The 128,926-nt window shown below is 36.0% G+C and overlaps 14 protein-coding genes and 2 pseudogenes across 18 annotated transcripts; 11 read left to right on the top strand and 5 right to left on the bottom strand.

Annotated features, from left to right (window-relative positions):
• The first annotated feature begins 3,563 nt into the window (after positions 1–3,563).
• Positions 3,564–12,584, top strand: LOC149405521 (uncharacterized). The gene is made up of 6 exons (XM_089607257.1): positions 3,564–4,000; positions 8,885–9,009; positions 9,282–9,829; positions 9,922–10,104; positions 10,169–10,376; positions 11,642–12,584. The coding sequence occupies exons 1-6, from the start codon at positions 3,609–3,611 to the stop codon at positions 12,349–12,351; spliced, it is 2,166 nt and encodes a 721-aa protein (XP_089463383.1). The 5' UTR covers positions 3,564–3,608; the 3' UTR covers positions 12,352–12,584.
• A 2,777-nt stretch (positions 12,585–15,361) lies between these two features.
• On the bottom strand, positions 15,362–16,408 carry LOC149405520 (uncharacterized; annotated as a pseudogene).
• A 2,955-nt stretch (positions 16,409–19,363) lies between these two features.
• On the top strand, positions 19,364–22,737 carry LOC149405519 (uncharacterized). The gene is made up of 5 exons (XM_089630559.1): positions 19,364–19,856; positions 20,618–21,174; positions 21,438–21,620; positions 21,695–21,899; positions 22,039–22,737. The coding sequence occupies exons 1-5, from the start codon at positions 19,364–19,366 to the stop codon at positions 22,722–22,724; spliced, it is 2,124 nt and encodes a 707-aa protein (XP_089486685.1). The 3' UTR covers positions 22,725–22,737.
• A 37-nt stretch (positions 22,738–22,774) lies between these two features.
• Positions 22,775–26,031, top strand: LOC149405518 (uncharacterized). The gene is made up of 4 exons (XM_089607840.1): positions 22,775–22,782; positions 23,227–23,560; positions 24,581–24,915; positions 25,674–26,031. The coding sequence occupies exons 1-4, from the start codon at positions 22,775–22,777 to the stop codon at positions 26,029–26,031; spliced, it is 1,035 nt and encodes a 344-aa protein (XP_089463966.1).
• A 7,951-nt stretch (positions 26,032–33,982) lies between these two features.
• LOC149405517 (uncharacterized) lies at positions 33,983–42,642 on the top strand. Its single transcript, XM_089607839.1, has 6 exons — positions 33,983–34,352; positions 35,149–35,693; positions 35,951–36,133; positions 36,206–36,410; positions 36,551–36,870; positions 42,264–42,642. The coding sequence occupies exons 1-6, from the start codon at positions 33,983–33,985 to the stop codon at positions 42,627–42,629; spliced, it is 1,989 nt and encodes a 662-aa protein (XP_089463965.1). The 3' UTR covers positions 42,630–42,642.
• A 37-nt stretch (positions 42,643–42,679) lies between these two features.
• On the top strand, positions 42,680–46,807 carry LOC149405516 (uncharacterized). The gene is made up of 4 exons (XM_089607838.1): positions 42,680–42,687; positions 43,994–44,327; positions 45,340–45,674; positions 46,432–46,807. The coding sequence occupies exons 1-4, from the start codon at positions 42,680–42,682 to the stop codon at positions 46,805–46,807; spliced, it is 1,053 nt and encodes a 350-aa protein (XP_089463964.1).
• Positions 46,808–51,655: 4,848 nt separating this feature from the next.
• LOC149405515 (uncharacterized) lies at positions 51,656–52,229 on the bottom strand. The gene has a single exon (XM_089602278.1). It carries the CDS (start codon positions 52,189–52,191, stop codon positions 51,799–51,801), a length of 393 nt encoding a protein of 130 aa, XP_089458404.1. The 5' UTR covers positions 52,192–52,229; the 3' UTR covers positions 51,656–51,798.
• Positions 52,230–55,312: 3,083 nt separating this feature from the next.
• Positions 55,313–57,213, top strand: LOC149405514 (uncharacterized). 2 transcript variants are annotated; one of them, XR_016295589.1, is made up of 3 exons: positions 55,313–55,869; positions 55,973–56,816; positions 56,971–57,213. XR_016295589.1 is itself a non-coding variant. In XM_089608053.1 (2 exons), the coding sequence occupies exons 1-2, from the start codon at positions 55,516–55,518 to the stop codon at positions 56,273–56,275; spliced, it is 657 nt and encodes a 218-aa protein (XP_089464179.1). In that variant the 5' UTR covers positions 55,313–55,515; the 3' UTR covers positions 56,276–57,213. The 2 variants fall into 2 exon arrangements, 1 of the variants encoding a protein (XP_089464179.1); XM_089608053.1 differs by having other exon boundaries at positions 55,973–57,213.
• Positions 57,214–60,519: 3,306 nt separating this feature from the next.
• On the top strand, positions 60,520–61,908 carry LOC149405513 (uncharacterized). The gene is made up of 3 exons (XM_089607251.1): positions 60,520–60,874; positions 61,273–61,436; positions 61,644–61,908. Exons 1-3 carry the CDS (start codon positions 60,799–60,801, stop codon positions 61,659–61,661), a joined length of 258 nt encoding a protein of 85 aa, XP_089463377.1. The 5' UTR covers positions 60,520–60,798; the 3' UTR covers positions 61,662–61,908.
• NDHS (NAD(P)H-quinone oxidoreductase subunit S) lies at positions 61,782–62,686 on the bottom strand. Its single transcript, XM_089607250.1, has one exon. The coding sequence runs from the start codon at positions 62,659–62,661 to the stop codon at positions 61,966–61,968; it is 696 nt and encodes a 231-aa protein (XP_089463376.1). The 5' UTR covers positions 62,662–62,686; the 3' UTR covers positions 61,782–61,965.
• Positions 62,687–66,715: 4,029 nt separating this feature from the next.
• LOC149405511 (uncharacterized) lies at positions 66,716–70,068 on the top strand. 4 transcript variants are annotated; one of them, XM_089607244.1, is made up of 8 exons: positions 66,716–66,823; positions 67,162–67,317; positions 67,413–67,512; positions 67,633–67,715; positions 68,341–68,404; positions 68,502–68,619; positions 69,432–69,586; positions 69,768–70,068. In XM_089607244.1, the coding sequence occupies exons 2-8, from the start codon at positions 67,184–67,186 to the stop codon at positions 69,855–69,857; spliced, it is 744 nt and encodes a 247-aa protein (XP_089463370.1). In that variant the 5' UTR covers positions 66,716–66,823; positions 67,162–67,183; the 3' UTR covers positions 69,858–70,068. The 4 variants fall into 4 exon arrangements, with proteins under 4 accessions (XP_089463370.1, XP_089463371.1, XP_089463372.1 ...); XM_089607245.1 differs by lacking the exon at positions 66,716–66,823 and having other exon boundaries at positions 67,171–67,317; positions 67,408–67,512; XM_089607246.1 differs by lacking the exon at positions 66,716–66,823 and having other exon boundaries at positions 67,186–67,324; positions 67,408–67,512.
• Positions 70,069–70,847: 779 nt separating this feature from the next.
• On the bottom strand, positions 70,848–72,235 carry LOC149405510 (uncharacterized). The gene is made up of 2 exons (XM_089607243.1): positions 71,167–72,235; positions 70,848–70,885 (listed from the first exon to the last, which is right to left on the bottom strand). Exons 1-2 carry the CDS (start codon positions 72,233–72,235, stop codon positions 70,848–70,850), a joined length of 1,107 nt encoding a protein of 368 aa, XP_089463369.1.
• Positions 72,236–76,483: 4,248 nt separating this feature from the next.
• Positions 76,484–79,053, bottom strand: LOC149405509 (uncharacterized; annotated as a pseudogene).
• Positions 79,054–80,910: 1,857 nt separating this feature from the next.
• LOC149405508 (nucleoside diphosphate kinase 3-like) lies at positions 80,911–84,594 on the top strand. The gene is made up of 7 exons (XM_089607249.1): positions 80,911–81,131; positions 82,680–82,817; positions 83,422–83,459; positions 83,558–83,608; positions 83,693–83,860; positions 83,976–84,088; positions 84,192–84,594. Exons 1-7 carry the CDS (start codon positions 81,050–81,052, stop codon positions 84,313–84,315), a joined length of 714 nt encoding a protein of 237 aa, XP_089463375.1. The 5' UTR covers positions 80,911–81,049; the 3' UTR covers positions 84,316–84,594.
• Positions 84,595–90,104: 5,510 nt separating this feature from the next.
• On the top strand, positions 90,105–91,615 carry EMB1513 (copper ion transmembrane transporter). The gene has a single exon (XM_089629853.1). The coding sequence runs from the start codon at positions 90,169–90,171 to the stop codon at positions 91,396–91,398; it is 1,230 nt and encodes a 409-aa protein (XP_089485979.1). The 5' UTR covers positions 90,105–90,168; the 3' UTR covers positions 91,399–91,615.
• Positions 91,616–117,811: 26,196 nt separating this feature from the next.
• On the top strand, positions 117,812–124,768 carry LOC149405506 (Major facilitator superfamily protein). Its single transcript, XM_089607242.1, has 5 exons — positions 117,812–118,111; positions 120,267–120,484; positions 121,433–121,992; positions 122,833–123,382; positions 124,303–124,768. The coding sequence occupies exons 1-5, from the start codon at positions 117,970–117,972 to the stop codon at positions 124,609–124,611; spliced, it is 1,779 nt and encodes a 592-aa protein (XP_089463368.1). The 5' UTR covers positions 117,812–117,969; the 3' UTR covers positions 124,612–124,768.
• The last annotated feature ends 4,158 nt before the right edge of the window (positions 124,769–128,926 follow it).

Here is a 128,926-nt window from a genome sequence, read left to right as displayed (position 1 = left end):
CGACTAATTTAGCATTATTATTATTCCTCTTGGTGAGAGGTATTAAATCAACTATTTATTCGCCAAAATAAGAGCGAAGACTCATGAGAAATAGATTCTCAAAGTGTATTTTAAAATAACACCAAAGTGTTGTGAAAGGAAATCGAAATGCAAAAATCTGACTTGGAAGAGATAGGTGGATTTTATTGTGCATATATAGACTTATCTTCAATAGGGTTTTGGGTCTGTAAGGGTGATCAGTTTTGTAGATAAACTAAGATGCACACAAGCCCCTCTGCACCGCACCTAGTTTTGGGTTTACTTGACTAGACGAGCGGGCAAGTTGGGTTATACTTTCTTATGTTGCTCTCATGTTTTTGTAACGTTTAAATGGTTTGAAATAACTGCCCAACATCTGTGCAATAACGGTTAGGGTTTGTAATCGACTAGTAAAAGTGGGGTTAATTATATACTTTTTTAATTTTATTTAAACAGTTTGGTCTAGAGTATTAAACGGTGTTCAATCGCTTAGAGCTTAGTTGATCTCCTAGGAGTTCTTGTCCTCTCATTCAAAATACACCGAAGCAAGTCTTCAACACTTTATTCTCTTTTTTCTATTGAGAAGATATTATAAACTGGATGAAATATGTGCCTTTAATATATTTATATCGTGATAACCAATCTGCATATAGAATGACATAAAATGTGATGTACAATGGTTAGTCTAGATATATGCGTCAACAAAATAATACCATTGGATTTCTCTCATATGGAGTCATTAGTATTGACTATGTTAGGTTCAAAGAGAACATTGTGGATCCGTTTACTAAAGGATGAAATAAAGACCAAATATAGAACATATCCAACGGAATGAAGCTAAAGCCAATGAACAAATAAAGTCAAGGCAAAGGAAACTAAACCATATTGACTGGAGATCCCAAAATCTTGGTTAAAAAAGAAACCTGGATGTCGAAAGATAGTAAGGGAAATCCTTGGTCATATTCATATGGTAAAAATGTGACACTCGTAGGAGGATAAGGGATGAGCTTTTAATGATACTATGATATCGAATTGCGAATCCGACAGAGTAATGTAGGATTACTTGGTATATAATCACCTATATAAGAATGAAGTGGAGCCCTTTTGAATGAGAATACATATCAAAGCTTAATTATCTAGAAAACTCTTGCTAAACCAGACAAAAATTTCACGACCAAAATGAACATAACTTTCACAGCCAAACCTTTGTTAGATAGATAATTGCTGGAGATATGTTTATTATTTATGCAAAACAACTAGTAGTTCAAGAACATTGTAGCTAGTGAGTTGTAAGAGGACATCGTATCTAGGGAGGATTGAAAATACATTATAGATGGGGCTTTGAGGTCAATACAATTATATTAATAGCGAGATTATAGGGTATAGGAAGTTAATGACCATGTAAGTGTCTGTTATCGTCGTTTCAGTGCCTACTTTTATCCTTGAATTTGTTCTTCGAGATGCGTCTATTGCGGAGGACCTGCCACCATTGAATTAGTCATCTCAGTGTGACTACATGAAAAGTAGTCAATATAATACAACAATGGATTTATATGAACGATCCACGCTTCAACGCATTTTTCCTATTATTACCCGTGAATTCCAACTCAAATTCCCCCTGAATGTGAGCTCCCATCACTTCCTCTCTCAAATACTCTCCAATGTGTTTGGTATATCTCTATATCAATGCACGTGAACAAGCAATCAAAAAATTACATAACCCAAATAATTCTCTAACATCCAATGAAGCAGTAATCGTGTCTAGAGAATTACACCACATGCATCACACAATAAGTTTTCCAGCCCATCAATCGTGCACGTCTAGAAACTCTAAAAGTGTGAATGAATGGGCCAGACTACTGAGGGTAGAGCATTTGGCTTATATAGTAGTCGATCAACACCTCTGGAAGTCGAATTATGATTTTCTTTCTCATTCTCGTGGAGAAGATATAAGTAGAAAGTCTTCCAGTAATCATTTTGACAAAATAGGAAACTTGTCAAAAATACATTTCTGCGAACAACGGCCAAATGTCTCAAGGCATTGTGAACAATGATGCCAGACAACTTGTCAAACAAACTTGCAGTAAAAAATAAGTCAACAATGAACATAACAACAATTATTTTTTTAAAATTTTATACCTTAGTGAGTTTATTCAATAAATTTTCTCATTTTATTACCGTGTTTGATGATATTTTGTTAATTTTTTAATTTAACCAACTAAGTCGCCTTTAATATTTGTTTATCGAAATAAAAATTCAGCTAAATTATAAACTTAGTCTCTTAGCACCAAATTCTTATTATTTTTTTTTTTTAAGGATATTTGTTGTTGGTCGAGATTAAACTAACTACCTCCATTGTTTTAGGTTGTTTTGAATTATTACTAGACCAAATACCACACGCACTAACTTATTTAGTCTTTGGAGTGAGTTTTATTGTTATGCAGATTTACTGTATCAATATAATCATAAATGAAACGACGTTATTTTGTTGAAAAAAAAATGAAACTACGTTTATCGTAGATAATTCAGAAGTACATATCATATCACTATCAAAACGCTTTGGGACCCACTGCTACTTTCGAATTAGTATAAAATAGAACAATTTTTCTTTGCTAGGAATAAAAAAAAAACATTCAAGTTATACTAAATAATTTCAAAAGTTAATGATAAGATACAAAGCTGAGAAAATGCAATAGCTGAGAAGCCATTTTCGATTTTTTCATGAAAAAAAGTGATGTATTTTTGCTATAAAGAAAATATATAGCCCCTTCATCTAGTGGAGTGAGTACTGTGGTCGGAATATAATGAAAACTATAAAGCCCCTTCATCGTATTTCAGCTAAAAGTTATAACTACTCAGCTCAAAATTAAACTATACCAATGTAATAAATTAGGAATATGCATCTTTGTAATCACGAAATATTTATCAATTTCAATTTCACTAATCAATCACACTTACAATCACAATAAAAAAAATTTGTCAAATCTAACATTCAATCTAAAATTTGAAAACAATATCTAAATCACCCAAAATAATTCAATCTAAACTTGAATCTCTGTTTAAAGTTTAAACACTTACTCGAGTCAAAGCATGGTGGTTGCCCTTGACTTTAAAGGTTTTGCCGTGGCAACCTTCTTTCTCAGAGCGGCAAGATATTTTTGTTTAATTTTAATTTGTTACGCGTTTTAAGTTTAAACAATGAGAGAAAGTTTGTCCAACAGTGCCAATTTCGTCGTGCAAACTCGGAAAACAAGACTCCGACGATAGGTATATAAGATAGAACTTTCATGTGACTAACGACGTAAACCACTTTCCGACAAGATGGGCCAGTTTGAAGATTCCACCACTCTTTAATCCATCATACTGTTCGGTCTTAAATCGAACACGTGTTGATTAAAAAACGGCATTAAAAAGTAAAAAGTTATTTTAAAAGTGGTGTCATAATAATTTTAACTTCCGTGTCTAATTTATTTCACACTACTGACTATACACAGTGATCAGTTCATATCTATATAAGACATTCCTATCGTAACGTCTCTGGAAACATCTTGATCCAAATCAAACACAGAATTATAGTGAAAAAAAAAAGAATGGCCGAGAAGAGAGGAAGCATCGCGTTCTTCGCGACTTACCGGCCACCAGTGCCGCTGGACTTGTTCTCTTCTCCGGTCCCGCCGGAGTCAAAGCAAGATGAGGTACACCTGACCGACGGCGAGTCCTACAACTACAACGGCCACGTCATCCCTCCGGCGGCTCTCGAGACCATCCTGAAGCGCCTAAAACTCGCCGGTCAAGCCAGTGACGACGACATGGACTACGGCCGAGTCTCAGGGATGGTCTTCGTGTCGGAACGAACCACCGGCCTCGAGACGCTGCACATATCTCTCTGCTTTGCCGACGGGAAAGTCAAAGTCTTCGGCTTCTCCGATGTGTTCGGGACGTACGATGGAATACGGATGGAGGACAGTGGGTGTATCTGTTGGTTTTAGCCCCTGAATCAAAAACACCAAAACAGAAATAGAGAAAGAGAACTTTGCTGAGAAATAAAAAAAAACAAGTCTGGGAAAGTTTTTATTTCTTCCTGAGTTCAGCAATTACACAAACACTTGGTGTGCCTTTTTATAACAACGTAGTAAGCTCAGATCCTATAATTACTCATCTGCCTATCACCAAGTCTACGATCCTACAAATACTCCAACGTTATTTGACTACCCAACATAATAATAAACAGTCAAAACGCAATAATTAAGTAAAGCAATATACCAAGTCTTGATTAAATATAACAAATTCCCCCCTAATCTAGACTTGATTACTGTTGAGTTCTTTGACACCTAACAGTGCACGCATTTCACTGAACTTGACTCTTGCTAATGCCTTGGTTAGAATGTCAGCTCTCTGCTCTTCAGTGCGGACGTGTTTAACGACGATCTGATCCTTCTCCACACACTCACGGATGAAGTGGAAGCGAGTGTCGATATGCTTGCTTCTCCCGTGGAACACCGGATTTTTCACGAGTGCTATGGCTGATTTGTTGTCGACGTAGAGAACGACTTGCTTCGGCTCGCTGCTTGTTATATCGCTCAACAGACCTCTGAGCCATATTGCTTGGCAAGCTGCAGCAGTTGCTGCCATAAACTCAGCTTCGCAAGAGGAGAGCGCCACACTTTTTTGCTTCTGCGACGACCAAGTGATCAGGTTTCCACCCAAGTAGAAAGCTAACCCACTTGTACTTCTTCTGTCGTCCACATCTTCAGCTAGGTTGCTGTCGCTGTACCCGGTTATGACTTCTTCTCTCCCTCCAGTGTAGCGAAGGCCAAACTCCACAGATCCTTTCACATACCTCAGGATATGTTTGACAGCTTGGAAGTGCGAACTCATTGGTTTCTCCATGTACCTGCTCACCATGCCCACTGAAAACGCCAAATCAGGTCGAGTGTGAGTTAAATACCTCAGGCTGCCAATTATTTTCCTGTACTCTGTCGCATCTACCGGCTCGCCTTCGCCATCTTTTCCAAGTTTGATCTTCGAGTCCATTGGATACTTGGTGGGATTGCAATCTTCCATTCCGGACTGTAGCAGAATTCTTTTGGCGTACGATGCTTGCTTCAAGGTGATTGCGCCTTCCTTTTGCTCCACCTCAACTCCGAGATAGTAGGAGAGAAGTCCGAGGTCGCTCATTTCGAACTCTCTCATCATCTTCTGCTTGAAGTCGTTCACCTCCTTTTCACTTGTGCCAGTCACAATCAGATCGTCGACGTAGACACCAACCAATAATTTTCCGACTCCGCTGGACCTCTTGTACACCGCATGTTCATACGGGCACTTCTCGAACCCGAGGCTCACCAGACTTTTATCCAACCGGATATTCCAAGCTCTTGGTGCTTGGCGCAGCCCGTACAACGCCTTAGATAACTTGTACACTTTTCTCTCTTGATTCTTTATGGCGAAGCCCTCCGGCTGTGCGACGTACACCTCTTCTTCGAGATCGCCATTCAAAAAGGCAGATTTGACGTCGAGATGGTGCACAGGCCAACCGCGTTGAGCTGCGAGGGATAAAAGCAACCTGACCGTCTCGAGCCTCGTTACGGGTGCAAAAACTTCTTCGTAATCGATGCCTTGCTGCTGCACATAGCCCTTTGCGACGAGTCTGGCTTTGTGCTTGATCACTCTTCCTTCGGGATCCTTTTTCAGTTTGTAGACCCACTTCAACCCGATGGACTTGTGGCCACGTGGGAGATCGGTGAGTTCCCAAGTCTTGTTCTTCTCAATCGCGTCGAGCTCATGTTCCATTGCTGCCTGCCACTCTTTCTCCTTGACCGCCTCATGGAATGACGCTGGCTCCTCTGCTGCAAGTAGGTACAGCTCGTCCGAACACTGCACTTCTTCCGTCTCGGCATATATGTCATCGAGGGGACGATATTTTCTTGAACTCTCATCGGTCGACGAACTCGAGATACTCCTTGATGTGGCCGATTTGGTTGGTGACGAGGATGCAACGGCTGCCTGCCATGATGCTGGTGTTGATGGAGTTGCTGCTTGTTGTGGCACATTCGTCGCAGCACTCGCCATACCATCCGAGTATGTCGCGTCACCTCTTGTGCCTTGCTCTCCGGAGGCCTCTTCAACTATAAATGACCCTGTGGTTTGTTCATCTACAGAGATACTTTTATTCCAGTCCCATTTCTTTTCCTCTTCGAATACAACATCTCTACTAACATATATTTTACCTTCATGGGAGTTGTAGAGTCGGTGAGCTTTGCATCCTTCCTCCGCCCCGAGATACACCACATCTTTACTGCGATCGTCAAGCTTCTTGGTTTGCACGCTTGGCACCTTCATATGCCCTACACAACCGAACACTCTCAAGTGCTCCAAGTGTGGCTTCTTTCCGCTCCATGCCTCGAACGGGGTGGTGTTGGCGAGTGATTTGGTTGACACACGGTTAAGTATGTACACCGAGTGCCGTACAGCCTCTCCCCACATTTCTCTGGGCATATTCATACTTTTCAGCAAGCTTCTCGCCATCGTGACCACAGTGCGATTTCTTCGTTCCACGACACCGTTTTGCTGAGGCGTGTATGGTGCCGTGAGATGACGCTTGATACCTTCAGCCTCACAAAACTCGGTGAATTCTCGTGATAAAAATTCGCCTCCACGATCAGTCCTCAAGGTCTTCACCTTATGCCCACTTTGGTTCTCAACCGAGGCCTTGAACTTCTTGAAGGCACCGAAGGCATCGTCTTTTTGCTTTAACATGTACACCCACATCATTCTACTGTGATCATCAACAATGAGGAGAAAGTACCTATTTCCGGCACATGTTTGTGGGGTTATGGGGCCGCACAAGTCAGCGTGAACCAGCTGTAGCGGTTGATCTGCCCGGAATGTGGTGTGACTTGGAAATGGAGCCCGAGCTTGTTTGGAGACTAGACAGCCTTCACATAGTTGGGTTGGATGGACTATTTTTGGCAATCCTTCCACCATGCACTTCTCACTCATCTCCTTGAGTGCCTGGAAATTTACGTGGCCGAGTCGTGCATGCCAAAGCCAAGCCGGGTCAGCGATGCTTGCAGCGAGGCACACCGGCTGGCATGTCTTGAGCAGCACTTTGTATAGGCGATTCGGTGACCTCTTCACCTTCATGAGTAGCTTTCCCAACCTGTCGTGTATCCACAGAAAATTGCCCTCCAAAACGATTCGGTTGCCGTCTTCCGACAGCTGACCGAGGCTGATAATATTACTACACAAACTTGGGATAAAGTATACCTCAGATAACACTCGCTGCTCGTCATTCTTGCACTTTAGAAGGATTGATCCTTTTCCCTTGATCTGTACGGTAGACCCATCGCCAAATTTTACGCTCCCTTGAATGCTCTCGTCCAGATCCTTGAACTTGGATCGCACACCGGTCATGTGATTGCTGGCACCATTGTCAAGATACCAAACATTTGACTCGACGTGGCTCGATTCGTCACTGCGCAGCTGCGGAACAACCTTCTCTTCGTTCAGCAAGATCATGTTCCGTGTCTCCGTCGCACACGCTGATAAAAGAAGCGCCGGCTCGTCATCTTGAGCGCAAGTGAGGTTGGCCTCCTCCTCTCGATCCCGACGGGGTTTACGGCACTCTGCTGCGTAGTGTCCGTAAATGTTGCAGTTGTAGCACTTTACTTTGCTCTTGTCGCGGTTGCCGCCGGAGCCTCGACCTGCTTCCCATGCTTGGCGTGCCGAGTTGCTGTTGTCTTTCCCTCCTTTGCCACGTCCGCGGCCTCGTCCACGTGAGTTGTCACCACCACGACCGTCGCTGCTGTTCCGGACTTTGTTCTTGGGGCTCGAAGAGGACTCTCCGCCGCTGCTCTTCTTCTGTCGCGCCACCCACTCCGAGTGCGTGAGCAGCAAGTGCTCCTCCTCCTTATTGCCGTAGCCCCGAAGTCTCTCCTCATGGGCTTTGAGGCGGCCAACTACTTCTTCCACGGTCATGGTCTTGAAATCGCCGAATTGCTCGATCGATGTTACGATCTGCAAATGTCTTGGCGGGACAGCTCGAAGGAACTTCTTGACGACGCTGGCCTCCTCGACCTTGTCGCCCAACGCTCGGATGCCATTGACTATCGTCGTCAGCTTCATGGCGAAGTCGTCCACCGACTCACCATCTTTCATACGGAGCAACTCGAACTCTGTCTTCAAGGATTGCGCCTTCGCTTCCTTGACACGCTCTGCTCCCATATGCATCGTCTTGAGCATTTCCCACGTCTCCTTAGCCGAGTCCTTTTCAGCCAGCGTTAAGAGAACGTCCTCCGAGACTCCTTGATAGATGGCTGCGAGAGCCATTCTATCCTTGCGGGCGTCAACGTCGTCGGACTCGATGGCTTCCCACACCCCTTGAGCCTGCAAATTGACCCGCATCTTCATCGACCACGCGGCGTAGTTGCTCCGTGTGAGCAACGGATAGTGCAGCGTCACACTGCCCTCCTTCCCGCTCTTCTCCGCCGTCACCTCTCCTCCGACGAACCGGCTCGGTGATGGCATCTGTTTCGGCATCTTTGGCTCTGATACCACGTGTTGGTTTTAGCCCCTGAATCAAAAACACCAAAACAGAAATAGAGAAAGAGAACTTTGCTGAGAAATAAAAAAAAACAAGTCTGGGAAAGTTTTTATTTCTTCCTGAGTTCAGCAATTACACAAACACTTGGTGTGCCTTTTTATAACAACGTAGTAAGCTCAGATCCTATAATTACTCATCTGCCTATCACCAAGTCTACGATCCTACAAATACTCCAACGTTATTTGACTACCCAACATAATAATAAACAGTCAAAACGCAATAATTAAGTAAAGCAATATACCAAGTCTTGATTAAATATAACAGTATCGCCGGCGACCATCTCGTGTACATCACCACCAAGGACGACCCTGGAAAACGCCGTCAACCCTGGACCGCCGTTTACAAGACTAATCTCTCGACCGGAGAAACAAAACGCCTCACTCCCGAAGGTTCACCTCTTTTCTTTTACCTTTCAGTTTTTTAAAAAAAATAGCAAATATTATGACATCCTTTTTTATCATATCTATTTTCCACATGTTGTTCGCCTCGAGAAAAATTAGAGAGAAAATTGTTGTGAAATGTATAATTAAAATTTAAAAATCGAGATTATTTTATTCTCCCACATGGGGCTATACGTGTCTCTCTCTTCTAACTTGTTTCTTATTGTTTCGAACACAATAGAGAATCCAGGTTTCGAGCATAACCTATGTGTTGTGAACAGGAATTGCGGATTTGAGCCCGTCGGTGTCGCCGTCGGGAAAGAGAGTTGCGGTGGCATCGTTCCAGAGCAAAGGCGGTTGGTGTGGAGAGATCGAAGACCTTATGACCGACATTTACGTGATGAACGTCGATGGAACCGACCGGATCCACGTCATACAGAACGGAGGGTGGCCCACGTGGGGGAGTGATGACGTCATCTTCTTCCACCGCAAGGTCGGCGACAACTGGGGCGTCTTCCGCGCCGACATCTCCGGCAAGGTATTCCCTGTCACTGACACCCGGAGGGTCACTCCGGAAGGGATCGACGCCATCACCCCCGCCGCCATCGACGCCTACACCGTGGCCGTGGCCACCATCCGGAAGAAATCAGGCTTCAGCGACGTCCGTACAGAAGAGCAGTACCGACACATCGAGATTTTCAGCTTCGGTAATTATTATCCGGTGAAGATCACTCTGAAGACGAGACCCAAAGCCGATCATTTCAACCCTTTCATAATTGACGGTGGGAAGCGCATCGGATACCACCGCACGAGGAGCGACAACATGAAGGTTTTCAGTCATTCATTGTGTTAATTAATATACTAAAATTTATAAGCTCTTTATTTACTTCTCTTATTGTCAATTGGTTTTTATGTGACTAGACTGACGATGATATCGAAAGGAATTTTCACAAGCTGGACTCTCCGATGAAGGACGCCGGACTGTTTCGAGTCTCCGGCGTGTTCCCGACGTTCTCAAAAGACGGCTCTCAGCTCGCTTTCGTGGACAACGAGTTCAACGCGGTGTGGCTGGCCAATGAACAGGGATTGAGAATCGTTTACAAGGTAATTAAGACACTATTTACTTACTATTGTATTGTTTAGGAGCTAATTAAAATAAAAATTGTAGGCTACGGAAGACAGCCTATTCTCGCCGGTGTTTAACCAAAACCCTAAAAAGGACATCTTGTATGTGTGCAATGGACCGTCTTTCAACGCAGCCGCAAAGCTGCAAATTTGTGCGATTCCTGAGGCGTCCAAAGCCAAGCAGCTGATGAATCAGCTCACTAATTCTGATTATGACTACAACAACGCCTTCCCCTCCACCAATCCAGAAGGTGTTACATCGTGTAACTTGCTAGTATTACCTATAATAAGGTTTTCTTAAACTAATTTATAGGTTAAATTAGTCAAATATATTAATTTTGTAATATCACGATTCTCTTCATAAAATAATTGGGTGTTTAGTTAAATAGCCCATTTAAAGTAATAGATTTACAAAATAGTAAAAATTAGCCAAAATGTGCAAAATAGTTAAAATTTGGGTGTTTAGATTGTATTTCCGCCAGACTTAACTGACTTTATTTAACGAGATTTGTAAGTAACTAGGCCACTTTAAACATGTGATTTTGGATCTAGCCTATGTTTGACAATTTTTAGGGATATAGCCAAATGATTTATGTGGCAATAATTAAAGTCTGATTTGCCCTTATTTATTAACAAATTCGTCTCTTTCTATTTCCTATTTTTTTTTCAAATAATTTTTTTTCCATCAAAACTTCAAAAATTCGTATCTTTCTCATACGAACTCGAAATTGAGTGATTTCAGATCCTACAAATTCGTGGCGTCGAGATCTTCAAAAATAGATCCATTGTGTTTGATGAAAAATTATGTTTAATGCATCATAGTTACGCTTCCATTTATTTTTTTGATAATTTCAAAAATTTCCAGTTATTTCCATATTTAATGTAGTAACGTGATTTTTCTACATCTATTGTATTAAAAATGATTTTTCATCAAACACAATGGATCTATTTTTGAAGATCTCGGCGTCACGAATCCGTAGGATTTGGAATCACTCAATTTCGAGTTCATATGAGATAGATATGGTTTTTTGAAGTTTTTATGTAAAAAAAAAATGTAGGAAAAAAGTAGGAGAGAGAAAGTGACGAATTTGTTAATAAATAATGGTAAATCAGACCTTAATTATTGCCACATAAGTCTGTTGGCTATTTCCCTAAAAATTGTGAAACATAACCTAAAAACAAATTTTATAGTTTCATTTTGGTTATTTCGCTACACTGCCCTTATTTAACGGTGCATTGAAATCTAACATTAGATATTTTTCCGCGGAAAAAAGAAATTGATATATAAGTGTATGCTTTTTGAAAATGTTAAGTATTTATGCAGTCATTTCCTCATAATTTTTTTGGCCTTGTGAATTTTTTTTTTAAATTAATAAATTGCTTGTACAAATCATCAAAAAATTTAATTATAGTGTAAAATACAAAAATTGACAACTTAACTTTAGTTAATTTGCTAATTAATTAGTTTCAAATGATTATTTTGTATAATTTTTCCAAAATAATATGTACCATATAGGAACGAAAATTGTATTCCGATCGACGAGGGGTGGGGGTGAAAAGAAGCACAAGAATCTCTTCATAATGCAGGATGCACTGGTAGGAGAAAAAGGGACGGGGACGGTGACGAGGCTGACGAACGGTGAGTGGACCGACACCCACTGCCAGTGGTCTCCGAGCGGCGACTGGATCGTGTTCTCGTCCACTCGCGACAAGGGAAAGGGAGCCCCCGATCTCGACAACGGCCTCGACCCTGGCTACTTCGCCATCTACCTCGTCAAGTGGAATGACCCGGACACGGTGGTGCGGGTCATGGGGAGCGGATCCGACCCGTTTCTCGCGGGCCATGTGAACCATCCCTGCTTCAGCCCCGACGGGAAGAGCATCGTTGTGACCGCCGACCTCGCGGCGCTCTCCGTGGACCCCATGTCTCTTCCCCTCTTTGTGCACTCCGTCCGGGCCTACGGGGACATCTTTACAGTGGACATTGATCCGGATAAGATCGAGAAGAACAAGGATATTGAAAAGTTTACGCGGATCACACACAGCCGGTACGAGAACTCGACGGCATCATGGACCATGTTCTCTACCACCGACCCCGCTGCTAAGTGGAATCTCAACATCGACCCCGAGCACCGTTACACTCCGGTGTGTCCTTACGTGCACAAAGACGGAGGCGAGAGCTGGCACATGACCGGCCACCTCGTCATCTCCAGGAGATGCTGCTGAAAGTATATATATATATATATATATATATATACGCTCTTTTTCCCATTTCAATAAAAAAAAAGCCGTACTTATTATACTCTATGGATGGCTTTGTGTGTGTCGATTCGCAGTCGTGGAATACGGACTGCTTTTTTATAATGCAAATTTAAATGTTATTATTGAAGTTGGATTGTATAACGCACGTTAATTATTTATTTATCTAAACAAATAAAAATTTAGATGCTTCTGGTTTCCGCCTCGAAAATCATGATTTCTTTTGCTGCTACATTCTGATAATGCTGCGTATTGTGATTCCCCCTGTTGTAACGGTTTAAAAGCGCATTTCAAGCCTAATATAAACAGCATAAAATGACAACTCAAATGAGTGCAAATCCATAAAATGTATAGGTAACTGAAACCTTCTTATCAACTTGTACAAACATATAATATTGCACACTGCTTTAAGTCACCGGACTTGAAATTGAGTTTCAACTATCTTGTAGATTAAAACCTTGATCTGTGCTACATTGACACGGTTGACATTTTAGGTTAGAAAAAACTGATCTTACCATCTGTGTTTGTTCTCTATTACAGGGTGGGGGTGTGCTGATTTGCAGTCTTTTGGAATACGGTGTCTTAAGCCCCAAATTCGACCTAATAAGAAAATAATTAAATCGCAAAAAATAAATAACACATAGATTTATAGTGGTTTCTCAATAAAAGAGTTGCATCCACCACATTGCTACAGTAGATGTGACTATCATAACCCAAATTAAGAGTCGTGTTTACAATCTCTCTTGCGCTTCACAAACAGAATATTGGGTAGCCTCAAGCTCGCACCTAGAATTCAACAAAGTTGCACCAATCCCTATGCAGGCGCTCATCATGTTACTGTTGGGATTTGAACAACAAATCATTCCAACCCATAAACAAGAAGAAACAAAATGCAAAGATCGAGACAAAAAGAAATCACTCGCGATAAATCTCCTTGATTCTGAACTTTCCCGGGAAAAGTGACGACAGACCTCAATTGAAGACCCTAAAAATGGAGACGAAGCGAGTGTCGGGAGCGATGAGATCTATGTTCACTTTGCCACCGTAGATATCACTATAAACCTGTGTATGGGAAAGTGTTGACACGTTCTCTCTCAAGAAACTTTTTCTACACAAGTTTTTTCTCTCTCTATGTTCTCACACGCATCATGTATAACATATATATATATATATATATATATATATATATATGTATATAACAATTACGGAAACAAGCTTGAAAAAGATTAAGATACTCTTGACCTAATAACCCTGACCTAAAACGAGACCCATCACTGTCGTCTGGTCTCTAGCTCGACCTCGTCAACTCAGGTTTGCCAACTCGAGCTTGCCAGCTTGACAACTTCTTCAGATCGTGAGAGGTTTTTAAAATTAACGAACAAAACTTAAAGACGAAGCAAGTTGATAAATATAGAAAAATAACATGCCTCATTCATATATATATATATATATATATATATATATATATATATATATATATATATATATATATATATATATATATCCCGTTTTCAGTCAGACACACACACGCACATACAACAGACTCACTTCACATTCACTCAACACCAAACACACACACGCGCTCACACACACTGTATCAGCCCCACACACACATACTCAGAAATCCCAACCAAAAATAAATCTCAGCCATAATTCAAATAGATCTCAACCAAGAAAATAAAATAAAAATAAAAATAAATGTTCAAATTGCATCAAATTAATTAAATAAAAAAACGAGTAGGATACCTGGGCAGAGGGACGGAAAGACCAGACTAGTCTTCACGGAGATGGGTTCTGATTGCGGTGGCCAGAGGGTGACGGTTCTGGTAAGTTCCTCTCTGGCACCGTCAATCTCACCTCTTACCCGCCCTTTCCAAGATCGAGCCGTGACCGTGATCGGCCCAGTTTTATACTTTCTAGTTCTGCACTATATTATTAAAGCATAATTGATGGAAAAAAAAAAAAAAAAATAAAGCGCACACACAAGCAAATTGAAATTCTGTTTGGTCAGAGAGACAAGATGTCATACACAATGTATATAGATAATGTGTCAGATAACTTGTTTACCACAGATAATGGATAATCAACAAGAAGTGCGATAAAGAAAAGACACACAATGTAGTTACCTAGTTCGGTGCAATGTCACATACGTCTGTGGCTCACAGCCAGTGGAAATGAATTCACTATCATGTAGTCAATAGTACAAGCAAGGTCTTATATGATTACAACAACAAATTAAAGCCCTAGAAACTATTACAACGAGTGAATACCTAGTGCAGGGTCTCCCCTTGAATTTGAGATCTCTCTCAATTCCACTCTTCAAACATACGCCAATGTGTGGACGACTTCAGTCTTCAACCACGTAAGCACAAAACCCAAATCACTCAAACACTCAATCTTCTCGAATAGTATTTGATGAATGACACCGCTCAAAACAATCTAACTAGTTTCCCAATCCGCCAATCTTGCACGTCTAGGAACCCTAATTATATTTTCAAAAGCGTCAAGGCTGCTAAGGGTGGAGCACTCGGCTTTTATAGCAGTCATAAAACTCTGGAAGAGAATCTAGAGTTTTCTTACCCATACTCGCATGAATATCACTGAATAAAATCACCGGCGAGGCAATCTTGCAAAACCAGAAACTTGCCAAAATAAAGTCTTCGCACAAGAGGAAGGATGTCTAGACAGAAGCTATAACATGAAGACCGACATCTTTCCTCACAATTTGCGCTAAAAAATAAAGCCAACTTATGACGTAACAACAATCTCCCCATTTAGCTATTTTTTAGGCAAGCACTTCCAGAGTAGTTCTCAACTAAGCATCATGACCAGAAAAAAGTGTCAAAATAAATTATTTAATGCCAAAATAAATGACCCTCATGATGCCTCTCCCCCTGATTGCCTAAAAAACATACCAAATGCAAGGATCGACCAAGACAGAGGGAGGAAGAAAACAGTCTGAGCAAGGAGATGAGAACTAAAACAGCAGATAGAAAACCAGCAATAACATATGGTTGCTCGCACCACTATCAAGGTACCATTGTGTATCTCTTCCCCTTTCGTTGTCTTTGTGAGCCAACAAAACCGTCGCGTCTTCTTGGGTTCTTTCTTCAACATAGTTGGCCTTCTCTTCAACTCTGTTGTTGCGCGGAGCTCTACATTCGGAAGCATAATGCCCAAACTTCTCACAGTTGTAGCATTTGATCTGTGACTTGTCGTACCTTGATTTTGTGGCTCCTCTCCCACGACCTCTTGACGAGCTTTCTCCTCTTTGGTTGTTGGTGTCGTCATTGGGCCTCCAACCTCGTCCACATCCTTGTCCTCGGCTGCTACCTCTCCTTTGTTGGCTTCCACCTCGATCTTCATTTGTCAAATCGACACGTGTCTTGAGTGCTTGCTCCACGATATCTTCCTTATTCTTTTTCTTTTCTTCATAAGCTTGAAGCGACCCGATGAGTTGCTCCATTGTCATGGTCTCCAAGTCCTTCGTCTCTTCGATGACAGTGACGATATGCTCGAACTTCGAATCCATGGATCTAAGAACCTTCTCCATGATTCTCACGTCATCTAACTTCTGGCCGTTTCTTTTGAGGTTATTCGTAACCGTCAAGACTCTCGAGAAATAATCGGAGACGAGTTCACCTTCTCTCATGTGCAAGGCTTCAAACTCTCCTCTTAAAGTTTGAAGACGTACCTTCTTGACTTGATCTGCTCCCCTTGTAAGAGGTTTGAAGCTTCTCCCAAGCTTCTTTGGCCGACTTTGCTCTCGAGACCTTCTCAAACGTGTCTTCATCTAACCCTTGGTAGATTAGACAGAGAGCCTTCTTGTCTCTCTTCCTTGAGTCTCTCAAACTATTCTTTTGAGTTAGAGATAGACTACCTTCGTTCTCCGGGTCGGCGTGGCCTTTCTCAACTATCTCCCACACGTCGTGTGCACCAAGGAGAGCCACCATTCTAAGACTCCAGTTGTCGTAGTTGCTCTTTGTGAGCTAGGGACTTGGAAGAGAACACCGTTATTCGCCATCTTTAGGAGGATCTTGTAGCTCTGATACCACTTTGTTGGAAGGAAGTATTGGGTAGGTGGAGAAAATGTTTAAGTATTTTGGGTGTTTAGGGAAATTGTTTGGAAATTTTGGAGGCATGGGTATAAAGTAGAGAGGTAGGAAATTTCTTTGTAGAATGGAGAACTTTTTTTTTGGCTTGATAAAAAAAAGTATAGGATTACATCCCTATTTATACTAGTCTATGGAATTCTCTAGATACAACATTTTCTAGAGAATTCTCCTAATTAATGACACTTTAGGAAAATACAAGATTATTCTAAAATTTCTTACACATCAAGAGTATTCTAGAAAGATGACAACTAAAATGGGCCCAAAATACTAAAAGCCCAAACTACAACTAGAAATAACTAGGCCCAAATACTATAACCCAAAATCAAGTTTAATTATTCAACAGCATTTTGGATGTAATTATTTGCTTTTGGATGTTTTGAAGATATGAAAATTTGCTTTTGAATTTGAAGTTAATTTTCAGGTACCAGTTTCTACAACAGATTTTAGCACCGTTGTTGAACCACAGATCTCGCCGCAGGAAAAAAATACAGTCGCCGCAGCGAGTTCTTAGAAAAATTCTGAGTTTTAATATTTCGCCGCATCGAGAAAAATACATCGCTGCAGCGAGATAAAATTTTTGGTTTCTCAAACTTTTTGCTTAATCTCGTTGTAGGATGAGCTTGTCTCGCCGCAGTGAGATTTTTTTTAAGATAAAATTTTTGGTTTCCCAATTTTTCTGGTTGATCTCACCGCAACCACGTACAAGTCTCAACGTGGCGAGATTTTTTTAAAAAAAAAATCTGAAACTTTACACAACATTAACATAATCGCTGTAGAAACTAACAAGGTTTATAAAGGTCATGGGTTACTCATCTCATTGCCAATTGGTTTTGAGAAAGAACCCATAATACTTTCACATTGGAGAATAGAGCCACTAATAACGTCACCTCTAGCATTGACATTATGAATTCGAAATCACTAAATGTGTTATAAGATGATTATTTAACTAGTGAGTGAAACAATGATCGAAGGTCGGCGTGGATCGTCATCATCATCGCCATCAGTGTCTTATTCTTCTTCTTCTTGATTCATCGAACTGTAGATTAAAATTTTTGAAAGCAAGATTAAAATTTTTGACACTTCGTTGCATATGACTAGACTTTAATCATTTTGTTGCCAGTTTAGATGTAGATTAAATATTTCGAAGACATTATTAAAATATTTGAACCTATTTTGTATATACAGAAAGTTCCAGTTTAGATGAGGATTAAATATTTTGAAGGCACGATTAAAAATTTTGAACTTATTTGTTATATACAAAAAGTGCAGGGATTAAAATTTTGGACACTTAGATTGATTATTTCGAAAATAATCAAGGGCATATTAATATTTTTACATTATAAGTAGTTAGAATGCATTAACTTATGAAACTTTGACTATTTTTTTAAACAATTAGTTTGAATGGGCTGCTTTGTAAAAAAAAAAAAAAAAAAAACCATTTTAACTACATGTAATACAGTTTTATATAATAATAAATAAAACTAAACGTGACATAGCAATTTGTGTATATGTAGATGTTAGCATCATGAAGGGTTAGATTTTAGCATCACGCACGATAAATAGAACTTTTTATAAAGCATTAACTTGGAAACTCTATATAACTTCTAAAAGTTAAAATGATCGACTGGTAAATTAAATTAATCTTTTCTATCATTATTACCTCTGTAAATGATAATAAGTAGGATTCATTTATATTGTGCGGTGATTATAGCAAGTGTTGACGAAAACTAACTGAAGCCAAGAATACGACAAAACGAGGTAGATCTACAAGGTTGACTTAGACCAATTATAGCGGATAAAGCTGAGAAGGACGAGGTAGATCTAGGTAATTAACTTATCATTAATATATTTTTTTTTATATAGATAAAGCTGAGAAAGCTGACTTAGACCAATTATTGATTATATTTTGTTTTTAATGCAAATTTTCAAAACTTGTTAAATCATATGTAGGATTCCATTGTTATTAGTTCATCAGTGGCTATTAAACATATGAAGTTGACGAAGACTCGTTAAAGCCAAACCGACAAAACGAGGTAGATCGATCTGCAAAGTTCAGAGTAATAGGAGGCGAGAAACCAGCAACACGAGGTAGAAGTACGGAGATACTAGGATTCCTTATCATTATATCAATATCTTTTATACAAGTTGTTCATTATTAGTCGTCTCTTGTAAATGAAAGCTAGGATTCCTTTTTTTGAAAGTCGGTGATTATTAAACATATCAAGTTGAAAAAGACTAATTGGTTATTCAAAGTGGCTAGAGCTTCTTTGAGTCCGTCGTTTCGTTCCTGTGGAGCTTTCAGTCCCCTTTTTTAATCAATCAATTAACTAATTAAACCACTAATTTTTTTTAGAGATTTGATAAATAGCTAAGTTTTATAAATTAAAAAAATAATAATTATAGTGATGTGATATGGTTTAGACATTTTTAGGATTTTATTTATATTGTTGGAGTCTTATAACTATTAATTATTATTTATAACTATTAACTATTAGTGACTTTATTAAGAAATTTTCGTGATTATACACTTAAACTTTAAATAAAATGATTTAAATAGTTAAATTTGAGTTTTAATATAAATATCTGTATATGTAGAGAGCCTTTCTTTTTTTCTTTTTTTTTTTAAAAAAAAAACTAAGGTTGTGCATGTCATGGCCATGATAAAATTGAATTAATTAACTATAAGCAATAGACCTGGCATAAATGTCTATCATACATATTTTTTTTCTTTCATAATAATTTTATAGCATATTGATAAAGCAGGCACCATCTCTATCCCATTTCGTATATATACAGCCTATGTTGTTCCGTTTGTTCAGTGCCTCTCAAGCGCTTTCTATTTCTTTCTAACACGAAAAAAAAAAATGGGAAACAAACGAGGAAGCATCGCGTTTTTCTCGACGTTCCGGCCTCCAGTGCCGCTCGACATATTCTACATGGAGGTGAGGGCCCAGTGGAAAAATGGTGAACGTCAGTTAACAGACGGGGTGTCGTACAACTACAACGGCAACTACATTCCCCGGCCGGCTCTCCGCGCCATCATCGCCAAACTGAAGCTTCCGGAGAGAGATTACTTCGAAGGAATGGCGTTCGTGTCGGAGCGTGAGGACGGGCTCGAAAAGATCTACGTCGCTATTTACGACTATGCGAGCAGACTTCAGCGGATTCTTAGCCTCGCCCAGCTCTGCGGCTTGCCGGATGACCGCCTGGTTTGCATGGAGGACAGCCCGTGCTTCACTGCCGACCATATCGTCTACGTCTCAACCAAGGAGCCCGCCCTTGAACGTCGTCAGCCTTGGACCGCCGTCTATAAGACCCATCTCAAAACCGGCACAACCATGCGACTCACCCCCCCAGGTCTCTCTCTCTCTCTCTCTCTCGGAAGCCGCATTGCTTTAGGCCCACCCTTAATCATACACATACACGCACACACACACACATATATACATATATATATATATATATGTATATATATGAAGAAAAAAGTTCGAAATGAATATATATTTTAGGCCTAAATACACTCACAGATATTCTAAATAAAAAATACCTAGAAAAAGTAAATAGTTTAAAGCTGCATTGTTATTAGGCCCACCCTTAATCATATGTGTGTATATATATATATATATATATATATATATATATATATATATATATATATGAAGAAAAAAGTTCGAAATAAATATATTTTAGACCCAAATACACTCACATATAGTCTAAATAAAAGATACCTAGAAAAATTAAATTGTTTAAGGCAAAAAAAAAAAAAATCTTAAGCCGGACCTGATATGAGAAGTATTTTAAGATTTGGACACAGTTGCCCTATTTTTTTGGTGGCATATATTTGTGGTCCATTCCAAATTTGGTTTTAAATTAATACTATTTCTTACCGTAAAATCATATCTATACGTCAAGGATTATTAGGTTTAATTAGGATAAAAAAAATGAGGCATAAAAGTTTATAGAGACAATAAATGTCATTTTTGCAAGTAAATTTCTAATAGTTACATGTAAATTTTTGTCTCTCTTTCCACACCCATATTTTTGTAATATTTGTGTGTATCTCTTCCACCATATTGCCCATGATGAGATGTTGTGACGGTGAAATTGTTAAATAATAGGCGTGGCTGATCTGAACCCTTCGGTATCTCCATCCGGGAAAAAGATAGCGGTGGCTTCGTTTGAGAGAAAGGGCGGTTGGGACGGCGAGATCAAAGATCTGAAGACAGACATCTTTGTGATGGACGTCGATGACCCCTCCAACCGAACGCTGGTCGTCGAAAAAGGTGGTTGGCCTTCCTGGGGGAGTGATGACGTCATCTTCTTCCACCGGAGCGACGACAATGGGAAGTGCGGCGTCTACAGAGCCGTCATCAATCCTGGGGTTGAGGTGAAACGTGTCACCCCGGAGGACACAGACGCGATGACTCCGGCGGCTATTGGACCCAATGACGTGGCGGTGGCGATCATCCGTAAGACGTCGACCATGGGTGACCCGAAGGAAGGGCGCGTGGAAAAAGAGTATCGCCACATCGAGATATTCGACGTCTCGGCTTCCCAAAGCAAGATCGTCACACAAGCCATCACGCCAAAGGCGGACCATTACAACCCTTTTGTGCTTCATGATTACGGGCCAGTAATCGGTTACCATCGGTGCAGGATCAACGACAAACTCATGGTAGGTACGCTATAAGAGGGGTGTTCATGTAAAAAAAGTTTGTCAATTCATATATTTGAGCATGTTTTCCACTCTTAGGAGTTAGGAGCACCTAAGAAATTTTACATGAGAACCAATAAGAAGTTATAAGATTAATGAGATTCAATATTGTAAGATTCAATTGAAAATGAAACGTTTAATAATTATTTTCGATGTCACCATCATTATTTTAAAATTATACATTTCCGTTTCTTCTTAAGAATTGAGATGCTGTTTTCTTGCAGAACGGAGGTCCTATTGAGAGAAAGTTGGTGGACTTGAAGTCGCCGCACGAGGACATAAAGGTGTTACGGGCTCCGGGAGTGTTCCCGACGTTTACCCGCGACGGGAAAAAGTTTGCATTTGTTGACAACGAGTTCAAAGCCGTCTGGGTCGCCGACGACCAAGGCTTGCGTGTTGTTTTCAACGTATGTATATAATATAAACCTACGTCAAAGTAACTCCCCTATACATCGATTAGATTGACTCTCGTGTTTTTCAGGCGCCGGAGGAGGACAGCGTTTTCTCCACAGTTTGGTGCCAAAGTCCGGATTCAGACACGCTCTACGTTTGCATGGGACCTTCCTTCAAACCAACCAAACAAGTCCACATCCATGCAATACGTCAAGTCTCCAAACGCGAAAATTATCACATTCCCCTCACGGAAGGAGATTCCAACAACGCTTTCCCATCCACCAGCCCAGATGGTAATACAAATATACATCCCAGCCAGAAACGTAAACTAGGGAGGCTAAAATATAAGAAAATTTTCTAGGGGATTAATTTGCAAAATTTTAAGATTAAAAAAAATATACAGAGGTATGATTGTGGTTTATTTGAATCTAGGGAATATTTTAGTTTTCCGATCAACTAGAGACGGAGGCAAAGGAGAGAAGAGATTCAAGAGTCTGTACACCATGGAGTCTTCGGGACGAAACCTGAAGAGACTGACGACCCAGACGAATTGTACGGACACTCACTGCCAGTGGTCCCCCAGCGGAGACTGGATCGTCTTCTCGTCGGACCGAAAGAAGCCCAACGACGCTCCGATCAGCGACAATGGTCTCGACCCGGGATTCTTCTCGGTGTTCCTGGTGAACTACAAGAACCCGACTACGGTCGTGCTGGTGATGGAGAGCGACAGACAGCTCGGCGGCCACGTCAACCACCCGATGTTCAGCCCTGACGGGAAAAGCATCGTCGTCACCGCCGATCTCGCCGCCGTCAGCGCCGATCCAATATCGATGCCCGTCGTCACGCACTCAGCCAGACCATACGGCGACATCTTCACCTTCGACGTCGACGTCAGCAAAATCAACAAATTCTTCAAGCCCGTCCAGAAGTTCACTCGGCTGACGCACAGCCGGTACGAGAACTCCACTGCCACGTGGACACGCTTCGATCCCAAAGCCACGTCGCTGAAGCTCGATTTCACCGGGACCTACGCGCCTGCGTGTCCGTACATGCATTCCGACGGTGGTCACAGCTGGCACATGACTGGCCACCTTTGCATCCCCAAGAGTTGTGGTTGATTCATTGCTTCACTATGCCAATAGGGTTTGATTTAATAATCGGCCGCAAGATGTCACTGTAATTCTTTTCCGACAACAGCTGAGGCTATGAATTTTTCTCGTTGTATTGTTTCTATACAAATAAAGAATGTCAAGTTTTTATGCGGTAATAGGTAACTTTTGGTATAGCTTTGTTTTAAAAAAAAATGTTTTTAGATTTTTTTTTTTTCCAATAATTGACAGGTGTTTGATAAATTATTTATAAAATAGTTAGTGATAATAAAAGTTGATTTAGCATTTAGTAATATAAATATATTATAGTAAAAAGATTAAAATATACATGTTCTTAAAAATTAAATAATAATTATTAATATGTTTATTTATATGCATATATATGAATAAGATTTTTTTTTTAAAAAAAATCAAAGACAAAAAAAGATAATGTAAGAACACAAACTACTATTGGTCTCCAACGGCCAACGACATTCCAATAAAATGCACAAATTATTTTGTTTTAAATAAGTTATAAGCTCACCCCAAACGACCGACTCTCGATCGTGACTTTCGACGACAACGCCGAGCTCGTCCCTGGGCTCCGCGTGATGAACAACTCTTTCAAGACAGTGATCGAGGGGAAAATCGACGCTCTTCAACCGAAGCTGAACACGAACATCAGCGACGGCCTCAGGACCGGGCTCGGCGTCCTCAACTCCCGTAAATTCATGGATGACCGCGTCGGAGTGATCATGCTCATGTCCGACGGCGAGCAAAACCGCGGAGGCGACGCTGCCGATGTTATGGACGAGATCGACAAAGTGGCCGTTTTCACATTCGGCTTCGGAACAAGTCATGTCAAGGTATGTTCTGAATTGGAGTGGAGGTAGAAAATAAATTTAGGGATAGAAAGACTCGTACCTCATTTGTTAACTTCGGAAAGGGCATACATTGGACGAAGCCAGGAATTTACATTAGGGACTAATATGTAAAAAAAAAAAAAAAAGTTCGAGGAAACTAATTTATAAATTTTTAGGTAAAAAAAATATAAAATTTTATGGGCCGGCTTCGGCTTCGTCCTTGACATTGATAGTTCATATAGATGATTTCATTGGATTACAGCAGGAGTTCTGAATAAAATAATGTTGGGCTTGTGCCCTGTGGTTCATACCTTTCCGTATGTATTAAAGCCATAGAATAAAAAGTTTGAGGGGTGCAAATGTAAAGAAAAATATAAAAATAAAAACAAGTGGTAGATAAAAAAGTTGAACTTAGAGTTAAAAAAATCATTGTGTATATAAATTTTTGGTATGCTTGTTAATTATACAAGTACGCTTTTAGGTGGACCTTTTTTAAAATTATATATATATATATATATATATATATATATATATATATATATATATAAAGACTATTAAAATAAATAGATAAAGCTTGAGGGACTAAGGATTTATAAATTAATAAATAAAATTTGGTGGCCAGGGCGTCCGCCCCGGTTCATCATAACATCTTTAGTTTTATATCAATCAATCGTCTTCTTGCTAATTGATTTTAAGATAAAAATTCATCGTATACTTAACATATTCTCGAGGTACACAAAGCTCAACGACTATTGCTCCAAAATTAATAGGATTGATCAACTTAAGATGTAAGTGAAATTATAGAGTCACAATCTTTACGCTTCATTTAGAATCCGAAAAATATGAGGGAAAGGAAAATGGAACCTCTTATATTTTAAATTTTTAATGCAATAGTAATCCGAAAAAATAGGAGGGAATGTAAAATGAAACCTGGAAACTAAGATTTCAAATTAAAAAGATTAAAGAAATATAAAATTGGCTTAATTAATGCAATAGAAACCTATGTATATTGTGCAATTATAGGTGCTTCAGGACATCGCAAACAACAGCAGGGGCGGGACATTCTCGGCTGTTCAACTTCTTAACGAATTGAACCGCGCTTTCGCACAGATCCTGGGCGGCCTCGTCACTGTGATCGTCCAGGACCTAAAGCTGATCATTGAGACAATTAATTTTTCAAAAATAACCAACGTGTCCGCTGGAAGCTATAAAAAAGATCCCAGCATTGTAGATAACGTCACCGTGTTGTATGGATATCTCTACGACAAAGAGGTTCGCAATGCCATGGTCGAACTTCTTCTTCCGACTACCACTAAACAAGGAGACATAAGTTATCTGAAGGTTAATTACTCCTGCAGGTAATCATTGTGAACCCTAATCAATAGCTGATTCGGAGATTTAAGAGAAATTAATTATGAAGAATTTGTTACAACAACTCAATTTTTTAGTTTCTTTTAAGATTCTAGTCAAACTTTCATTTTATTAAAAAAATAGTTCACCAGACCAGAGTAAACTAAATTAACTAAAACAGTTCATTTATTTTACTTCGGTCTGGTGAACTATTTTCTTAATAAAATGAAACTGTGTCTATTTTATAAATGGAGAGTTGTTTGTGAATTAATGTTTTAGAAAAAAAAAATGAAAATTATTAAGTCTATATTATCGGAGGGAACATTTACTTATTTTATCTTGTTGGAAAATAAAATGGGAATTGATTAGCAGGGCCGGCTCAAGGGGATGGTGAATGGGGCCATTGCCCAAGGCCCCTCCACCCAATAAGGCCAATTTTTTTTTAATAAATATATTTATACATATAAAATTATTATATAACTTCACTGGTAGTTAATTTGTAGTTACAATATTATTAAATTGTTATAATCTGTAGTATTAATTTACAGTTATAATTACAAGTACAATTAAATAAACTTAACATTTTGTATTTATAAATAATTTATATGATAATTAATAAAACTATTTAAAAAAAAATTGGGGGCCCTTAAATGAATTTTTGCCTTAGGCCCCTTAAATTGTTGAGCCGGCTCTGTTGATTAGTAATCTCACAAGCTCTACTTATGGTCAGATTATTATACTAAAAGGGGTTAGTAAAAATCTGCAGAGTAGGGACGCGAGAGTTCAAGCCACTACCCATACTGGTTTTCGTGGAACGAGCTGCGAATCTGGTGCCTCGAGAGAAAGAAGAGGTGTCGATGGAGAAGGCTCGCATCGACATAACGAAACTGATGAAATCGGCGCGAGAAATGGCTCAGTGTGGGAACCTCCAAGGGGCAAAGAAGAGCCTGAACGATGCGCAAAAGGGTGTCAGGGCAGTGATGATCGACGAGGACAACCCGCTCGTGAAGACACTGAAATACGAGCTGAAACATTTGCTGAGCTCGCTGAGATCAGTGACATCAAGAAACAGACTATATTATAATTTCACAAATAATTCATTGCCTAATAATCACTTAAGGTAAAGTTGATATTGTAGGTTTTTATAAATAATGAAGGATAAATTAAATGAATAAAACTATAGATTGAGTACTGTAGCTCAGCGTATTTTTTTTTTTAAATCCACGTACGCCAGGTGACTTGAGTTAATGTTTTATTCTGTTTACTTAGAATAATCTGATTGTTGACTGCGAATACTTTGACCAAGACGAAGAAATTTGTTTTTGTTATTATTAATTAATGGTGCTACACTAAATATTGTGATGATTATTTGTTGATTTTTTAAATTATTTTTATCGACTTGTTTAAATCACTACAAAAAACAACTGTTTACATTGAAGCTATAAGGTATCATACCTTGAAGATTGGTACGCGTGAATGTCATTGATCTGCATTAAAACTACATGGAAGCTACAAGGTACCATACCTTGAAGGTTGGTGATATTTTTTTTTCCCGTTACTTTTCGCTTTAAGTCTTTTACTTAATTTTTCTATCAACGCTTATATTTTGTTGGGATATTTGGCTTTGGATGCCCACTTTTTTGTACAGTAGATTTGTATGTCCCATTCCAAGTTCGTTTTCAAATAATCAAATGAATGCCCTCTATTAGTAAATTATGAGTTAGTGTGTGACATTATTACGAGAAAAATATGAAAGAGAAAAAAAAAAAAAAAACAAAGCATGAATAAGAATGATTTCATTTTCTCCATTTTTTTTTTGTATGCTTTCATGGCACTAGAAAAGTCTTTGGACAGACCCTTTTTTTATTTTTAAACTTTATATTCATAATATTGTTTTATATAAATAAATAAATCGTTAACTACCTAATATGTGTATGGAAATCTAGAGAGTTTATTTTTCCTCTAATATGAATCAATTTTTATCATGTTCAAGAAATAGTTTTCTTCTCCCCAATTGTTTCATGTACATTTAACGAGTGTTCAAAACCAACAAATAAAGGGATATTAGAGAGTCAAATGAGAGAAATAAGTGAGGAGAAAACATGAAACAACAACAAAAAAAAATTAATACCTTAAAGAAATTAAGGGGCCGTTTGGTTTAGTTTTCTAAACTCGTTTTCTGTTTTTAAATTCTGTTTTCTGATTCTAATTTTTAAATTTAAAAAACAGATTTATAATTACGTTTCATAATATTTTAAATGTTGTTTTGTTATGTTTTCCATTCAATTATATAGAGATAAAATAGAAAACAATTTTTCATTGTTTTCTGTTTTCTAAACAAATTTCAAAGAAAACAGAAACATGATTCTAAATCTGTTTTCTGAATTTATAACCAAACAGTTTTTCTAAAACTGTTTTCTAAAATTTAGAATCAGAAAACAGGAATAGAAAACATAACCAAACGGCCCTTAACATTTTGATTATAATATTTTCAGGTTTTCTCTTTTAAACTTTTTTTTAATTATGCCCCAAAGCTTCTAAAAAGTCGAGCCACCTCTGGCTATCGAGCTAAAAAGGAAATAAATAAGACAAGTGGGATCACTCCTTTGATATATTATTTTGTGCTTATCCTTTATCAGAATTTATGACCATCTCCCTTAATAAACTCCATTTATTTCCTCCAATGTGGCCCTCATACATATTTCCATTTTGTATAGGGGAAAAAAAAAATCTTGTATGTTTTAATTGTAAAACACCTCTCTGATAAATAGTAATAACCAAAGTCGCTTCTTCCTGTTTCCATAATCTTACCAAAAATAGAGAAAATTAGTTGTGGCAGCCTAAAAAAGACAAATTTTGCTTGCTAAAGTGTTGAAAGTGGCGATTTTTTTATTTTTTTATTTTTAAAGGGGGCAGATTTTAAATAATAATCTTATAACTTTTCAACGATGAAAACAAATGGACAATAATATTAATCTTAGGTTAAGCAACATCAGCAACAATCCATATGGTTGAATAAACATTTAGACTATACCCTAATAACATGAGCAAAAATACTAATTTTAGATTTACAATTACTTCAAACACAGACAGCCATACTTACAAAACAAATCCAAGATCATTTATGAAAAATTGCAAGAACTAAACCACTACAAACGTCGAGATTGTGATTTAGCCAACGTTTCAAATACATTTCGAATATAGTCACAAAATTTATGTGACAAGTTATTTTCTGTTAATTTTTATTATATTTTGGATATTCGTATACTGTTAATTTCTATTAATGGCTATTTTTGCAAAATTAACCAAACGTTGGCTATTTGTCAAAATTTGAGTTTGTATACGACTAACTACATAATTCTTTTTTATTATTATCAAAAAATTAAATATTTTAGCTCCGTATAGAAATAAAAAATAAATAAATAAACTATGAGTTGCATGTAGAGTTAGTTCTTTTTTTATTCAGATCGTTGTTGTTCCTTGTATCAAGAGGATCTAAGTTTGTGTTCATGTGTGCTTTACCCATCTCCTAATAGAATGCTCTATGAGCTTCTTATTAAAAAAAAAATTATGCGATTTCTTATTGGTATTTAATTATTATTATTTTCTTTACTCGTATCGTATAAATATTAAATTCGGAGTTACTACAGATCAAATCCAACATCAAATAGTATATTATATATATATGTATGTATATATATATATATATATATATATGTTTCGTGATCTCGTACTAATTTCAAGCCAAAAACAAAAAGGCATGAACTAACACCATACCAAGAAGTAAAAATAAAAAACACTAAAAGTCTTCAGGAATGGTCTTAAGCCCCGTTGCACGGCTAGGATTAGGAAGAATATTAGAAACAGCGATGTGACTCGTCGGAATATTCCCGAGGGCATGTGCCACGTCAGCAAAATCAAGAACTCCTCCTTCTTTACATTTGGATAAGAGGCGGTTCGCTTCTTCCTTTGTCATCTTGACCTTCACTCTCACCACTCCTTTCCCAGCTGTGCCTTCGTTGCAGATCAACGGCTCTGATCCTCCGTCCACGTGATGATCCAGATTCTTTTTTGAATTCTGGATTGGCCTTTTCTTATTGCTCAGCTCATCTCGGTATATGATCTCTTTTCTGCCAAGTTTTTCATTTGGCGAATAGTAGTATCTGAAGAAAGTAGCCAAAGAGCTCAACATTTTGGTTTGGAGAAATATATTACTCTTGTGTCTGTATATGTATCGCATTATAAGGGCTAGATCTCTACATTTATAGAAGAAAATTAATAAAAGACAAGGGTAGAGTGGTAATTTTACTCTTTCTAGGTAAGAAGAGTGAGTACGTCGCTAGTCAATATCAAGTTTGTAATGTATGCATTAAACAAATGGGAGCCACAGAGGGTTTTGAAAAATAGCTCATATTGACCATTATTATTAGACTAGTTGAGAAAATTCAAGTCACTTACACTGTGTTGAACAGATCGTAAAATAAAAATCCATTTACATGAACCAAAAAACCAATATGAAATGTTATTTATAAAGAATAAGCTAAGAGCAAAGCGAATTAAGGTTATTATTATATAAACCCACGATAATTATTATGAATGGAAAGCACAAAAACCTGATATTCAAAAGAAACTATATATATATGAATTTTTTTTTTTGTATTATGTAAGAATCCTATATCTTATAAAAGCATGAAATTTGACTAATTTAATTTCAGTTATCAAAATATAAGTTAGCAATAAAAAAAAGGAACTTATTATCTTGAAGACATTTCAGCAATATTATTAAAAAGACATAGTACAATATTAATTTGAAATGCCAATTCTTCCTATTTCTATATTGAAGAAGCTATAAAAATACCCTCGCTGTCATGTTTTATGCTTTTTATTCTAAGATAATGTATGAAATTATTAACAGGCTATTACTTTTTGTTATTTTGTGAATTCGTATTTGTCTGACCTTCGATTATTCGATAGAACATCTCCAAAATACTTATATTACTCGTAGCTTTTAATATTTTATATGTATATCAGTATATATATATATATATATATATTAATAGATATACATATATACATGTGTATCTTTGTTAATCACTGTTTATATTTCGTAATTTTGTTTCAGAGAAAATTAAATTAAAATGACCAATAAAAAGTCCGAAAGAAAGGTATACACGGGCGTAATGCAACGACGTAGAAAGTATCTGCCCTTTGTCTTCTGGTCAACTGATGGTCACGAAAAAGAGGAAGCCCAATAAAGCAATATATATATAAGAAAATAAAGCAAGTTTTCCTAAAAAAAATCAAATAAATAATAATAAATAAAGCAAATGTGCTGAGTTTGAAATGGTCAATGCTCTTTCTTAGTCTTTAATCTTTATATTGCGAAGAGCTATTGTCTAGTGATTGAATTGATTGAAGTGATCATGAGTGTTGATTGCGTGGAAAATTCTGTTTTGAAGATTTCTTTCTCATTTCATGCATGGCTGTCAAAAATTCCTTTTTTTTAGCTAAATAGTTTATATCTTCAAACTTTTTTTCTGTTTCAAAAGAAAAAAGCTTTCTTCGATAAATAGTCGTAATAATTATTTTTACTCTATAAAATCTTAATCAACCTATAAAAATTTAATAATAAGAAAGATTTCTTTAATAATTACTATATTCTAGCGTATTATTTGAGTTGTGGCAACGTGATTTTGGGTTTTGTGACCCCAATATCTAAGTGGACTAGGTCGATAATGTTATAATGATCAAATTAAGCTAATTTCAACGCTTATGTGATTAATTCACCTCAAATAATAGCCAACCATACTAAAAAGGACACTTTTCATAGATAGTAGATAGAGCCGTATAACTAGTTGAATATCCTTAAATGCGAATCGTGAATAATTTACATATGTCATTACAACGCCTACCTATATTTCTCTAAAAAAATAAATGAAGAAAAGACTGCTCTTAATATATTATATTTTGTTGCTAGTATTTTTGCAGCTTCGATCAAGAGGTAGTTTGTAGATGCAGCCATTCAATTTGGTACTTAATTTTGTGGGTCACTATGTTCATAAATATTTGGGAAAGACTTTCTTGCTTTTTTTATTCTACAGAATAGAAGTCCATTTTATTTTTATCTAATATTGATCCGATAGATATATAGAGATTACTTTCAAACCCCCACACAAAATAAAAAAAGTATATTTCTTAACTTTTTTTTTATTATTCTTCTAGGAACAACGAGAACGTACTTACAAAAATAAAATAAAAATAAAAAATAAAAACTATTATACGAGTCAATTGAAATATATATTTTTTTTAGTTTTAGACAGAGATAGAGTTACAATAGGCCGAAGTCCCTCAATTTTTTTTTACACTTTTGTCTCATTTTTTAAAAAATATTTTTTTTACCTAAATTTACAAATTAACCCCTTAAAACTTTTTTTTTTCAAATTAGTCTCCCTAATGAGCTCTTTCTGGCTCCGTCCCTGATCTATAGATGTTCGTGGTATGTTGTGTTTTGACAAAATATGATGTTATTCAAGGGTTTGTTCTACGCTTTTTTTTTTTTTCATCGATCTTGTGAATTTCTAAGGTCTTTTCTTTATGGATTATTCCACAAGTATGAATTTAATAAGTTTATTTGAATCTAAAAGTATAACCATTTATTTTGTATATTTACGTTTTTAACCTTTTTTATTTCTTTCTTTTCTCATTCATTTCACTTTAGGGGGTTGACCATGGCAGTGGCGTTTCCTTGGTTTAAGCACAAGTCGCTGTGGTGTATGGTCTTGAGCAACATCCTTACTCTGGGAAGGTTTCCTTTTCTTGGGCCCAGTAGTAACATTGCCTTTATTTCCTCCAGGGAAGGACTTCTGAAGGAGTGCTGAAAAGGCAAGGACCTCACCTTTTGGGGGAAGAGATGAAAATGGCCCAGCAACACTAGGCCCACCAGTCTCAGCCACTTTAATTGCAGAAGGGGGTTTAGAAAATTCATTTGGGCCTGGTTTTGAGTGCTCCAGCCCAAAGCCCAAACTACAACCCTTTGAAAAAGGGTTCCCTTCTCTCTCCCCTTCCATCTGTGTACTCACGCCTCCAAAAGAAGAAAATGCAACCGCTTCTTTTCCTTTCTTCAGAGTTCCCAGCCTCACAGAACCACCCAAAACGTCATTTGTTTGACGTGACTCGCCGACCACCTTCGAGAGCGAAGTCCCAGGTTCACAGGCCCTCAGATCTGAGCAGGCGCGCTTCTCGGTAACTGACTCCAGCAGGCACGCGTCCCCAGACGTACCTTTTACAGACGCTCCTGTACCAGCCCTGTTCTCCGTCTCTTCCTTCTCCGGTTGGGCCGACCGCGGTGGAAGGGGTTTCCGACCGCCATTTGTGAAGCATGAGGCGGTCCGAGAGAGGTGATGGATCCACTCCCCGTATAAGGGCACAGGCTGGATTCCCGGCTTCTCCACGCACATTTCCTTCTTCCGCTGGCACTCACCATGACTATGTCCCAACACGCCACAAGCAAAGCAGAAAATGCCAAGATTCTCAAATTTAGCCTGGATCCATAAGGGAGGTAAGTTCGTTCTTTCCAAAAAGAAACCTGGGAAGAGCGGCTTGTCGACGGAGATGTTCACTCGTAACCGGAAAGAAGATGCAAACCGGGACCCAGTCTTCACACGGCAATCCAGAACTTCCCCAAACAGGCTGGCGAACTTCTGAGCACTCTGGGCGTGGATCATAGCCGGAGGAAGACCAATGAGATGGACCCAAAAAGGACATTGTAGAAACCTCACCTCATCCAGGTTCAGATTCTCCGGCCATACTTGGAGCAGGAGATGCGCCCCTTTCACCGTCCAAGGGCAGTTAGCCAAGATGAGATCTCGGTCCTTTTTCAAACGAAAAGTGAAACGAAAGATGCCTGCCTTAACCTCGGCGATTGACCAAGCCTCAGTTGTCTTCCAGACTTTAGTCAACACAGCCACTAGCGTGCTCTTCCCTATCGGTCGGCTGGTAAGGAGTTTTCCAAGGAGGATGTGATCGATCTCAGATTCCGGTCTGAGATCCACAGGCCCTTCCAAGGACAGGTCCGATTCCGTAAAGGTGGTGATTGACTGGCCAATCTCCGCCAATCCGTCGGTGTCGTAACTGTCTGTCATGATTCACAATCAAGAGGATCCTATCAAAGGATACAGGGGTCAACACTATACCCCAGAGACCACGAGAGTCCCACCCCGGAGAAAGGCACCCAGGAACCCCGGCAGATCAAGGAAGTCAAGCGTTGTTCGGAGTCGCACTCTCTGAGGAAGCAACTTGTACGGAGAGCATTCTGATAGGATCCTCTTGATTATTTACTTACGTGTCTTGATTATATCAAGTTGAAAAAGATTAATTGGTTATTCAAAGTGGCTAGAGCTTCTTTGAGTCCGTCTTTTCGTTCCCTGTGGAGCTTTCAGTCCCCTTTTTTTAATCAATTAATTAACTAATTAAACCACTACATTTTTTTTAGAGATTTGATAAATAGCTATTTTTTTATAAATTAAAATAAAATAATAATTATAGTGATGTGATATGGTTTAAATATTTTTAGCATTTCATTTATATTGTTGGAGTCTTGTAACTATTAACGAATATTTATAACTATTAATGTTTTTTTATTAATAAAATTTTGTGATTATATACTTAAAATTTAAATAAGACGATTAAAATAGTTAAATTTGAGTTTTCATATAACTATGTAGATATATATCTTGAGAGCTTTTTTTTTTTTTTTTATATAAAAAAAACTAAGGTTGTGCATGTCATGGCCATGATAAAATTGAATAAATAACTATAAGTAATAGACCTGGTATAAATGTCTATCATACATTTTTTTTTCTTCAAGCTAGAACCATCTCTATGCCATTTCGTATATATACAGCCTATGTTGTTCCGTTTGTTCAGTGCCTCTCAAGCGCTTTCTATTTCTCTCTAACACGAAAAAAAAAAGATGGGAAACAAACGAGGAAGCATCGCGTTTTTCTCGACGTTCCGGCCTCCAGTGCCGCTCGACATATTCTACATGGAGGTGAGGGCCCAGTGGAAAAATGGTGAATGTCAGTTAACAGACGGGGTGTCGATCGTACAACTACAACTCTCCGCGCCATCATCGCCAAACTGAAGCTTCCGGAGAGAGATTACTTCGAAGGAATGGCGTTCGTGTCGGAGCGTGAGGACGGGCTCGAAAAGATCTACGTCGCTATTTACGACTATGCGAGCAGACTTCAGCGGATTCTTAGCCTCGCCCAGCTCTGCGGCTTGCCGGATGACCGCCTGGTTTGCATGGAGGACAGCCCGTGCTTCACTGCCGACCATATCGTCTACGTCTCAACCAAGGAGCCCGCCCTTGAACGTCGTCAGCCTTGGACCGCCGTCTATAAGACCCATCTCAAAACCGGTACAACCATGCGACTCACCCCCCCAGGTCTCTCTCTCTCTCTCTCTTGGAAGCTGCATTGCTTTAGGCCCACCCTTAATCATACACACACACATATATATATATATATATATATATATATATATATATATATATGAAGAAAAAAGTTCGAAATAAATATATATTTTAGGCCTAAATACACTCACATATATTCTAAATAAAAAAATACCTAGAAAAAGTAAATAGTTTAAAGCTGCATTGTTATTAGGCCCACCGTTAATCATATGTGTGTGTATATATATATATATATATATATATATATATATATATATATATATATATATATATATATATGAAGAAAAAAGTTCGAAATAAATATATTTTAGACCCAAATACACTCACATATAGTCTAAATAAAAGATACCTAGAACAATTAAATTGTTTTAGGCGAAAAAAAAAAAAAAAAAAAAAAATCTTAAGCCGGACCTGATATGAGAAGTATTTTAAGATTTGGACACAGTTGCCCTATTTTTTTGGTGGCATATATTTGTGGTCCATTCCAAATTTGGTTTTAAATTAATACTATTTCTTACCGTAAAATCATATCTATACGTCAAGGATTATTAGGTTTAGGATTAAAAAAATGAGGTATAAAAGTTTATAGAGACAATAAATGTCATTTTTGCAAGTAAATTTCTAATAGTTACATGTAAATTTTTGTCTCTCTTTCCACGCTTATTCTTTGTATTCATGTAACACCCATATTTTTGTAATATTTGTGTGTATCTCTTCCACCATATTGCCCATGATGAGATGTTGTGACGGTGAAATTGTTAAATAATAGGCGTGGCTGATCTGAACCCTTCGGTATCTCCATCCGGGAAAAAGATAGCGGTGGCTTCGTTTGAGAGAAAGGGCGGTTGGGACGGCGAGAAGACAGACATCTTCGTGATGGACGTCGATGACCCCTCCAACCGAACACTGGTCGTCGAAAAAGGTGGTTGGCCTTCCTGGGGGAGTGATGACGTCATCTTCTTCCACCGGAGCGACGACAATGGGAAGTGCGGCGTCTACAGAGCCGTCATCAATCCTGGGGTTGAGGTGAAACGTGTCACCCCGGAGGACACAGATGCGATGACTCCGGCGGCTATTGGACCCAATGACGTGGCGGTGGCGATCATCCGTAAGACGTCGACCATGGGTGACCCGAAGGAAGGGCGCGTGGAAAAAGAGTATCGCCACATCGAGATATTCGACGTCTCGGCTTCCCAAAGCAAGATCGTCACACAAGCCATCACGCCAAAGGCGGACCATTACAACCCTTTTGTGCTTCATGATTACGGGCCAGTAATCGGTTACCATCGGTGCAGGATCAACGACAAACTCATGGTAGGTACGCTATAAGAGGGGTGTTCATGTAAAAAAAGTTTGTCAATTCATATATTTGAGCATGTTTTCCACTCTTAGGAGCACCTAAGAAATTTTACATGAGAACCAATAAAAAGTTATAAGATTAATGAGATTCAATATTGTAAGATTCAATTAAAAAATGAAACGTTTAATAATTATTTTCGATGTCACCATCATTATTTTAAAATTATACATTTCCGTTTCTTCTTAAGAATTGAGATGCTGTTTTCTTGCAGAACGGAGGTCCTATTGAGAGAAAGTTGGTGGACTTGAAGTCGCCGCACGAGGACATAAAGGTGTTACGGGCTCCGGGAGTGTTCCCGACGTTTAGCCGCGACGGGAAAAAGTTTGCATTTGTTGACAACGAGTTCAAAGCCGTCTGGGTCGCCGACGACCAAGGCTTGCGTGTTGTTTTCAACGTATGTATAATATAAACCTACGTCAAAGTAACTCCCCTATTGATTGATTAGATTGAGTCTCGTGTTTTTCAGGCGCCGGAGGAGGACAGCGTTTTCTCGACAGTTTGGTGCCAAAGTCCGGATTCAGACACGCTCTACGTTTGCATGGGACCTTCCTTCAAACCAACCAAACAAGTCCACATCCATGCAATACGTCAAGTCTCCAAACGCGAAAATTATCACATTCCCCTCACGGAAGGAGATTCCAACAACGCTTTCCCATCCACCAGCCCAGATGGTAATACAAATATACATCCCAGCCAGAAACGTAAACTAGGGAGGCTAAAATATAAGAAAATTTTCTAAGGGATTAATTTGCAAAATTTTAAGATTAAAAAAAAATATACAAAGGTATGATTGTGGTTTATTTGAATCTAGGGAATATTTTAGTTTTCCGATCAACTAGAGACGGAGGCAAAGGAGAGAAGAGATTCAAGAGTCTGTACACCATGGAGTCTTCGGGACGAAACCTGAAGAGACTGACGACCCAGACGAATTGTACGGACACTCACTGCCAGTGGTCCCCCAGCGGAGACTGGATCGTCTTCTCGTCGGACCGAAAGAAGCCCAACGACGCCCCGATCAGCGACAATGGTCTCGACCCGGGATTCTTCTCGGTGTTCCTGGTGAACTACAAGAACCCGACTACGGTCGTGCTGGTGATGGAGAGCGACAGACAGCTTGGCGGCCACGTCAACCACCCTGATGCAGGCGGAAGCTTAAACAATAGATAACAATTTTGATTGTTGATTCGACGCACGAATGCCCAACCAAAACTCCTCCAAGTTGTGTTGATTCGTCGAACGAATGCCAAAACTTAGGCAACAAATTCGAATTCAAAGGGAAATCGAAATTTGGATTTGTGTTTGATAATATTTCATTCATGAAAGCTGCCTCTAAGTCTGGAAAACGAGGACTTAAATACAAGCCAAAAGGAAAACGAAAAGACAAAAAAAAACCAAAGGACAAGAAAGCCAAAAGACACACAATTAATACAAAATATTAAACTCGGAATTAAGGCCACTAAACAGCGTTTTTAGGAGCCGAAAGGTTGGCGAAAACAGACTCTAAAACATGTAGTGTTCGTACCGTCCGTAGCTTCGAAACGAATGGTACGAATAGGAAAACTGACGTCCGAGTCAAAAGATACGCCGCATCAAAGTCGCCACTTCTCCAAGCGCTCGAGGAACGTCAAAGCCCGCTCGATGTCCGCATCATTCCCTCCGGGCTGGAAAGAATTCGTCCTCGAAGTCTGGTCGTCCTCCGAAGAATCATCGTGGAAGGGTATGAGATGCTTCACATTGAATACATCGGCGGTGCGGATGTGGCTCGGGAGTTTGAGGCGGTAGGCGTTGGGGTTGATCTTCTCGACGATCTCTACGGGCCCGATCTTCTTGGCTGCCAGTTTGTTGTAGTCACCAGTGGAGAAGCGTTCCTTGGAGAGGACGGCCCACACAAAATCACCAACTTCGAACTCGACGTGACGGCGGCGCTGATCTGCACGTGCTTTGTAACGAGCGTTGGCAGCAGAGAGGTTGTCACGTACGGTGTTGTGGATGTCCAGCAGCCCTTTGACGAAGTCAGCAGCTTTCCCGTGCGTCTTCTCCGGGTTCGATATAGGAACGAGGTCCAAAGGTCCACGCGGTTGAGCGGAATAGACAACCTGGAAAGGGCTGAAACCCGTGCTACGATTGACGGCATGGTTGTGAGCAAACTCGGCTTGGCTAAGCTTTTGGTCCCACCCCTTTGGATGATCGCCCACGAGACACCGAAGCAAGTTGCCAAGGGAGCGATTTACTACCTCGGTTTGGCCGTCGGTTTGCGGGTGATAAGCGCTGCTGAAATCAAGCTTCGTGTTCACCATCTTCCATAGACTCCGCCAAAAGTGGCTGATGAACCGTGTATCCCGATCGGAGACAATTGATGTCGGGAGGCCATGAAGTCGATACACGTCTCGGAAGAATAATTGAGCAACACTCACAGCGTCCGTGGTCTTCTTGCATGGAATAAAGTGCGCCATTTTGGAGAAACGATCGACAACAACAAAGATCGAATCATTACCTCGCTGAGTTCGCGGTAATCCCAACACAAAATCCATGCTAATGTCAGTCCACGGCTGAGACGGAACAGGTAGCGGCATGTAAAGCCCGGCGTTGGTAGCACCGCCTTTCGATAAGTGGCAAGTACGGCACCGTTGTACGTATCGCTGAACATCGCCACGCATACCAGGCCAAAAGTACGAGGATTGGACCAGTTGGAGCGTTCGATCCCGCCCCACGTGCCCCTCGCCGTGTAGCTCTTGTATAATCTGAAGCCGCAAGCTACAATCCGGAACACACAGTTGATTTCCGCGAAAGAGAAACCCGTTGTGTAGGAGGAAGTCCGAGCGTTTGCCGGCTTGGACGTCGACGAGGATAACCGAGAAGTACGGGTCGGTCGGGAGGAGATCTTGGAAGGTATCGAACCCAGGTACTTCGACTCTCATGGCGGCTAGTAGACTGGTCCGGCGACTAAGGGCGTCAGCAACGCGGTTGGTGACTCCGGCCTTGTGTTTTACCACGAAAGTGAACCCTTCAAGGAAAGAAATCCACCTCGCGTGTCGAGCGGACACCTTGTCTTGGCGGTGAAGGTGTCGGAGGGAGTCGTGGTCGGTGTAGAGCACAAACTCGCGGTGGAATAAGTAGTGCCTCCAATGTTTTACGGCTTGAACTACGGCGTAGAATTCAACGTCGTACGTGCTGTAATTAAGCCGCGCACCAGATATTTTCTCGCTAAAATACGCCACCGGTTTACCGCTCTGACTGAGGACAGCCCCTATACCTGTCTTCGAGGCGTCAGTGTGTAGCTCAAACGGTCGCGAGAAGTCAGGAAGTACTAGAATAGGCGCAGTGGTGAGTCGCTCTTTGATCCGCTCGAAGGCTGCCTCGGCATCGTTTGTCCACTCGAATCGGGTACCGCGCATACAATCTGTGAGTGGCGCTGTGATCTCGCTGAAGTGTGACACGAAGCGTCGGTAAAAAGAAGCGAGGCCATGGAAACTCCGCACTTCCGTAATCGACCGCGGTCTAGGCCAGTTTCGAACCGCTTCTATTTTTGCCTTGTCAACTTGCAAACCATCACCAGAAATCACATAGCCGAGAAACAATACCTTTGGCGTCATGAAAACGCATTTCTTCGCGGCTGCATAAAATTGTTCCCTTCGCAGCACCTTGAGCACCTCTCGCACATGCTCAATATGTTTGTCAGGATCGGCGCTATAAATTAGAATATCGTCGAAGTAGACGACGACGAAATGGCCGATGAAAGGGCGCAAGAGTTGGTTCATTACCCGCATAAAGGTGCTCGGGGCGTTGGACAGGCCGAAGGGCATAACAAGCCACTCGTACAACCCTTCGCGTGTCTTGAATGCCGATTTCCACTCGTCTCCCGGCCGCATACGGATTTGATAATACCCACTCTTCAAGTCCAGTCGCGAGAAGATCTTGGCACCACTAATCTGATCCAACAAATCATCGAGGCGAGGAATGGGAAAACGATACCTCACAGTGATTTTATTCACTGCCCGGCTGTCCACGCACATACGCCACGACCCATCCTTCTTTGGTGTCAACAGCGCTGGTACCGCTATCGGACTCATGCTCTCTCGGATGTGCCCCTTTGCGAGAAGCTCTTCAACTTGCCTTTGTAGTTCCTCGTGCTCACTCGGGCTCATTCGGTAGTGTGGTCGGTGGGGAAGGGCTGCTCCCGGCTCTAAATCAATGTGGTACTGAATGTCTCGGAGGGGCGGTAGACCGTCGGGTAGATCGTCGGGAAAAACATCCTTGAACTCGGCCAATAATGGAGCCGCCGCATCGGGAACGGGGCTGTCTTCGGCGACCTCCTTCCCGAGAAGCATGTACACCACCTCCGAGGTCTTCATCTCTTCACCAAACTGTGCAATGGTAAGCAAGTTTGAGCTCGTACCGCTGCCTGCCGCGTGTGCGCCGGTCGCAGTCTTCTCGGTGGGCTTGCTCGGCAGTAACACGATCTTAACTCCTTCAAACACGAAACTGTAGGAATTTGCTCGACCGTCGTGAGAAACCTCCCTGTCATACTGCCACGGCCTCCCAAGTAGCATGTGACAAGCATCCATATTCACCACGTCGCACCACACCTCGTCACGGTACTTTGTCCCTACTGAGAACGGAATCAAAGCGCGCTTCGACACCGTTACCTCGCCACCTCGTTTCAGCCATGCGAGCTTGTACGGCTTGGGATGTTGTTCAGTCTTCACGTTCAACTTATGAACCGCTTCTTCTGAAACAATATTCTCGCAACTTCCAGCGTCGATGACGAACCGACACACCTTGCCGAGAACGGTGCACGTCGATTGGAAAATGTTGTTGCGTCGCCAATCCTCTTCGGTTGCTTTAGGCGTCAAGCACGCCCTCCGCACGACCAATGATAAGCCTACATCCCCTTCTACGAGCTCCTCTTCATCATACACGGGCTGCTCCCCCTCCTCCTCGATGTCGTCACGTTCTTCTATAATGGGAGCCCGTTTCCCGATTTTCTTGCAATCGACTTGGCGATGGCCTTGTTCCCCACAAGCGAAACACTTCATGGTGCTCGAGCTCGCCCCTCGTGCAAAATTCGGGGTTGTTTGCTTGTCTGGGACGGATTTGGTTGTCGCACCCCGTGGCGCGGTGTTCCCGGTCGGGTCCGGTCGCGCGCTGGCAAACGGGTTGGTGAACGGGACTGAGTGGCTGCGGCGTGACTGCTTCTCCACCGAGAGGGCTCGCTGGAAAGCCGCGGAAACTGAAATCGGGTCGAACATATTCACCATCTCTTGAATCTGAAACTTGAGTCCACCGATATATCTCGCGACGAGCTGGTCTTCGGTCTCTTGCACCTCGTTCCTGGCTAGCAATTGGTAGAACTCAGCCGTGTACTCTTCGACCGTGCGGTTCCCTTGCCGAAGATTCTGTAATCGCTGGTACATCATCTGTTGATAATTGTAGGGGAGGAAGGCCGCTCGTAGGTGCTTCTTCATCTTCTCCCATGTCGAGATCTTTGCCTTGCCCATCCGATTCCGGGTGAGTTTCAGCTGCTGCCACCATGCTATCGCACGGCCCCGAAATCTGGTCGCGATTAATGCAACTCGGCGCTCATCGGGAACTCCCCGAAACTCCAGAATCTCTTCTACCGTCGAGAGCCAATCAAGGACTTCCTCCGCTTGAAGACCCCCGTGAAACTCCGGAATGTCAGTCTTAATTCCAGATTCCCACCGCCGATCGTCTCCCTCGAAGACTCGCTGGGGTCGTTGCTGGACGAACGCGGGCTCTTCGAATGACCCTCTGTCTTCCATGGAGTCCGCTACCGATCCCCATTGACGCCGGCCCTGTTGTTGTGCCAAGAGGGCAGCCACACGTTGCGTGATTGTCTCCACCATCTGGTCCGTTCGGGCGTCCAAGGCTCGCGCAATCTGCTCCTCGATTCGAACGCCATCGTCCCTCTCGTAGACCTCGTCCACATGCTGCCTCCGTTGAACGTTTCGTCGTGGCGGCATTGTCAAGGTCGGAGGCTCTGATACCAAACTGATGCAGGCGGAAGCTTAAACAATAGATAACAATTTTGATTGTTGATTCGACGCACGAATGCCCAACCAAAACTCCTCCAAGTTGTGTTGATTCGTCGAACGAATGCCAAAACTTAGGCAACAAATTCGAATTCAAAGGGAAATCGAAATTTGGATTTGTGTTTGATAATATTTCATTCATGAAAGCTGCCTCTAAGTCTGGAAAACGAGGACTTAAATACAAGCCAAAAGGAAAACGAAAAGACAAAAAAAAACCAAAGGACAAGAAAGCCAAAAGACACACAATTAATACAAAATATTAAACTCGGAATTAAGGCCACTAAACAGCGTTTTTAGGAGCCGAAAGGTTGGCGAAAACAGACTCGAAAACAAGTAGTGTTCGTACCGTCCGTAGCTTCGAAACGAATGGTACGAATAGGAAAACTGACGTCCGAGTCAAAAGATACGCCGCATCAAAGTCGCCACTTCTCCAAGCGCTCGAGGAACGTCAAAGCCCGCTCGATGTCCGCATCACACCCGATGTTCAGCCCTGACGGGAAAAGCATCGTCGTCACCGCCGATCTCGCCGCCGTCAGCGCCGATCCAATATCGATGCCCGTCGTCACGCACTCAGCCAGACCATACGGCGACATCTTCACCTTCGACGTCGACGTCAGCAAAATCAACAAATTCTTCAAGCCCGTCCAGAAGTTCACTCGGCTGACGCACAGCCGGTACGAGAACTCCACTGCCACGTGGACACGCTTCGATCCCAAAGCCACGTCGCTGAAGCTCGATTTCACCGGGACCTACGCGCCTGCGTGTCCGTACATGCATTCCGACGGTGGTCACAGCTGGCACATGACTGGCCACCTTTGCATCCCCAAGAGTTGTGGTTGATTCATTGCTTCACTATGCCAATAGGGTTTGATTTAATAATCGGCCGCAAGATGTCACTGTAATTCTTTTCCGACAACAGCTGAGGCTATGAATTTTTCTCGTTGTATTGTTTCTATACAAATAAAGAATGTCAAGTTTTTATGCGGTAATAGGTAACTTTTGGTATAGCTTTGTTTTAAAAAAAAATGTTTTTAGATTTTTTTTTTTTCCAATAATTGACAGGTGTTTGATAAATTATTTATAAAATAGTTAGTGATAATAAAAGTTGATTTAGCATTTAGTAATATAAATATATTATAGTAAAAAGATTAAAATATACATGTTCTTAAAAATTAAATAATAATTATTAATATGTTTATTTATATGCATATATATGAATAAGATTTTTTTTTTAAAAAAAATCAAAGACAAAAAAAGATAATGTAAGAACACAAACTACTATTGGTCTCCAACGGCCAACGACATTCCAATAAAATGCACAAATTATTTTTGAACAAATTTCACTCTTAGATAGAAAAAAAAAAAAAAAAAAAAAAAAAAAAAAGATGAGGCAGAGAGAAAAATTATGTGTTATGATACAAAAAATTTCACAATTTACGAAGGGAAATAGAATTTAAAATATCTTACAGATGACTTAGAAATACTTTATACGAAGACATTACGGTAATTTGTATAGCAAACTTAAAAACATTTTTCCAAAAGCTAAGGATCCTAACTTTTCCATCTCATGTACAAAATCTAAAATCGTTTTTGAAGTTTTTTGTAAAAACAGTCTTGCCAAACACCAGATAAGCAGTTTAGTTTTTTTAAAAACAAAAACAGTGCATTTTAATCTCAAACAAACGCAGCCATATGGAATAAAATATATGTTCATCCACGTTCATATGTGTTGATTTTTTTTTTTTTAATGATAATAGCTTCTTTTTTTTTTTTTTTTTTAAACTAGCCTGTAGTTATTGAACAATTAAAGAGAGCGAATTGAGAAATAAACATACCGATGATTACAAGTTCCACTCGGTCTTTGAAAGTTACTGCAAAAGTGGTGTGTAATTGTTTTATATATAAAAAAAAATAGTTTTATGTATTTTGTGAAGCGTCAATTTTATTCTTATTTAATTTTTTTTTGTATATTTTATTATGAATTTGATTTTTTGTATATATATTACTATAGACTAATCAGGAGAGACGAAGCCAGAAAATTCATTTAAAATACTAAACATAATTTATTATAGGGGGGCTATATTTAAATTCTTGCCAGGACTAAGTCAAGTAAATTCACCTTTTCTATTATACAAATGGTCTAATATAAGCAGTTTTCTTAACTTGTCATTGAGGTTATAGGATAAAATTTTGTTTTAAATAAGTTATAAGCTCACCCCAAACGACCGACTCTCGATCGTGACTTTCGACGACAACGCCGAGCTCGTCTCTGGGCTCCGCGTGATGAACGACTCTTTCAAGACAGTGATCGAGGGGAAAATCGACGCTCTTCAACCGAAGCTGAACACGAACATCAGTGACGGCCTCAGGACCGGGCTCGGCGTCCTCAACTCCCGTAAATTCATGGATGACCGTGTCGGAGTGATCATGCTCATGTCCGACGGCGAGCAAAACCGCGGAGGCGACGCTGCCGATGTTATGGACGAGATCGACAAAGTGGCCGTTTTCACATTCGGCTTCGGAACAAGTCATGTCAAGGTATGTTCTGAATTAGAGTGGAGGTAGAAAATAAATTTAGGGATAGAAAGACTCGTACCTCATTTTTTAACTTCGGAAAGGGCATACATTGGACGAAGCCAGGAATTTACATTAGGGACTAATATGTAAAAAAAAAAAAAAAAAAAAGTTCAAGGAAACTAATTTAGAAATTTTTAGGTAAAAAAAATATAAAATTTTATGGGCCGGCTTTGGCTTCGTCCTTGACATTTATAGTTCATATAGATGATTTCATTGGATTACAGCAGGAGTTCTGAATAAAATAATGTTGGGCTTGTGCCCTGTGGTTCATACCTTTCCGTATGTATTAAAGCCATAGAATAAAAAGTTTGAGGGGTGCAAATGTAAAGAAAAATATAAAAATAAAAACAAGTGGTAGATAAAAAAGTTGAACTTAGAGTTAAAAAATCATTGTGTACATAAATTTTTGGTATGCTTGTTAATTATACAAGTACGCTTTTAGGTGGACCTTTTTTAAAATTTATATATATATATATATATATATATATATATATATAAAGACTATTAAAATAAATAGATAAAGCTTGAGGGACTAAGGATTTATAAATTAATAAATAAAATTTGGTGGCCAGGGCGTCCGCCCCGGTTCATCATAACATCTTTAGTTTTATATCAATCAATCGTCTTCTTGCTAATTGATTTTAAGATAAAAATTCATCGTATACTTAACATATTCTCGAAGTACACAAAGCTCAACAACTATTGCTCCAAAATTAATAGGATTGATCAACTTAAGATGTAAGTGAAATTATAGAGTCACAATCTTTACGCTTCATTTAGAATCCGAAAAATATGAGGGAAAGGAAAATGGAACCTCTTATATTTTAAATTTTTAATGCAATAGTAATCCGAAAAAATAGGAGGGAATGTAAAATGAAACCTGGAAACTAAGATTTCAGATTAAAAAGATTAAAGAAATATAAAATTGGCTTAATTAATGCAATAGAAACCTATGTATATTGTGCAATTATAGGTGCTTCAGGACATCGCAAACAACAGCAGGGGCGGGACATTCTCGGCTGTTCAACTTCTTAACGAATTGAACCGCGCTTTCGCACAGATCCTGGGCGGCCTCGTCACTGTGATCGTCCAGGACCTAAAGCTGATCATTGAGACAATTAATTTTTCAAAAATAACCAACGTGTCCGCTGGAAGCTATAAAAAAGATCCCAGCACTGTAGAGAACGTCACCGTGTTGTATGGATATCTCTACGACAAAGAGGTTCGCAATGCCATGGTCGAACTTCTTCTTCCGACTACCACTAAACAAGGAGACATAAGTTATCTGAAGGTTAATTACTCCTACAGGTAATCATTGTGAACCCTAATCAATAGCTAATTCGGAGATTTAAGAGAAATTAATTATGAAGAATTTGTTACAACAACTCAATTTTTTAGTTTCTTTTAAGATTCTAGTCAAACTTTCATTTTATTAAAAAAAATAGTTCACCAGACCAGAGTAAACTAAATTAACTAAAACAGTTCATTTATTTTACTTCGGTCTGGTGAACTATTTTCTTAATAAAATGAAACTTTGTCTATTTTATAAATGGAGAGTTGTTTGTGAATTAATGTTTTAGAAAAAAAAATGAAAATTATTAAGTCTATATTATCGGAGGGAACATTTACTTATTTTATCTTGTTGGAAAATAAAATGGGAATTGATTAGCAGGGCCGGCTCAAGGGGATGGTAAATGGGGCCATTGCCCAAGGCCCCTCCACCCAATAAGCCCAATTTTTTTTAATAAATATATTTATACATATAAAATTATTATATAACTTCACTCGTAGTTAATTTGTAGTTACAATATTATTAAATTGTTATAATCTGTAGTATTAATTTACAGTTATAATTACAAGTACAATTAAATAAACTTAACATTTTGTATTTATAAATAATTTATATGATAATTAATAAAACTATTTAAAAAAAAATTGGGGGCCCTTAAATGAATTTTTGCCTTAGGCCCCTTAAATTGTTGAGCCGGCTCTGTTGATTAGTAATCTCACAAGCTCTACTTATGGTCAGATTATTATACTAAAAGGGGTTAGTAAAAATCTGCAGAGTAGGGACGCGAGAGTTCAAGCCACTACCCATACTGGTTTTCGTGGAACGAGCTGCGAATCTGGTGCCTCGAGAGAAAGAAGAGGTGTCGATGGAGAAGGCTCGCATCGACATAATGAAGCTGATGAAATCGGCGCGAGAAATGGCTCAGAGTGGGAACCTCCAAGGGGCAAAGAAGAGCCTGAACGATGCGCAAAAGGGTGTCAGGGCAGTGATGATCGACGAGGACAACCCGCTCGTGAAGACACTGAAATACGAGCTGAAACATTTGCTGAGCTCGCTGAGATCCAATGAAACCTTCGTAAACAAAGGCCTTCCTTTCGCTCTCTCGTCTGAGAACTCCCACGAGCGCCAGCGCGACACTAAAGAAGTGTGATTGTTTTCAACTCCGTGCATGAAAGAATACCTCGACCAATCCGTGGCATTCGAGAAAAATCCCAACGCTCCTCTTCCCACAGCCGAAGATGACGCGAAGGAAGAGCTTGCTGCCGATCCTCTCGCTCCCATCGCCGGACCCATAAACTTCCATATTCGGTCCGCCATCCAGTCTCTCCAAGCCATCGCAAACATCCTCGCTAATAACCGTTGAGCGTGCCATTAAGGAGTGTCCTTACTTTGCTTTCCGTGTTTTCTTTTTTCATTTTGAAAAAGCTACATTTTCTCCTTTTTGGGGTTTCTTTGGTTTATCAGGCTTATGCAGAGGCGGCTCGGCTAAATCGAGGCTTGGCAAGAGATAAAAAAAATAAAAAATAAAAATAAAAAAAAAACTTTTTAAATCATATTAAGGTTAATTACAAAATAAAAAATAGAGGAAATGACGGCAAAAGTCCCATAAGTTTTAGGAAACAGCTAACATAATCACTATTCTTTATTTTGAACGCTAGAAGTCCATAATCTTGACAATTACACATTCTGTTGGTCCCTAATGTCATATTACGTTAAATTGTTAACAGATTCATCATTTAAACGTTTATTTTGTAAAATAAATAAAAAATAAATCATTAAAACATTTTAAAACAATGAAAATAAAAGAGGAAATGCGAGCTCTTCGGATGGCAAACGATCGCCTCTACTCTCCGTCCCATCCTTGCCGAGTAGCTTGTCGACCTCCATAGCCTCCCCGAAGGCTGCCTGGAAAGCGTCATCGTCGGCGATCTCTCGCCATCTTCCTCCTCCGACTCCTCCGACGACGAAGAAGAGCTCTCCGAGAACAGAGCACCGAACTCTTTCACGATCTCGCCGTGTTTTCTCTCCTCCATCCTCTGATTCACCGCCCTAACCAGATCTCCCGGCGGAGGACTACCGCCATCGACGAACGCCGTTAGATCTCCGGCGGAGAGCGTCGCGATCGCCGCCGTAGCACTTTCATCGCAGCAAGACAAAGACACGGAACAAAAGAAAAGAAAATCGCGAACAAGACCAGACCTCGCAAACCTCCTTGAACCCAGACCTACCCGAACCCAACACCTTCACGCGAAACCCGACCACCGAACCCTTTCCACGTGCGACCCAGACAAGCCGCGAACCAGGAAATTACGAGCAAACCCAGGCGTGAACCAGACCACGCGTGCGGACCATGTCCAAAACCCTAACCCTAGAATCGTCTTCGAGGTTCAGAGCGCTTTTAAGATTGAATAAGTCTTCATCTTCTTCAATGGCGTCGCTTCGAGAAGATGATGTTTTTTTACTGGTCTGAGGAAGAAGTTTTTTACAGGTCTGAGGAAGAAGAAGAAGGGAAAAAAGAGGAGAGAGCCTAATTTATTCATTTATTTTTCGTTTTTTTATTTATTTAATTTCATTTAATTGTTTTATTTTCGATTTAATACATGTTTTCAAACAAAACTAACATTTTTTTGCTAATACTGTTACATATTAACAGCATAATGGGGGTTAGGGACCTACGAAATTAGGAAAACTAAACATTAAGGATTTCTACCGTTCAAAATAAAGAATAGAGATTGTGTTAGCTGTTTCCTAAAACTTAAAGGACTTTTGCCGCCAAATAACACATCTATGAAAATAAAAAGGGCTTTTCTATTTATTTTTTATTTAGTATTTTTTTCTTCTTCACTATCTAATAATTTTTCTGTGTCTTTTAACCTTTTTTTTTTCTTTTAAACTTCTAATCATTTTGTATAGATTTTTGGAATACGATAAAATCAGTTGAAACGAGTATAAATAGGAGAAAAAAAAATTATTAAACAAAGTATCTAAAAATAATTTATTATCATAGTAAGATGAAAATAGAGGTATTATCTTAAAATATTTTTAGAATAAGGCTGTTAGAAATAACTGTAAAAGGATATAATTAAACTTGGAATACCAATGAGGTATTTTCAGGATAAGAATGAAAATACAGGTACTATCAGAAATAGATTTTTAATGAAGGAAGTTAAGGTAATGTTTACGAAACAGAATTTTTTTTTTTCTGGGCCTTTTTTTTAAAAAAGTGGCAGTGAAAAGTTGATTATTCACCATTGTGTACTTCTTCTACTGTTGACTAGTAAATTTGTTTTACGCCAGAATTCTAATCCATCCAAACCAGATAGATATTGCACTAAATTGGGTTTCTAAATACGTTGTGGTATTTACTTGCATGCTCTTATTATAATGTGTATCTAATCAGTGACATCAAGAAACAGACTATATTATAATTTCACAAATAATTCATTGCCTAATAATCACTTAAGGTAAAGTTGATATTGTAGGTTTTTATAAATAATGAAGGATAAATTAAATGAATAAAACTATAGATTGAGTACTGTAGCTCAGCGTATTTTTTTTTTAAATCCACGTACGCCAGGTGACTTGAGTTAATGTTTTATTCTGTTTACTTAGAATAATCTGATTGTTGACTGCGAATACTTTGACCAAGACGAAGAAATTTGTTTTTGTTATTATTAATTAATGGTGCTACACTAAATATTGTGATGATTATTTGTTGATTTTTTAAATTATTTTTATCGACTTGTTTAAATCACTACAAAAAACAACTGTTTACATGGAAGCTATAAGGTATCATACCTTGAAGATTAGTACGCGTGAATGTCATTGATCTGCATTAAAACTACATGGAAGCTACAAGGTACCATACCTTGAAGGTTGGTGATATTTTTTTTTCCCGTTACTTTTCGCTTTAAGTCTTTTACTTAATTTTTCTATCAACGCTTATATTTTGTTGGGATATTTGGCTTTGGATGCCCACTTTTTTGTACAGTGGATTTGTATGTCCCATTCCAAGTTCGTTTTCAAATAATCAAATCAATGCCCTCTATTAGTAAATTATAAGTTAGTGTGTGACATTATTACGAGAAAAATATGAAAGAGAAAAAAAAAAAAAAAAAAAAGCATGAATAAGAATGATTTCATTTTCTCCATTTTTTTTTGTATGCTTTCATGGCACTAGAAAAGTCTTTGGACAGACCCTTTTTTTATTTTTAAACTTTATATTCAGAATATTGTTTTATATAAATAAATAAATCGTTAACTACCTAATATGTGTATGGAAATCTAGAGAGTTTATTTTTCCTCTAATATGAATCAATTTTTATCATGTTCAAGAAATAGTTTTCTTCTCCCCAATTGTTTCATGTACATTTAACGAGTGTTCAAAACCAACAAATAAATGGATATTAGAGAGTCAAATGAGAGAAATAAGTGAGGAGAAAACATGAAACAACAACAAAAAAAATTAATACCTTAAAGAAATTAAGGGGCCGTTTGGTTTAGTTTTCTAAACTCGTTTTCTGTTTTTAAATTCTGTTTTCTGATTCTAATTTTTAAATTTAAAAAACAGATTTATAATTACGTTTCATAATATTTTAAATGTTGTTTGGTTATGTTTTCCATTCAATTATATAGAGATAAAATAGAAAACAATTTTTCATTGTTTTCTGTTTTCTAAACAAATTTCAAAGAAAACAGAAACATGATTCTAAATCTGTTTTCTGAATTTATAACCAAACAGTTTTTCTAAAACTGTTTTCTAGAATTTAGAATCAGAAAACAGGAATAGAAAACATAACCAAACGCCCCTAACATTTTGATTATAATATTTTCAGGTTTTCTCTTTTAAACTTTTTTTTAATTATGCCCCAAAGCTTCTAAAAAGTCGAGCCACCTCTGGTTATCGAGCTAAAAAGGAAATAAATAAGACAAGTGGGATCACTCCTTTGATATATTATTTTGTGCTTATCCTTTATCAGAATTTATGACCATCTCCCTTAATAAACTCCATTTATTTCCTCCAATGTGGCCCTCATACATATTTCCATTTTGCATAGGGAAAAAAAAAATCTTGTATGTTTTAATTGTAAAACACCTCTCTGATAAATAGTAGTAACCAAAGTCGCTTCTTCCCGTTTCCATAATCTTACCAAAAATAGAGAAAATTAGTTGTGGCAGCCTAAAAAAGACAAATTTTGCTTGCTAAAGTGTTGAAAGTGGCGATTTTTTTTTTTTTTTTTTTTAAAGGGGGCAGATTTTAAATAATAATCTTAGAACTTTTCAACGATGAAAACAAATGGACAATAATATTAATCTTAGGTTAAGCAACATCAGCAACAATCCATATGGTTGAATAAACATTTAGACGTACGATACCCTAATAACATGAGCAAAAATACTAATTTTAGATTTACAATTACTTCAAACACAGACAGCCATACTTACAAAACAAATCCAAGATCATTTATGAAAAATTGCACGAACTAAACCACTACAAACGTCGAGATTGTGATTTAGCCAACGTTTCAAATACATTTCGAATATAGTCACAAAATTTATGTGACAAGTTATTTTCTGTTAATTTTTATTATATTTTGGATATTCGTATACTGTTAATTTCTATTAATGGCTATTTTTGCAAAATTAACCAAACGTTGGCTATTTGTCAAAATTTGAGTTTGTATACGACTAACTACATAATTCTTTTTTATTATTATCAAAAAATTAAATATTTTAGCTCCGTATAGAAATAAAAAATAAATAAATAAACTATGAGTTGCATGTAGAGTTAGTTCTTTTTTTATTCAGATCGTTGTTGTTCCTTGTATCAAGAGGATCTAAGTTTGTGTTCATGTGTGCTTTACCCATCTCCTAATAGAATGCTCTATGAGCTTCTTATTAAAAAAAAAATTATGCGATTTCTTATTGGTATTTAATTATTATTATTTTCTTTACTCGTATCGTATAAATATTAAATTCGGAGTTACTACAGATCAAATCCAACATCAAATAGTATATTATATATATATGTATGTATATATATATATATATATATATATGTTTCGTGATCTCGTACTAATTTCAAGCCAAAAACAAAAAGGCATGAACTAACACCATACCAAGAAGTAAAAATAAAAAACACTAAAAGTCTTCAGGAATGGTCTTAAGCCCCGTTGCACGGCTAGGATTAGGAAGAATATTAGAAACAGCGATGTGACTCGTCGGAATATTCCCGAGGGCATGTGCCACGTCAGCAAAATCAAGAACTCCTCCTTCTTTACATTTGGATAAGAGGCGGTTCGCTTCTTCCTTTGTCATCTTGACCTTCACTCTCACCACTCCTTTCCCAGCTGTGCCTTCGTTGCAGATCAACGGCTCTGATCCTCCGTCCACGTGATGATCCAGATTCTTTTTTGAATTCTGGATTGGCCTTTTCTTATTGCTCAGCTCATCTCGGTATATGATCTCTTTTCTGCCAAGTTTTTCATTTGGCGAATAGTAGTATCTGAAGAAAGTAGCCAAAGAGCTCAACATTTTGGTTTGGAGAAATATATTACTCTTGTGTCTGTATATGTATCGCATTATAAGGGCTAGATCTCTACATTTATAGAAGAAAATTAATAAAAGACAAGGGTAGAGTGGTAATTTTACTCTTTCTAGGTAAGAAGAGTGAGTACGTCGCTAGTCAATATCAAGTTTGTAATGTATGCATTAAACAAATGGGAGCCACAGAGGGTTTTGAAAAATAGCTCATATTGACCATTATTATTAGACTAGTTGAGAAAATTCAAGTCACTTACACTGTGTTGAACAGATCGTAAAATAAAAATCCATTTACATGAACCAAAAAACCAATATGAAATGTTATTTATAAAGAATAAGCTAAGAGCAAAGCGAATTAAGGTTATTATTATATAAACCCACGATAATTATTATGAATGAAAAGCACAAAAACCTGATATTCAAAAGAAACTATATATATATGAATTTTTTTTTTTTTGTATTATGTAAGAATAGATCCTATATCTTATAAAAGCATGAAATTTGACTAATTTAATTTCAGTTATCAAAATATAAGTTAGCAATAAAAAAAGGAACTTATTATCTTGAAGACATTTCAGCAATATTATTAAAAAGACATAGTACAATATTAATTTGAAATGCCAATTCTTCCTATTTCTATATTGAAGAAGCTATAAAAATACCCTCGCTGTCATGTTTTATGCTTTTTATTCTAAGATAATGTATGAAATTATTAACAGGCTATTACTTTTTGTTATTTTGTGAATTCGTATTTGTCTGACCTTCGATTATTCGATAGAACATCTCCAAAATACTTATATTACTCGTAGCTTTTAATATTTTATATGTATATCAGTATATATATATATATATATATATTAATAGATATACATATATACATGTGTATCTTTGTTAATCACTGTTTATATTTCGTAATTTTGTTTCAGAGAAAATTAAATTAAAATGACCAATAAAAAGTTCGAAAGAAAGGTATACACGGGCGTAATGCAACGACGTAGAAAGTCTCTGCCCTTTGTCTTCTGGTCAACTGATGGTCACGAAAAAGAGGAAGCCCAATAAAGCAATATATATTTAAGAAAATAAAGCAAGTTTTCCTATAAAAAAATCAAATAAATAATAATAAATAAAGCAAATGTGTTGAGTTTGAAATGGTCAATGCTCTTTCTTAGTCTTTAATCTTTATATTGCGAAGAGCTATTGTCTAGTGATTGAATTGATTGAAGTGATCATGAGTGTTGATTGCGTGGAAAATTCTGTTTTGAAGTTTTCTTTCTCATTTCATGCATGGCTGTCAAAAATTCCTTTTTTTTTAGCTAAATAGTTTATATCTTCAAACTTTTTTTCTGTTTCAAAAGAAAAAAGCTTTCTTGGATAAATAGTCGTAATAATTATTTTTACTCTATAAAATCTTAATCAACCTATAAAAATTTAATAATAAGAAAGATTTCTTTAATAATTACTATATTCTAGCGTATTATTTGAGTTGTGGCAACGTGATTTTGGGTTTTGTGACCCCAATATCTAAGTGGACTAGGTCGATAATGTTATAATGATCAAATTAAGCTAATTTCAACGCTTATGTGATTAATTCACCTCAAATAATAGCCAACCATACTAAAAAGGACACTTTTCATAGATAGTAGATAGAGCCGTATAACTAGTTGAATATCCTTAAATGCGAATCGTGAATAATTTACATATGTCATTACAACGCCTACCTATATTTCTCTAAAAAAATAAATGAAGAAAAGACTGCTCTTAATATATTATATTTTGTTGCTAGTATTTTTGCAGCTTCGATCAAGAGGTAGTTTGTAGATGCAGCCATTCAATTTGGTACTTAATTTTGTGGGTCACTATGTTCATAAATATTTGGGAAAGACTTTCTTGCTTTTTTTATTCTACAGAATAGAAGTCCATTTTATTTTTATCTAATATTGATCCGACAGATATATAGAGATTACTTTCAAACCCCCACACAAAATAAAAAAAGTATATTTCTTAACTTTTTTTTTATTATTCTTCTAGGAACAACGAGAACGTACTTACAAAAATAAAATAAAAATAAAAAATAAAAACTATTATACGAGTCAATTGAAATATATATATTTTTTAGTTTTAGACAGAGATAGAGTTACAATAGGCCGAAGTCCCTCAATTTTTTTTTACACTTTTGTCTCATTTTTTAAAAAATATTTTTTTACCTAAATTTACAAATTAACCCCTTAAAACTTTTTTTTTTCAAATTAGCCTCCCTAATGAGCTCTTTCTGGCTCCGTCCCTGATCTATAGATGTTCGTGGTATGTTGTGTTTTGACAAAATATGATGTTATTCAAGGGTTTGTTCTACGCTTTTTTTTTTGTTCATCGATCTTGTGAATTTCTAAGGTCTTTTCTTTATGGATTATTCCACAAGTATGAATTTAATAAGTTTATTTGAATCTAAAAGTATAACCATTTATTTTGTATATTTACGTTTTTAACCTTTTTTATTTCTTTCTTTTCTCATTCATTTCACTTTAGACCCATATTTTTTAGGAGATCTGATCAGATTTAATTTTCCAATTTTTTGCGACTTGAGCGCGATTTATTGAGATTATGTTATATATACTCTCTAGGATTTAGACTTCACAGATACTTATATTCCATTTAGAAATTATGTATTTGTGTTCTTCATCGATAATCTTGAGCGATTATAAATAGGAGTTTGAACACCACTAAGAGTGTTTAAAAAAAAAAAAAATCGGACTCCTACTTTTTTTCAAAAAAGAAAAAGTCAGATCTATGAGTGTTTAGTGACAAGTTGTCGTTATTAGTGACATATTTTTCACTAAACACTGCTAGATCTATCATTTTGAAAAGAAAAAAAAAAAAAAAAAAAAAAGGAAGAATGTGGAATATATCACCTGGCTATGGCAAATTCCCTTATAATTAAGCTTATGTGCCGAAGCTTGTGTCATGTTATTTGTGCATGTCATGGATCTTTAAGCGGTATTATATGATGGGCCTAGTATATCCTAATGGGCCAATCGGATCGGCATGTGAGCCCAATAATCCCAACATACCAACGAAGTTGCGGATAAGACTGGAATCTGGAAGGAAAATACGACTGGTCATCTTCGATCCACGTATAGTTTTTTTTTTTTCGCTAAGTGGGCAAAGAATAATAGAATATTGGGGAGAATCATATGATGATGCTGAGGAAAGTAGATCCGTGCGCGATTCGCATCTCTTTGCATTGCTTCGCTGTAATAATATGAACACGCACAGAGACAGCAAAAGCGTGTTGTTGTTCGAGTCCATCGATCACCGTCGATGGCGATGATGAGCAGCAGGGTCTTGGAGGAAGGTCTTCGCGAAGTCCGTGCCGCTCCTCCGTACACCTCTTCGTCGTCGTTCAAGCTCCACACAGCGCCGCCGTGGAGCAGGGAAGAGTGCGGCGGGTGCGGGAGAGACGGAAACGCGGCGGAGAGGATCGCGAACGTGGTGACATCGATGCCGTTCATAGTTCTGGGTCTGAACGCTCCCAGGAAGAATCTCAAGTGTCACCTCTACGCCAATTCCCTCATCGGAGTCGGGATCGCCTCCACCGTCTACCACTCCTCCTCCGGCCACGTCAGAAAGTACCTCCGCTGGGCCGACTACGCCATGATCGCCGCTTCTACGCTCGTGAGTACACACACGCAAGGAATTCAGACATACGGGGGGGGGGGGCTGATTTGAAAAAATAAATTTTAGGGGGACTTATTTGAAAACTTCTTATTTTGTGCAGTGCCTTTCGAGCGCGGTGACGGAGGAGAATCCGAGGATGTTGATGGCGGCGTCGGCGGCGTGTCTGCCGTTTCAGCCGCTGGTGGTGTCGGCGGTTCACACCGGAATAATGGAAGTAGCTTTTGCAAAGAGGGCCTTAAAAGACCCGGAGTTGAGGACATCGCACAGGCTTCACAAGGTCTCCTCCGTCGTCGGAGGCATTCTTTTCGTGGCTGACGACGTGTTTCCGGCCACGCCCTTCCTTCACTCCGCCTGGCACCTCGCTGCTGCCGTCGCCGTCGCCACCTGCAACAAGCTTCTGTAGCTATGCATTAGCCTTAATAATTCCCATTTGTGTTCAATGTTCTCTCTAGATTAGAACATCATATTCATGTACTCTATGTATTGTATTATAGACGCATTCGTTCGTAATTATATAGATTGATATGAACATTGCACGATAGCAAACTTGGATTTTTTTTATATTGTCTTCTCGTGTTTTTTTTTTTTTTTTTTATAATGTGACTCTCGAAGAGGGGTCGAGACTTCGAGCCCTCATAGCTCGTATGATGAGGGGCTAAATTTTCCTAGACCACAAGACTCCAGGCCACGAGGGGCTAAGTTCGTGTACACCGATAGGGGTCCAAACTTCAAGTCATGAGGGGCTAAGTTTGCACAATGACCGCAAGACGTCAAAAATCGAGAACGGCATAGTATTGCCACATCGTGGTATTCGACATGCTAGCCTCTCAAAGCCGAATAATAACACAAATTATCACGTAGACCATCACAACCTTTCCGTGCGTCATGCTTCTAAGCGGCTCGTAATTGGTTACCATGGAGTCGTAATTAGCGAGAATCTCATGGTACGCGTAGGCTGAGAAAAGTTTGTTATCTTATAATTTTTGCTCATTAGGTTAAATTTGATGAGATTCCATCTAAAAATCAATTGATAAGGAAACTTGTAATTGTTTTTTATGATTGAAATGTTATTTCTAATTGATTTTTTTTTTTATATAGCAAGGAGGTTGTATTGAAGGGTGTAAAAGTCCCACATGAAGACGTAAACGTGTTCCCTACGTTTACTCGCAAAGAAAAAAGTTTGTCTTGCCTCGACAACAAATTCAAGGCCGTTTGGGTTGCCGACGATCAAGGTCGCTTGCGTATTGTTTTTAACGTATGTGTATAAACGAACAAAACACCTTTTTGTATAAATTCCATTCACCTTATATTGACGACGACTAGTGGCTACTTTTCTTTTCTTTTCCTTTTTTTTATCTCCGGTCGAGAACAACATTTTCTCAATCATTTAGCGTCGAAGTCCAAATTTAGACGTGCTCTTTTTCCATGGGACTTTCCTTCAAATCAACCGCGATACTCTATGTCCACAAAATACCTCATGTCTCCCATCGCTAAAAGTATCACATTCCTCTCACACAAAAAGATTTCAACAAAGCTCTCCAATTCACCGGTCTAGATCTAGTTCCTATAGTTATACTCACAAAAGTTCTAATGGAGACACACTATGAGTATTGGAAAAACAAAAAGTCAACCTTCGCTGTTTGTCCGACAAACAGGGGTACCTGTACCATCTAGGGAGGTACAAAATTGTAAAGAAAAATCAGATAAAATAGATAACCGAACGTATCCAAAACCGCAAATGGGTGCCAGGTCATATAACCGAAATTCATATTTGGATAACCGATCCAATTTCAAAATCAGCACCGGATATCGGTTTTAAATTTTAAAAATTGGATATCGGATATTTAACTTATTATTTTTTATTAAAATAAATAAATAATCTCGTTTATATGATTCATTTTATTCTGATTTTGATAATTTGAATAATTTATAACCGGGTACGTTTTTTTAAAAACTAGTTATATGGTGATTATGGATTTTAAGAACTGGATAACCGGTTTTTTTAAATCGATTTTAAAACTGGATCCGGATTTTAAAGAACCGGATAATCGAATTTTGAAAATTAGATATTAAATATAAATATTGGATGAAAAATGACCAAAACCGAACCGAATCGATCCGGCTTCAGCCCTAGTACCATCTAGACTAAAATTTAAAGAACTCTTCAAGGGCGGCTTGCAGTTTCTTGATCGAAGGGTGACCGAGACGATTGTCCCATGTCTGATCTGAGACTACATTGCAAACGATCTTTTCTTGACCGTTGATGTGAGCACATACAAGTTGTCATTTCTCTCGCATTTGTCAATATCCTCAATATGTATAACAAATCTAAGATCTGTGAAAGTAACCACAAGCTTTGTACTTGTGGTGAGAGCACTAACGGTAATAGATTAAATTTATAATCAAGCACAACCAGTACATCATGTAAGGCTAGATCAGCATTGATACGAACATATCCAAAGTGAAATAAATGAATCGCAGAATGGTTTGTAAGAGTGGTAGTTGGTCTAGATAATGAATTCAGTAAACAAGAAGCTGTTTTTGGTTCCATATGTATGTTTTGATACTCTTGAGTCTAACACCCAATTAGTTGAATAGAAATCACTAGTTTGATCAATGGAATTAACTTAACAATTGCAACATGTGTTATAGGTTGCAAGATTGACATTAGTAGATTCTATAGAGGTTGGTGTTGATGTTGATGGGAAATAAAAGTTAGATATCGGACACGAACGTAAATAATTATTTTCATAAAGGTTAATTACGCTCCGATGTATTGAACACGAACGTTCGTTTCAATACTTCTTATTGCGTAATCAATCATTTAACCTTGCAATATATTTACAAATGCGGAATAGAAGAAAACGTGAATAGTCCCTAATTTTTAACGTAAACAATAATTATTAGGATACTCAAAATCATTCAACAATAGAAGATCTAATATATATACAAGCATAATCAACACAACCCATAAAAGGATTTCGGATTACATAATCAACACTTGTTGCGTTGACCTCTTCGGATATCGCCATCATTGATTTGGTGGGTTTTCTTGGTCTTGGGGGGGGGGGGGGGGGGGGGGGGGGGGGGGGGGGGGGGGACTCGTGTTGTTGTAGTGGAGGTGACTCGAGTTGTGGTGGTGGATGAAGTGATTGGTTTTCAAATCTACGAAGTTGTTCTGATATACCATGAAAACGTCTTCGTATGGATGGTGTTGTGAGCTAGAAGGATGTTCATGTGGAAGAGGATGTGGAGGTTGTTGTGTAAAATATTGTGGTTGAAATTGTGGTCGATTTTGAACATAAGGAGACGGGCAGGAATTGGTATAATTCTAGAGGGACACTTGGAGGTCGATCGAAAATGTTGGATCAAGAACGGGTTAAAATTCAATGTTTTCGTAATTTGAAAATTGAGAAAGGCTTAACCAATTTTGTAGATATTGTCATATGGTGGAGAGGGTTGTTGAACTTCTTCATGTTGCTCATCTTCTTGTTTTGCTTATGACGGTGCGAAAGTACGACTAGAACTTTGATATGATTCACGCGAACCTCGACGAGAACCTCGGTGAGTCGATGACTCTTGAGACATACTCAAATTATGTAATATAAATTTTATAAAAACTCAAGTATGTAATATAAATATGAAATTATTTTAAAATTATATTACGAAATTATTTAAATATATATATATATATATATATATATATATATATAAACTTGGTTTAACAGAAGTATATAAATTTTTTAGAGCTTGAGAGAATTATATGGTTTGAGAGAGATGACGGTTTTGAGTTGTGAAGAATAATGGAGTGAAATGAGATGAATTTATAGGAGAAAAATTAAAAGGGTTAAAATTTAATTTTTTGTGTGAAATATGGGCCCTTACGGATAATAACGCACACTTTTTTAAGCCGTTGATAGTATCGACGGATATAATCTCAATGACTGAGATTAATCCTTCAAATAAAAAATATAACATGCCCACGCAAACATTCACAACGGTAATGAACGGGATAGTTCACTTCTGTGATCCCACGTCTGTACTATCTGACATGTGGAAGACCAATTGCCACTTCCGAAAGAACGGCTTGTCGGTTGCCAGCAGAAGAAGGACGTGTGTTCGGTCGGTGCCCAATGTTAATCATCGTTCGCATGCCTAAGATGAGTTTGGTTGTACTCCTTGTTTTCAAAATTATGAAATTGAGATAAACCGACCAATGTTAAGGGTATTGTTTCACAGGAGACTCATGAGTTGGTTGTGGATTTTCGGACATTGGTGTGTTTGTAGAACTTGCTCGTGAGGAATTTCGACGAGAAGAGCGACTCGCGATCTAAGTTTTCTCTTGAATATCAATGGTCGGAAAAGATTGAGACGGAGATTCAGAGAAAAGCAACTATCAAACAAGTGAGGAACTTGAATCGAATGAGCTAACAGTGAAATCATTGCTCTGAATAACTAAAAAATAATTGCGATTCATAACCATACTCTTAGTTATTTATCTATATATATATATATATTTATATCGATATTAATTTTTAGAATTTAATATTGATAATTCGGTCGAAATATTGACTATGAAGTAACTTTATATATTAATAAAGCTTTTTTTTTTTTTTTTACTGATAAACAAACATACCCTTTCGACGTTAGTTAGTGGGGACATTAGTGACATACTATAGAAACAATAAGAAGTTTGTGACATTACTTCAAACTCCAAAGGATATGTATGCAATTTCGTCTTTTAAAGAATCTAAGTATAAATGAAGTAATAGATCAACGGCCGAGATTATAGCGACACGCATATATATAAATTGTTCAACTCTAAAACAATACAACTCCAAAGAGCTCGGAACAAGCAATCGCCGTCAACGAATAAGCAGTCAACGCCGAGCGATCGAGAGACAGAGAAAGACAAGAACAAGAGACATGGAAAAAGCTGCCCAAGCCATGAAAAGAATTCCTCGCATCAAATTTCCTCAGAGACATCCCAAACCCTCCTCTGGTAAACTAAACGCCCGTTCGATTTTAAGAGATTCGTTTTGACTTAGGGTTTCCGAGCTTGTTTGAACTCCAATGGATTTTTTCCCGTTTGATTTAGGGATTTACTTTGACCTAGGACTTAGTCAGTGATGTTTATATGAAGTGACTCAATAGCATAAGAGAATGTTGTATCACAATGACTTCTCAGAAGGACCCCAATTCGAGTAACTTAGACCCGATATGTAAAGAACAAAAGATTGTTGCTTTTTCCGTTTTTTCGTATATTCCAATCAAAACCAAGAAAAAGACTTCTAAGAGTGGCCCAATTTGAAGAGTCAGTGAAGAACAAAAAATAATGTTTGTTTATGCTATTTTTTGGGTCTGCCGATATACATTTACGGGGTTTTTTTTTTTAATCAGGTTCTACAGCATCGAAGATTCAGTCAGTTGCCGAGGATGACGCGGCGGTTATAGCTTTCTTCTCAAACTTGAGGGCTTCGGCGACGGCCACGACTTTGGGCGGGAAAGCTTCTCTTCAGCCCAAACGGACTCCGGTGAGCAGCGAGGAGATTGAGGCCGTTCTGGTGAGTGATTATTACGGATTTGTCCTTGCTGCTGTTCTAAGTACGAGAGCTTAGTCATGCTATAGAATTGACTCCACGCTTTTTTCGAACTATTTTTAGGATTTTGCGCATGCCCTGATTCGGGTTTAATTGGTCGTTGCATTCGGATATGAATTCGCCTTGTTCTTGTTTGTTAATCTTTTTTTTTTTTCGTTTCTGTTTTCGCAGTTGGGCGGTTGCTTCTGAACACGAATGACATGAGCTTGAAGAGCTCTACAACCTCGAATTTTTTTGCGAATAACAAAATTTGGATTTGGACAAGTGATACAAAATTTTTACTTCTTGATGGCAATTGACACATGAAAAGAAAAAAAACCCGAAATTCTTTATGATACATAATTTACAGAAATTTGTGAGGGTGAAAAAAAAAACCCATGTCCTCTTTTCCCTTTTCAGTGAGCGATATATGAAAATGACATTGTTTGACAGTTTATTTTATTTTACCTGCATATTTTCTCTCCCTCTCTGTGTGTCGTTGATCGGTCATTGATTAGAGGAAGGGTTCGAGGATCGCGGACTTGGGATTCTTCCCCGGCGGGCCTTTCTCTCTGCGCTCGAGCTCGTCGAGGCGGAACGAGATGAGATGGTCCCAATTTCCTCCCTCGAAGAGAACCCCGGCTTTCCCGTCGGTGATCCTCTGGACGATCCCGGTGTACATGTAATACGGGTTGTTCGGGTTCTTGACGATCGCGATCATCCCCGGGAGAAGCAACGGAAGCTCCGGCGGCTTCGGCTTCTTCTTCGCGAGGCTCGTATTAAGATCCGCCTTTTTCTCGGCGGCTGGTTTCTTCGGGGGCGGGTTTTTCTCGATGAAGAGCCTGAGACCCTTCTCTCCGCCGGGAAACCCTCCGGTGAGCCCCGAGAGCTCTTTGTCGAACCCGTCTTCCGGGAATAGTCCGCTCTCGCTCTCGCTCTCGCCCCCGGGCTCTTTGGCCTCGGGACGGGCCGGTGGGTCTTGATTTTCGACGGGCTTTGCAAGCTCGTTTATCAGGCCCGCCTCGCCGTTGCAGAGTCCTCGACCTCCCATGATCTCGAATAGGTTGAACTTTGCACATGGTGGTTTTAGGGTTTGGTGTCTCTGAGCCGTGTGATTGGGCTTGATCGGACGGCTCAGAAGGTGGTGTGTTCTTCCTCTTCCAAGGAAGTTGGAGGTAAAGCTGGGTAGGGTTATGTTGGAAGAAGCCATGGAGAGAGAGAGAGAGAGAGAGAGAGAAGTGTCTCTTATGTTTTTTTCTTCTATTTAATGAATTGTGGCCACCAAAATGTGTGGCTTTGCTTGGTACGTAAGTCTTATCCAAGCGCACCAATTACATAATTAATTCGTTCACTATTTTGTCGCTTTCTATGTTCTTTATCTCCACGACACTACAACCTTAGCAAAGTTGAGTTAAGGAGATCGAGACCCTTATATGAAAGATGGAATTCCCTTTAAACATTCATCATATAACTGAAATTGTGATTTTTTTTTTGTCCCGGTGATAACGAGACTAAATCAAATGTGAAAGTATGAATCTTTAATTTGCCAAATTTTAAAAATATCTATAATTAGTTTGTCATTGATTGAAAAATTGATGACTATTTTTTTGCTCGAAGATTGCCGAAATTCTACGGAAAAAATTGACGACTTTTGGATGATAGCTAAAACCAAATTTATGTGGAAAATGTTGATCATTAGCGCGTTGATCGCGTTGATCGCGTTGATGGCACTAATACTAGTAAGTCATTCATGAATAAGTAATGTTCGTTTTCTCTTAGTAAGGCATATGCATCATCAAACAACATACAAATTTTATTTTTCATAAATTAATAATTTTGAGAGGTTGTGAAGCATGATTGTATCAAAAGAAGAGATTAAAAGGCTAGATTAATTTCGATTACTATTGTATCCCCCTAACAACTACTCATTACTAGTGGTAAAATTCTTGATTGTGAACTATTCTTTTTCTTTTCCTTGAACTATTCGAAGGAGGAATAGGATGATAACTTTGAAAAACCCTTGTACAATTTTGAGGAAATTACCCGAGTTACTTATTTTAAAAATCTTTTTCGAGAACACCTAATTTATAATTCTTATTTTAAGAATACTTCATTATATCCTAAGAATATATTTCCCTTACAATTTTGTCTTTGTTGTATACACTTTTATTTGACATATTTGTTCTATTCTTTAGAGTTTCATTTAAATAACTGCAAAAAATCATCTAAAAATTCAAATAAAAAAAATGAAATATTGATAGTTTAAAAAATTGAGGTACCAGGACCCGCTATCTTTAAATGAGAAATTTTGTGAAATTTCAAAAACCACATCAGAGATCTGAAATCAGACTTTACAAAATGGATCCGAGGAGCCTGAATATTACTATTCTTCTAACTAAGGTAAGTTAAATTTAATTAATTATACCTATGGTATGTATTATGTACGTGTAAGTTTTTATACTATCAATGTCAGTTAGATTATATTCGATTTATTTTAATTTTATTATAATAGAATGAAATAGTAAGAGACGACAAACAGCGAATTAAGTATGAGTTATCTTGTGGTATTTACTTTGGTCTATAGCAATTTTACACCACATTTAAAGTGAAGGTAGTAAGTTAATTACACATCGACATAAAAATGTCCTTTAAAAACAAAAAGTAAGGATTTATATTTCATGTTGTTTGTTACTAATTTTATATATATATATATATATATATATATATATATATATATATATATATAATTTATTGCAACTAGTTAATCTCTTAATTTCTTTTAAAATTTTAGTCAAAATTTCATTTTAATTAAGAAAATAATCAATAAGACCGAAGTAAATTAAATTAATTAAATCAATTAATTGAATTCGCTTCGCTCTGGTGAGTCATTTATTAATAAAATAAAACTTTGATTTTTTTTTTTTAATAAAAAAAAGTGAGATACTGAGTTATTGGCTTCATTGCATAGTTTTTCTTGTACTGTAAAGTCAGTCAAAATATCATGAACGAAGAAAATAAAATGCGAAGATCATCAATGGTGGCGAAGACGTGTGCGCTTTAGGTGTAAATATTGTTCTTATTTCGTGTGTAATTAATTGTAAGAGACATGCACTGGACATTACGTCTATTTTTGCCCTACTTATTGTTCTTAGTGTAGTAAGCTTAGTTATGTTCTTGTGTCGAAGAAAAAAAAATTCTACAAAATAATATACAAAAGTTTGATTCTCTCTAAACTCAAAACTTCTGTCCATTCATGTCGTCCTCTACTTTTTTTTCTTTTTTCCATTATAATTTAATAAAGGTCCATTAAGCCATCAGTAATAGTGGGACGATAATGTTGTTACGGTCTTCATCACCATGTGCCACTGCAAAATATCTCCTTTATTTTTTGTTTTTTTTTGTTTTGTTTTTGTTTTTATTCCATCAATATTATATATGTTTTCCGTTTCCGTTGTTCTTCAAATAAATTGGTTCTTGGGGACCGGAAAATTCATTGATCAATGTCGTTTAATTTTGTTTTCATCTAATTTTTATTGTTTTTTTAACAAAATAAATGGGTTCATAGTAAATTATAAATACTTTTAACAAAATATCCAAAAATTTAACATTCTCAAAAGCATCTCAAATCAACTAAAATAAAATCATCTAAATATATGAGGTATTTTCAAATATTTCTTCATTTAAACTTTTTAGATCATTTTTCGTTAGCATTTGTAAAACAAATATTAAAACCCAAGTAGCCAACAAAACTTCAAATAAGAGTATTGTTTTTTTATTGCCGTAGCTGCATAGGAAAGCACCGGGAAAAGAGGCATAAGAAAACATGGGGAGAAAAAAAAATAAAAAATTAGGTAATTAGTCAACTAAAACTTTTGGTATTATTATATAATCAACATTTCGTAAATTTTGGATAAATAGTCATAAAGATGGTGTGACATTCCTGGTTTGTTCTTTCATTGAAATAAAATGGTGGGATATTTACGTCAATTTACACGTGTAAATACATGAACATGATTATTTATCTAAAATTTACAAAAATGTTGGTTATATAACAATGCGAAACTGTAAATATTACTATATACTTAATGGACTAAAACAAAATACACCATCTTTTATTTAAAATTGAGACGGAGTAGCCGTCTTCCACAATCTTATTAGGGATACTGTTTAATTCTATACAACTTCAAGAATCATATTTGTCATGGTCTTAAAATTTTGTTTGCTTAGATCTCTCCATTAACAATTAAAGTATTTTGAAATAGCCGCATCAAATTTTCATATGCATTGTGTTCTTCTTTAAGTCAGATTATATGGATAAATTGAACAAACACCGATAATTAGTGTTTGAATAAATTTAACTTAAATACTTATAGTGTTTTGTATTAATGTTTTCCACAAATGTATCTTTAAGTGTTTTAACCTTATTCTAATATAATACAATACTCCATGCACTTAAAGAAAACAAATAGATTACACAAAAAGAAATTTGTTGCAAAGAGTATCCTAAGATATAGAGGTTCAATATTATAAAGATTGCGACTGAAAACGGGCGAATAAAATACATGTTTATATCAAGTAACTATATATTAATAATCGTTTTCCTAATTAAACAAGAGTTAAATTGGTCAATGCAACATCTCAACTCGAATGTTTCTTTCATTTAAAAAAAAGAAAAAAAAAAGCAGAAGACTTGAAGTAGGAAGTCGTGTTGATATCGGTTTTTAAATGAGGCTGAGCTTCTTTAAATGTTTAAAATTAAAACCACACCATCTGGCAAATCCATTATTAGCAAAAAAAAAAAAAAAAAAAAAAAAAAAAAAAAAAAAAATCTTTAAAAGAATCTGGCAAATCCATCAATCTTATTTCTTCAAGTTACTTCAAAGGCTATACATATATATAACGTGAACTTTCTTAACCATTTCCACAAGGCAAACTAATCTTGTACGAGCAAAATTATTTCTTTTATAAACGCTCCACAATAGGGATGAAAAGTTTAATTTATTTAATTATATTAAATTAAACAAATCAAATGCAAGCTTATCCAAAATAAAAATAAAAAACAAAGTTTGTAACATAATAACATTAGTTTAATAAACCATTTAAAAAGAACAACAGAGTGTTTATGTGAATTGCCTGGTCCTCTACTGAAACTACAATAAAACCATCTATAATAGTACACCACGTATCTCAAAGATTAAGGGTAAAATTGTCTTTTGATTCGTCCACCACAAAAAGGAGCAAAACCATAAACTTGTATAATATCGAACAAACAGTCGTAGTTAAAGAGGTCAAAGGTTTTTCATGAGCGAAAAACGACATTCATGAACTCTTCTCTCTCTCTTTCGTGAAAAAGGTCTCTTCTTCTTCCAAAGGTATGATCCTCTCTTCACTCTGGCTTTTCTTCGACTTATTTTGATTTTTTCGTACTTAATATATCTCTACGCTATACTCCGTAACTTCTGTACATAGATGGTTCGCTTTATCAACGAATTTATGCCGTTTATTAATAAATAAATCAAATGCAATAAATGGGTTGTTGTTGCTGAAGAATTACTGTCTGAGATTTGATCTGATTGAGAGTAGGTGATTTTAATTTTTTTTTTTAATCTAACCCCTTTTCTGGCTGAAAGAGTTAATTTTGTGTGGGTAGTATGAGCAAAAAAAGTTAATTTTATTTAACTTATTGTAAAGTATGCTCATTGTCAATCAGTTAATTGGTGAAGTGTGCTTTAATGGACGATGGTCTTGGGAAGATAAAGATTATTCAAGATCACTTTAATGCTTCAACGTCGAACTCAAACTCTCCTCAAACCAGAACTCCGCCGCCTTGTGTCGTTTCCCATCCAAAGGTCGAGAATTCCTTGAGGTATTAGGTATTTATAGATAACAAGAAATGAAAAAAAAAGGGAATTCAAGAGATGAGAATGTTGATATGAGTGTTGTTGAACCTGTGTAGTATAGCCCGTCAAATAGCCGTCCGTGGAGTCGGAGAAAGCTGAGAATGTTGAAGCTGTTTAGTCTCCGGGGTCTCCCTTGGAGCGGCCCCGATGGGCAAGAAAAGGTGTTTTTTTTTTCTTTCTTTTTCCTTGAAATCTTGTAGTTCTTTTCTCTGTTAGGGATCACTATAGTTTCTTTATGATTTTATTTTTCGGTTATTGATATTAAGACTTGGTAATGACAGGTTGAGCTTAGTGCTGCGGAACTCGAATCACTCAGGTCGGAACTTGCTGATCTAGAAGAGAGAGAAGCTCACTTGAAAGCCCAGTAAGGAAAATAAAAATAAAAAAAGACGAAATTTTAGTTGTTTATTAGTTTACATTAGTATTTGTATTCTCATACGAGCAAGCTATCCCGTCACGGCTTTGATAATGTCACACATACATAACTTAGGCTCTCTTAAATTAGGCTTTGTTCATCTCTTTCTAATCGGTCCTAGATTTATTTTTCTTAGTTTGAAATATAGTCCGAACTATGTCTCTTCACATCAGCTCTAGAAAAGTAGTAATCTTGGCTTCTTTTTTTGTTGTTTTTGGTAAATGACATGTATCTTCCTTAAAAGTTTTACGCTTTACCCCTCAAAGTTTCAAATGTATCGCCTCGTGGCCATAAAAAAATCCAACTATGCCCCTTTTGTTTATCTTCTTTATAAAAATTACATGAAGGAGTGAGAGCTGATACATTTGAACTTTACGGGGTTGGGTAAGACTAGTGTAAAACTCAATGGGTTTTTTTTGCATCCCCTAAGTGAGAGCTTGGTGTTACAGTTGGAATTTTACTGCGTGAAGTAAGTGAGACTGGTGTGAAACTTTAGGGGATATACATGGAATTTGATTTACACCTTTTTTTCCTTCCTTTACGAGTGAGAGCTTGGTGTTGTGTGTATGTATAGATTGGAGCACGTTGACGAGCTTCTCCGGTCTGCTCGTCTCTCGGGATACTTGTACATACGAACAGTAATCTCGATGCTCTCGAACATGACTATTCTTATTCCCTGATCTCTTTGTTCTGTTTTTTACCGGCCGTTTTTTTTTTTTTTTTTTTTTGTAAAAGAGATGGGCGGCGTTACCGGGAGAGCCTCCTCCGCTTGACGACACTGAAGTCGACGATTGGCTTCCTCGCTTTGTTGTCCTCCAAGGCCCGTGCCTCTTCTTCTATTTACTCTCCACCGGTGAGTAAAATCTCGAAGATACGACTCATAGATTTGTTTGCGTCAACGTACGAATCGAGCTATAAATACAAGTCGATAGCTTTCTTTTCGTTGTTTGAATGAGACATAATTACATGTTTTTGGTTGCTTCTTTAGAGTTTTTAGCGGTCATTACCTACAAGTCAGATCACGATTCATAGTACTCTCAACTTGTATGTGACACTTCCCCCAAAAACTCGGTTTAGTTATGTTATCTTGAACTTCTTTTAGTTATATAGCCATTTGATTTATAGCTTTTGTATAATAGCCAACCTTTTGTAAATTTTCTGTAAATAGTCGCCTCAACTTATTTACGGCGTTCAAAAAGACAAAAAAAAAAACCCAAAATAAGCGGAAATGTTTTTGGGTATTTTTGTCTTTATGAATGCCGTAAATAAGTTGAGCCGGCCATTTACAAAAGATTGGCTATCTAGCAATTCTTAGACTTTCGGTGGCTTATTTGGCTAATTATTATTATTTTTTTTATCATGTTTTTTAGCCTAGGGTACGTTTACTTGTCCGCAAATGGTTTTGGATAAATAATTTTTTTAAAGAAATGAGTTGTTTCGGATATATAATTGAGCTTGAATGATCAATCAGTGAACACAAAAATTATTTGTATCCATGTCTGAAGAGTAAAGTGGAAGATTTTGTCGATCTAAAAATTATCTTAACAAACTCTTTTAATAGATTTTTTTTTTTCTTTTAAAAAAAAATTGTATGTTAAAAAAAACATAACTTTAACCTTACTAAAGAGTAATATGTTGACATTTTACTTGAAAATAATTTCGCAGACCTGAGTCCGCAGGACTCCACCATGTTACCCGATGTGGTGGAAATAAGTTCATTGCCGAGCTTTGTCAGAGAAGGCGAAGGAAAGATATATGCTTTCTACATTTTGACTTCTCAAGGACTGCGAATCGAATGCTCGAGCGCTTCAAAGATTCAGGTATTCCCTTGAACACGATATATTGGTTGGCAATGTATAAACAAGGACAATTAAAAATTGCATCAGCTGAGAGAGAGCCAAGCTTATGATTTGGATTCACTTGTCTGTCTATTTGTCGTGATTATGTATATATGTATTTTTTTTTTCTTATGGTCGCTGCATTGTTCGGTCGTATTTTTAGGTGGATTCTTGGCTAGAAGCATTGCAGACAGACTTCAAAATAGGGTCCGAGTTGTCTGATAGTGACTCAAAGCCTCTCAACGGGTTTTGAGCTGTACAAATTATTATTACTATAATTATTATTTTTAACCGTAATTTGTAGATAGGTCTGGTAATGTATTAATAATTGATGTTCTGAATTAGTTGAGTGAAATTTGATTACAGGAGAGATTCATTCATTATTTACATGTACATTAAGTAGGCTCGGATTGAACATGTGTGATCAAATAATTTTTAATGCAGGTTTTTTGTTGATGACTCAATTTGGCTTTTACAATATCTGCGTGAAGAAGTAAGCTAACATATTTCACCAAGGTTGTAGTGAACAAATCCCAATAATTTTATTCAACGATCAGAGTCGTTTAATACGTCCAGTTATTCATATACGCACACATAAGCATTTAGTGTTAATTTCATAACCTCTAAAAAAAAGCCTTGTCGACTTTATTTTAGAATTAACAAATTAATCGGCCTACATTCTTCTAGAATCCCATCATCTAGCAGACTTGGAGTAATTTTTTTTTTTTTTTTTTTTAAACCAAGCAATGTTAGATAATCAAGGAAGAAGGCTCATCTTTAACCCAACTTTGCTCGCGGCTCGGGTCCTCAAGTTTTAATAAAATCTCGATTTTTCAATACCAAACCTCGAGATTCGGAGGCGGTCGAAATCCCACATATTCTCAACAATCCTCTTGGTCTTGTACTTAACACGGACCTAATAGGTTTAGAAAATACAGTGAGAACAAATTATGAAGCCATAAGAGGCACAAACCCCTATTACATAGAGTTTTTGGAAGTTTTTGAGTGTATCAAACCCCTATGAAGATTGAAGTATTCATGGGCGATGAAATCACTCATACGTTAAAATTATCTTAACTATCTAAGAATTAAGAAAATAGCACAAATTCGGTGAGACACATATGCAATTGGCTATATTTTTGAAGATTTCGACAGATGACTCAAACGAAAAGAAGATAAATCCACACTAGAGGCAGCCACATCCGTTACTTTAAGTTCATCCAAGACATAGAGCCCCCCCTGCTTACGGCCTGTCCCAATCACCATCTGAGATCGCGGATCCTGAACACAACAAGATGAAGAAGAAAAAGTGACTACGAAACCAGAATCGGTCAATTGACTAACAGACACAAGATTTAAAGCAAGACTAGGAATATAGTAGACATCGGGAATGGAAATATGAGATGTAACAACAGAACCAAAACCCTCTGATGGCATAGGGGTGCCATCGGCGGTCATAATGGGTATGGACGAGTGAGGGGACAAAGACACAAAAGATGAAAAATGAGGGGACATATGGTTAGAAGCACCCGAATCAAGTATCCAAATGGAGGATGGTATACCTGGGACTGACGATGAAGACAAACCTTTAGAGGAAGAGGCTGACATGGCATGAGGCTGAGAGGCAAGGAACTGCTGGAACTGCTCAAACATGTATGGGTCCACAGATGGGGCAGCAACGTCGTTGGTGGGCGGAGGTGTCCACGGAGGTGTCGGACGAGGTGCCCACGGAGCTGGTGCACGAGGTGCCCACGGAGCCGTTGGACGGGGTGCCCACGGAGCCGTCGGGCGAGACTGAGGCTGGGTTGGGCGTTGTTGCTGCTGCTGCTGCGGCTGTGCTCTGTCCCTGCCTAACTTCGGACACTGAGCCTTCCAATGTCCCTTCTCTTTACAGAAGGCACATTTATCCAGAGGGAGTGATGACCTGGACGTACTACCAGCAGGAGAACGGTACGGGGCAGCAAGGACAGCAGGCACCGCGGGTGATGGACTCTCCTTGTCGATCTTGGACTTGAGACGAACCTCTTCGGCCAGCAGCTCGTTGACCACAGAATCAACAGAAGGAAGAGGACTGCGGTGAAGAATCGCACCACGCAATCCCTCAAAGTCGTCACGAAGGGCCATCAGGAACTGAACCAATCGTTGCTCTTCACGCCGAGAGATGTAAGCCGCCACTGCCCTCAATTCAGCCGACTCAGTCAATGCCAACTGATCCCACAATGAGGACATGGCATAATAGAACTCTTGAATACTCAAACCGTTTTGCCGAAGCGCACGAATATCCATCTCCAACTGATACTGTTTTGCAAAATTAGACTGAGTATATAGTCTCTCTAGATGTCCCCAGACCTCCTTCGCAGTCTCGTACTTCGCCAACTGAGCACCGATCGAGTGGGTAACAGAATTGTTAATCCACGTGATAATTTTCGCGTTGTCAGACTCCCAAACATCAATCGAAGTTGCAAAATCTTTAGCCTTCTCATCGGTAGGCTTACGACGCACACCCGTCACATAACTCCACATCGATTTTCCACGCAAAAAATTCCTCATAACATAACTCCAATATGAGTAATTTTTTCCATCCAGTTGAACACCAATTGCCTGAAGGGAATCATCTCTACGACCCGCCATATCGAAAAAGCACAAATCCAAACACTCCAAAAACAACGAAATCCAAACAAACAGATAGAAACCCCCAAATCGAAACCCGAAAAACGAAATCAACAACGCATCCAAACAGCACCGAACCGGTGAACAGGACAATCACTCAACCAATTACGACATCCACAAATCAAGAAAAGGAGGCGAAAATACCAACGGTACAGACGAAAAACGTAGCTTGACTTCGATCCGCGAACTCACCGCGGAGTTCGATCCGCGAACACCGTGCTTGGTATATTAACTTTCTTCAATCAATTAACAAAAGCCATGAATGGAGAAGATGGCTCTGATACCATGAAGATTTAGGGATTCGGAGAAAAAGAGGAAGTCTGAATTGATGAATTACAGAATAGAATAGTCTGGGTATATATAACCCTAATACAACCAAAAAAGGAAATAAAAAAAGGGAAATAATCATAAATACAATAATAATAATAATGACTAATATATTATATATATACGCTAATAATTTTCAAATTACAACCTAACTATTCGAATTACTACGAAAGGCTTAGACATGCATTTGGGTATATTTTTTAGTATTTGAATAGTTAGTTTGCAATTTGAATGGAAGTTATATATCTAATTTCTTATAAAAAAAAAAAAAAAAAAATTAAGACGACCGATAGAGCTCCCTTGGGCATTTAAACATTTTCTCTACTATTATTTCATTAATTGCTTTAAGATAAATATATATATATAAAAGATTAGCCCCCCTAAAATACTTGTCTCGCCAGGTCACACAATACGGTATTTTGCAAATGAAAATTTTAAATTTTCGGATCCTTGCTCAAGCTGTTGCTTTATAACCTTTTTTTTTTTTGTGTTACTTTGAAACACAATATCGATTGCTCCATCAAAATGACCATATTTTATGTGCCATGCAAATAGCGATAAAAAGATAATAATTAAAAAGACAGGAAAGTAAAAAATTAAAGGCCAAACACACACCTTTTGAAAATAAGTCTCCACTGACCACAGACGGAAAAAGAATATAAAGTGAAATAGACCTGAGAATCTGCTTCGAGCAAAGTTACCATTGGTGAACAAAAAGATAAAACGTGAAGAACAGTGTACCGATTAAAGGAAAGAGAACTAGGTGCTCTTCGCCTACCTAGAAAATTCTCAACAAAAGATCTAACAGTGCATCCTTTAGCAAAGCAATATATTTATATATTATATTATATATTAAAGTAAAGAAATCCCATCTACTCACAAAAACATTGTTCAATTAACAGTGTTTTTTTCTTTTTAATTTTTTTACTAGAAAAAATAAGATATTGGATTTTTAGACGTGTTCATTCATATCGATTTTTTATTTATTAGAAAGATAAAAATATCTCTAAAAATTTTAAATTCATTTTTATCAGAAAGATAAAAAAATATCTTTATATATTTCTTTCTCCAAACTAAAATATACTTATTATTCCGCAACAACGCGCGGGGCATACTATATATATACACATTAATGAAAATTATTTGTTTATAATTCTAAAAAAGTATCATCAAAATCAAACAACATGTTTCATCCTAATCATACTTACTTCGTTAATATATTTGATTCAAACATATTTACAAATAGTTTCAAGTGTTTCGGTGTTGAATTTGGTTTTTAAAAAAAAAAAATTAAAAATGACCAAAAATGCTACAAAATCAATACATTAGGGATCAAAATGCTCCAAAAAAATGTTGGGGGACCAAAACAACAATATTATAAAAATTGAAGGATGTTTAAGCATGCTTATGTATGTAGAATAAAAGGAATACCTCATTCACAAAGTTTTTTTGAAGCAATTAAATACTAAGTAACAGAAAGGGATAGTGATAGCGTTTATGCTTCTCCTTGGAACGAGAGAGAATATTTTCTAATATAGTTTAGGCCATGCTTTATAATATACGAACCATTATACGAAAAATTAGAACTTTTCTTTTAAGCTATTTTTTTTTTCATTTGTTTTTAGAAAAAATTGTACAAAATAGTCATTTGAAATTTATTGATTAGCAAAATAGCCAAAGTTTTAACTTTTCAACAGAGTAGCCAAATTTACGTTTCCAAAATTTTTTTGACAGCCAAAATTAAATTTTTTGACGATTATTATAAGCAATTTATCACTTTCAAAAAAATTAATCTTGGCGTCAAATTTTTTTTTGAAACCAGATTGCTGCACATTTTGGCTATTTCACTAAATTAAGACAAACATTGGCTATTTTGCAAATTCATAACTTTAAATTGGCTATTTAGCTACACCACCCTTGTTTTTATTGTCAAAGTTAATAGCAGTATAATACTTAATATTTTGATTTCATACATAGAAGATTGGACTCAAGAAGTTTGAGTTTGATTACATCAAAGACTAATAAAATTTGATAAACACGCTCAATTTCAAACCGATAATAGAAAAAAAAAAATTCTTTTTTTATTATTAGAAGAATTGTGGCATAAATATATAATGTTTTTAGATGCATATATACTCATTTTTTTGTTGCTGTTATAGCAATTTCGGGATATCATATTATTTTCTCCCATATTATTAATATATAACCTGAAAATTACATATTTAAATATGAAAAATGACCATTTAATGTCTTTTTATCATGAAAAATTGTTGAACTTGAGTACTTGGAATAAGAAGAGTTGTTTTGTTTTTGTGGTATGATAACTTCATACAACAAGAACAACAACTTAGAAAAAAAATTAACTACCCAGTCATTCAACTTTGAGTAAATGGCGGCAAAAATACTTATATTTTTCGTTTGGATACATTTAAATACCTATACTTTTTTTTCGTCGGGATAAATACCTAATGTTGACATTTGGTTCCTCCGTTACTACCAGTTCTGTTAAGTATAAACGTAAAGACACGTGTCTATATCCTATGAAAGCAAAAAAAAATTTACCAAATATTTTATTAAAAAAGGATGAATGAATTAATTGTTTGTCTGAGTATTAAATAGAAATTGAATTTATTTCAAACCTACTCAAATATTAAAAGCCCCAAACTTCTCAGAAATCGTCATTTTTTTCAAAACGCCCAAAACCCTAGATCGAAAGAAAATCATATTCGAACCAGAATCTTCAACTTCAAAATCGTGAAATAGTTATTGTTGGAACCGTAGATCGATTTCGATTTATCTCAGTCTTCATCTTCTTCTTCTCACTCGTCTTCTTCATCTTGAAATCGCGAAATCCTCGTGGAAGAGGAAAAGTGGAGGTATTCGTGTGACTGTGGCGTTCCGCCGGTTCAGTTGTGTTCATGGACCAGTGCAAACCCTGGTAGGAGGTTTTACACGTGCAGGAAAAAAAAGGTACGCAATTTTATTCTGAACCTGGTTGTGGAATACATTCATTTTTTTTCTTCTTTTCATTTGTTTAAGTTTTGGTTCGTAGAATGAAAGCGGGTGCACTTTTTTTCGGTGGAAAGATCCTGAAATGTGTGCAAGATCCAAGGAGATAATTCCCGGATTGCTGAGGAACAAGAACAAGCAGGACTCTGAGATTAAGTTGCTTCGAACTAGGATTTTCAGGCTACAAAATGTTTTAATTATTGTTGGTCTTCTGAGTGTGGCGTTGTTTGCATTTGTAGGAGTGTAGTACCTTTTGTAATGAATGTGAAATGAAGACTTGGTTTTAATATGAAAGCTCTGTACTGTGAAATGAAGGCTGTGTACTATAGTACATTTGAAGGTTGTGTACGCTTTTGAATGTGAAATGAAGGCTGTGTACCTTTTGTAATGAATGTGAAATGAAGACTTGGTTTATGTATTGATCAATTAAATGAATTATATTTGATTATGTACTGTGATATGTGTTGAATCTGAAAGAGGAATGCATGTTGAATCTAAATTACATACTGTGATATGTGAACAAACTACACAATATTTTCCAAAAGAAACTGTAATAGTGACAACTCTTGGCATTTGTCCAAAACATTCTGCACAATGTCACAATGTACAATTCCAAAACAAAACAGAAGTAGTGCACTAATATTATAAAAAAAAAACTGCACAAGTTCACAGTGCACATTTCCAAAACAAAATAGCATCAGTGCACTAATATTTTCCAAAACAAACTACACAACTTCACAGTGCACATTTCCAAAACAAACTGCACAACTTCACAGTGCACATTTCCAAAACAAACTGCACAACTTCACAGTGCACATTTCCAAAACAGACTACACAATTTCAGTGCATAACTCCAAAAAAAACTGAACAATTTCACAGTGCACTAATATTTTGCATCTGAAATGAAGTATCAGGGGATGGACGTGGCTGAGAAGATGAGGTGTTGGACTTGGATTTTTGTCTCACCCGTCGTTCATTTCTTTTCACAGTCTCTGGGGTAGGGTTACTCTTGGGTGGTATTCCTCTTTTCTTTGTTTCTTTTACCTGCAACGAGTTATGCTATGTGTTATGAGTGTGAACAAGTGAAGTGAACTGTGAAATATGATACGGGTTACCTTCTCGACACTCGCATTTTTGCAAGTTGGTCTTGAATGTCCAGCTTGTCCACAATTGCTACAATGGATGACTTGTCCCTTCCTAGTATGCTTCTTATCAGAATTCCCAGGAGGTGGCTCGTCGGAAGCCTTGGTCCTCTTTTTTTTTTTGGTCTGCCCGGTAATGCTATATCCGGTGGTGGTAAAATGTGATTTTTTCCAGGTTCCGGCCATTTGTCCGGACTGCTCATGGGCTCTATAATGCCACTATACGCTGCAGTAAACGCCTCCTTTTTATACCAATCGTCGATGAATTCCATGGTATCTAGTCCGGATGCCCAAATACAAGACAACGCATGAGGGCAAGGAGTGCCACTTAGTTCAAACCCCCGACAAGTGCATTGTTTGGCCCTCAAGTCAACGACAAAGGTCTCGGCTCCAAGAAAAGTGACCTGAAATTTGGCATTACCTACAATATCCAAGATTATCACACTTTCAACAATACTAACTCAACTAAAAAAAACAAAATTAATCACACTTTCAACAATACTAACTCAACTAAAAAAAAAACAAAATTAATCACACTTTCAACAATACTAACTCAACTAAAAAAAAACAAAATTAATCACACTTTCAACAATACTAACTCAACTAAAAAATAACAAAATTAATCACACTTTCAACAATACTAACTAAACTACTAACCTGCTAATGCAGATTGACAATGTCTTGCCATATTCTCGTGTTTCTCAATGATCTCTAATACTCGCTTGCCAACTGGGTAATGCCATTTCTCAACTAAGTTTCTTTTCGTTGCAAATCGACACATCAACCAAAATCTGATCTTTTCGAGGATAGTCACTATCGGCTTGTCTCTTGCAGGCATAATAGCTGAGTTGAAGCTTTCACATAAATTGTTTAAAAGCATATCACATTTCAGGACATTTGCTCCACTCTTTCGGATCTTTCTTCAACTGCCACTCATAAGCCTTTACATCCTCTTCTTTGATAGCATTCATTTTGTGATCGAAATCTGGCTTTGTTGTTGCTCGTGCACAAGACCATAACATTTGTTTTAACAGCAGCCCACTATGCTCTTTCTTGAAGTTTGCATGCAAATGACGAACACATAACCTTATCTCAGCACCGGGAAACACGTCACCTAAAGTTTTCTCCAATCCTTTTTGTCGGTCACTCATCATTGTGAACCGACTTTCATTCTGAACTTCGAGATCCTCATGAAGAAGCTTCATAAACCATGTCCAGGTCTCTGTGTTTTCCTTCTCAACCACTGCAAATGCTACTGGATATTGAGAATTATTTGGATCAATCCCTATTGCAGCAAGTAACATACCTTTACAGTAGCCTTTCAAGAAACATCCATCGAAGCCTAACAACGGTCTGCAACCCTTGTTGAATCCATCTTTACATGCTTTGAAGCATATATACACTCTCTCGAACACCCTTTTCCCGTTATCGAGATAAGTCTTCAATAATGCAGTGGTACCTGCACATATACACACCACAATTAAACATAACATATTATATGTGACTTAAACATAACATATTATTATCCAACTTAATAATACCTGTGTTAGTTAGTGTTAATTGCTTGCAATAATCGTCTAAAATGGCGTATTGATCCTTCATCGATCCCTCTATTGCTTCTCTAGCTTTGTTTTTTGCCCTATAAAACTTGGTCTTCGAGACGTTGCTGAAATTCTGTGCGCACGCCATACTCTTGAAACTTGTGTAGTCCATACTCGGATTGAGACGAAAATGCTCCAAAAAATGCGACGCTAACCACCGACTTGTCACGAGCTTGTTATCGAACACAATACCACAGTCATGTTTGTCTACTAAGGTATTAATCCTAATGGTCTTGTTATCAGAATTCTTAACCTTGGCATATATCACCCATTGACAACCTTTTCCTCTACACTTTGCACGTAATCTATTTCGGTCGTTGAATACATACTTGAAGTCCCTATTGTTATGAATAAATACTTCTTTTAGAACCTTCCTCACATGATCCATTGATGGAAATTCCATACCTAGTTTGAAATTAAAGTCCTCTAACCTTGACCGTGGATTGTACTCTTTTTTGCTCTTCCGACTTGTTTCAGCTTCATCGTCGCTACAGAGACTATCCAACTCGCTCTCATTCCACGAACCGTCCGACTCTTCCTGGGCATCGTGGACGATGTTACAAACCTCGTTCACGGACGACCACCATTGATGAGGATGAGTTGTGTTTTGAAGGTCGACCTCGTGCTCACCATCGTCTTCATACTCTTCCTCGCCGAGTTCGAATTCCTCTTCGCCATCACTACAATCCTCTTCAGCCATCGTCGATTCCAGTTTAATTTTCAAATTTCTGATTTGGGGCTTTAGGGTTCTGTTTTGTTTTTTTTTTTTTCTGAAATGAATATACTGTAAAGTGTAAACTAATACCAAAATAACGTATACGAAAATAAATCACCAAAAACATGAAAATAAATAACGCAGTAACGGATTTTAATTCTAAAAGTAATCTAGACCGTCCATTCAGAACTGGTAGTAACGGAGGAACCAAATGTCAACATTAGGTATTTATCCCGACGAAAAAAAAGTATAGGTATTTAAATGTATCCAAACGAAAAATATAAGTATTTTTGCCGCCATTTACTCTTCAACTTTATATAAGGTGCAATATTTTGTCCATTTTAACAAAAAAAATAACTTTTGGGCCTCGTAGCTATCAAGCTCATGGCCCAAGCATGTTGAGTTGGGCTTGATTGGCCCAACCCATGTATGAAAAACATACGAGATCTATTTGAGGTCAGCTCGCCGATGATCTTAAGCTACCAAAAGCCCGAGCTCGTCTGATTTGAGCTCTTGAATGGAAAACTCGATGGGTGATTTTGAGCTCCATCAACATCTAAGAGACAAAGAACGTTCAAGCATCTCTTCCTCAATCATCTCGTTCATTTCGGATCGATGAGGAACACGTTTTGTTAGTTGAGAGGAGAAAACCAATTCAACGACGATGTATAATTGGGACCACTAAGACAGTCTCCTAGTGGATAATGCCAGGGCCTCGTAAATTTTAATCGAGTTTCACCTGAACATCACGATTAATAAAAATATAGAATACACATACGCTATAAAGTGGACGCTTTTCAACATATTACGAATATGTTATTCTATCATCTCTACTCTTCATTGTATTGAGCTCTGAGCTGCACCTCCAAATGGAATGTTTCATAAAACTAAAGAAAAAAAAATCATTTATTATTGTAACTTCGATGTAATTTATGAATTGCTTCGTTTCTAGATTTTTGAACAAATTGAACTTAAGACGAGAGTGTGAGGCCTAAATTAATAAATTAAAAACAAATTTAACATTTATGATCATAAAGCTCGCGCTCTTTGAGATAAATTCTCACCTACATAATATCGAAGTGAAGTGTATATTTACGTCTATATATCTACCTCATTTTTGCTTGTTTTTGTTTTTAAATCAGCTTATATTATATTATGAATTCTAAAAAGGGAAAATATCAAGACTATCCCTCATGTTTAATCAAAATGCGAGATTTATCCCCTCTATTTCTAGAAATATCATACATATCCCTTCAGTTTAATATAAATGACATATACCTCCCCTAACAAAATGTTATATTAAAAATATCACCCTTTTCGTTTATTTTTTACAAAAAAATTATTTGAACTCCCCAAAATACCCTTAATAGAATAAATATTTATTTACTATTTTATTAAAAAAAAAATCAAAATCTCTTTTTATAAAAAAAAATCCTTAACTTTTTATAAAGAAATTTTTTAATTTAATTTTTTTTGTATGTAGAATAAAAAATAAAAAATTATTTCATTAAGGGTATTTAGGGGAGTTCAAATTATTATTTTGTAAAAAATAAACGAAAAGGTTGATATTTGTAATATAATATTTTTTTAGGGGATGAATATGTCATTTATATTAAACTGAAGGGATATGTCTGATATTTTTAGAAATAGAAGGGATAAATCTCGCATTTTGATTAAACACGATGGATACTCTTGATATTTTCCCAAAAATATTGAAACGTGTTTCAGTTAATAAAAAAAGAAAAACAAGTGGTGGACTTTGATAGGGTATGGCTGCCACAGTGTTGGAATGTTCACAAATCCCTATATAAATAGTTGGGGTAGGGTTCGTTTTTTACCACACAAAACTCACCCAATCACTGTCGTTTTGACATCGTATAAAATAAAATCTCTCTCCCTCTCTCACTCTACTGTTATACACTCTCTGCTCTCTCTCTCTCTCTCTCAACGATCGAATTGGTCTTCCTCTCAGCTTCAGAAAATGAGCTCTCAGATCTTCAGATCCGCTTCCAGAGCCGCAAGGTCGGCTCTTAACGCCTCTAAGACCGCTCGTTCTTTCTCAGGTAATTTATTTTTTATTTTCTTTCTCGTTTTTTTGTTTTAAAAATGGAAAAATGCTAGATTGATCGATGTGTTTGTTTCTTACGAAAATCGATTGTGTTTTTCTGATTCAATTCTTTCGTTATTGAATATGAAATGAATAGTTGATGAAGATTCGATGTATAAGCTATTTTCATTTAAGACGTGATTGATAATTGTAGCGAAGCAAGAACAAATGAACGCAAAGAATTAAAAGTACGGATTTTTCATAGCTTTTTTCGTAATAGCATTACCGATTAGATCTTTTGTTCACTGTAATTATTTTGTTTTAGATTGGGAAATGAAATGAAAAAGGTAGATCTGAAATGACCGACTCTTTGCAAACTATCCTTGTCGTGGCCTCGTGGGTCCACTTATATCGTTTTAGGCTGTTAAGATTAGTTCTTAAAAAAAGGCTGTTAAAAGATTATACCTTTTCTCTTTGGACTTTCATGCTTAGATTTCTTGAGAAGTACAAAATGTGAAAAGATTTCATTTATGCATATTAAATGTTTATAAAAATGTCGAAATGTGAATAGTTCTTAACAATATGGCGCAAAACAATTGGTGACTATACACTCAAGATTAAGAATCAAAACCGATTGACACCAGACATACAGAACTAACTTACAACTAATTAGTCTCCTAATTGATATATGTAAACACACATACCAAATAGTATATTACTCATTGCATTTATGTGTATAAAGTATAAACCAAGGATTGAAATACCATTACCGATATCGTATTGAGATTCAGATTTTGTTAGGTTACCGGGAGATACCAATGGTTTACCTAAGAGTATCCAGTGAAGGTAAGAGTAAAATGTACCGATGAAATTACCGTTACCGACGTAGTTTACCGAAAAATATCGTATTTACCCAAAGGTATCAAGTGAACACATCATTATAAAAAAAAAGTGTTTTCATATATAGGATAAAAGTGTAAATAGTCTACAATATCTTCGTTACAATGCATCACGTTTTGCAATATAACACTCCCATTGGAGCAATCATAAAAAAAAAGTGTTTTCATATATAGGATAAAAATGTAAATAGTCTACAATATCTTCGTTACAATACATCACGTTTTGCAATTCAACACACCCATTGGAGCAATCAACCCTCTCTTATTTAACGCCCACGATCATGAGCTTAAAATTTCAAAATTTTCAAAAGTCGGTCCAAGATAACAAATTGGCCCAATTTTTTTAAAATTTTTAAAAAATTGATCTGGTTAATGGGATTTCGGTAACCGATCCGGTTTTCTGCTAGTAACCAGCAATTTTCCCGGTATCTAGCGGTTTTTTTCATATCGCTACCGAGAAGTGTCAAACACCGGTATACTGACCGATTTTTTCTCGGTTTCCCCGGTATTTCAATCCCTGGTATAAACTATAACATTGCTAGAGCCTTATTGCTCTGAATTATATGGTCTCTCCCTTGACATTTGGAGAAGATTGCCTTTGAAGCTATGTAAAATAAAATATAAAAGATTTGAATAACTTGTGTGTGTTTTCTTGCGATATTTAGAAGGACGAACGGTGGCCGCGGCAGCAGCGGTGTTGGCGAAGGGAAAGGCGCCGTTGGTGGCTTCGGGGTTTGGAAGAGCCGGCGCTGACAGTGCTTTCCGGGCTTGGATTTCTGGATCCCTCGCCGTCCCTGTGGCTGGTATTTCCATAACTCAATCGGATAGGGGTGTTTAATGTAGGAAATATTACAGAAATAATGTATTTAAAGAGCAACATTTTCATAACAGTGCTTGTTTTAAATCCGTTAAACAAATCGTGTTTTTTTTCATAAGGTAAACAGTTATGTGGGATTATTTTTCTTATAGATAAAACTGTAAACTGAACCGTAAACAAAGTTAATCAAAGCCCAATATAGTAAACAACTTTTTAAAAAATATTCTGTAAATATCAAGAAAAATGATTGTTTATAACTTATAAAACACTATTTTCGCGATAAATAATTTAGACAAACTTTTTTTTGTGATTAGTATTAAAAACCTGTTATAGCATACAATTTCCACTTTAAATTAAAGTTTCAGAGTTTGATTTGAAAACCAAAGAAGCTCGCCGCTATAAATTGATGGGACAATTAGTTTTTTATGTAGTTTTCTGATAATTTAGAATCGAATTCTATAGTGAATAGTTCTTGAAAGCAGGAATGCAATCATAAAAATAAGGTCTAGATGATTAAATATATATAACTTGAATTATACGTTTAAATAGGCCAAACACTTTCCTAACACTTCTTCTTTTTCTTTACTCAGCCTACATGCTCTTGGATCAGGAGGTTCATGCTGCTGAGGTATTTCTAGCCACTCTCTCTCTCTCTCTCTCTCTCTCTCTCTCTGATTTATTCTTTGAGGTTGATTAGTATCGTAAGTGTTTTTGGTTTCTGTCCAGTTGGAACGCACATTCATTGCTATCAAGCCCGACGGAGTGCAGAGAGGATTGGTACTTTATCAACCAACCCATGAAGTCATTTGTTTGCTTTTTAATCTTCTTAGATTAATCCCGTTAAATTTTTTTCGATATCAGATCTCCGAAATCATCGCAAGATTCGAGAGGAAAGGATTCAAACTCGTTGGCATCAAAGTCGTTATTCCAACAAAGCCGTTCGCCGAGAAGCACTATCACGATCTGAAGGAGAGGCCTTTCTTCAACGGCCTCTGCGACTTTCTCAGCTCCGGCCCTGTTATTGCAATGGTTGCTCTTCACTTTCATACCAAACTTTCATCAGTTAAAAAATAAATAAATAATAAAAAAAAATCCATTCTTTCATTTATTTATTTGTTTTCATTATTTTTATTTTCATATTCAGGTGTGGGAAGGTGAGGGTGTGATCAAGTACGGCCGAAAGCTCATTGGAGCCACCGATCCTCAAAAATCAGAGCCCGGGACCATCAGGGGTGACCTTGCCGTCGTTGTTGGAAGGTAAATTTTTTATTATTATATAGAAATGATTTTTCTTATGATATGATTTGTACTAGTTTCAACTCGAAGATTAAATAAATGATTCGATTGTTTTGCTTCACAGGAACATCATTCACGGAAGCGATGGCCCAGAAACGGCAAAAGATGAGATCAGTTTGTGGTTCACTCCGGAGGAGTTGGTGTCTTACACAAGCAATGCAGAGAAGTGGATCTATGGAGACAACTGAAATTGAAAAACCTTTTTTTTTGTTCTAATTATTCCGGCTATTTATAGGTCCCTACATGAAGAGTGGAACAAAAACTGATCGTTACAAAATAAAACTGCCCCAAAAAAAAAAAAAATCCCTTTGCAAGAATAAATTGGTGATTGTGGATTGGTGGCAATAATTATTTTGATCTCATTATGTAATGTAATTCTGCTTTGTCAAGTATGGAGATGAAACAGATGAAAATTGCTTTGTTTTTGTTGAGATCGTTATACAATTCATGCTGAGTTGTCTTCTTCTTCTTCTTTTTTATTTTATTTTTTATTATCAAACATCGGGGTGATTTTTCTTGTGAAAGTTTTGCATCGATGGCCATCTTCAACATATAATTCATTCATCCCTAACATTAGATAAGTTGTATCCATTTAGTATTTGTAGTAATCATGTCTAATAGAATTTCATTTCTAACATTAGATAAGTTGCAGTGGAATGTGATAAAATGGAGTTAAATTTGCACAAGTCAACTTCAATTCTCACTCTATATTAATGGAATTAATAAACATTCCACTTTATTTTAGTGGAATTTTATTAATATATAAATAATTATCTAATTACAGATCAACCACAATATTTATTGTATTTATATACTGTGTTATAGTTGTATTATAACAAAATTACATATGAAATTATTGTGGTTTATTCTAATTTGATATAATAATTAATTTTGATATGTGATAAAAAATAATTATACTAAAAGAGTCATTAAAAATATTCATATTCATTATAAATAAACTAGAAAATAAATAACATGGCATACACATATAAATAAAATAAAATTAGTATTTTTGCATAATTATACTTTATAAATTTTGTGCCAAAAATATACATATTATATGTTATACGTAAAGAGTATTTGTTTTATTTTTTAAATACGGCATTATGAAATGCAAATTATACAACTTAAATAAATATGAGTTATAGTACAATTAATAGAAAAATTTTAAAATTATTAAAATAATATATAAATGAAAAACTTACTTTTTAGTGTTAAAAATGAAGTATTGATCATTTCGATTAAACATTGTTTAATGTAATAGAAACTGCATTTTGGAGTGTAAGAAAATGCATTTTGGAGTTTTGGATTCGTCGAACAGGGACGAAAGTCGGCCTTAGTGATCCGACAATGCCGAGTGGAAGGGCCGTTGCTCAATGGATAAAAGTTACTCTAGGGATAACATGCTGATCTTCCCCAAGAGCTCACATTGTCGACATTTTGGAGTGTAAGAAAATGCATTTTGGAGTTTTGGATTAGAGATGCTCTTAGTAAAAAAATATTCAATATTCAATTATTTTAAAAACAATATTCGATTTAACTCCCCCTAAGCTTGAAGTCTAGCTCCGTCCTAATCGCCAAAAATAAGACTACGAGAAAACTCTTAACCAAGAATTTAAATGCCGTGGATTTTTGTCAATTTTCGGCGGCAAAACCGCTACTGGAGGAGGTGCGCCATATATGAGCTAGCATTAAACATCTATGATTTTTAGGGCCATTTTATGAGAAAAAAACACTTTTAAAAAAAAGGAAAAAAAATGAACAATGCATTGTTATATTTTAGGGAAATTGACTTAATTAGTAGGAATTTTGATACTTTGGACAAAAATAGTAGTAAGTATGTTTTTGGACACTTTTACCAGTAACTATAGACTTATATATCTACAACTGCTATTAATTATAAACTTGTAAATCTACAGTTTATAACAACTGTATACTTTGATGTTTACAGTTACTAGTAAAAGTGTCCAAAAATATAATTACTATTATTTTGGTCAAAATTATTAAAATTGCTACTAATTGATGTCATTTGCCTGTACTTTACGTTTTAATTTTAATGTTTCACTCCTCTCTAAAAGTGCAATAATGCATGTTTGGGTTCGGGTATGAATTTGGGCCCTCACTAGACTCCAATTTCAGCCCTCGTTAGACTCATTAAATTTAATATGAATTTGAATGGGGAATCAAGTTGTTACAATAAAATAAAAAATAAAATAAAAGTAATAAAAAAAAACGACCTTTTGTAAGGCACTTTCACGCATTTTTTTAGACGAGCAATAGTTATCAAATCATAACAAACTTTATGTCATCCGAATCAATCTATTTACAATAATATGATAAATAAAAAACCAAAAATTGTGGTGGAGGATTTACACAATTGTGGGAGAAGGAGAAATTGTGGTGGAGGATTTACACAATTGTGGGAGAAGGAGAAGAAGGAACCGAAGGAGTGGACGTGGACGGAGAAGTTCGGGTCAACGAAGTGTCGTCATATTTATTATGCCGTGCCGTGGCTCTTATGTAACAAAAAATTGCCACCGAAAAAATAGTAGCAAGACCTCCGAGGACCACGCCAACGCCAACAATGGAATTGTCCATAAATCCGCGATGATGATGATCATGAGCATGGGAATTCTCGACTTCCTCATCAAGAACCGCTTCCTTCGAAGAATGAGTCTCTTGCTTCCCTTCTTCATGAGTTTCTTCGGCTCGAGACTCCTTGATGATTTCATGGCTAGAGTTGAGATTATTTCCAAGCTTCCTTGCTATAGAGTGACTTTTACAAGGAGTTGCTAGTAAGACTACTAAGCATAGAAGAGCTAGCTTGTGAATGTAATGAGCCATATCATAAACACTTGATTGAGAATATGTTTTGAGACTATGCTATAGATGTATTTATATAAGCGATTATGTGTCCGTGTGTGTGTGATTTGGTGGAAGTTTCGTTGTAGTGAGATTTGCAATTAATGGGGTTGTCTCGAGGAACAAAGGAAACACACATGTTGGCCTTATTAATTAATTAGAATATCGTAATCAGGGTTTGTACAACTAAGAGTGTGATTAATCAAGGGGACAGGGAAATCCTTAATGTGTGCTTACGTAGAGCATGTTGTGGCTTTATTGATGATTTGAGCTTATTAATTTATCGGATCAATGAAAAAGGAAGAGAATCAGAAGCTTCAAATAGTGATCAAAATATATTGTGCAACAAGTCCAATGCCCATGCCAGTAAGATATATTAGATACCGCCTAAATGATAGGAAAAGACAAAACCCCTTGAAACATTTTGGAATTTTTATTAATTTATGGCTATGCAATGTATGACCTAAAATGTGGACCGACACCGACTAAAACATTTCCATTATTTTTTTTTTGTTTGTTTCAGAAATAGTAAATGATTTTGGAACTACAAATGAAAAAATGCACTTCAAATTATTTCATAATCTTCCTCAAAAAGAAAAAAAAATAAATTATCTCATGATCAACGTGTGTGTGTGTATATATATATATATATATATATATATATATATATATATATATATATAATTGCCAGTTGAAATTATGTATATTAAAAATATGATCCATTAGGAAAATAGACAACTTAAACGTTTGATATTGCTAAATAGTAATCGTTTCGTAAATCTTAAGTAAATAACCACAAAGATCACATGATCCTATCAGAAAATTTTATGCTTTCCAGGTTCGTCCCTCCTTATTTATTTTTGAATTTCATTTAAATTTTGATTATTAATTCAGCAATTTATTTAAGGCATTTTTTTTAAGAAATTTGAATTTTAAATGCTCTTATATTTCCAAAAATATATAAAGAAAGCAGTTATTTTTACATTATTTCGTGGATTCCTGATAGTATATCAATGCCCAAAATATACGCAACAATTATTTTTTTGATTTTGTGTTCTTTAAAATCGTAGTTCACATTTATACGTATTTACAGATATTTACATAATATTTACAATTATTGACACATATTAACAGAGATTAACACATTTATTTTATTTGAATATTTTGTGAGTCATTCATTTAAATTTGAATTGTGTTATGCGTTTAAATTTAGAAATTAATTATTTAGTTGACTTAATCGTGTTAAGAGGGGCGATTTATCAAATTTATTTAAATAGCCAACGTTTGGGCGGGAATGATATGTATGGGTATTCTTGTAAAATTGCGCTTGTAAATAAAAGGCAGTAACTATTTATCTAAGATTTACGAAACATTGACTATTTATCAATGTCCAACGTTTAAGTTGGCTATTTTCCTAATTAATTGTTAAAAATACCAATATACATATATATAATCATTTCCTTAATTGCTATCTCAATCCCTTATAATTTTAATTAATATCAATTTCATTGGATTTAAAATATATTTGAAATGAGTGTAAAAAGAATGCTTGTAAATAATTCTAAATGGGTACAAAACCGTTTAAGTTGAATTAAGAAGGTTGTTGCCGAGACGCTCATCACCGTGGTAGTTAATGAGATCATCAGTGTCTTGACGTGTTCAAAAGTATTTGGAAATAGTAAATAGTGAGTTTTGGAGCCTAATTTATCAGCAACGCTGTGAATTAAAGTACACCGATTATCACCAAGGCTTGAATACCTTAGGACAACTATATATTCTAAGGATGTTTAGCCGAGGGTATTTAAGAAGATTTAGACTGATATTTGTTAGCTCTGATTTTTCTCTATTTATACTCTATATGTCGATGTACTTTGTATAGGAAGAGAGATTGTATATGCAACTCCCAATTTGAATTATTAGTGAAATCTACGACGGAAAAATAAACCATTAAAATCTATTTTATTCATTTATTATTAAGTCGGATTTGTGACTCAAATCCTAAACTATACAATTTCCAAAAGTGAGCTGTACTTGTGTCATTTTATCTTCCCACGTGATATTTTTTTTCTTAATCTATTTATATGGAGTCCATATCTCTTAATTCAAAATAATATTCTCCAATTAAATTGCATTAGTAATAATAATAAGTATCCTTTAGGCTAAACCTACAGGCTTGTTGCGTCTATGTTGAGATATATGCACAAGGTTTGGAATAATAAAGAAACAAAAACACACAAAACCAACAGAAAAAAACTATTTTTGATGTGGTCGATGATAACATAATTAGGTTTGTTTGTATGTGTGTACAGAGCTTATCAACTTGGAACATAAACAATTGTGCCTCATGTCTGGTAAACATTTGAAAGAACGTGATTTCATGATGTTTTGCTAAACAAAAATGAATAGCTTCGTTTTATATTCAGCTATGCTTGTTTATTCACTGCCTACTTTCTCGTGAACAAAAATCATAATTTGATAAAGGTTGGTTCCTTGAATACATATATACATTTGCAAAGTTAATATAGAACTGTGCTTGCATATGCAAACTCTCCAATTGGTACTAAATTCTAGGTAACATGGTCACTAAAAATAAATTTCTATCAAATTAAATATATAGACAATACTATATAATCTTCTCCCTAATTAATATATTAAGCTAGAGAACGGTGTCTTTACTGATAGGGTATTTTTCTTTATAAAAAAAATGATAGGGCATTTTGCTGTACCAAGTTTGAAATATATTAAAATAGCTAGTTGGTAGTCATTGACCGTTCATTATAATTTTTTTTTTAATTTTATAGTACTGTACCTCTGAAATTACATATGGCCAGCTACTACATCATAGGTGAATCCAGCTTGTTAACCATACCATTAGGAATATGATTAATTATAAATGGTACAACAACTTAGATTTCTTTATAGTTGGACTTCGGTCCCTTAATGAATGTATTTGTTCCATATTTTGACCAGTAACGCTGATCTAAAATTATTTCTACACATCTGGTTCTCATTTAAAAAAAATCGTTTTAAAATCGGATCAACATGTCGTTTCTCGTTTTGCTGTCTTTATTGTCGTTTCTTTAATCAATTTAGAAATATTAATTTAATTAAATAAAAAAAGGACACCCCTCATCTCTCTGGCTCGCTCTCTCGCTCCGCACATCTTCTTCGCCGCAACCATGGCGATCTCAATCCAAACCCTAACAAACAACCTCTCTTTCTCAATGTCCCTAAACTCACTCTTCCCGAAGCCCTCCATCTCCGCCGCAAAACCGCCACCGTCGCTGGTCGTCCGAATGGGCGGCGGTCCCCGAACATTCCCCGGAGGCGTATCGAAGTGGCAGTGGAAGCGAATGCAGGCGAAGAAAGCCAAACAGCTCCTCAAAGCTCGCCTCGCCCGCGAACGCCAGATCTACGAGATGCGAAAGCGCGCCGAGCTCCGCGCCGCCACGTCGGAGCTCGAACGCCCCTGGGAGGCCGTCTCCGCCGTCGCCGTGGCTCCCACGCTCCTCTCCGTTCCCGCCGACGAGCAGCTCAAAGTCCTCGCCGATCGGTTCCAACGCCCCGGCGGATTCGACATGTGGACCGCCAAGGACGGCCCTCAGCTCTTCCCCTTCCCCGACGAGCTTCCCTCCGCTCGATTCTTCCCCAAAGGCGTCGTCCACAGCATCAAACCCTACCGGAGAGAACTTCCGGAAAATTCCGGTGATGTTGATCATGATCCGCGGAAGGATCGGCGGAATTCTGCGTCGAATTCGGAAACCAGTTCTGAGGAATCGGCGATTTCATATTCCAAACGAAATTCAGGCAATGGTGATCAGAATCGGCCCAAGAATCAGAGGAATCAGGAAATCGGTTCCACGGAGTTCACGATTTCAGAGTCCAAACGAAACTCTGGCAACAATGATCAGATTCGGAGGAAGAGTCAAAGGAATTCTGCGTCAAATCCGGAAACCAGTTCCGAGGAGTCAGCGATGTCATATTCCAAACGAAATTCAGGCAACGGTGTTCAGAATCGGCGTAAGAATCAGAGGAATCGGGATACCGGTTCCACGGAGTTCAAGATTTCAGACTCCAAACGAAATTATGGTAACGATGATCAGATTCGGCAGAGGAATTTGTCGCTGAATCGGATCGGCAATCGATTGGAGCCGGTTAAGAATCTGTCGAAACAGAACGGTGGACACAGACTGAGTGGTCGATCCGGCGAGGCTAGACCGAGGAATGAGAGATCGTCGGATTCCAAAAGATCGAATTCGTTTGAGCGGAAGAGCGATCGCAGTGAGGTTAGGACGAAATGGAGCAGAAATTTCAGGTATAGAGACAATGGATACAAGAGAGGAAACGATTCACGGTCCGAGGTTTATGATATGAGTTTGGAACGAGACGGTAGTTATGGATTTCGTTGACGATCATGTTGTGGATCTCTATAGGTATGGATAATCTTGCTAATGTACGTATAAATCGTACTTTAGTTGATAAATATTGTATATCACCATTTTATCTGTATGACCACATTGTTCTGTTGCTTGAGAAAGAAGTTATTGCCGCCACAAAACTTGTCAATGTTATGTGAGTGCATATTGAAACTTGGTTTGGACTACTTTGGACGCGTTTTCATTGAAGATGGAAATATTTCTTATTCCCACTTGAATAAATTAATCGAAAAAGAAAGTAAAAAAAATAAAATAAGGAACCCAATAATAAGGAAGTGGAGGATTTCGTGTGTTTGGTCAATTTCCACTATGATGCATTGTTTGATATTATTACAGATTGTTCTAGTCGCTCTAAACTTTCAGTTTTTGGGCAAGGAATTGTTCAAGCTCTTTTCTTTACATGTGTGTGTAGTCATTTTATGGTGTCATGAAAGCTAACGAATCAGTTCTTCACAAAGAGGTCATATTATCTTATTCAAATTATTATTTCTTTCTCAAGTGGATTTACAATATGTTGCAATGAAATTGCAGTCCACTTATTGAGAGAGAGAGAGAGAACACATGAACATAGCTAATTATGTCGGTAAATAGTGAAAAGAGTGTTCTACGTCTCTGACATAGGATATATATGTAATGGTTTTTTTTTTTTTTGGGTAATCATGTTCTCTAATTAGTCAAAGTAAGTGGTTTCTTTGCATAATATGAGGTTATGAAGTAATCTTCAAATTTGAGAAGTCTTTTGTGGCCTGAAAACAGAGTGGCTTTAGTAGTCAGCACAGTGGAAGATACTAGTGCGGGTTGGTTATTTTATAAGGATTGTGACTTCTTCCTCGTTGACTACGTCACCGATTGTTGCATTTCAATTCAAAGAACACATCTAAACAAGTAAGTGATTCATGAGTTATGACCACACTTATATCCAACCGTGTTATCTTACTTTAACTAGATATGGTATGCATGTATGTATATACTCTGAAGTGATCAGATTAAAGATAAGATTGCTATACAATTTGTAAAGGTTTTTTTTTTTTTTTTTTTTTTTTTTTTTCATTGTCCCTTTTATTGCAAATTGAAATTCAGTGTCTATCCGGAATCCTTTAATATATGCGTGTCAACGGAAAAATCTTGCTTTTTTTTTTCTTTCCATATATCGAATCTGAATGGCGAGTCAACCTTATCAGATTGACCAACCTTGATAATCTATGTGAATTTTAAGTCCTTCAAAATAATCACGACCTTTATTTTGTTATAATAAAAACAGCAGTTAAATGGAGGGGTATCAAGTTGCTCCGTGATAATGCCAAAGCGTAATAATAATTTCCATTATATTAAAGTTTACATAAGGTTATGTATGATCAGGGCCGGTCCAAACTCACCCGAATTCATTAAAGACTATAGCCGAATTAATATTTTGGGGCCCTTCGATAATAGTAAAAATTTAAATATAAAAAAAATATAAAAATTTAAATATTTTTGACATATATATAATATATACTTAAAATTTTGGAGTCCAACCCAATCGAAGGCCCTAAGCACCGACCTTGTTCGCCTATAATCAGGCCGGCTATGTGTATGTTATATAACCTTTTTTTGTTTTTTTATACAAAAGTTTACATCTACAGCCATAACTTTCCACTTTCAGGGCAACACTAGTGGCTAGTTTTTAGAGCCCTTAATTGCAGTAGTGGAATAATGCTGTGACTGTTAGTTACAAATGCTTTATCATTTAACTAGAGTTCAATTTAACTGAAATTTTGGTATTGATTAACCATGAATAACCGGAAGAGTTGTATTTGTTAGTTAAAAAAATGCCTATATTTCCTTCGAGTTGAATAGGCCATTCAAACTAATAAACTTGTAAAATAGCTCACGAAAGCCAAAGCTTTATCTTAAATTAAGGAATTAGTTAAAATTTCTAAAAATATGCAAATACAATGTGTCAATAACTTTATACACAAATGTAGATATCGTGTATACAGTTTTAAGAAAAGTTATAAACGATATAAAAGATAAAACTTTGACTATTTTACTAATGATTTGGTTTCAAATGTTTTTTTTTAGTTTTAACATATATTGTAATTTTAGATTTTTATGCTCATTTAAACCAATTCAAAATCAAATTATTAAACTCAAGTTGCACATGTAGAAACTTGTTTTCTAAGCGAGTATAAAATATTTGCAATATTTAAATTATATTAATTCTTCTCCAATATTACAAGAAATATTTCGTCGTTAGTGTCTTACACTTTAAAATGTTTTTCCATACCAAGTTTCACTATGAATTTGTGTTTCTAAGTGGTTACTGGCCGTCGAAATTAATTATTTTCATTTTGCGTTGAAATTTGACGAAAAAAATTATTTTTGGTGACGTTTTTGACATGATGAATTTAAAAACGTAATTTCCATTAAAAATTGATATATTTGACGAAAAAAATAATTTTTATTCTTAATGAAAACTTGGTGTTTATAAGTAAAAGAATGAAAATAAATAAATAGGTTTCATATGTATCATGAAGTCTCACATCGACTGAGAATGTATCTTTTGTGCTCCTTATAAAGGTCATGGGTTACTCCTCCTATTGTCAATTGGTTTTAAGATGGAACCCCATGATACTTTAACATGATATCAGAGTCAAACTCATTCTCGATGTTGAGACACCCGTTTCTACAAACTTCACGCACCAGTTGTTCAATCATGGGTATGAGGGGGGTGTATCAAGAAGTCCCACATCGACTGAGAATGTATCATTTGTGCTCTTTATAAAGGTCATGAGTTACTCCTCCTATTGCCAATTGATTTTAAGATGAAACCCCATGATACTTTAACAATATGTCTATATATGAACGTCGTTCAATATACGCATCCAAGGACGGAGCTACAGTAGGCCAAGGGAGGATTCAAGCCCTCTCTCAATTTTTATTTTTATTTTGCATTTTTGGTTCATTTTTTTCAAAAAAATTACAAATTAACCCCCTTGAATTTTTTTTTTCTAATTAGCCCCCCTGGTGAGCTTCTCATGCATCTATATGGTATGTCATGTCATGCAATGTTTTGAAAAATACGTCAATAAATTGTAGAACTTAGTGCTATTATTTCTCTCATTAAAATTCGTATTAATCGGTATTTTCAATCTTGTCCCAAAATAACGTTTCATGTCATGTACCATATGATGAGCATGTATATGCTGCGTTGCGTGATCATTTTTTTAACCCTCTTTTAAAAAATAACTCAAGTTTCATTTTATTAATAAAATAATTCACCAAGTCGAAGTAAATTAAACTAATTAAAATAATTAATTTAATTTACTTCGGTTTGATGGACTATTTTCTTAATAAAATGAAATTTTGGTTAGGGTATTAGAAGAAGTTATGAAATTGGATAGTTGCAATAAATTTTTCAATAATGTTTTTTATTAAATTTTTTAATATATTTTTCTGCATCTGCTTCCATTGGCAAGCCAGATTTTCGCTGATTTTTTTTTTTCAAAATATATCCATTTGTTTTCATTTTCATCAGCTTTTTTGTTTTTTCTTGAACCATCGAAATGACATTGAAGATAACATTCAAATCATTTGTACTTCCATTAGCCAAATGAATCAAGGTAAATCATAAAATCCTTCAATCTTTATAGTGCAGTGAGTGTTTTACTTTTTTTTTCTCCCTTTTTTTTAGTCCATGTTTTATTAATGTTGTATTGTCACGTGGGATGTATAATGCAGCACTTAATTTTTTTTAAAAGCACAATAATCGCGTTATGATACTATAAATGATGATCCTACTAGTTACTGTAGATCACTAATAGACATAATTAATCAAGAGATGGGACAGGATCAGTCATTTTTTTCAAAATGCATTTATTATGGGTCCACGTGAAAGGCCATGAACCATTTTGGTGAACAATTTTACACAAATACCTCACATCACATCCGTAACTTTTTCAATTCTTTTTGGTGGGTTTATACAAAGTTTGAAATGCCGTTTTCGTTGTCGTTTCGAGCCTATTAATTTACGGAAAATCGACAAGACGATGAAAAATCGAACGAAAAAAATGTGGAAAAAAGCATTCGATTTACCGTTTTCAAATACCGTTTTTCATGAAAAACCAACAAACCGATGAAAAACCGAACAGAAAAAATGTGGCAAAATATATTTAAAATATATACATGCAATACATACATTTATTTTTCAATTTTTAAACATTTATAAAGAAAATACATTATGTATATAATCTTTTTTTAATAGAAAATTGTATATATATATATATATATATATATATAATATTTTATAAATTTGTGCTATTAATGTATAATACATTGTATATAATATTTTTTTATAATTTGTTTCTTAAAAAAAAAGACAGCAAAAAAAAAATCAGGTGAAAAAAACAACAACAAAAAAAACACAACAAAAACGACAATAAAAATGACAAACGACGAAAATCGACGAATAACGATAAAAAAAACGAAAAACGACGAAAATCGACGAATAACGACGACGAAACGACTTATTACCCTGTCGACGGTCGCTGACTCGTCGGAAATGAATTTCCTAGCGAAATTCATGAAAATTCGTCCACTTTTAAATCAATGGGTTTATATGAAATTAATTTCTGTTTTCCCAATTGGGAATCTCCTATGCGGTCACATGGCCGATATAGTAACTTGGGATCCATTGTGATCACTCGAGTGCTCTATAATGTCCTACGCCACTTCCAAAAAGGAGTGATATGATATAAAGGAAACGATTTAGCGGGATATCATAATTAAAGGAGAAGCCGGGATCTAATTATACGGTATTTGTAACCCAATTTTTCTTTTTTAAAAAGAGTCATGAGAGAAAATAAGTCATGAAAATTTTATATTGAAATTCATTAAAAAAAAAAAAAAGTGAAACAAGCTCTTGCTAAATATATCGGACCAAATAAGATATTGCGAGATTTGAACGTAACGACTTAAATGTCTATATATTATTGGACAGGTTACAAGATATCTTGCTAAGTTGAATTGTCGATAAAAATAAGTGAAATTCATATCATATATGTAATAATATATACCATTGTAACAAATTTCCTAAATAGAACTAACACACAAAACTGTAGAGCGCAAGCAATCAAATTAATAAAAATAAGAACAAGACACAGACTATTCAACAATCAACAGATATTGACACTAATATTATATTATCATGTGGAAATAGTCGAAACTAATCGTTTTCGTAACTTTTTTTAAATATTAACCGTTGAACCTATTAATTTTCATAAATAATCGTTTTCATTAACAGTTAATCTGATTTCAATAACAATTAACCATATTTCAATAGTTGTTGACCAGATTTCAATAACAGTTAATCAGATTTTAATAGTTGTTGGCCATATTTCAATAAATTTTAACTAGATTTCAATAACAGTTAACTAGATTTCAATAACAGTTAGCCAGAATTTCAATAGTTGTTGACTAGATTTCAATAATTGGTGATCAGATTTCTATAATTGTTGACTAAATTTCTGAAACATGTGAGTATTCTTGTTCGAAAAAAGAGAAACGGTTACTAGTGCAATTTTAAAAAATATGAGTGAAATATGAAAAATGACGCGTGTTTTAGGTTAGTTATGACATTTATCATTTGGTGTGCATTTACCAATTTTCAACTAAAACAAAAAAAATTGATATATGTTTAGTAAATAAAAGCGAGAGACATGTTTTCTTACCCAAATACCCTTGATCCAAATTCTACCTAGCATCGGCATCATCTAGCATCGTCCGTCACCTCTCTCACGCCCAATTTTTTTAAACCTTGGGAGATGCAGAGCCCTAGCCCTATCCTCTACTAGACAAAGTGATTAAAAAAAAAAAAAAGCAACAACAAAAATAAAGTAGTAATCAAAGTGAAGATCTTTGGTAGTCGACTGCCATCCACAAAATAGTGATATAGTCCTGAAATATTCCATCATCTCTCTCTCTCTCTCTCTCTCTCTCTCTCTCTCTCTCTCTCTCTCTCTCATTCTTTCTTTCTATTACAGCTAATAACAACATGCACACAGTTAGACAAGTATGCGTCCTAATTAGCACAAAACTGCACAATGGTAATAATTCAATTTAATAACTTTACTTTCTTTTCTCTCTCTCTATATATCACTGATTTAAAAGCCGACAAATTTCTAGGAATTTCGCCGGGAAATTCGTTTCCGGCGAGTCAGCGACCGTCGACATGGTAATATGTCGTTTCGTCGTCGATTTTCGCCAATTTTCGTCGTTTTCCGTTTTTTGTCGTTTTTCGTCGATTTTCGTCGTTTATCGTTTATACTGTCATTTTTTTCTTGTCGTTTTTTTTTCTATCGTTTTTTTCCCCTGATTTTTTTTTTTTTTTGCTATAGTTTTTTTTAAGAAAACAAATTATAAAAAATATTACATACAATGTATTATACATTAATAGCACAAATTTATAAAATATTATATACATATATATAATTTTCTATTAAAAAAAGATTATATACATTATGTATTTTCTTTATATATGTTTAAAAATTGAAAAATATATGTATGTATTACATGTATATATTTTAAATATATTTTGCCACATTTTTTCCGTTCGGTTTTTCATGAAAAACGGCATTTGAAAACGGCAAATCGAACGCCATTTCGAACCTAGATATATATATATATATATATATATATATATATATATATATATATATATATATATATAGAAACCCACGAGGTTGTTTTATTTCACATGTTATCTGAGACCGAGACATCTACACATTTGGCAACAAACCTTTTCTTTTCCCTTTCATACCCTCTCTTAAATCGGGGGTTTCAATTTTCGGGTTGGGTAACTCATTAAGATTACTTATAGTTTAGTTCGTTAAGAGTCCCGAGAGTTTCACCGTGCCACGCAATATTGGTGAAATGCACTTCGAAAATGCTCTATGTGATTTGGGGGCGAGCATCAACTTGATGCCTTACTCCACCTTCAAGAGACTTGGTATCGGCGAAGTCAAGCCTATCTTGATTACTCTCCAAATGGCGGATCAATCTTTCAAGTATCCTCGAGGGATAATTGAAGATTTACTAGTCAAGGTTGACAAGTTCATTCTTCCAGCGAACTTTTTCGTCCTTAACATGTAAGAAGATCGGATCATACCAATCATCTTAGGGATACCATACTTGGCAATCGCCAGAACCGTCGTAGATTTGAAGAAGGGAGAAATAAAGCTAGAAGTGAATGGCGAGAAAGTCATCTTCAACGTGTACAAGTCCATGAAGTTTCCCTATGAGAGCGACAATGTTTTCCGGGTAGATGCACGAGACAACATCGTAAACGAATTTGCGTTTCAACTTTCAACCAAGCTATCCTCTTGAGGTATTTTTACAAAACTCCAGTGATTTGGTTGGTGAGTTTGTTAAATGTGAATCTCTAGGTGAAGCGAATTATATGGGTTCTTTTGAACCTAACCGGAAGAGGTATTTTGTAAGTCTAGGAGAGAGTCCACCACGGGTGTTACCATCGATCCAAATACCACCAAACCTAGAGCCCAAAGAGTTACCTAGCCATCTACGATATGCATAATTAGGTGAGGACTCCACACTTCTGGTGATAGTTTACGCACATTTGAGCTCGGAAGAAGAAAAGAGGCTTCTAGAGGTGCTTCAAGCTTACAAGGCCTCAACAGGATGGACTTCAGCCCACATCAAGCGCATAAGTCCATCTGATTGTACTCAACGAATTCTCATGGAGGAGGATCATCGACCCTTAATCGAGCATCGACACCGCCTCAACCCGGCGATGAAAGAAGTAGTAAGGAATGAGATATTGAAGTGGCTCGACGGCAGTGTCATTTATGTGATCTCCGATAGTTCATGGGTGAGTCTGGTGCAATGCGTGACAAAGAAAGGAGGAATTATCGTGTTCAAGAACTTCAACAACGAGCTTATTGTTGTCAATGGTTCTCACAAGAAGAGTAGTAGTCTTTACTTATGTATATTTGATGTAATACAGTCTCACGAAGACTCTTGTTTGTAACTGCTGAATTATTAATAAAAGTTGAAACTTTCTTGTCTGTCTGAAGCTTTATGATAAACTATAGTCTTTAGTCCTTAAACAAACCTAACAACATATGAACAGACAAATGTAGATTTGCATTAACAAACTCTTCATGGTTTGCTTAAAAAAATTTATTCGTAATCTAAGGATCAAATGACTATTGATCTCAGTACGATTGTTAAGATAATCTATGATGTCTGGTTATGGGGCATAGAAAGTTGGATACTGATAGTTCTTCTAGGTATCTTCTGAGGTACTGAATTGACCAGTGCACTTCTAGAGACAGAATAAGAACAAACCATTTAACCTCTTATGTCTCGAGGTCACTACGTATTAATTGCATCATGCTTACCTCAATCCTGAAATGAGACATGTCATTGCATAGCTTACATATTCTCATTTGAGAAAGTCAGAGTTCGGACTCACTATGTGATTATGAACATGACCTATTGGTGAAGTACTAAGTTATGAAGATGTCATGAGTAACTTTGTGAAGATCTCATAGATATGGAATTCATGTACAAGATTGCTGAAATGCAATGTATATCACTTCATGCTTTGTTCCTTGGAATGTGAATAAATGAACTGGCCAGTGTCCAAATTGAGTCATGACTCTTTTGGATGAATCAATGTGACTTGTTAGCTCCTCGTCAATACATTGTTTCTAACTTATTCACAAACGACAAAAGAGTTGAGGAAATAACAGCTAGAAGGGTGAAATGGTAATTTTGTAAATCTCATCTAGCTGATGATATTCATGAAGGGTAAACATAGATAATATTCAGTGGATCCACTCATCACAATTAAGTTGAATTCTTGAGTAGAAAATAAATTCATTTGAACCGAGAGATTCTTAGTGTCAACTCTTTAGTGGAGTCAGTTGACATTAAGCTAAACTTGGAAAAGGTTTGTGAACTTTTGAGTCCAAGTATGTTAGCTCAAGCTTTGTTCATTTGGATTCATGAGGTCACTGTCACAAGGCATTTCGAGTATGATTAGTTAAACTAGAAGCTAAATCAAAACAAGAACTAGACAAGTTTTACGAAAATTGTTTAAAGGGTATTTTTGTCTTTTTGGACATATGATGAAATGAATGTCAATAAATAAGTTTTTTGACATTGTCATATGATGACAAATGACTTAGACCACTAGGCCATGTTAAGAATATTGGGCCTTGAGGATTAATTTAATTTCATGGAATTTTACTTTAAAATTCTTAATGGGTTTTTCTTATGTTATCATGAACAAATGAAGAAACATCTAGAAGCTACTTCTAGAAGGCCTTGCATATCCAACTAAAGAGAGAGAGGAAAGTTTATTTTGTGTATTAATGTATGAAGATACTTGCCAAAAGAAAAAGATGAAACAAATTTCCTCTAGAGGGAAATGTATCACACGGCCAACCAAGGAGAGGGAAAGCAAAATAGGAAACAAATTTGCTTCTAGAAGCATTACCTTGCACGTCCAAATAGAAAGAGGGAAACAAGGGATTTGCTCATGAATATGTGATATTCAATAGAGAAGAGGAAACTACCTTTGAAGGTAATCATTCTCCTATAAATAGAGCCTTCATTCTCATTGTTTATCATCCCAAAAAATTTAGAGATTGAGAGCTTCTCTCTCTAGAATATTGGCCGCCCACTTCTCTCTCTCTCTCTCTCTCTCTCTCTCTCTCTCTTCCCTTTTCGTTTTTGTTTTGGCACCTAGGTCTTATAAGAAAAAATTGAGGAAAATAGGAGTGAGTCTAAGGCCCAGTAAGTGCTATAGTAATGGTTTGAGTAAAAAGATTTTCGAAAATAATACTTTACTTCATAATAATAATAATATTCTTGTCATGTGTAAATCACCATACACGTATAAGTATAACTTTTTGCGTGTTTGTTTCGTTCCTCTTTTTTTTTTTTTTTTTGTCGTTTGTTCACTTACCTGATGAGGAAGAAGAGTCGATCTTACAATGGATAAGGCTGAGCAAAATTACTTGACAATTGCTAATAAATCCTTCCACAATTATAACTTAATCCTTCATTTTTCTGCCACTTTTAATTTCCTCCACAAAAGAATCTTTCCTTTCTTTAAATGTTGCAAATGAATCCTTTTATTTCTATTTCTTTCCCGAGAGATGGAAAATATGATTGGAAAATTAATTAAATAATTTTCCCTCTAATTTTATTTCACGTAGAATTAAGATCTTTGGAATTTATTTTCTCATTTGTGGTCCTTCACAGATTCCTGAAAATATTCCAAAACCTTGTCGACCTTAAATATCCTTAATTTCCATTTTTCAGTTTATTACCATTCTTTTGATAAACTTAATTTGCAACATTTATCTTAAAATTTCGAGTCGTTACAGCGTACTAAGCATATTCTTAAGGGTATTGAAGGCATCCATGCGCTTACTTGTAAAATTGAATTTTACCTCCTTCTCGATTAGGCCGTAAAGTGGTTTGGTGATCTTGGAGAAATCCTTGATGAAATGCCGATAGAACCCTGCGTGACCAAGGAAACTTCGAATTCCTTTTACCGAGACCGGTGGTAGGAGCTTAGCAATTTTCTCTATCTTCGCTCGAACCACTTCTAGACCTTTCGCCGAAATGCGGTGGCCTAACACGACAATGTTTTTTTTCCCAATTCAAGACAAGGTTTGTTTCCACGCATCTAGCAAGCACCTTAGATAACTTTTCTAAGCAAATGTCAAAGGATGACCCAAATACCAAAAAATCATTCATGAATACTTCGATAGTACGCTCCACTATATGCAAGTATATCGCCGTAATATACCTTTGGAAAGTGGTCGGGGCATTGCAAAGACCGAAATGCATTCTTTGAAATGCAAACGTGTCGTATGACATGTGAAGTTCGTATTCTCTTGATCTTTGGGAGCTACGCTATTTGGTTATAGCCCGAGTAGCCATCGAGGAAGAAATAGAATCCGTGACCCGCTAGTCGATCGAGAATTTGATCAGTTAACAGCAATGGAAAGTGGTCCTTCTGAGTCGCGTTGTTGAGCTTTTGGTAATCCATGCATATTCGATGCCTAGTGACCGTGCGTGTCGGGATAAGTGTTGGAATTGATCTAGGATTAAGAAAAAATTAACGCTTCTAGCAAGCGGCGGAAAATAAAAATTTTCTTTAAACAAGTAAAAACGATTTTTACTAACCTAGACAAAAAGCAAGCACATGTTATTTTTAAATTAAAACTATTTAAGAGAAATTACACGTTTACTAACCTTTATGTAGCTTGATCGTTGAGAAGCTTGTGGAGGTTGAATCGCTCGTCTTTCCACGCAGCTCGTCTTTCTTCGTTCTTCGGGAACTCGAGTAACCACGAAAGTTTCTATCACATAAATCACTCGAGGTAAGAAGGAATTAGTGTGTGGGCACTTTTAAACACAACGACTCAAGAACAAGTCTTAGAGTCGAAGAGCTAAAACAAAACGCTACCTCGGAGTTTAGCGTCGTCAAGTATTTTGGAAGTCTCAGTTTAGTACATCTAGCAGGTCAATAAATAAGCTTTTACTTGTAAAATTTTGTTTATTTCAAGTTTTCTTTCTTTTATCTTTGGACTTGTAAAGTAAATAACTGAGTATGCACCGTGAGATAGTTCTGTAAAGTTTATTAGTTTATTTTATATTCAATAATCACACCTCACTTCCCCGGGGCGTGACAACGGCACCCATCATCACTGCCCCTGATTGGAATATCCTGTTTGAGTTGATGTACGATGTGAGTGACTTTGCGGTTGGAGCAGTTCTCAGTCAACGAAGGGATAAAGTCTTCCGTACGGTTTGTTATGCGAGTCGTACTCTTAACCAAGGATCGAAATACCGTTACCGTTACCGTTCCGACCTTTCGAATTTACTGGTAACCCCCGGTACCGTAAAGGAAGACCGGGGGAAGCAGGAAAAAAAAAGGAAACCGGTACCGTTGAACTTACCGTTACCGTAGAGGAATACCGTCAAATACCGTATTTACCGAGGGGAATTCAGAAAAGAAATATACATAAAACATACAAAGTACGTATGATAAAATTCATAAAATTAAAAATAGTGTACAATGTTTCAACACAATACCAAATTACAAACACAACAAAAAGTAAGTTCAATATAATGAATATACATGACTACTCAAGTGAGATTTCAAGATTTCAAATGAAATAATATCAAGGAATTTCTCGAAGGAACGATGAAATAATCGAGAATGAGAAATTAAGAATATCAAGGTCGATAAGGTTTTAGAATATTTTCACGAATGTAAGAAAGATTGTGAAAGTGAAAATATATTTTAACGACCTAACTAATTTCAACGTGAAAGGAATCCGAAAGGAAATTAGTGAAGTAAATTTCTCGTTATATTTTTTCGTCTCTCGAGTGAATTATGGTCCAATAAGTTTATCTCGAATAATAAATTAATTCCGAGGAAATATTCCGGAAATTAATTTAAGAAATACATTATCAAGAATAAGAATTAATTCGGAGAAACCTTAAATATATTTTGATTAATCGAGAACGAACGAGAAAATTCTCGGTTCGAATAATATAATTATAATCTGTTCGGTTATAAATTTAATTAAATAATAATAAGAAAAGGACGTGGTTGTAACAATTTTTAAGGGACCCATTTGAAAGAAAACAAGGAAAAGAGGTTGGATTGTAATTATTAGGATAAGGTTGAGCTTGCCAACTCATCACTTATCTATTAGTTGTCTTTGTTATTATCTATACTCTATAGCCGAATAAAATGAAAGGACACGGAAAAAAAAGAAAGAAAGAGAGAGAAAGAAAGAAAGAGAAAGAAAGGAAAAAAAAAAAGAAAAAAAAAAGAAAGAGAAAGAAAGAAAGAAGAAGAAGAAGAAGAAGAGAACCGAGCGGGAGAGAGAGAGAGAGAGAGAGGGAAAGAGATCGAGGGAGAGCAAGAGAGAGAGAGAGAGAGCGAGCGAGCGAATGAGGGAGAGGGAGCTCGGCCGACAGCCACCGAGACCCGGAACCCACCTCGCGCGCGCGTTCTAGCCGAGAAGACGAGGACGCCGGACTGAGAGGAGACGCCGGAAAGCTAACCGGGAAAGGCGGGATCCGGCGGGATACGGGAAGAAATGGCCGTAGTCGCGTCGGGAAGCTAGCGGGATCCGGATTCCTTCGCGGTTCCCGGTCCGATTCCCCCGAAATCACCGGAAACTTCCGGTTTTGGTGGTTCCGGTGCCGGGGAGTTCAAAAAAGGGGGATCCCGACCGGTTCCCGTCCGGTTCCCCCGGGATTTCAATCCTTGCTCTTAACGATGCTCAACTCAACTACACCACAACCGAAAAAGAACTTCTAGCCATGCTATTTTCTTTTTGACAAGTTTAGACCATACATCATAGGTAACAAGGTCATAGTCTACACCGACAATGCTGCGATATGGTACATCATGGCTAAGAAAGATGCAAAATCCTGGCTCATTCGAGCACTGCTAATATATAATGTAATATTGGCCAATAGTGTTACTTCTAAAAAAAGGATCTTATCGAATATATCCTCTTAAGCCAACTCCAATGAAATGGTATAACACTAAATTTGATGTTAAATACCCTCCCTCCAACCACAGTTTAAAATTCAGACTATCTTTTAGTGTAGCTACAGTATCACACTAATTTTTGTGTGGAACTATAGCACACAGTTAAACTTTCTCTTATTTTTTTTAATATTTTATTCTACTTCAATTGACTATCAAACTTATTAAAATATGTATTAATAAAGAAATTATTTAGTTTTAATAATATAATAATTGTGAATAGTATTTTACGTGTGAAATTTAGTGTTGTGGTTAGAGCAAGGAAAAAAATGCCGATTTCGTTGCCGTTTCGAGCCTCCTGATTTACGGAAATTCGTCATGCCGATGGAATTTCGAACGGAAAAAGTGTGGAAATGGGCAAGTAAAATTCCGTTTTCAAATGCCGATTTTCATGGAAATTCGACGTGCCGACGGAAAACCGAACGGAAATAATGTGGCGAAACAAACACATAAATATATATATTTTTAAATGTAGTTCAAATTTAAAACACTTCAAATCCAATTTCAACTTGTCAAAAAATTCTAATCAAAGTATCAACACTTCAAACTCATTTCAATTCAATTCAAAACGTAACAATTTCAATTCATAATCTAATTTAAACATGTCAACAAATTTATTTCAAGATATCAATAAATTCTATTCAAAGTTCAAACTAATTTAATTTCAATTCAAAACGTAACAATTTCAATTCATAATCTAATTTAAACATGCAACAAATATATTTCAACATGTCAAAAATTTCTATTCAAATTCAAACTAATTTCATTTCAATTCAAAACGTAACAATTTCAATATATCAATAAATTCATACACTTAAGTCTTAAATAATTTCATTTCTAGCATATACAAGATAAAAAGTAAACACAAAACCTTACTTAAAAACAGAAATAAAACTTGAATTTCGGTTTTTTCAGTCGCCGGAAAAACTCAAGGTTCGCCGGAAAAAATGGTGTTTCGCCGGAAAATTTCAAGGTTCGCCGGAATTTAACCAAAAAATCTGGAAAAAATATATATGATAGATCGTCACATTACAAACAACTTTCATGAAGAGGATTACATGAAAAAATATCATATTACTCAAGAAATTGAAGGTGCAAGTTTCAGAATCTAGGGTTTTGGAAATTCCTTGGAAATTCTTGGAAATTCGTCGACATATTGTTGATTTATACCTTCGCCGTGACGGAAATGATGGAAATTCGCCGATGGACGTGGAATTTCTCCGACAGCCGAGTTGTCTCCTTCACAGCCCCGTTTCGTTTTTTTTTTCTTTTCCTTCGAGTTTCTTCGAAATTCTGGGAAATGGGGATGGTTTTATACACATTTTTGAACGACATTGACCGGCATAAAACGACGGAAACGAAATGTCGTTTCGTGGAAATTCCAACGACATCTAACGTGGAAACGACATTTTCTTCTTCCGGTGGCCGCTGACCCGTGGAAATGGAATTTCCAGGCGAATTTCCGGGAATTTCTCCGGCATTTTATTCCTTGGGTTAGAGTAGAAAAAAAAATTGAGTGCTAAAAAAATACTAAAATTGAGTGTAATTTTAACACCAATTTTGAAGTTATAATTGGAGATGCCCTAAAGGGACCTATTATGCACTCTATACACTGAAATACATTTTCTTTTTTCCTTTTATTATTTATTTAAACTATTAGCTTTGTTTGGTACGAATGAGGGAAAAATGGGTGGATGGATTAACTAGGAGGGGAGAGAAATGTGAGGAAAGGAAATGAAATGAAAGAGATGGATTTACTTTGTTTGTAGAAATGAAAGGAAATCGATGGATTATAACTTTTTAAAAAGTTGATTGGTAGAATGTGAGAAAAGATTATTATCAATCCATTTATTTGTTTGGTATAAATTAAATTATAAATGGAGAATTGATGTTTTGTGTACTAAAATTACTAAATTGTCATTACTTTTGCATTATAATTATAGTGTTAAGTAGTATATATGTAATTCATTTGTTTCCATCCCTCTCAATCCCTCAAAATTGTCCAAATTGGAGGGGATAGTCTTTTTTTGGGTCTTACGGAAAGTCAATCCATCCAAATCCCTCTAGTTGCTTTCCCTCCTATCACCAAACAACACAAGGGATTTAATTCCATAGTGAAATCTCTCAATCTTAATCTTTCCACTTTCCCTCCTATCAAACAATGGGTTCATTTGGAACCCGGAAAATAAGAGGAAAAGTAAAATAGCATCCCTCCTATTTTCTTTTTGTTGCTTGGATGGAGGTATATATGATGGAAAAGAAAGTAGGAGGAAAATTGTGGATTCCAGTTTCCATGAAAAGTCGGATGAAAAATAAGAATCTCTCTAAATTTGTCTATGTATGGACCACATTTGTGTGTATCTTATTTATTTTCCCCTCAATTTTTTCATTTATTTTTCATGACTTCCAAACATAATCTAAAATTTTGATTTTCTCTCTTATTTTCTATATATATATATATATATATATATATATATATATATATATATATTGTATTTTCACTTTCTCTCCCATTTTTCGGGTTTCAAACAACCCTAGCCTATAAAATTTATGTACAAAGAAAACATAAGAATTACAATGGATTATTTCCAATTTTGAGACATTCTTCTAAATTTTGTACTATATTTTAATTTAGAAATAATATGAAATACTAACTGTCCTTTATTTCAACTTAGTTCAGTTCTTACAATGTGATTGAAAAATTTATAATAATGTAAATATATTAGAGCAGTAAAAGTGGGGTTTATGTTTTATTTTAATTTCTAGTTCTATTAAAAGAAATTATAACGAACAGTTATTGGTAAATGAAAATCATCCTCATCATTTTTTTTTATTGTGAAAAAGGGTGATCTACCATGCATCATATATTAAGTACCACTTATATTGGTTACCCAAAAAAAAAAACAAAACAAAACACAACACTTATATATCTTATCTTATCGTCCACCATGAATTAGATACAAATATCAAGAGTATCTCTCGTGTTTAATCAAAATACGATATTTATCCCTTTTATTTCTAAAAATATCATACATATCCATTCAGTTTAATATAAATGACATATACCTCCCATAAAATAATGTTATATTACAAATTAAAAAAAAATCTTTATAAATCGTTAAGCATTTTTTTTTATAATGAGAGATTTTGATTTTTTTTTTAATAAAATAGTAAATAAATATTTATTCTATTAAGGGTATTTTGGGAATTTCAAATTATTTTTTTTGTACAAAATAAATTAAAAGGGTAATATTTGTAATATAACATTTTTTAGGGGAGGTATATGTCATTTATATTAAACTGAAGGGATATGTATGATATTTCTAGAAATAGAGAGGATAAATCTCGCATTTCGATTAAACACGAGGGATACTCTTGATATTTTCTCAATTATTATTTACGGTTAGTATATGTAATTTTTTTTTTATGAAAGAAAGTATTTATCTTGGTAGATTTTAATTAGACTAAGTGATGCCTCGTTTTATACATGGATAGTATTTATTTTATTTTATTGAAGGTAAATGGGTTAGAACATGTGTACAAAAACATTAGATTGATTGATAATTTTAAAAAAAGGATAAATCTACTTTTTGCCGCACATGACCTCGACGGAAAAATAACGTCAAAAATGAAAACAGTTGTAGAAAAAAAACAGCTCTAACTTAAAAATATTATAGTCTATATCAATTTGTAAGGGACAAATAATATAAAACTCAATAAAATGTCCCAAAAATTTTCATATTTTTTTGTTGAACGTGACAAAACTTGATAACACTTGTTTTACAATAATTTTGCGCATCCATTTGGTCTCAAAGGTATCTTGAATAGGATAGGATCACAAACAAGATGGAAAAGAGACAAAAAGTGTTTCGATCACCGGAGATGAGTCTGCCCGGTTTTGGAAATTGCGAGCCATATGAAACAAGTCCATGAGAAGATGCCCAAGTGACGTCAAAATGCACGCATCTCTCATACAAAATAGTATATGATATTATTTGAATATTATAGCTAGATATTAATAAATAACAAAACAAATCAAATTTAAATGGATTTTATTTAAATAATGTAGTGAGATGATTCTTGATATATAAATAAATAAAGATATTCAAGTATACCGTACATTTTTTATATGTTATTTTGAATGAAGATTTAAGGATTAAGAGAAAAGAGAAAGTCTGAATAATGAATTGCATAGAAGATAAATATAATGGTCTGGGTATATATAACTCTAATAACAAAAAGAGAAATAAAAGAAAAGAAAAATAATCCTAAATATAATAATAATAATGACTAATATATATATATATATATATATATATATATATATATGCTAATATTGAATACAAGAAAGATACTCTCTCCCTATCTATCTATCTACGTTGTGCGAGTTTTCTTTAGTTAAGAAAATCTCCATCAGCAACTAGTAAATATATATACATATATATATATACATATATATATATATAAACAAAATTTTAAATTTCTAATGGCTCTTTAACTTTGCAGTATGGTCCTTAAATTTGTACACTAGTGATGTTGATCCTCAACTTATTCTATTTTATTACAATCAATACTAAATTGCTAATGTTATTTCCATATGAAACTTAGAACCCTAGTTCCATGAAATTTTGAAATAATATTCTCGTCTATTCTCGCCATATGGCATGACCTCACCTAGTGACGCCAACTTTGCCCTCCCACTTAGGTGAGCATTGCTCACCACATTCATTGTTGTGATGCTTGTTTGATTTTATTGTTTTTCTTGTCGATTTGATCATGAGACTAACAACTTACCGACGAAGGAGTTTATTGCAAGTCTGCACAACGCGAGGAAAGGAAATAAAGAAAGAACAAGAGTTTATTGCATGCCTCGCCTCGCCTCGCAATTTTGTCATACAATGAGGATTGAAGGAGAAATTGCAGGAAAGGGTCCTCGGTTCGAAAGAAATTAAATCGTTTAACACTTTGGTGTGAGCTTGTGGAAGCTTTGAATCGGCGATGAGTTCGTGTGTGTCTCGTCATATAGTTTTTTTTTTCAACACAATAATGAATAGTCATCCTTAATTAAAGCTTGGCTGAGATTAACTATATCTAGACTTATTTAAAAAAAATAAAATTTGAAGGACTAAAATGGTCAAAACAAAGATTTAAAACTGAGACAATCTAAAAAGTTCAAGTCCTTTATGATTAATTTCTAACTAAACTATACGCATTATAAATGAGTGCTATCTGATGATCCTTATATTGAAATTGAATTCAAACCCCACCCAGACATTAAAAAAAAAAACAAAATAAGGTAACAAAATAAAATAACTTATTGCCGAATGGTCTAAGACCCCACCCATTCTTAAAAGTAAGCAATATCTGATTTTATTTTCTTCTTTTACGGATTTTTTTTTTCAATTTAAAAAAAAAAAATCCGTAAGAAGAGTAAAATAAGAAAATAAAATCAGATATTGCTTACTTTTATGTCGATTTATTGGTCCTTTTTCATAGATGGTCAAACGTGTTACTTAAAGATAAGCCATTTCTGTACTTGATTATGATCAAAACTCAGAGTGCTTTATCCACCATTAAGCTCCAATCAGTTCACCGTAGCCATCAAAATCCTATTTGTGAGCCTTAACATAGTTATGTTAATTCTTCCTTTAAATACACACCACTACTTTAATTTCGTAAAGCTTTTTTTTTCCTTATCTAATTTTAGTAATTAATGAGTTGTAGTTGACTTCTTCCGGAGGGTTTTAAGAAATGCCGCATATAAGAAATCCGATAAGCTGCTTTTTTGTGGGAAGTGTTAACCAGTTGGTATGTATGTATCATATACATCAAGTTTAGGTACATTAATTTATAAATTATGACATGCATATATCCCGAATTATCACATCATATTTACATTAAGTATGCAACTTGAAGTGTTTAAATTAAAATCTAGTAAACGTTTATAAATTTTTTAAACACTATCCAAAATGGCATTTATTCTGAAATAGAGATTATCTTTTTAATCCGTTATTAACTCATCTGTGTAAAAAATCTCTCTAGCCCATGTTTGACAACTTTTTTTTAACAAAAGAATCACTAAGATTTGTTACCAAATACGTTTTAATATTTTACTTTTATATATCTCGTAAGTTTAGGAAGTAGTTGTCTCTTATATCTAATTATCATTTACAATGACCTACAAAATTAACCATTGCGATTTGTTTGTCTGTATGCACAATATTCGTTATTTATTAAAATTAACGATTGTAAAGTTTATAAACAAATAAATTTGGCTACAAAATTTCATTTTTTTTAATTGTGATTATTTGAAGAAGAATATGGGAATAAGGAAAATGAGAGAGAGAGAGAGAGAGAGAGTTTTAAAAATAGTTAACTGCTAAAAATGTTTTTTTTATTGATTAGATGATTGATTCTGCTTCTTTTTTAATTAGTCCAGTTTCTATTTCTTTTTTTGTGTGTGTGGTCCTTATTAAGTTGTTATGTTCGTCAATGGCTATATTGCAAAATTAACTATATGTTAGCTAGTTTGCATAATCAATATTTGCTAATGACTACTTTGTTACAGTACTATGGATATATTGTATCTTTGATCCCTTATTTTTATGTATTTGTAATTTCTCTTGCACTTTTATTTTCTAATTAGATAGAATAATAGAATATGTAAGACCTCTGAATGATACCAAAGAGTTTACGTTATATTTTGGGCGTCGCTTTTTGAGCGACGCGTATGTTAGTGATGCCCAAAGGTTTGGACGTCGCTTATGATCGAACGACGCTCCACGTAAACGTCACGTCGGATTTGGCGGTTGTAGTTATTTGGGCATCGCTTTTGCAGAGAGCGAGTCTTATTAAACTGGCGTCACTTATTAAAAAGCGACGTCAGCCTGGAGTCGCTCACTGAAAAAGCGACGCTAGACTGGAGTTGCCCACTAAAAAAGCGACTCCAAACTGGGGGGGTGTCTTTTTTTATTGAGCGACTCCAATATTTTTAATTTTTTTCAATATTTAAAAATACGTTTTCCATAATATTTTTCCTGCAACAAAATAGATGAAACAGTACTCAAAACCAACCAAAAAATAGCACAAATTTTTCATGCAAAATTTCATAATCAAGCATTTGAACATAACAAAATAACAGTATCAACGCAGTTTTACAATCGGTTAACCTTGTTTTATATTGTACATTTTCATTCATAATAATTATCTCAATCCTATCCAAGAAATTTCTCACAATATCTACATATTGGTTTGAATCTCTACGAGCTGACATCCATAACTTATCCATAATAAAGCTATAAAAAAAATTAAATTACTATATATAAAAAATATGGAATATTATTACAAACTTATGTGGATGAAGTTTGACTGAATTTGAAGGTGCTACAGTCGGAAAAAATGGGACCACAAGCTGAGGAGGGGCTGAAGATCAACTACAAATTTAATAAATTCCAAAAAAAATTAAGAGAAAACAAAGAAAAAAAACCCTCACCTTAAACCGACGGCGACCGGAGAAAGAGGCGGCGGCGATGAGTGGAAACCGAAGGAAAGAACAACAAATCTACGTCGTACTCACCGGCTACGAACAAAAACATCTAAAAAAGTAAGATTTCAAAACATAAATTTGAAATAAAAAACCCCAAATAAAAACCCTAGAAAATAAATTCTTACCCGTGAGCCGTGAATAAGAATGTTCATGGTAGAAGAAAACGATGCCTGGAGTCATCTTGTTGGAGATGAGTGGCGGTGGATTTTGGAAAGAGGAAGTTATTTGGGTTTCAATGGCAATTGATGATATTTGCATAGGAAGTCGATGAAGGAGCGAAGAAGAAGAACAGTGTGGGGGAGTCGCACGATGTAGGGTAATTAAAGAGGTTGGCGTCGCTTTCTTTATGAGCAACGCCACGTGTCAGAGAGTGGGGAATCGCTCAAAAAGAAAGCGACACCCCTAAAACATGGTGTCGCTCAAAAAGAAAGCGATGCCAGTGCCACGTGTCATGTTTCCATTGCACCGTTCTATTTTATGCGTCTTCTGTGCAGTAAGTGACGCCCAAGTCGTTTTACCAACGAATTTCCCAATCTAGCGTCGCTTTCTATTAAAGCGACACACATTCTACACCAGCTGGACCTCTCACAAGGTGCCACGTCAACTGAGCTCTACATGACGCAAATATAGCGACTTCTAATAGGTATTTTGTAGTAGTGTTACATAATCATTATTTGATGTAATAATATTTAAATTAATAATATGTATGTTGAATTATTAGAACATATATACCATGCACGGTAAAAAAAAATTATTTCCACGCTTCAAAATTATCGAGAGATTTTTTTCACAACAGTTAATAATAATTATTATTCTAGGCGAATCATGCTAGTTTCTGAACTTGCACAAATAGTTTTTTAACCTCCGTGCAAAATGTGTTTGCACGAACGTTTTCAACATGGTCGTGCAAATTATCTATGATTGCGCACAATGATTAAGCAAAGTTGTATCACAAATGGAAGATTGCTCTATGGTACTTTTGTTTAACCGTTGTAATGGCATTTGAAAACCATCATTAAAAACATTTCATGACGTTTTAATTAAAGAGTTTTAACGTGAAAGAAAAAAAAAAAAAACGCCATATTGCCATGTAGTAGCTTCTATTCATGCTTGCGCAAAAATTTCAATGGTGATGGGTTCTGAAATTAAAAGACTCCCGAGTTCGAGTGAGCATCGTGATTCCCCTTTGCCATTCTCATCAAGCAGGCGCCGAATATCTTAAATGAGAACGCTCTGATTGCCATAGTCTTCAAGCCTAGATTGTCCTATTGTTTTTTTTTTTTTTTTTTCATTTCCTTTGCAATTTTCATTGCATTTCAATCCCTATTTTTAACCCGAAACTAAAATTATCCGATACAATGTTAAGTATCTTATCCAAGCCATCAATATTATAATTATATGAAGAATTTATTGCATCTAGCCAATCTCCTAACTTCTTTTAAGATTCTAATAAAAGTTCCGTTTTATTAAGAAAATAGTCCAACATGCCAAAGTAAATTAATATAACTAAAACAGTTAATTTAATTTACTTCGGTCACCAAAGTTAATTTAATTTACTTCGACTTGATAGACTATTTTTTTTATACAAAATGAAACTTTGGCTATTTTTTTAAATGGAGTGTGAGCTATTGGACTACTAGCTTAATTGTCCCATAATTATATGATAATTCTTTTCAATGAATGATGCAGTTACAGTCTCTAGAGTAAGACGACAATAGAATTAAAATAAAAATTCTAGCTGTATTTATATTCTTCAAAAATTTGATTCAATGATTTTGATTGATTAAAAAAATAAGAAATTTGAATACCAGTCCAATTCACAACATATTAAAATAAAATAGTATTTTACATCTGTTTGAGTTTTAACAAACAAATTAATATAAAATAGTGGTGAAAGTCAAATTAGTTCAAGAATTAAGATACTAATACCTATATATTTCAACCCAAGTTTGCTTTAGGCAAGTGGTAATACTACTTCTCTTTCATAGGGTAGTACATGGGATTTGCATTGTTCATATTTATTTAATTTTTTGGTGTGCTTGTGTGTCCTCACTAAAAACAATACCTATCCAATTCGTCAAATTTAGAAAGTCTCTTTCTCCGCTCACTAAAATATAGCAAGTTAAACAGCTCGTTGTTGGACTACTTGGACTAAGAACGAAAAATATAAAATGTTATATAATTTTATAGATGAATAGGAATAATAAATGCTCTTTACGTTTTCTCTATTTCTTTTGCATTTTTGCACTTTAGTTGGTGCTTGGAATCACCTAGTATAGAAGACTCCATACACGTCATTGTCGTATATATAAATTAGCCCTCTTTGAAGTAAATGTACATGCATTGCCTATAATAATTACACTTTGGGGTCAACTCGATTTCAATAAATCTCCAATCGATTCCATCTCCACATTTATCATCGCCGTCCAGAAGCTTTACTCGTTTCAAAAAGTAAACGATTCGGTCCTGAAAACTCAAGCTATTTGTGCACGTTTTGCATGCAAATTAAATCTTCCATTTAATTCTGATTTATATCATATATAGCATTTTATGTGATAATAATAACATGAAGATTTTACAGTGAGTCAAAGTTTTCATTTTTCATTAATTTAACTTTTTAGGAAATTGGACAAATCATCAGCAGGATTCAGATTTGATGTCCTAAAATATTGTATTATTGAACATATACAGATGATTGTTATGATATTATTACATATATATAATTACTTACTGATCACAAGGGCTATAGTATTTTATGTTTATGTTTAATTAAGTTTTATCAGGTATCCGTACGTGAGATATAAATTATATCATGTATACACAATACTTAGGCACCGTAAAGTTAGACTCCTTTAGCAAGTAGTAATTTATATTATCTAACTGAAAGGCTACCAAATAAGTATAAGGGAAACATGTACTAAATTATTTAGTAGTAAAAAATTGATTTACGACAACTTTCTGGTGTTAATTTTGGACTCACATATATATCTTCTTTTCCCACGTACTTTTTCTTTATTTCTATTTTTTCCATGTTCAAATAGAGAAAATCATACATAATAAATAAACTGTGCTGTACTATCTTTTCATGAAGCCTTACCCTAGAAAAATCAGTGTATATAGATAACTCATTACCGTATTTCAATTTCACATGACGTTCGTTCTTATATCCTTAGTAATGATAATAATTTGGCAATGAAAAGATGATTCTCTAATGTTTATAAAGAAATATATACTTAGATTCCGGAACTATAATTGTCCACTATCTATATCTCAATATATTTCACATGTTAAAAGAAACTGCACTGATCAATGTCTCATCTACAATATTGAGCGTGTAATCAGCTTTTATACGTAGGTTCCAACTTCAAAGAATATATAAAGTAAATTACTCCGGTGACAAGGCACTAGTAATCGCCAATCACTATCGTAGTTTTGAATTTTCATAATGAAATTGCGTTTATTAATACAATAAAGGACATTTTTTTCCTAATTTTTAAATAGGGAATACGTATGTGGTAGATAAAATATGGGGGAAATTATTGTTTTATATTTTTAATTTATGAAGTATAACATTTCTAAAATAGTGGCTGTTTTATATTAATACTTTTTCAAATGTTTTTTTTAGATGAAAATGTAAACATTAAACAAAGCTAAATAGACTTTTAGAATAAATGTGCAAAAAACTATGTACATAATCAAAGGTGGTTGGGCGAAAAGATCCGGTATTTTCACGTATCAAGTACGGAGCATCGGTAGTACGAAAAAAAAAAAAAGCACACGCCACATTTTTACAGGTCGGAACAAGTTAAGAGTGCATTCAACCGCAATTCGAGTCGTCATCTTCATGAAAATTAAAAACTTCTTTGATTATTCCTTTAAGCAATACGAGACGAGCATGTATTTGAGAGCCAAGTAGTCATGATGTTAGCTCAAATATTACCCTATCGCTTGTAATGCCCCAAATCTGGCCTATAGGTTTAAAAACGGGCGGCGAGCATGACAAGGTAGGCGAGGTTGATATGAAGCGCGCGGACCAACATCTCTGAAATCGGGGTATACAAATTCCATAATATCTATTTTGTGCTGGTTAATATCAATGAGTTTAACAATAAACAAAAATATAAAATGCAAATCAATAATTTTTTCCATAATTAAACTATTTACAGCTTATGTGCTCATCTAGGAAAAATTGCGATGATTTTTTTACCATAATCAATTACCTCGATCACCCACGCTATTTTTCCTCGCAGCAAATACAGCGACGATGGAGCACTCAAAAAAGCTCATATCGCTCCTGATTATGTTCCATTAACATGTCAAGATGAAAAACCAACAAATTCATTGCCTTTTTAATTTTAAAATAAATAAAGGTTAACCTATGTTTTTTTATACGTGCCGCGTATAAAAAATTTGACTATTTTATATAAAATAATGACACGTTAGCTATTTTACAAGAAAATTTTTTGTAGTAGTATAATTCATGATTTTTTTATTGTAAATAATTTATAGAGATCTTCCTTTAACCCTAGCTTTCATATTTGTTTCAGAATATCAAATTTAGTTTTATATTTGTAAGAAGAAATAACTTACAAAACAATACACCATGCTAATATTAAAATTCTACTTATAAATGGAAGTATAATATATGTAAATTAGATCTCACAATCGGAGTATAAAAGAAGAATTTGTTGCAACTAGTCAATTCTTTAGTCAAAATTTCATTTTATTAAGAAAATAGCTTACCAAATTGAATTAAATTAAATTAACTAAAATAATTAATTGAATTTACTTTGGTCAGGCCAAAGTAAATTTTATTAACTAAAACAGTTAATTGTATTTAGTTTGATTTGTTGGACTATTTTTTAATAAAATAAAATTTTGATTATTTTTAAAAAATAGAATAAATTATTGAGCTAATGACTTAATTGTCACGAGAATGTGAAGGTCTAAAAATTTCATTGCTATATTGATGCTCTAAGAAATTGGTCCACACTAGAATGCTAAACCCTTAACTGGCAAAAAAAAGTTCTATTCCCATGTTGACAATGACGACTTTTTGTTGAAATAAATACGTTTTAAAAAAAAAAACAAACAAACAAACCATTATTATTACTACTCTTTTCCTCTCTCCTACATTTTCGCACATCAATTGATCATAAGTTGATATCCCTTTCTAAGAATTTTAATTTAATGTTATTAAAAAAAAGCGTTATATCCCAATTCTCACCATTATATAAGAGAACCTTGGCAAAACAGCTATACCCACCAACACCCATATGGCCATATCTTTACACATGAGCCTCTAGTTCTCTCTCTCTCTCTCTACCATTTTTTTTCTCTCTTTGTTGTCCTTAATTATATTCTTCTTTATAGTCCCATCACTACTTGCTCATTCTCTATTAAGAGTATGGATATAAAATCAAGAGATATAGAATCAATGGAGCTTGAAGATCAAGAGAAATGGGTTCATGATTCTTCTTTTGATCACAAAGGACGTGTTCCTCTCCGGGCTTCAACTGGGGCTTGGAAATCCTCTCTCTTCATCATTGGTACTATATTTTTTTCTGGTTCTTTTTAATTCTTAAAACAATATTAATTTGTAAATACGGATTTAATACATGCTATAGCTACGTGGATTGAGGTATCATATTATATGTATAAGAAATGCTATGGACGCTCCACGATGATGATTCAGCTGCTATGGACTCTCTTCTATGCATTTTAAATAATATGTTCTCATTACTCTATCGATATGCTGTATATATAATTATATACACTTGTGACTTGTTCTTTTTCATTCAATTTGACATTTTTACCCTGGCTTTTTTTTTAATATGCGTTGTTTTTAAGCGTTTCTTGTTTCTAAGGAAGTTATAAGAATAACTAGATTTATATTATATTTTATTATGTATATATATGATCCAGATGAATTATACCGGACTCTTATATTTAATAGGCAATTCAAATATTCACAATAATTTTGAAAGAAGTAGTCATTTCAGTATTTGGAATATCATCACAGATTTAGAATATATTGGTCGTAAGTGATAATATGAGCTTTTTAAGCTATTTACTCTTTTAAAAACCTTTGATACTCTCTCTCTCTCTCTCTCTCTCTCTCTCTCTCTCTCTCTCTCTCTCTCTCTCTCTCTCTTTGTGTGTGTGTGTGTGTATATATATATATATATATATATATATATGTTGAACGAGCCTTATGTGTTAGCTTTTCCATTTTCACAATATGTGTGTGTGCGTGTGTGTCGAATTTAGAATATATTGATCGTAAGTGGCAAAATAGTTCTTAATTCTCATTATTTTGAAAGAATAGGATAAGAATGCATATAATATCATAGATAAGTATCTTTGGAATTCATTTTTTATGGATCAAAATTAAATTAACACCATATCTGATGAAGTGACAAAAAGATGATATATCCTGCCTTAAAAAAATTCAAAAGCTCTCTTTCTCTTTGTTAAAAGATTGTCATTAAATATTTTGATATAACATATAAATGTCGATTTCGGTTCGAATTTTTTATTGGGCTCGAATTAAATGAGTGTGAGCTTTTTACATGCAAAAAAACAGACTGGATACTTAAAATACGCAACTTAGGCATGGGTGCGATTTGGCCAAAAATAATACGTTACCGAATTTGCATGTATTCAACTTCAATATTGCATTATACACATTCAAAAATGCGTATCTAATCCGTTAACGTACATACATGATACGAAATGTTTCAATACTAGCAATCACATCAAATACAATAAAATTTTAAATTTTAATTACATACATATTTCAGCTTCTTATTATTATTAATTTCTAAGAGTCAATAAGTAATAATTCGTTAATGCAATTGTACGCCTTTCTTTTTTAATTATTTACCCCTCATTCGATCGGCTATTCTGTCATGTCACATGTGACGTGTAGCATAATTGAATATTTTCAAAATAAAAATTAATTAAATGTAGCATAATTGACATGACATCTAGAGGAAAGTAAGTGGTAGTCAAAAACTCAAAATAATAAGACAACCCATTTATACATAGAATTTTGTGGTTTAAAAAGGAATACATATAATCTGGTCCCAAAAAAAAAAAAAAAAATGTTCACGGAAGTCGTTTGAGTATTTGGTGGATATGTGGCTATGTGCTAGTTGCAATTTATCATGATATCTTGAAAAGGGTCAAAGTGTCAAACACACTCACACAAAATTAAAGTCAACTGTGAATTATTAGAGTATACCTTTTGCAAAAATAAAATAATGGTAATCAGTTTAATATTGTGATAATGATTCTTATGATATAATCCAACACTGTGTTTTCTTTTTCTCTTCTTTTTACTCATCAATCATCATAGACTAGATATATTGGTCGACATTGGTCACATGATTCTCCCACCCTTTTCCCTTAGTTTCGCGCCATATATATATATATATATGTGTGTGTGTGTATATATATATTGCTATATACGATATCTCACTCTACATTTTACTAGAGCGCAAACAACGTTATAAAGATCCAAAGGCACTCACCAAATTTTCAATGACCCGGCCATCTCTTTCAAGAAATCTCTTTTTCAATGACGAGATCAATATAATTAGATATATTTATTTTTATTATACAAAAACCAGCATAATTACATTGAAGACGTTATATTATTGTTGTTAATTAATTATAAGCAATCTCTAATTGAATGTGCAGCGATTGAGTTCAGTGAGAGGCTGAGTTACTTTGGATTGGCGACGAGTTTGATAATATATCTGACGAAGGTTCTACAGCAAGACCTAAAGACAGCTGCGAAGAGCGTGAATTACTGGTCTGGCGTCACAACTCTCATGCCTTTGATCGGAGGTTTCATCGCCGACTCTTATTTGGGTCGCTTCTCAACTGTCCTCGTTTCAACCATCATATATCTTCTGGTAATAATTACTCATAATAATAACTATTGTTGTGCGTAGTGACTTCAGACTTGTGTACTGTTGTTTCGACGCTTTAATGATTTATATGTGTGTGACACGATGCTGACTCGATCAATTGGATATGACAAGATTTTTAAGTTGACTTCCTTTATTAACGCAAATAAAATAGTTCGTAAACTGTGACTTGCTTTTCTAATTGTTAAAAGAAATAGCTTTTTTTTTATAATTGAATTAGCTTTTTTAAGTAAAATAGTTATGAAGTTATTCAGTTTGTTGCATTTATTACAAGTTTTGGAAATTAAATAATATGTTATAAAATTAAAAAAGTAAAACAGAGTCCAAAATTTCAAAATTGTTTAATTTTTATGTACATTTAGTTTATTTTATAACTCGTTAAAATGACTAAGTAACTATTAAATAGATTAACTTTTACCACCATTTGTTTAAAAAGCTTTAATATTTACGCATACAATAGATACCATATTGCTAAAACGATTCGTTTTCACTAGTTGAGCTGTTTCTGACTTCTGCCAAAACTTACGCATAAGTAGCTTTTGTTATATAACTTTGACCACCATTTTTACTGTATTAAAAAAAAAAAAAAAAAAAAAAAAAAAAAAAAAAACTACAAATGTCAAAATTGTGAACTGTGTTTGTTTAAAAAGCTTTAAAATTTACGCATACAATAATAGACACCATATTGCTAAAAAAAAAAATAAAAAAAAAATACTAGCTGAGCTGTTTGTGACTTTTGTTCTATAACTTTGACCACCATTTTCACTGTATAAAAAAAATCGAAATTGTGAACTGTGTTTGTTTAAAAAGTTTTAAAATTTACGCATACAATTTTGGAACACCATATTGCTAAAATATATATATATATACTAGTTGAGCTGTTTGTGACTTTTGTTATATATATATATAAATTTTCAACTATACCACGCGCAGGGACTTATTCTGTTGACCATGTCATGGTTCGTGCCGAGCCTGAAGCCCTGCCACGGCGGCGCCGAGCCCTGCTCCGAGCCGAGCAAGACCCACGTGGCAGTGTTCTTCGCGGCCATATACCTGATCTCCGTGGGGACCGGCGGGCACAAGCCGGCCCTGGAGAGCTTCGGCGCAGACCAGTTCGACGACGAGGACCCGAAGGAGAGGATCCAAAAGATGTCGTTTTTCAACTGGTGGAACTTCGGACTCTGCTCCGGCCTCATCCTCGGCGTCACCGTCGTCGTCTCCGTCCAGGACCACCTCAGCTGGGGCGTCGCCGACGTCATCCTCACGTCCGTGATGGCTGTTTCGCTGGCCATCTTCGTCCTCGGCCGACCGGTTTACCGCTACCGGAAGCCGCTCGCCGGCAGCCCCTTGAAGCCCATGTTGCAGGTGGTCGTGGCGGCGGTGAGGAAAAGGAACTTGGCTTATCCTTCCAACCCGGCTCTGGAGCTCAACCAGGTTTCCAAGTCTGATTCCAAAACCCGCGTTAGAGTTTTGTCACACACCAAGAAGCTTAGGTACGTATTCATTTGATTATCGCTTTCTTTTTAATTACTCGGTAGTAAAATAGTTAGTCAAAATTTAAGGGGGGAAAAAAAAAGAATTAGTAAAGAAGAATCGTCGAAAATACGTAAAAAAAAAAACATGCTAATAATTTGGTCTAGTGCGCTTTACTATCACATTTTAAAGCGAACTTACCATTTTAAGCACGCCTTTGCTGTCAATATAAATATATATATATATATATATATATATATACATATTAAAGCACGTGTTTTTATTATTTATTTATAACTATTTGAGGATATTAATCGCATTCTCAAGCTTGAATGCTTAAAACTTTTTTTTTTGTAAATTAACTAGTGTTTAAATGATTTTATATATTTTGTTGCTTAGTAAAATCTTAAACTTCATTAATAAACTAGTATTTGATCCTACTAATTTTTCTTAGCTTGATTTAATATCTTTTAATTTCCGATTAAAATGAGTAATTGATCAGGAATATCATAAGAAAAAGTAGCCTTGGTCTTGGACAATTTGTTTAGTAAAACAATCAAAATGTCATATTTTTTACAGCGAACTAACTTATATATTTGAGCATATTAATTTCATTTTCAAGCTTGAACTAATAATTATCAAATAGAATTTTAAAACCATATAATTTTTATTTTTTTTTTTGTCAAACTTTAAATTTCACGTGGCTAATTTGCTAGAAAACCCACTAGAAGACGAGAGGGGCTCTCAACTTTTAAAAATTATAAATTTTACCTTAATTTTTTTTTTTTTTTATTATCAAATTTTACCTTAACTGGAATTCTCAACTCCGCCGCTGCTTTTTTTTTTTTTTTTTTTAATAGGTGTTTGGACAAGGCGGCGATCGTTGAGGAATCCAACGGCGGCGATCAGAGAGAGAATCCGTGGCGGCTATCGACGGTGACTCGAGTGGAAGAGGTGAAGCTGATTCTGAACATGACTCCGATCTGGATCGCAACTCTTCCGTTCGGAGTCTGCATCTCTCAGTCCTCCACCTTCTTCATCAAGCAGGCCGTCGCCACCGACCGCCGCGTCTCCGACGGAGGCGTCGAGATCCCTCCGGCCTCCGTCTTCGCCGTCGCCGCCCTCGGAATGATCGTCTCCGTCGTGCTCTACGAGAAGGCGCTCGTACCGCTCCTCCGCCGCGCCACCGGCAACGAGCGCGGCTTCAACATCCTCCAGCGGATCGGGATCGGGATGGCCTTCTCCGCCACCTCCCTCGCCGTCGCCGCCCTCGTCGAGCGCCGACGACTCAGCGCCGTCGAATCCGGCGGCGCCGTCATGAGCGTCGCCTGGTTGGCGCCGCAGTTCGCCATCGTCGGGTTTGGGGATGGGTTCGCACTCGTCGGCCTCCAAGAGTACTTCTACGAGCAGGTCTAATTTTTTGTTTTTTTTCATTATATATAAAAAAAAAGGATTTTAACGGATTGAGAGGGGAAAATCATCCGAAATATATTTTGTTTAAAATGGATTAAAATAAAAATTTGGTTTCTGCAATTTGGTTCTCATATAATTTGTAACTATAAAAAAAAAAAAAAAAAAAAAAAAAAAAAAAAAACCTCAGTCGAATAATTTACAAATTTTTTACAAGATGCCAAAGAATTGAGATAATAGTAAGTAGGGCGCTCCGTTTATCCAGCCATTTTCAAATTGTATTTTAAAAACTAATCAATGTTTCGTTTATTTTTTTATAAATTAGTCATTTACTAAAATTAACGTATAGAAATATTAGGGACAATAATATAAAATGTTATTTGATTAATGAAGTCACTGACTAGATGTGACTAGATTTTAAACATGTTTGAAATATTGGTTCGATTGCAAATATAACATTTCAAGTGGCTTGATCCGTGAAATTTTTCTAATAAATCACTATATTGTTTAAAAATAATTTAAAAGGACTAAACTACAAAATATACAAAAGTTGAGCCCCCTTTTACACAACTTAATTTGTTTTGTTTTCAATGCTAGTGTGCTTATAACTATATATTAAAAAAAAAAAAAAAAAAAAAAAAAAAAAAAAAACAGTCGAATAATTTTCAAATTTTGTGGCTTTTATAATAACAAAAAGATCGTTACAAAAAATAAGTAATGTGAGCTCGTAATAAAATCAAGATATAAAAATTGAGATGACAATAATTAATTATACTGTACACAAAATATCAAAAAGGACTAAACAACAAAATATTCAAAAATTGAACCCCCTTTCACACACACATACCTTTGTTTTGTTTAGCAGCGAGCTTAAACGCGATCAGAATTAATGACCAAAATGTTCTCGTGATACAATACAGGTTCCGGACTCGATGCGGAGCCTAGGGATCGCGTTCTACCTGAGCGTCATCGGAGCGGCGAACTTCCTGAGCAGCCTTATCATCACGGTGGTGGACCATCTCACGGAGCGCCACGGCGGCCGGAGCTGGTTCGGAAAAGACCTCAACACGAGCCGGCTAGACAAGTTCTATTGGCTTCTCGCCGGCGCCGGAGCCGCCAACCTCGTGTTCTACGTCATGCTCGCCCGCCGGTATTCCTACAAGAATGTTCAGAAGGTCGCCGTCGCCGATTGCTCCGACGATGGCCATGACACCACCGCCGCCGTATAGTCTCGCTAGCTTGACATCTCTATATGATATTATATGAATCATATATGTAGAAGTGGTGTTATATTTTCGGTGCCTAGTGGGGATTATTAATTATAAATGGCCCTCAATGTGTGTACATTCGTCAAGAAATAAACTAATTAAAGTTGTTTGACTCGTTTCTCTCTCTCTACATATATATTCCGATTGAAGAATCTATTTTCAGCCTAGAGAAATTAGTGTCTCTCGGTCTAAAATGAGGTCCAAAATATTTTCCCTTCTCTAATAATATTCTATTTTTCATGGTGAATATGGTTAAAATATCAATTGATACAAGTAAATAGCATGTTAGACACAACACGAATTTAGGTCGGAAATTAAGAATTTAACGCTAGGTACATGAGTTTGCTCATTTTTGTGCATACATCCAAGATATAGAGCAAAATAAAATTCGAACACTTGTTCAGCCATTCCGATAAACTCACGATTGTTGATGGAGAGAGTCAGGCACCTGCGGTCCGATAACCATGAAGAAGATTATTCTTCAGCCTGCATAGACAACAATCTAACCAAACTGCAATCGAGATAGGGGAAGCTAATTTATCTTCAATCCATTACAAACAATCCAACACAAAACAAAAACGAAGCAGTAGCAAAATACTATGTCTAGCAGTCGAATAAGGAAATTACATAAAAAAAAATAAAAAAAATCTACAACTAGAAAATAAAACGTATATTGAACTAATTAAATCTCCTCATATCCAAAACGGAAACACCCAACAACGAAATGCAAGAATCCATAAAAGTAAAAGGAGATTTAACCTAAAAAAACACAAAAATTGATAAGGGATATCCACAACACGCAAACACGAGACGGAGCTTAAAAAATACTTAAAGAGCAGTGTTTTTTTAGTGGAAACAACATAATAAACGAGACCATCAATTTTCTGTGGGATCTCGGGCTTTTGACCAAATTCGGACATTTAGGCCCTCAAAACAACCGTTTTTGTATTCTTTCATTTTTATTATTTTCAGTTTTGTTGTTTTAATATGGTGTGTTAAGGGTCTTCATTCTATACGTTAATGTATGTTATGGGTCTTTATTTTCTGTTTAATTCATCATTTTTTTGTGGTGAAAGGTTTCATGATGCACTATAAATTTTGAGAACCTGTTTTGTATTGGGAATATTTTTATTAATGAAAAAAGGAGAGTTCTCTAAAAAAATAATTATTTTCGGTAGTCTTAATGAATCAACAAATTCGAGATGTCCTTAATCTGGTATATGTAATCTCTCGAAGCAACGAATCTCGGAAGAATCGTCGGCTGATATTCGATTCGTGAGCGAATCAACAGTCATGGTTGTGTATCTTTTCCACCATCTCCCACATCAAGTCTCCTTGTTAATACTAGATAAATTCATTGAAGTTGATCGAATTTTTGTATTAACGATAAAAAAAATTAAATATTAAGAAAAACTATCGAACGACAATTATTAAAAATTTAAGAAAAACTATCGAACGGAAATTATGTGACTTGAGTAATTTGTGTGGATCGGATAATTAAGTAATGAATTATGTATTCATATTGAAATAGAGCCTTTGCTATAACAAAATGAGTGTCATCTTGATATTGAGATATTCATATTCATATAGATTCATAAAGAGTTTGTGCAAACAAGAGTACTTCCAAGAAGAGGTGTTGCAAAAAACTAACCATTACCTATAAGAGCTGTTACCAAAAACAACCATTACCATTACCTAAACTAACCATTACCATTACACAGATTCATAATGTCATTAAAACAGCTCTAAGTACTATATCTACGTCCTAAACTGAATGACTTCAAATAGTTGGCTGGGAACTTCATGGCTTGAACTTGCTTGAGAAGCGCTTAACTTGATTTTTTGTCGTTGCATTCGCGCATTTCTCTTCACTGTCTCCGGGGCTCGGTTAATTTTAGGTGGTCTTCCTCTCTTCTTTGGCTGGTTGACCTATAATATGTACATGGATTTGTTAAGAGAAATCAAAATTAAATTAAGTTTTTTTTATCAAGTCAATTAATTACCTTCTCCATTGTTGCATTTTCTTGCACATTAGTCTTGAATGTCCTGGTTGACCACATTTGTTGCATCGATTGACTTGTCCTTTCCGAGATTGCTTCTTAGCATGGGGTGGCTCAGGAATCCCGATGGTGGCTCGTCGTTGGCCTTGTTCCTATGCTTTTTTGGTATTCCCGGTAAAGCTATCTCAGGAGGTGGTAAAATTGGATTTTTTCCTAGGCCCTTGCCATTTGTCTGGGCTGATCATTGGCTCTATAATCTCATTGTATGCCAAATTAAATGCATCCTTTTTGTACCAATCGTCGACGTAGTCCATGGGATATAGTTCGGATGCCTAAATACAAGCTAATGCATGAGGGCAAGGATTGCCACTCAATTGAAAACTCCGACAAGTGTATTCCTTGGCCCTCAAGTGAACCACAAATGACTTAGCGCCAAGAATGGTAACCTGAAATTTTGCATTACCTGAAATCACGCAATGCAGTAATAAATTACACAAATCAGGAATAAATCATGCAACTCAAAAATAAACAATATCCGCTAATATAGGCTGGAAATATCTTGCAATGTTTTCGCGTTTCTCAACGAGCCCCAATATCCGCTTGCCAACTAGGTGTTGCCACTTTTGGACATCACTTCGTTTTGTTGAAAACCTTCACATCAACCAAAATCTGAGCTTCTCAAGGAGTGTGACTAATAGTTTGTCTCGTGCAGGCATAATCGCGGAGTTGAAGCTTTTGCATAGATTATAGAAGAAGCATATCACACTTCACTAACATTATGAATTGTGATTCGCTCCACTCTTTGGGGTTCTTCTTCAGCAGTCATTCATGAGCCTTTACATCCTCAGCTTCGAGTAATTTCATCCTCTGATCAAACTCAACTGTTGTTGTAGCTCATGTACAAGACCATAGCATTTGCTTCAATAAATGCATGTCCTTCTTTAAGTTAGCATGCAAATGTCTCACATAGAAGCGTATCTCAGCACCAGGAAAAATATCACCTAGAGCTTTCTCCATTCATTTTCGCCTGTCACTCATCATTGTGAACCTCTTCATTCTAAACTTCAAGATCCTCATATAGCAGCTTCATGAACCAAGTTCAGGTCTTTGTATTTTCCTTCTCAACCACTGCAAAGGCTATCGGGAATTGGAAATTATTCTGATCAGTTCCAATAGCACCCAGTAACATACCTTTGCAGTAGCCTTTCAGGAAGCATCTATCAAAGCCTAACAACGGCCTACAACCCTTGTTGAATCCATCTTTGCTTGCTTTAAAGCATATGTACACTCTCCCGTACACCCTTTCACCGTAATCAAGAGTAGTCTTCAATAATGCAGTTGTACTTATAATTAAATCTAATTCAAAAAATCAATTAAAAGATAGCCTGATAATCTGAAACGTTTTAAACATTCAAAACAAATAAAACATAATCTGAAACACCAAACAATCTAAATTCTATATGTGGGCCAGTGGATGTCAATTGCTTACAGTAATCCTGTAGAATAGCATGTTGATCATTCACCGACCCCGCCAACACTAGTATAGTCTTTTTCTTTGCTCTGTAGAACTTGTCCTTGGACACGTTGCTGAATTTATGTACACACACCATGCTTTTGAATCTTGTATAATCCATGTTTGGGTTCAGACATAAGTTTTCCAAGAAATTCTTTGCTAACCACTTGCTTGTCACGAGCAGGTTATCAAAAACAATTCCCCAATCATGCTCGTCTATAAGTATATTGATTCTTATTGTTTTGAAATCAGAATTCTTAATCCTCACATATAGAACCCACTTACAACATTTGCCTCGACAAAGACTTTGCTCGCACTCTGTTACTATCGTTGAATGCATATTGAAAATCTCTATCATTTTGAATGAAAACTTCTTTCAGCATATTCCTCAGATGAGGCATGGCTGGGAATTGCATATTTACTTTGAACTTGAAACCGTCAAATCTAGATCTCGGGTTAAACTCATTTATGCCCTTGCCCTTCCTCGTATGAACATCGTCGTCACTACACAGATTATCCAAGTCGCTCTCATTTCATGACCCACCTGAATCTTCCTCGCTATCGCCGACGGTGTTACAAGCTTCGTTCACGGACGGCCACCATTGTTGAGGATGAGTTGTGTTCTGAAGGTCTATCTCGTGCTCTTCATCGTCGTCATACTCTTCCTCACAAAATACGAAATCCTCTTCATCATCGTTTCCATGCTTTTCTTCAGCCATTTGCGATTATGAAAATTTGCAATTTGAAAGTTTTGAGATTTGGG

Source organism: Urtica dioica, chromosome 2 (assembly GCF_054948205.1).
Source record: "Urtica dioica subsp. dioica isolate 48M chromosome 2, U.dioica_male_clone48M_v1_H2, whole genome shotgun sequence".
In the NCBI taxonomy this organism is placed as follows: domain Eukaryota; kingdom Viridiplantae; phylum Streptophyta; class Magnoliopsida; order Rosales; family Urticaceae; genus Urtica; species Urtica dioica.
Note: the sequence above shows the minus strand (reverse complement) of the source record. Positions and strands in the feature narration are given on the sequence as shown.

Excerpts from the sequence above, each read along its gene's own strand:
- LOC149405518 (XM_089607840.1), top strand. Across the intron at positions 23,561-24,580 it reads TCGGAACAAGTCATGTCAAG|GTGCTTCAGGACATCGCAAA; the intron begins GTATGTTCTGAA and ends GTGCAATTATAG. Across the intron at positions 24,916-25,673 it reads AAGGTTAATTACTCCTGCAG|AGTAGGGACGCGAGAGTTCA; the intron begins GTAATCATTGTG and ends AAAAATCTGCAG.
- LOC149405519 (XM_089630559.1), top strand. The coding sequence starts at position 19,364 with ATGGGAAACAAACGAGGAAGCATCGCGTTTTTCTCGACGTTCCGGCCT. Across the intron at positions 21,175-21,437 it reads GGATCAACGACAAACTCATG|AACGGAGGTCCTATTGAGAG; the intron begins GTAGGTACGCTA and ends GTTTTCTTGCAG. Across the intron at positions 21,621-21,694 it reads GCTTGCGTGTTGTTTTCAAC|GCGCCGGAGGAGGACAGCGT; the intron begins GTATGTATATAA and ends CGTGTTTTTCAG.
- NDHS (XM_089607250.1), bottom strand. The coding sequence starts at position 62,661 with ATGGCTTCTTCCAACATAACCCTACCCAGCTTTACCTCCAACTTCCTT.
- LOC149405516 (XM_089607838.1), top strand. Across the intron at positions 44,328-45,339 it reads TCGGAACAAGTCATGTCAAG|GTGCTTCAGGACATCGCAAA; the intron begins GTATGTTCTGAA and ends GTGCAATTATAG. Across the intron at positions 45,675-46,431 it reads AAGGTTAATTACTCCTACAG|AGTAGGGACGCGAGAGTTCA; the intron begins GTAATCATTGTG and ends AAAAATCTGCAG.
- LOC149405511 (XM_089607244.1), top strand. The coding sequence starts at position 67,184 with ATGGACGATGGTCTTGGGAAGATAAAGATTATTCAAGATCACTTTAAT. Across the intron at positions 67,318-67,412 it reads AAGGTCGAGAATTCCTTGAG|CCCGTCAAATAGCCGTCCGT; the intron begins GTATTAGGTATT and ends TGTGTAGTATAG. Across the intron at positions 67,513-67,632 it reads GCCCCGATGGGCAAGAAAAG|GTTGAGCTTAGTGCTGCGGA; the intron begins GTGTTTTTTTTT and ends TGGTAATGACAG.
- LOC149405521 (XM_089607257.1), top strand. The coding sequence starts at position 3,609 with ATGGCCGAGAAGAGAGGAAGCATCGCGTTCTTCGCGACTTACCGGCCA. Across the intron at positions 4,001-8,884 it reads GACAGTGGGTGTATCTGTTG|TATCGCCGGCGACCATCTCG; the intron begins GTTTTAGCCCCT and ends TAAATATAACAG. Across the intron at positions 9,010-9,281 it reads AAAACGCCTCACTCCCGAAG|GAATTGCGGATTTGAGCCCG; the intron begins GTTCACCTCTTT and ends TGTTGTGAACAG.
- LOC149405508 (XM_089607249.1), top strand. The coding sequence starts at position 81,050 with ATGAGCTCTCAGATCTTCAGATCCGCTTCCAGAGCCGCAAGGTCGGCT. Across the intron at positions 83,460-83,557 it reads AGGAGGTTCATGCTGCTGAG|TTGGAACGCACATTCATTGC; the intron begins GTATTTCTAGCC and ends GTTTCTGTCCAG. Across the intron at positions 83,609-83,692 it reads ACGGAGTGCAGAGAGGATTG|ATCTCCGAAATCATCGCAAG; the intron begins GTACTTTATCAA and ends TTTCGATATCAG.
- LOC149405517 (XM_089607839.1), top strand. The coding sequence starts at position 33,983 with ATGTCAGTTAACAGACGGGGTGTCGATCGTACAACTACAACTCTCCGC. Across the intron at positions 34,353-35,148 it reads CATGCGACTCACCCCCCCAG|GCGTGGCTGATCTGAACCCT; the intron begins GTCTCTCTCTCT and ends GTTAAATAATAG. Across the intron at positions 36,134-36,205 it reads GCTTGCGTGTTGTTTTCAAC|GCGCCGGAGGAGGACAGCGT; the intron begins GTATGTATAATA and ends CGTGTTTTTCAG.
- LOC149405510 (XM_089607243.1), bottom strand. The coding sequence starts at position 72,235 with ATGGCGGGTCGTAGAGATGATTCCCTTCAGGCAATTGGTGTTCAACTG. Across the intron at positions 70,886-71,166 it reads GTCTTCATCGTCAGTCCCAG|GATCCGCGATCTCAGATGGT; the intron begins GTATACCATCCT and ends TGTTGTGTTCAG.
- LOC149405513 (XM_089607251.1), top strand. The coding sequence starts at position 60,799 with ATGGAAAAAGCTGCCCAAGCCATGAAAAGAATTCCTCGCATCAAATTT. Across the intron at positions 60,875-61,272 it reads ACATCCCAAACCCTCCTCTG|GTTCTACAGCATCGAAGATT; the intron begins GTAAACTAAACG and ends TTTTTTAATCAG.
- LOC149405514 (XM_089608053.1), top strand. The coding sequence starts at position 55,516 with ATGGCGATGATGAGCAGCAGGGTCTTGGAGGAAGGTCTTCGCGAAGTC. Across the intron at positions 55,870-55,972 it reads TGATCGCCGCTTCTACGCTC|TGCCTTTCGAGCGCGGTGAC; the intron begins GTGAGTACACAC and ends TATTTTGTGCAG.
- EMB1513 (XM_089629853.1), top strand. The coding sequence starts at position 90,169 with ATGGCGATCTCAATCCAAACCCTAACAAACAACCTCTCTTTCTCAATG.
- LOC149405506 (XM_089607242.1), top strand. The coding sequence starts at position 117,970 with ATGGATATAAAATCAAGAGATATAGAATCAATGGAGCTTGAAGATCAA. Across the intron at positions 121,993-122,832 it reads TCACACACCAAGAAGCTTAG|GTGTTTGGACAAGGCGGCGA; the intron begins GTACGTATTCAT and ends TTTTTTTAATAG. Across the intron at positions 123,383-124,302 it reads AAGAGTACTTCTACGAGCAG|GTTCCGGACTCGATGCGGAG; the intron begins GTCTAATTTTTT and ends GATACAATACAG.
- LOC149405515 (XM_089602278.1), bottom strand. The coding sequence starts at position 52,191 with ATGTTGAGCTCTTTGGCTACTTTCTTCAGATACTACTATTCGCCAAAT.